Genomic DNA, 144,179 nt, shown 5'->3' with positions numbered 1-144,179 from the left:
TGTGTGTATTTGGGAATCCAGACAAAAGGATGGTGCAGTAGTCAAGGCAGGATTTAAAAAAAAGTGTCAGATTTGTGTCCATTTATTCTTTTGCATAGAGACTGTCCGGTTTGGCCAATGTACATGGCAGAGGGGCATTGTTGGCACATGATGGCAGGACAATCTGTACGCAAAAGAATAAATGGACACAAATCTGACATCAGGAATCATAACATTCAAAAACCAGTAGGAGAACACTTCAGCCTTTCTGGCCACTCAGTAACAGACCTAAAGGTGGCAATTTTGCAACAAAAAACAGACTCCAACAAGAAACTGCTGAACTTGAATTAATATGCAAATTAGACACTATCAACTTAGGCTTGAATAGAGACTGGGAATGGTTGAGCCATTACACACGTTGAATCTATTTCCCCATGTTAAGTATTCTCACACCTCTTGTCAAACCGTCTGTAATGGGCTATCTTGATTATCACTACAGAAGTTTTTTCTCTTAATTAATTAGCCTCTTAGAGTTGGTATGACAGCTCCCACCTTTTCATGTTCTCTATGTGTGTGTATATATAACTCCTTATTATATGTTCCATTCTATGCATCCAATGAAGTGGGCTGTAGCCCACGAAAGCTTATGCTCAAATAAATTTGTTAGTCTCTAAGGTGCCACAAGTACTCCTGTTCTTTTTATAGAGATATAAATATGGATACTCTGTCTGAGGGCAGAGTTTAGAAATTAAGAAAGTTAAGTATATTCAACTAGTCATACAACAATGTAACAATGTGTGAGTGGGGAGTGGGATTCCAGGAAAAAAAACCCATAATGCTGTGATCACTTAGCACATTTGGCAAAGGATTGGGTTAGAGAGGGCAGAAAAGATAGTTGTAAGCTATCTCTGCTCTTGGATCCTGGTGTAGAGCAACCTCACTGCTGCTATACATTATACTGGTTTGCAACCTCAATCCCGCTGATGCATCCCTCATACAGGAGTGGAGTGTCCAGAAGGGGGTGGTGTAGAGCCAGCTATGACAGCTATACACCATCCGAGGATTCCTCAGCTGAGGGAAGTTTCGTAGTTCCTTTGTACCCCTGGCTCTTAATCTGGGCTATAATATAAAATCTCTCTCAGTCCATGCTCAAATAACATGGGTGTGGAGGAGTATAATTTAACACCTCTTGTTCTTTTCCATAAAGACTATGCTAGATAGGAACCAAACTCTCCGCTTCAGTTGTGTATAGAGGCATGGATATAGTTATAAAAAGAATCTGCCTCCCTTTGAATTACAACTCCCTTTGCTTTTGCATCACCCCAAATGTCAGACATCTTGTTAAAGTGTTGTAATAATAAAATATACCCTGCTGAGACACGCTAGCAGAACAGAGATAATTCCAAGATTTTGAACATCCAAGATGTAGAGAAGGTATTTCAGTATTTATCTATTCATCCAGTTTTCACCCATAATTACTGTCAGCTATATATAATTACTACTACTCTAAATTAGAACACAAAGGAAAAAAATAAAAAAGGCAGACGATTGCCTTCCCAACATGAAAACAAACATTTTTCCTGGCTGTTCAGTCCTAACCAAACAGTTTTATTGATATCAAACACTCGTTATGGGACACACTGAAGTTTTTAAGTTCACTGTAAAGTGCAGGATTCTTTAGAAAGTTTTCATTAGAGGCAGCTTTATTAAATCTTCTATTTATTCTGAGAATATGAAACTGCAACCATTTATGTTCTAGTTAATTTAAAGTTTAAGACCTAACAAAATAGTACATTGTTCAATATGAATTACAGGAATACCTCACTCCTCCAAAAGCTTAACTCATCTCAGTGGTACCTTCAACCTCAGAAAAATTAAATGAAAGGCTGAAAGAAAAGTTGGATTCAGAATTTGGCTTTGGTTTACCAACAAGCTGAGCATACTCTGGAATCGAGGGACCATTTCTAAGAATACCTTATCTCTGATATTTCTAGATCAATTCTGGGGACTGTCAGCAGACATGTCCTAATTGATCTCAACCACTAAAATAGTGCAGAGAGAAGGGCCACCTCCAGGACTATAGATCAAAAGTCTTCACCTTGAATCGCACCCAGAAGTAAGTTGAAAAGTATAGTCTGGAGAGAATAAATAAAATATTCCATACATGGCTGGCACTGTTAAGTGAGCAGCACAAGCTGAAATCCATGAGTTGTCTTCAGGGCAGAGTCCATATAATATTATTCAATCTGAAAGTCCCAGACATGAATAGCTGTGAGGATGGCTGCATCAAGGAAGAACAACTGCAACCTCCCCAACAGACACAGATGATAATTAAAAACAAAACACCTACTGGCCACTGCTGCTACCTGGGACTGCAGGTATAATCAAGGATCCAAAAGTCCTTGACAAAATGCAACCCCTCAAAAGAGAGAGCAGAAACCAGCTCTGTCATCATTACCCCTCACATATCTGGTCTATGCATAATCTAAATTTTTGACAGGACAGGATAAGCTGTGCAGGATAGATCTATGTATTCCTTGACACTGATTGTATGATTAGTAGCATCTCTTGAAAGTTTGCCCTCTAAAATATCTAGATAATACTTTAATAGTAGACATTTAGATAGAATGATTCATATTTTGATGTAATTATGCCATAGTTGTTTAAAAGAGTAGATACTTCAGGGACTTCTCTTCAAAGAAACTTTAGTAGGATGTCTCATCTTCAGGAAACCCATACTATGCACATCTGTCCTCTCTTCATCCCTCTAAACCCCATCTCTTTCTTCTTCCTTAGTTCTTCTCATCAGGGTAAACTAATATTTTATGGCCATATCTTTCCTTGCAAGATAATTCTAATGTTAAGTTAATCCAAAGTTTAAAGTTAATTAAAATTTTGGCAACCCCGTATCTCAGTAAAGTCACAGAAGTAAAATAGTTTTTTCATGCCACTCAATTTTTTGTTAGATTCTCAGAGTTGCCAGTATTACAAATTATTTGAATTGTGAACATTGCCTAAGATGTTACTCTACAGATGAAATACTGTGAAGATAACATACAGTAAAAAAGCTTCAACGTTGTACATACCTTTTCTCTGGTGTGTTGAATAGGAGAGCTTGAGTATGTTTCAGCACTTTGTTCCATCATGGTCTTTCTTCATTTTCTTCTCATAGAGGCAATTCATCTTATGACACATCTGCTGCTGCAGATCCTCATTCAGCCTATAAAAGAATAAATCTTGGGTTACATCCCTTTCCCTTTTCTGTATGTTCATCCACTTACACTGTGAGCAATTTTGGCCAGGCACCTGAATTCTTACATACCTATGTAGTACATAGCACATCTTTGGCTAAAGTAAAAATCTTAGACATTATCCAGAATTCAAATGAATTGTAATACTGGCCAATCTAAGATTCTAAAAATAAGTGAGCGAAGTGAACATGTTATTAACTCCTGGAAAAACACCTAGCAGATTTTTGGCTTGCTCCTGCTCCCATGGAAGCTGATGGCATGACCCCCATTGACTTTCATGAGAGATGGATCCAACTCTTTATGAACAAATAATATGTCCTGAAGCACTGAATTGGCATTCCCAGGCACTGCTTCATTGTGACAGACAGTGGATCTGGTAGGCTTAAGTTAAAGAGCTAGGATAGCAACATTATAACAACTTCAATATCACCTCCATGGTGATTTTAATTTTAATCTTAACTTTGCTTATATGTAGGTGTAAAGATGTCGGCGGTCCCTCCACACCCCCTTGCAGACCAGCAGGGGTATTGTGGGCATGTCCTGCATTAATTCCCCCTGCTTGGGAGCAACAAGTTCACTTCAGGAGCCTAGGGCAAGGAGAAGCAAACACACGCTAACAAAATAGCATGTCCTAGATGTGCTTGCTGATCAATTCCTTTATCAAGTGGTAGCTGAGCCGACGAGGGGGGAGGCCATTTTAGATTTGCTTCTGGTAAGTAGTGAGGACCTTGTTGAGGAAGTGGTAGTGGGGGACAACTTGGGCTCCAGTGATCATGAGCTAATTCGGTTTAAACTAAATGGAAGGACTACCAGAATTAAGTCAAAGACTAGGGTTTATAATTTTAAAAAGGCCAATTTTAACAAATTAAGGGGACTGGTAAGGGAAGTGGATTGGGCAAACGTATTAAGGGATCTAAAGGCAGAAGAAGCCTGGGATTACTTTAAGTTAAAGATGCATGAGCTGTCGGAGGCCTGTATCCCCAAAAAGGGAAAAAGATTACTAAGCAAGAGATTTAGACCGAGCTGGATGAGCGACCGACTCAGAGGAGCGATAAGGAAAAAACAGAAAGCGTACAAAGAGTGGAAGAGGGGAGGGATCAGTAAGGAAACTTACCTTAGTGAAGTCAGAGAATGTAGAGATAGAGTGAGAAAGGCCAAAGGCCGGGAAGAATTGAACTTAGCGAGGGGAATTAAAAGCAATAGTAAGAAGTTTTACAGCCATATAAATAGGAAGAAAGCAAAGAAAGAAGAAGTGGGACCGCTGAAGACTATAGCCAGAGGGGAGATTAAAGATAATCTAGGCATGGCGCAATATCTCAATGAATATTTTGCATCGGTGTTTAATGAGGCCAATGGAGGTATTAGGGATACTAGCACCGTTACAGAGGGGCATACAGGATGGGGGATTACCGCATCCGAGGTAGAAACAAAACTAGTACGCCTTAATGGGACTAAGTCGGGTGGACCGGACAATCTTCATCCGAGAATATTAAAGGAATTGGCGCGGGAAATAGCAGGCCCATTAGCGACTATATTTAATGAATCTGTAAACTCGGGGGTGGTCCCGTTAGATTGGAGAATAGCCAATGTGGTTCCTATTTTCAAGAAAGGGAAAAAAAGTGACCCGGGTAACTATAGGCCTGTTAGTTTAACATCAGTAGTGTGCAAGGTGCTGGAGAACATTCTGAAAGAGAAACTAGTTGAGGACCTTGAGGTTAATGGCAAATGCGATAAACTACAGCATGGTTTTACGAAGGGCAGATCGTGCCAAACGAATCTGATCTCCTTCTTTGAGAAAGTAACTGACTTATTAGATAAAGGAAATGCGGTGGACCTAATATACCTGGATTTCAGTAAAGCGTTTGATACAGTACCCCATGAGGAATTATTGGTTAAAATGAAAAACATGGGGATCGATATGAAAATCCAGAGGTGGATAAGGAATTGGTTAATGGGGAGAAAGCAGCGGGTCGTATTAAAGGGTGAATTATCGGGTTGGAGGGAGGTTACTAGTGGAGTGCCTCAAGGTTCGGTTTTGGGACCCATTTTATTTAATCTATTTATAACTGACCTCGGGACCGATTGCAAGAGTGGGCTGATAAAGTTTGCGGATGATACGAAGGTGGGAGGAGTTGCAAACTCGGAGGAGGATAGGGATATTCTGCAGGGAGACTTGAATGAGCTTGTGAATTGGAGTGTCAGAAATAGGATGAAATTTAATAGTGAAAAGTGTAAGGTGATGCACTTGGGGATGACTAATAAAAATTTTAGTTACAAGATGGGGACGCATTGGTTAGAAGTAACGGAAGAGGAGAAAGACCTAGGGGTCCTTGTGGACCGCAGGATGACTATGAGTCGACAATGTGACGTGGCGGTGAAAAAAGCCAATGCGGTCTTGGGATGTATTAGGCGAGGTATATCTAGTAGGGATAGGGAGGTCCTGCTTCCGTTGTATAAGGCGCTGGTGAGACCTCATTTGGAGTACTGTGTGCAGTTCTGGTCTCCAATGTTTAAAAAAGATGAACTCAAACTGGAACGGGTGCAGAGAAGGGCGACTAAGATGATCAGAGGAATGGAAAACCTGTCGTATGAAAAGAGATTAGAGGAGCTTGGGTTGTTTAGTCTGACAAAGCGAAGGCTGAGGGGGGATATGATTGCTATCTTCAAATATATCAGAGGGGTTAATACAAGGGAGGGAGAAGAATTATTCCAGCTTAGTACAAATGTGGACACGAGAACGAATGGATACAAACTGGCCGGGGGGAAATTCAGGCTTGAAATTAGACGAAGGTTTCTGACCGTCAGAGGGGTGAAATATTGGAACGGCCTTCCGAGGGAAACGGTGGGGGCGACGGACCTGTCTGGTTTTAAGATTAAGTTGGATAAGTTTATGGAGGGAATGGTTTAATGGTAAAACATAGTAGCCGAGGAAAACCAAGCAATGGTACATGAATAGCATAATGGCCAACAAGGGTCAGGCTAGAGACTCTTGCCTATATGCTCGGGGTATTACTGATCGCCATATTTGGGGTCGGGAAGGAATTTTCCTCCAGGGTAGATTGGCTGAGCCTCTGGAGGTTTTTCGCCTTCCTCCGCAGCATGGGGCAGGGATCACTAGCAGGAGGGTCTCAGCCGTTTGAAGTCACTAAAACACAGGATTGGGGACTTCAACGGCAGAGTCCAGGGAAGGGTCTTGCGGCCTGCAGCATGCAGGGGGTCAGACCAGATGATCATAATGGTCCCTTCTGACCTTAGAGTCTATGAGTCTATGAGTCCTTTAACAAGGCTTCAGGATAGGAGAATTCAAATGAAGAGTTCATAAGGTCCTCAACTCAGAACCTTAGTTCAGCTCCCAAACTTAAAATCCCCAAATAAAACCTCTGGTTAGGCTGATCTCCTAGAGCCTGACAGAAAACCACCAACACTACAGCCCACATACCTTTTACTTCCCTTCCCATTAGCTTCCTATTTCTGTTTATATAGCCCAACTGTAGGATTGATTACACCCCAAGCAGTCCCAGCTGTAGGCTCCAGCCTGTCTGCTAAGGGGGTGGAGCAGGTGAAGCAAAAAATTGGTTGGGTAACATCTCCCTGTGCCAACTCATCCACTTGGCAAGAATACAGTTTTTTTGAAAGGATACCTCTTTTTTGAAATGACACTGCGAAGCTTGTCAGCACTGCAAGTTTGTGGGAAGTCTGTTCCTCTTTTCTTTCTCAGAGCTTGGGTGACATGGATATTTAAAGTTTCTGTAAATGCTTTCTCTGAACTGGTGAGTACTGCCACTGTACTGTAAGTTGGAAGATTTTATTGTTTCTTCACCAGACGCACTGCAAAACTTTGATGAAGTGATATTCTACTAGTGATTATTGGCAGAAAAAAGATTCTATATGAACAGATTGGTGGTGCATCCCTCTATTTAATACTTTTAAAGTAACTCATTGAATTTAGGAAATGTTAATTACAAATACACCTCTACCCCGATATAACGCGACCCGATATAACACAAATTCGGATATAACGCGGTAAAGCAGTGCTCCGGGGAGGGCGGGGCTGCGCATTCTGGTGGATCAAAGCAAGTTCGATATAACGCAGTTTCACATATAACGCGGTAAGATTTTTTGGCTCCCGAGGACAGCGTTATATTGGGGTAGAGGTGTACTAGAAATAATAATAATAGTTTGCATTTATATAACACCTTTTAACTAAAGACTTCAAACTAATTTAGAAAAATTAATTAAGTTTCATGTCTTCCCGGTGAACTAGATTTATTAACAATGTCTTCCTTTCATACTCTACATACAAGGTTCTATACCTGTTTGTTTTCTTACATAACATTTTTCATCTATTTTCTTTTCCCAAGCCAAATAATCAACACATGAGAACTTTTAGTTTACTGAAGACTTAAACTGACATCTTTGTGGTTTTAGGTGACCTCTTTGCAGGCTTTCTACAGTGTGTTGCCATCAGATTTTTTTATATTATTAAAATGTGCATACACTAACTGATAATTAATTCAAATCAGAGCTCTCACTCATGACAGAAACTTGTGGCATTTGTTGAAAAGCAGATGGTGCTGCAAGGTTTCCTGGGACTGTGATGCATAGCTACAAAATGATCATTTTACATGTTTTTTGCAAACCAGATTATTTTCCCCTTTAAGGGTGGCTTCTGTCACAGAGTTACTAGGCATCCAGGCCCTTGCTTGTATGCAGGCTCCATTCACAATGCAAGAACTGAGAAAGGTGAATACAGAAGGGTGAATACTTTGCTTAAGAATGTACATGAGCATGGCTACCCAAGTTAGTCAACACTGGCCAGCTGCTCAGATCTGCACCCCCCACTGCTATTACATTAGCATACACTAATAGGTTATTAACATATGAAGAACATCAGAAAATTTCCCTCTAAGGGTAAGCCTTTGCCAGAGTTAAGTCAGGAGATTGCCCCCCCCCCAGATCTGAGCTCCTGCGTTAGCCTAACTCAAGTGTAAGCAGCCACACTGCAAAGCCACACTTGAGTTACTGTATTCTCACTAGTGCCGCACTCATTCGTGTGTGTGTCACTAGGACTTCTGGAGGTTCTGGGTAGCCTATCCTATGGTTCTTTGTTCTGCAATAAGCTGAGACATCCCATGATTCTTTACCACTGAATTGTGGGAGAACTTGTCTGTCCTGGGCACATGGAGGGAATTATGGGAAATGATTTAGCCTATGTCCAATCTGAAAACTGGGCAGCTTACTATCCATGTGAAAATAGCACCCAACCTCTATCCTATACTCGCAGATAAGCCATGTTTAAAGCACCACGGAACATGGATGAGAGGTTTTTGTGAGTGGACAGAAGTGGAGTTGGGGCAACACTGGAGTAACAGTACTGTTGTGTGTTACAGTGTGAATTAACTCTGCTCTGAAGGTGTAGCCTAAAAGTCAATACAAACTACAGCAGAATGTGATTTCTGGCAAAATTGTTTAAGCACCAGCTCCTCCTGGGCCTTGTGACTTATATTTGCCTGATTCATGGCCAGCCTGAATGTGCCTACATCAGATTTGCTGGGCTTTGCTCGATTCTGAAATTTCAAAAGGTCTTTATGCACAGTGATGGCAAGGGAAACATATTCTTAGCTGCTGCAGTTCAGAACATAATTTGTATAAGCCCCACAAAGACAGTAGCAGATTAGGAGGTTCTGGAGTTTCTATATCTCCTTAGGCCACCAGCCCCAAAAGTTATGTCAGCAGATTGGGCTGGCTGGAGTGAACAACCTAGACCAGTGAAGGCCCTGATGTGCCGGACCTCTACAAAGCAGCCCCACCTCTGACACCCATCTTTTTATAGATGTAGGGTCTACACACTCCTAGCCACACCATGCATGCTCATCCTTCTCATGTGCCCCCAAATAAACAATGAAAATTTGTCTTTAAGTGACTTATCCAAAGTCATAAAGTAGATCAGTTGCAGACCCAGGAATGTAACCCAGGTCTTCAGTACAGTGTCCATTTTAGGACATCTTCCTTCATCAGTCCATAGGTTGCAGACCTGAGGACTGACAACTGATATCCATGGACTGTCCAAAAATGGACACTATCCTCTTGATTCTCATTACTTGCTCTATCCACTGACCACCCTACCTTCTTTTCAGAGATAATACTACCATTAACTACATGGAAGTTTTCCCAGCTTAATGATGGCAAAAACAGATCCTTAGAATGTGGGTACAATTAAAATAGATATTCTGATCTGATAGACTATACTGATTTGAGAGCAATTTCCTTTACAGATAATTGAGAATACTGAAGATCCTGAATTTTTTTTCAACCAATTAGAAACTTCTTAAATAGGCTCATTGTACTTGAAGAAATACATAACTAGCAACATCATGTCTTTAAGAGAAAGACATTTTATATACATTAATATTAGGATTAGATTTAGGTACTTGATATGCAAAGTCTAAATTTGCTGAACATTAAATTAATCTATAAAGTTATTAGATATAATAAAACACTGATTGTGTCTTTTTTAATGAATCAGAATTGTCTATACACTCATTAAACTTCACATCTAACTCTGTGTTTACAGAAAATTCGGTACATTAAGGGTCAAAGAAATAAGCAAAATGTAATATATTTGTTGCCTACAAACGTGACAATTTTAATGCTGCACATGAATGACAAATCTCTCCAGTCAAAGGGGTTATTTTCAATGAAATAACATAGAAAATCTTGTGTATGCCAACTCCTCAAGGTTTTTTTCAGAGAATAAGTATTTGGTGCTTATTGCTGTTCTCCCTGTGCTTAATTTACTAAGGTAATTATATAATAAACTACCCAAAACATTGTTCATGCAAATTTTAGAGAACAGCGACAAAGAAGGAATGATGCATTTTTTTATGCTTACCAATTTCCTAAAAATGTTTCAGGCAATAATTACAACAGCTCCCAATGGAGGAGATGCTACAGTAAAATATTTTTGTTGCCAAAATACACACGTAGTGTGAAGTGTTTAATAGGAACTTACTTTCTCACCCACAAGTCCCTTGGTAGGTCAGAAAGATTTGTTAAAGCTTCTAGAAATGCTGCAGTGTCATCCCTTATCCTACGTTCTTGGGGAAGAGGTGGGTGAATGGCAGTAGAATTGGAGCCGGATAAATTTTGGGGATGACTAGTTTATTTGCTGAAAAATGCATTTTTTCGGATGAACAAAACTATTTGTGAATTTGGGTTGACTTTGGCAAATAGTTTCATCCAAATAAAAATGAAGAAAAACAGATTTTCAAAGTCAAAACATTTCCTTTCAATGTTTTCGAAACAAAATCTTAACTTTTTGTTTCAAAAAGACTTTTTGTTTCAAAAGTTAGCTATATTTAACAGCAACAAAAACCCATACAAGAAAACCCCTAAACATCTCAACTTTTGGTTTGATCAGAATTGACTCCTCCCCACCCTCAAGAAGAATTGTTGTTGTGGGCTGACCCAAAACAATTTAATTTTTTTTTGCTCAGTCACTGAACTCTAATATCAGTTATTTGCCTACCTTGAAGTAGAATTGCTAATGGCTATTTTTATTACGAGCTTGTATTTTAATAGTTTTTGCCTGGTCAATCTATTCATTTTGTTGAGGTCAATCATTGCATAAGGAGGTTTTAATTTTGGCATGAAATTGTTGTAAAAGATATCCATAGCTGAATATGAATACTCAACTACTCAAAATAAATAAAGGCCAGATTGCAACTGGCCCTTCCAAATATCAATAGAATGAAGGGGCCAGCTGTCCTCTTCCAGTTCCCTGGTTGGGAAAGAAATCCCACCCTTACTTGGAGGAGACGCTGCCTGGGGTGCTGGACATGGAATGTATTGCCCTTGTAGGGACACAGCTGTCCAAGAGTTTCAGCTCAGCCCCAGGTGCTGCCTGTCTGCCTGGCCCTTATGAATTTGCACAGCATGCTATAATCAGCCAAAGGGGAGAAAGTGCCCAAACTGGTGACTAAAGGACTCATGGTGGGACCTCAAGGCAAGAGGTGGGAATTTGAAACTAACTTCCAGAGAGAGGCCAGAAGAAGGCTGGGCTGTGTGCCCACCCCATCTCCACACCAGCTGTCAGAACAAGCAGGCTGCTCATCTTTAGTACTCAGGCCTATTTCTAATAACACATTAGTTTAATAAGAACTCAACTAGACTGGAACATGATGGAGAGAAACCTCTCCAACCTAGGACCATTAAGTCACTTTTACTCCAAGGGCCCGAGACTCTCTTTCTAGCAGCTTATGGAAGCTGAAGCCTTTCACAAATGAACCTTTTGATGAGTTGTGATGGGTTTTCCCAAGGTGCAGCCTGGACTGTGGGACCGCTGAGTCCTCTGTCCCACCAACCTGGGCTGCTTCTCACACTGTGATGATGTTGGCAAGCCACAAACCGCTGGCATGTATTGCACTTACACAGACATCCAGAGGCAGGGACACACCCAACTGATTTACATGAATGCTTCTTCCAGTCACTCATGAACTAACAATAGAAAGGCTCCAGACAATTCACCTCACCTCCCCAGCCGTGCACCCCAGAACTGTACCATCATGCCCTGGTCAGAAGCCTGACCAGTGTTCATTACCCAGCCTGCTTCTTCTTCAATGTGGAGGAGACACACACTAGTCTCCCTGGACACTCAATTTCAGACTTAAAAGTGGCCATTCTTCAATAACAACAAAAAAAACTACAAAAACAGACTTCAACGAGAAACAGCATAGCCAGAATTCATTTGCAAAGTTGATACTGTCAAATTAGGCCTGAATAAAGACCTGGAATGGCTGGGTCACTACAAGGAGTAATCTCCCATCAACTGTTAAGTATGGGCCCTGATGGAATTGGCCTTATTAGACCCCGATGGGCCTGATGGACCCTGATGGAATTGGCCTCGTTAGCACTACAAAAAGTAATTTTTACTCTATTGACATTCACACCTTCTTGTCAACTGTTGGGAATGGGACACATCCACCCTAATTGAATCATTGACCCCCCATTTGGTAAGGCAACTCCCGTCTTTTCTTGTGATGTATATTTATGCCTGCCTACTGTAATTTTCACTCCATACATCTGAAAAAGTGAGTCATAGCCCATGAAAGCTTAGGCTCTAATAAATGTATTAGTCTTTAAGGTTAGTCTTTGTAAACTGAGCTGAGATTTCCCAAGCACTTCAACCAAAACACATTGTTTTAGGTAAAGTATAAAACAGATTTATTAAGTAGAGAAAGATAGATTTTAAGTGATTATAAGTAGCAGGCATAGAAATCAAAATCGGTTATCTAAGAAACGAAAATAAATTTGCAGTCTGGGGTCTATAAACTAAAGAAGATTTGCATCAAGCAGTGTCTTACCCTGAGAGATGGTATAGTTCCTCAATATACAGGCTAGGACTCCTTTGCGGCTTGGGACCATGCTGCCCAGTTCAAAGTCTTTGTCCTCCAGACATTTCCTCCACGTGTTGAGTTGTGGGGGGGGAGTGAGCCCCAGTAATGATGTCACTTCCCCTCTTTTATAGCTTCTTCCAGCTTGCCGGAAAGATCTATGCTTCTGACATTGGGGTCCACCCCCATTGGTCAAGCATTCTCCATTGTCTATGTACTCTCTCTGAGAAGTCTTCTGGGATGGCTGTTGGGAAAGTGGATTCCCTTCAGTGGGTCATCAGCATGTCAGTGTTGTACCTGAAAGACTGATTGTGGTGTTCACAACCTCACAACACAACACACACATAGCAAAATTTCATAACTTCACATACAATGATAGCACATACAATCCAATAGGATATTAATGTTTAGCAGATCAAGACTTTTAAAATGATACCTCACAAGACATCATTACAAAGCATATAATAATTATATGACAGTGGTGAATATGTGGGTTCCAGGCTGCTGCATTGAGATACAGAGTGTCACATGAGTATCATACATAAAATACAGGGCCATGTGAATTTCATGACTCTGGTTATCTGCTGTATGTTCATAGTATAGTATTTAAAATATTTTTAAAGTATTCTTAAATTATTAATTAATGGAGATATCCCATCTCCTAGAACTGGGAAGGGACCTTGAAAGGTCATTGAGTCCAGCCCCCTGCCTTCACTAGCAGGATCAAGTACTGATTTTGCCCCAGATCCCCAAGTGGCCCCCCTCAAGGATTGAACTCGGGGTTTAGCAGGCCAATGCTCAAACCACTGAGCTATCCCTCCCCCCATTTAAAATATTTTTGCTAGAAGTTTGAATAGCAGCATTTCCATCTCAGAAATGGCACCAGTTAAAAGTAAATTAAGCACTATCAGTGAAGAATAGAATATAATATATGGAGATATCCTATCTCCTAGAACTGGAAGGGACCTTGAAAGGTCATCAAGTCCAGCCCCCTGCCTTCACTAGCAGGACCAGGTGCTAATTTTGCCCCAAATCCCTAAGCGGCCCCCTCAAGGATTGAACTCAGAACCCTGGGTTTAGCAGGCCAATGCTCAAACCACTGAGCTATCTCGTCCCCTGAATGATACATCCTTCACATTTTCATAAGTTAAATTCATACAGTAACATACTGACCTGTCTGCAACACACACACACACACACACACACACACACACAAACACACAGAGAGAGAGAGATTTCTTTTGTAGATGTAGACAACGTTTCTGAATCCTGTCAGGGGGATAAGAGCATTACCAATTGCGTTTTTTCCCATAGAATGCTTGTCAATAAAAATAATGGTTACAACAACTAGTGATAATATTAGAGACTAGACTACCCCTTATGATACTTTCTTTTCAAGGGAAAATTAGTCTGTCATACTTTTCTGCAAAACCTAAATTCTTTCTTCACCAAGTATGTATTGATTTTTTTGGGAAGTTCGATTTTCAAGAAGTAGTAAGTCCTGCAGTGTGGATGATTTACCCTCCCACTGATGTATCAGTTATCCAAAAGGATTATACTTACTACTATGTATTTGTCACCTACCGTTCCTAGCTGTACGTGATATGGATATCACAGCATTACAGGATTGCTTTAAGGAAACTGACTAAAAAAATATTTGTGCTATTAACATGAATGCCTGTCTTGGAGGGGCCATGCATTTCAACTCCACCCACCATGACTCCTAACCTTTCAATTTGTTTTCAGTTGGTTTTTGCACAAGATGAGGAAATAAGTCTTGCTACACACTCTCTCTTGTCTAGTTGTTAAAACCCAGAATACTTTATTAAAGCTCCTAAATCATTGTTCCTACTATACAATCAATCCTATGGTTAAAGCAAAGAGCTGCTTCTACGAAATAGTCGGTATTGCTGAATTGTTGAACAGAGGGTGGCATAACAATGCAAAGAAAAGGCTTTTCTAAGTGCAGTCAGCATTTATTAAATAGGATTTATTTGTAGCAAACTTCTAATTTGAGCCTTTTCAAAGCTAACAGAAGGTGTCTGAGAAAAGGAAGAAAATGTTCTTTGGGATTCTGTTTCCCTAGATTTCTGTTTTACATCCTGTACTGTGTAATGATAAATTCTGATTTATATTGCAGTGGCTTATGGTGTACGGCAAGTTACTATGATGTCCTGATATGGTTTTGGGAACATATTTTAAAAATACCAGTAATGAAAGAAGGCTCCAGTTTTAGGCAGGACCATTTTTATAAAACGTGAACTTAAAATCCCACATAAAATTAGCGTTAATAAACTGCATTAAATTAGTTTTTAAAATGATTAACAATAGTGAAAGAACATGTCTATTCTGCAAGTAATTAATGATGCTGGTAATTTTTAGTAATTAAATACTAATGAATTCATTTACTGAGCAATATATTTACTTAAGATATTTATTGGAATTAAGTGTATTTATATTTTATTATTTAGTAATTTATTATATTATGTGACTTATATAATGTCATAGGCATGCATGGCCCTTTATAAAATACATAAGGCCGAATTCTTCTCTCAATTACACCTTTGCTGTGCCATTGTACTCAATGCATTGAGTTGGTTGCACAAGTATAACCTGAGCAGAATTAGATTCATTCTAGTTAGATAAATTCCTACTCCAAAGATTTTGGATCCGTGTATTGAGGGAACAATTGTGGCTTAAGGGCCTGACTCAACTTCCATCAATGGAAAGTGTCCCACTGATTTGAATGATAGATAGGGCCCTACCAAAGTCACGGCCATGAAAAACACATCATGGACTGCAAAATCTGGTCTCCCCCCATGAAATCTGGTCTTTTTTGTGCTTTTACACTATACTATACAGACTTCACAAGGGAGACCAAAAAGGGAGTTGCTGGGGGGGGGGGGGGTCACAAGGTTATTTTAAGGGGGTCGCAGTATTACCACTCTTACTTCTGCACTGCCTTCAGTGCTGGGCAGCTGGAGAGTAGCGGCTGTTAGCTGGGCACCCAGTTCTGAAGGCAGTGCCCCACCAGCAGCAGCGCAGAAGTAAGGGTGGCAAAACTATACCACACCACCTTTAGTTCTGCGCTGCTGCCTTCAGAGCTGGGCAGCCAGAGAGTGGTGGCTGCTGACTGAGGGCCCAGCTCTGCAGGCAGCAGCGCAGAAGTAAGTGTGGCAGTACCACACTGTGTCATCCTTACTTCTGTGCTGCTTCTGGCGGTGGCTCTGCCTTCAGAGCTAGGCTCCTGGCTAGTAGCCGCTGCTCTCCAGCTGCCCAGCTCTGAAAGCAGTGCCACGGCTAGCAGCAGCGCAGACGTAAGGGTAGCAGTACTGCAACCCCCCCTACAATAACCTTGTGGCCCACCCCAACTCCTTTTTGGGTTGGGACCCCTACAATTACATCATCATGAAATTTCAGATTTAAATAGCTGAAATCATGAAATTTAAGAGTTTTTAAATCCTATGACTGTGAAATTGACTAAAATGGACCATGAATTTGGTAGGGCCCTAATGATAGGTCAACCATGACCAGAAACGGATGCAATACAAACAGTGAAAGGATGAAACACACGGATGGCATCTCTAGGTAACTAACAATTTGTTAGGTAATGAAAATCTGCTAAACAATTTCCTATTTTTAAAATTAATGGTATGTAATTCTAAGTAAATACAGGCAAATAAGAGTGATTATTTTAATTGGTAACAGTAAGTAAAAACTAAATATTGGATAGTGGATCCCAGCTCACACAAACCATTTCCATTCCAAATCTGTAAGGAGATTAATCTTTTGAGAAGAAGTATAACTAAGTGTATCTGGAGAAAATATATAAAAAGCAGCATTGATTTTTACTTGTGACTTTAAAAAGACCATGCTGAACTGGTGACATGGGACTACTAGACCTTTACGTCTTTTATCTGGCTTTTCCTGCTCATCCTATTATGCAATGAATCCACCTCTCTGGCTCTGCCTTGGTTTAAGATTTAAACAAATTTTGCACCTTCCTTTTGTTAACTTAATACCTTCCCCTGCTTACTTCTCTCCCTACTCCTTTATGAAAGATACCAGTTTTGGATTCCATGTAGAGGGTCTTTCAAGGGATGAAGACCCTTACCAGCATTGATTTTCTCATCACATCCATCCATGCAGTTATAGGGAAAAGCGACACTTTCAAACTAAAGGTAAAAGATCATGGGTCAAATTTGCTGAACGCAATGGAGTCAGAGCAGTTTACACCAGATGAGAGTTCTTCCCTCTATGTAAACACATACAGATTACCATACTTATGTGGCCCCTTTTGTCAACAATTATATGAATTGATTCACAAACAAATGGCTGTGATGTGGTTGTCTAAAAAGAAATCACTTACATTGTGTGCTGTTAAAGTCTTGATATTTATAATACTGTGATAGTTACCTTTATACTGGTATTTGCAATATTCCCCCTTCGTGTAAAACAGGGATACTGCAGATATGATGGTCAATTTTTATTACTGTGAGATGTAAACATCAAGGCATAAACTCTCAGTTGGTGTAAACTGGCATATAATGCTGATTTACACCAATTGTGTATCTGGCCCCCATATTTTAAGTTTCCCTTTGGCATAAAAGATAATTTTAGTAATAACAACACTGTGCTTCTATGGTGACTTCTCTCTGTTCATCTCTTCTGTTCATTTACAACCATTAATGCATTAAAGACTCACAACAATCCTGTGAGGTAGGTGAATAGTATTATGCCTCATTTACGTATAGGCAAATCAAGGCAGATGGGGGTTAATTGACATGCCCAAGCTCACAGAGAAGGTCTATAACAGAGTCAATAATAGAAGCCAAAGCTTTGGTACTCAGTTTTGTACTTTAACTGAAAGTTTATCCTCCCGCTCTGGCAAATGTGCATTACAGTACAGTACCCCGTTAATGTCGCCTTAAAGAAAAATGGGGGAAAGAATGGCACACATCCCTACTGAAAAAGAAACAGAAAAACATCAGGGATGCCTCTTGCTCTTTATTCTAGAGATTTTTTCCTACTTAAAACATCTAACTAATATTACCAGATCTCAGAACATTTATTTAGAGCAGGTAAAACAGACCCAGTAAATGCTGGGAGGGTAGTCAACATGATGCTAGCATTTCACATATTTTATACTTTTGTCACAAATATTATAATTGATGGTGGAATACCTTCCAGATTCCTGAATAATCAGAAAACCCCATCACCACATGTGTTTATTAGGAGCACTTGATGAGCTCACACTGTCCAACAATGATTAAAAACAAACAGTTGGCAATTTATTTTACGTTGCCCCAAAGGATTATATTCAGGAGTGGGCCTCACACCTCTTATACAGACAACATGGTTGAATTGTTTACTATAGCTCTGAAAAGCCAACATTGTTTAGAAGGAACAACTGATAGTAACATGACAAGTTGTGAGTACATAAGAAGCTACTTAATCCAGGTCCTAACACTCAAATACATTGGGGCCAGATAATCAGCTGATGTACACAATATAGCTCCATTGATTTCTATGGTGCTACCCAGGTATATTGCTGGGGTAGGGATCTGAACTATAATGTTTTCTTTGTTTTTGATCTCTGAAGTGTCTTACTGTGCAAAAGCCAGTCTGTTTATTATGTATGATTTAAAATGCTTGCTTTTGTATTTATACTGAATGGATTTTATACCCACATTAATTGGTAGGCTTCATCTACCATTTTCTGTATCTGTACTGTTTATTTGCACACCAATAAAAATGAAGCTAAAATGACTAAGTAAGTCCTTCATTTGAGTGTGGGTTTGTTTCCTTTTTCCATTGTTACAGATAATTCATGGGTAGAATTACTAGTAAAGGGAAGGGTATAATTCTCCCCTCTACTTGCAGTTATATGTGAATAGGTGATATTTCAGATACAGAATATTTCTAGGGCCAGATTCTCTGCTTTGCTAAATTCACACATGGTGAAACAGATTGGGGAGCTATCAGAAAGCGGTTGATGGCTTCCTAATTCTCTGGCCAGCCCCCAACACTGGCACAGTTTACTGGAGGGTCCAATAAGGACTGATTAGCAGCTGAACATAGCCAGAGTGCAGCACACCCTCTTCTCCAATCTTGACATGAACCCTGCATTAGGGGATATGAGGAGAGTGGTATAGGAAAGGCTATACTAGTTATATGCCCACTGGGGACTTCCTTATTCCAGGGATGAATCCCCAGTTAGATGGATGCAACCAGTCTGGGCTGTGCAAAGGAAGCAAAGTAGGACAGGAAATCTGCTCTTAATGTTAACAGCCTTCTATCCTGTCCCAAGGGAAACCAATCACAATAATATTCATAATACTGAGCACTTTAAAACTTTATTTGCTTTGCAAATATTAGCTAATTAATTCTTAAAACACTCATGGGGTAAATTATTATTATCCTATTTTATAGAAGAAATGTAGACAAGGATATTTAGGCACAGATACTGCTAATTTAATTTGTGTCAAGTAGTACAAAAGACTAGACTTGAAATTAGATGAAGGTTTCTAACCATCAGAGAAGTAAAGTTCTGGAACAGCCTTCATAGGGGAGTAATGGGCATAAAAAAACCTAACTTGTTTTAAGATTGAGCTTGATTTTATGGTATGATGAGATTGCCTATAATGGCTGTGACAGACCCAGACCAATGGGGTACAGGAGTCTGGTAGAGGGCAAATATACTGGTCACTGGATGAGTAGTTTTCTGTTCCCTGAGTGACCAGAGAAAGGGGCTGCACTAGAGTAATCAGGAACCTGCTAGAACCAGTTAAGCAGGCAGGCTAATTAGGACACCTGGAGCCAATTAAGAAGAAGCTGCTAGAATCAATTAAGGCAGGCTAAGCAGGGCACCTGGGTTTTAAAAGGAGCTCACTTCAGTTTGTGGTGTGAGTGTGAGGAGCTAGGAGCTGAGAGTGAGCTGCTGGAGGACTGAGGCGCACAAGCGTTATCAGACATCAGGAGGAAGGTGTTTGGAGGAGGCCATGGGGAAGTAACCCAGGGAGTTGTAGCTGTCATGCAGCTGTTACAGGAGGCACTATAGACAGCTGCAGTCCACAGGGCCCTGGGCTGGAACCTGGAGTAGAGGGTGGGCCCGGGTTCCCCCCAAAGTTCCCAATTGACCTGGACTGTGGGTTCTTCCAGAAAGGAAGGTCTCTGGGCTGTTCCCCAACCCACATGCTGAATCTCTGAGACAAGAAAATCTGCCAATAAGCGCAGGACCCACCAAGATAGAGGAGGAACTTTGTTACATGGCATATGGCCTAATAGCCAATATCCCCAACAGCCAGAAATGGGACATTAGATGGGGAGGACTCTGAGTCACTACAGAGAATTTTTTTCCAGGTGTCTGGCTTGTGGGTCTTGCCCACATGCTCTGGGTCTAATTAATTGTCATAGTTGGGGTCAGGAAGGAATATTCCCCTAGTCAGATTGGCAGAGACCCTGGGGTTTTTATTTTCCTTCCTCTGCAGCGTGGGGCATGGGTCATTTGCTGGTTTGAACTAAAGTAAATGGTTGATTATAAATCAAATTTGAAATTTAAATCAAGATTTGAGGACTTCAATAACTCAGCCAGAGGTTACGGGCCTACTAAAGGAGTGGGTGGATGAGGTTCTGAGGCCTGCAAGCTGAAGGTGGTCAGACTAGATGATCATGATAGTCCCTTTTGGCTTTAAAGTCTAGCAATCCCTTACTCACATTGACTTCCAACTCTCCAAGTAAAGCACTACTCAGTTTAACTAAAGGTGATTTAGCTATTCAATTAGTGTGATATTCTATGAAACAGAAGCTATCACTACTGGATCACCTGTTCATACTAAGTAGGGTATTTTAGGATAATATAGATTGAAAACTTGATTTTAACATACAGGAATTACACAGAGAAAAAAGACAATGCCTGGGTTGATAGCAAGTTTTAGCTTATATTTCTACAATAAACCACAGTAGAACCTCAGTTACAATCAACAGAACTGACCAGTGAACCACACATTTCATTTGGAACTGGAAGTATGCAATCAGGCAGCAGCAAAGACAAAAAAAAAAAAAAGCAAATATAGTACAGTATTGTGTTAAACGTAAACTACAAAAAAAATAAAGGGAAAGCAGCATTTTTCTTCTGCATAGTAAAGTTTTAAAGCTGTATTAAGTCAATGTTCAGTTGTAAAACTTTTGAAAGAAGAACCATAACATTTTGTTCAGAGTTACGAACATTTCAGAGTTACAGACAGCCTCCATTCCCAAGGTGTTCTACTGTATACAGGGAAGTTATGCCTCTTGCCATTGTTAACACAGCTATTATATGGGACTGGGATTGTAATTGTTCTTTAATAAATACAGGATGATATCTTGAAGGGAAAAACTGTTCTCTTGGCTTCAGGGAAGTTATTTTTCTATTATAAAAAAGAAAGAAAGCGTGCCACTGCTTATAATACTCAGTTTTGTACTTTAACTGTAGGTCTATCCTCCCTCTCTGGCAAATGTGCACTACAGTACAGTACTCCATTAATGTTGGCTTAGCTTGTACAGTAGCAGAGGGATGACAGTTGCACAATGGTTAACTTTTGTAGTGCTTTAACTAGCGGCTCTGCCAATCTCTCAAGAAAGATTTTACACACTGAATGTGCTGGTATTGAGGTGGAGATGCAGGTACAAGAATGCATCCTGGAGAAAGGGACATCTTATGGACACAACACAAATGGGAGCCAGTTATATACATAAGAGTACTTTCCAGCAGGGCCGGCTTCAAGGTTTTGGCCGCCCCAAGCAGCCAAACAAACCAACAAAAAAAAGCCGCGATCGGATCTGCGGCGGCAATTCAGCGGGAGGACCTTCACTCTGACCAGGAGTGAGGGACTGTCCACCGAATTGCCGCTGGACATGCTGCCCCTCTCCGAAGTGGCAGCCCCAAGCACCTGCTTGGTAAGCTGGTGCCTGGAAAGCAGGGCCTGCTCCAATCAAGGATGTTTCTTCCATGACACCAGATTCCTCTGCATCAGAAGCTGAAAAGTGAATGTGACTAAGAGGAAGGAGAAGAGTGGAAAAAAATATTAGACCCAGAACCTATATAAATAACTTCTTGTATTTAGAACACTCTGAATTAGAGAGGAAGGAGGTGGTTTGTAAAATATTAAAAATAAGAATGCATCTTGTCTTGTCTTCAAGTCTAAAGTGTTTTTTGAGGTGGTGTAAGAAATTAAGAAACTAATCTACCACAGGAGCTCACATCTATGGCATTAAATACTGTAAATGACTTTGTAAAATGATGCAACCTCTTTTAAATCAATATTTTTATATTTATATTGCACATGCAGACTTGACTTTGATATACTTTCAGCTTCCATTTCTGTAGTTATACATTTAGATTTTAGTAAAGCATTTAATATTTTAATTGCAAAAATAATTCAGATTGGTTTTGAACTAAACTGGCTGAGGCCATAAACAAAAGTCATGTCAATGTTTTGAGCTGGGGGCAGCATACAGTGCAGTCCTGCAGGAATTGTTCGTGTTTCCAGTCTTGTTTTAATATTTTCATAAATAATCGGGAAAAGGATGCAAACTGTCAATACATTTGCTCATGATATTAAATAGCAAAGAGTTGCAAATACTAGTGGGGATAGAGGAAAAAATGCAATGATTACGAGAGAGAGAGAGAAGATAGGCAGAAAACAACCAAATGAGATTCAGCTTGGGGAAAAAATGCAAATTAATACCTGAAGAATTAAAATCCAAAATACAGATATTCAAGAGAGGAAGAAACCTGCAAATCAATAATGCTGATAGAAACCAGGGTTTATAGAGGTCAGCTCATTAGAGTTTAGATTGCAACACGTGGCAGTTAAAAAGGCCAATGTAATTTTGGGCTGCATATGCAGATCCATTTTATAAAGGAGATGGGGGTTAATAGTTTCAGCCACATAAGAGGCTGGATACTAGATCTAATGGGGATAATCATATGATCCAATATGGCAAATCACATATTCCTATTTCTGTCTGTCTTTGGTTCTGTGTGTGTTTTTTTTTTTTTTTTTATAAAAAGCATTTCAAGTTTCCAAGCCTAATGCAAGCTTTACCTAAAGTTACTTGCTATAACCCAAATTCTAGACCCTATGTAATCCACAGACTTCAAGGATTGCTGAGGGTGGTCATTGCAGAACTGGCCTCTTTCATCATGAACCAGTTCTGCACCTCCCCTCAAATATGCCACACATTAGAGCTTGGAAGATTTTTTTCAAATGTTGCAAACCCTGAAAAGAGCACTTTTTCAAGCACTCAAATTAAATGGAGCAGTTAACTGAAATCAGTATAAAGGAAAGAAAGACAGTTTGTAAAAAGCAACGGAAAATATTACCCAGTCATTTTTAGACTAGTTATAAGACCAGTGGAGAATCTGAAGCTGGGAAAAGAAAGGAAGAGGACAAAGGTGTGTGTGTGTGTGTTTTTTATTTATATATATTTCATTCATTCAACACAGGGGTGGCTCCAGGCACCAGCACGCCAAGCGCGTGCCTGGAGCGGCAAGCCTGCAGGAGGTCCGCCAGTTCTGTGGCAATTCGGCGGTGGCTACGCCGAAGGCATGGGACCAGCGGACCTCCCACAGGCATGCCACCGAAGGCTGCCTCACTGTCATGCTTGGGGTGGCAAAATACATAGAGCCACCCCTGATTCAACACATTACATTATGACTTCAAGTTAGGACCAGGAAAGTGGGGATCTGTAACAGGAGGAGAGGAGGCAAAAGAATTTTTTTCTTTTAAAACTGTCCACTTAAATTATGCTGGTTTCCTCTTTCAAACTGTTTTTGAAATATAAACAAATCAGAATGAGAATAATTTTAAAATGAGATTCATCCTGCCATGATCTAAAGGCAATTCTCTGCATTGTGTTTGTTCTGCTTTAGAATAATGGCATCAAGACTTCTCATTATTATTGTCTTGGGAACAGATCCTCACCTGGTGTAAATTGGCATAGCTCCATTGAAATCATTGAATGGTTGCTGAGGCCAAGGTCTGGACAGTGGTTTTCAACCATTTTTCATTTGCAGACCCCTAAACATTTTGAATGAAGGTAGGGATGCCTTTGGAAATCTTAGACATAGTGTAGAACCCCAGGTTTCAGAGTAGCAGCCGTGTTAATCTGTATCCGCAAAAAGAACAGGAGTACTTGTGGTACCTTAGAGACTAACAAATTTGAGCATAAGCTTTCGTGGGCTACAGCCCACTTCATCGGATGCATAGAATGGAACATATAGTGAGGATACACACACACACACACACACAAAAAGGAGGGAGTTCCCCGATCAACTCTAAGAGGCTAATTAATTAAGATGAGCTATTGTCGGCAGGAGGAAAAAAAACTAGCCCATTTAAGACAGTTTGACAAGAAAGTGTGAGGATACATAACATGGGGAAATAGATTCAATGTGTGTAATGGCTCAGCCATTCCCAGTCTCTATTTAAGCCTAAATTGATAATATCTAGTTTGCATATAATAATGCATATTAATTCAAGTTCAGCAGTTTCTCGTTGGAGTCTGCTTTTGAAGTTTTTCTGTTGCAAAATTGCACCTTTAAATCTGTTACTGAGTGCCAGAGAGGTTGAAGTGTTCTCCTACTGGTTTTTGAATGTGATGATTCCTGATGTCAGATTTGTGTCCATTTATTCTTTTGCATAGAGACTGTCTGTCTGGTTTGGCCAATGTACATGGCAGAGGGGCATTGCTGGCACATGATGGCATATCACATTGGTAGATGTGCAGGTGAACAAGCCCCTGATGGCATGGCTGATGTGATTAGGTCTTATGATGGTGTCACTTGAATAGATATGTGGACAGAGTTGGCATCGGGCTTTGTTGCAAGGATAGGTTCCAGGGATCTGAGGACCACAGGTTCTATGATAACAACTTTTCGTGGACCCCTTAGACATAGTCTGCAGACTTCCAGGGGTTCACAGGTTGAAAACCACTGATCTAGGTCATTAAAGTCAATGGAGCTGCACTGATTTACACCTGCTAAAGGCCCAGGCCTTTTTTTTTTTTTTATGTCTGACTGTAATTTGGTCTTACAGGCTTTGTTTTGTCCGTTCCTTAATATAAATTAAATTCTAACCAAAAGACATGGTGACTAAATCCACCATGAAGTACAATCTGCTCACAAGTTTGTCTGGGTTGTTCTCCTTAAGTATCCCCTGGACACAGGCTACATCAGCCCATCAGTTTTTGCAGCATGTTCCATAAAGGGAACAGCTAACTATTTATTGTATCAATGTTCTGGCCCAACTAGCAACCCAGCACAGAATTTGGGTATTTTGGAAAGTCTCTACCATTGTCTCAAAGGCACGAGCAAGGACTTGACATTGCCATTTGGCACTTAAATTTGAAAATGTCTTTCAAAATAACATCAAATGAGACTTGATAAATTCTTAAGCAGAGGAGGTCTTCTCCAGAATTTGAATCTTTGGGGAGAGACTTGCTGTAAATCTCAACATGTCACTGATTTTCTGCAGAAATAAACCTTTGGTTTGGATTCTGCTGTCTGCTACTCACAACACACCTGAAAAGTAGATGATTGTAATTTTGTAGCTTAAGAGCAGTTCTATAAATACATTCTGGTGTTCCTTTTTTGCAGGGAGAAATATGACAGGAAGAGTTATGTGCATATGTGCTCTGTTCCTGTGAATAAGTTCTTGCTAAGAAAATGGCACCAAAATGTAATTTTTTTTTTTTTTGTAGCTTGCCAATGTGTCCTCTGAAGTCATTTTATCAACGGACTTTTTACTAAAAATTAACTTGTGGTTAGAAACCTTATGTGCCACACTGTCAAGCTGAAAAGAAAAAAAGATCAGCAGCTGATTTTTTTTAGATAAATATCCTGGTGAGGCAGAGCACAACATACATTTCTGTTCTTGCTACTCCAAACGAAGCAGGCCACCATGAGTCTATACAACAAATACAGCATAATGATAAGCATGGTCAGTCATGTTACTGATACTGTATTGCACCTGCCACTGGAGTTGACCAGTTTCTGGACATCATTGTAAACTAGAACAAGCCTTCCATTGCCGGATACACAATGGATAGATCCTCTGATGCATAGCTCCATTTAGTTCAATGTATCTATAGTGATTTACATCAGCTGAGAACCTAGATAAATATGTTTATGAACTAAAATTTGGAGTGCTTTCAAAAATTAATAGCTATTGGTAATAGTAATATTCTATTGCATAATAGAAATATACCTCCCTCAACAAGGAAATGCAATTTTACAATCTCCTACTCTTATGTTCTTAACTTTATACATATTTGAGCAAATTTAGTGAACATTTTAACACTGATGTATGAAATGCATGGAATGGCAGTATGTGAAGGAGGCATACCTGTCATAATTGAATTGAGTACATTTTCAAATTTCCAGAGTTTTGGGAGAGGACTATGATTTTGTTGTTTTAGGTAGAGAATTATAATATTTAATTTTCTGGATGTTAGTTAGATTCCATAGGTGCACATTCAATCTTGACTTCTTTTTAATATTTTTTGTTTATTAATCAAGTCAGGGGCCATTTGCAAATTCTGGCTCACACTTTTGAAATGCTTTCTCCACAGAATTCTGGATCCAGGATCTTAGTTCCATACCATCTTTAGTAGAAATATTCTCCTATCCAAAGCATTCTGGAATTTCCCTCCTTAATGCTATCTCAAACCTCCACAGTAAAGCAACTCATGCTATAAAAAGAAAGTAATGGAGGGCTATATTTTATGCATTTTGACTATGCAAATTCACTTTTTTATAAAGTTGAATATGATAACCACCGTCTGTGGCTATTTGTGGACCTTGTTTTCTATTTGAGGTGTCAAGATTTTCTTGTGAAAAGTAGTTTGCTCCTAAACTGACCTCCCAGATTATAATAAATTAGACAGAATATCAATATTTTAAAGAGAACAGTAATAGTTTTATCTTACTATTTTTCATTTCAGGCATGAGGTCACAAACATTATCTGTTTATGAAATGGATCAGTTTTTTTTAAACTTTTATTATTTCCCAAGAGAAGTTCAAACCAGAAATGAATCTTAAGTAGATAGTACTGTGAATCCTAATGGCAGTAAGGACCATATTTTTACAGGGGCCTCTGTTTTGACCAACCTTTGTGAGTGTGTTTGATGATAAATGCTTTCTATATGTACAAATGTCTGTCTCGCTTCACAAATTGTGTGCATATGCAAATTCTAGATAGACTGCACAAGGCCTATCCTCCATTTAAATACCACATAAGCCCATCCTGGGTATCAAACAATGACAACCCATTCTCGATGGGAACACCATTTGAAAGAAATATTTCCTGAACTTCCTCTTCTGGCCTTCAACCAACCCCCAAGCCTCTCCATCAGATGAAAGCTCATCACAGACCAAGACACATCAACTCAAAGTGGCACAAGACCCTGACAGAACAACAGATGCAAAACCTGCAAACATATCTCCACTGCTACAACAATCAACACATAACACAACACATCTTTCAAGATCCATGGGTCCTACACATGTCTATCACAACATATGATGTACCTTATCCAGTGCACTAAGTGACCCAATAGCTAGACACTCAAATCATGGTCTTAAGACACTAGATTTATGGCTTATTACAACAACCTGTAACCCACAACCCACCCTCTTTGTCCTATGACTACAGGGGTATTAACAGGCCACTTCTCCTTGAATGGTCTCTTAGAATTTGTGACACACTGAATACCTATCCCAGACCTTAGGAAGAGCTCTGTATAGCTTGAAAGCTTGTCTCAACAACAGAAGTTGATCCAATAAAAGATATCACCTCACTCACCTAGTCTCTCTAATATCCTGGGACTGACACAGCTACAACAACACTGCATACATAAGTCACTGAACAGGAGTACATTTCACCATTTCAGCACTCAAGAAATGGAAACCCTTTGTAAAATTGGCCTTAAAAAGGGGATTACATTTAAATAGCACTGTTTCCTCACAGGGAACAATGCCTTCTGCAGAATATTGCAGAAAAAGTGGAGATATTTGTTCAGTTCCACTAATTGAGGAGGAGCAGGTTCACATTCAAATATGGCTTTGCATGTTTTATCTTAACATGTCTTATTTCTACATTTGGTAATATTAAGAATTCTAAGTCTTTCCTATCTATACCTGAGAATTTCCATACTCAGGACGTGCCTGAAGTTGGGCCAGGCAAATCTGTAAGCATCTTGTGGCCATCTGAATGCTGATTACCTTTGTTGTCTAGAGCGAGCCAAACCAGTTCTAATTAGCATGCAGATAGCACTCTGGAGAGAGTACATGTTTCCTCAGACAGGAAATACTAAATTTATTTACTGTCACTGAATAAAAAGATCTGTTAAATCCACCAAAACCAACCAACATTACAGGTATTGTCTGGATTGCATGGGGTTCAGGAAGGGATACCACTATGTGAAACAATAGTCCTTAATTGCTCCCAAATACTCTTCAGGGGAAATCTTGTCAAAGCAGTTATCAGTTGAAATGTTTTCTTCATGTTCTTCTTGACATTAATCTGTTAAATGACAGGAGCTGGGCATCCATCTCTACAGTAAGCTTCCAAGGAGAATTGGCATCTAACTGCAAGCAGATGTTGCACTGTGAATAGAATGCAAAGTTTTTTTCCAAGAAATTAGTCTTTAAAAAAACAAAACAAACAAACAAAAAAAAAAAAACAACCAGTAACTCAATTTCATTGAATAGAATTTGCCCTATAGGTCAAGTAATTCCCTGCAGAACAAGTGGAATATTAAAGCTCCAGGACTTATATTTATGTAAAAGCAACAGCTCCTATTTTAATATCTCTTTCTGGATACACTCAAAATAGTCCTGCCGATGGCTGATTGGTTCACATATGCACATTTCTCACACATTAGGTGGTCAGCTGGCTGTGACAGCTGACTCCATAACTAAGGGAACTCAGGAGAAACTTCTGTATGCACAGAGGAAAACTAATGAGTACAACTGAATAACAAAAGCAACAAGAGAGGCCGCATCCTTGAACACTTTTTCAGAAATGAGTACATCAAGGTGAGGTAATTACTGAAAGAGGGGAAAGTAATTACCCAGTGCAAATAATAGAATGACAAGTGGACATAACTGTATGTATATGGGCTGCACTGTCTTTCTTCATCCCAAGATATTCCACATACTAATTTAATATTATCTCTAATTGACTTCCACTCAACAAAAGCACTTTCCCAGACAGGTACAATACACATGCTGTTCTGGGCTTCAGCACAAAAGAAGTGGAATTACGTCAAGAAATTTATGGCTTGACTGCTGGTAAAAGGGAAGAAAGGAAGACCAAATTAGTCATTGCATACATTTGCTATGTCCATAGTGCCAATATCTTACAAATTTCAGGGACCTGGTAATTTGGCAGCCTTGTAGCCATTGGCCTTTAATTAGAAGTAAAAAAAAAAATTATACTTGAAAACATTGGAAATAAGTTGCTTTTTGGAGATGGTTCTAAGTGCAAGCTTTGCTGCACTTTTCATAATTGTTCATTGCTGACCCCATGATTAACATAACACATTGCTGAGATTAATTCTACATGTTTGTACATGTGATGGAGTGGCTGTCCCTCACTGGCAGAAAAGGGGTTAAAAGCTGCCTTAGGGAGGCTGCACTGGAGGCAGCCAATCATGGAAGGGAACAGCCAATCAGGGCCAAGCAGGCCCATATGAAAAGGGAGCTGCAGGCCAGAGGAAGACAGTTCTCTGCTTGGAGCCCAGGGAGGAAGTACTGTGTCTCTGGAGGACTGAGAACTGCTAGCACGCTGGACAGAGCAGTGCTGCTACCAGGAGCCAGGGGAGCAGGAGACAGCCCCTGGCTGGCTGCTGGGGATTGGAGGCTGAGGCCATTGCAAAGAGGATGCTGGGGCCATGAGGAAGTGACCAGACAACTCACTGCAGTAGCCACTAAGGAAGTGGCTGAACAGTGGACTGCAGGTCCGGGAAGGGGGGAGCACAGTGTGGGGCACGGTTGGAGGGCTGTGTTGCTGAAGAGGATGCTGTGGTCCTTGGAGAGATGTGGATCCTGGAGCAGGAGTAATGCCAGCGAGGCACCACCTGAAGAAGGCGCACTAACATGTAGAGCTAATTCCCAAGACAGCCAGCAGGAGGCACCAGAGTGATGAGTGAACCCTGTTACAGTACAGTTCATAGAAACTTTCCTCCTCACTGCTCTAACATGCAATAAAAACTTATCTGTGAGATATCTGACACATCATAGAGTAAAACAGCTCAAATTTCACATTCATGATCAGCGACAGCAGTAAACCAAAATTAGAAAAGATATCCTACACACGACAAACTGAGCATCTCTCCAGGCTGTGTGTGCAGGGGCGGCTCTAGCTCTTTTGCCGCCCCAAGCATGGCAGGCAGGCTGCCTTCGGTGGCACGCCTGCGGGAGGTCTGCCGGTCCCACGGCTTCCGTGTACCCACCGCCGAATCCGTGGGACCAGGAACCTCCCGCAGGCAAGCCGCCGAAGGTGCCTGACTGCCACACCTCGCAGGGACCGGCAGGGCGCCCCCTGCGGCTTGCAGCTCCAGGCATGCGCTTGGAGCGCTGGTGCCTGGAGCCGCCACTGTGTGTGTGTTTGATCTACAGTATCAGGATTACATCACTGTGCTAACTGAGCACAGTTATTAGCACAACTTTTGCTTTATTAAACTATATTTTTTATTGGCATGTGAATATGCTTTATTTTTCATGATGAATTTTGCATTAGTTAATACAGGAAAAAATGACTTTTCTGCAGTACAATCTGAAGGTATATAGAAGATGTGCTGTAAAGATAAAGGCCTTATAAAGCTAATCATAAGTAAAATGTGCATCAGTCTGAATTCCATCTGTCATGGAGTTTTATAGGTAACAGAGTAATCAAGTTTATGGATAATATACAACAATGCTGCTTACAAATCAACGGAGTTCATAAAGGCAGAAGATTTTTGCAGTTAATTCCAAATATTAGTGGCAGTTACCCATCAAATATTTTGAAAATGTAATTGTTTAATATAACGGCATCATTAACATTTAAAAACAAATCTGTGCTTAACTTTTTTAGCTTTCTATTAAAGACAAGATTTTTTTTGTTCTTAAAACTTTGAACAAGCTATTAGTGCATGCTCAAAACTAGTACAGTATTTAATTTAAAATTATTCAAAGCACTCAAAATCACTCCAAGTATATAAATAGCCCTGCCCCACTCCACCCCCCCAAAAAAGGAGAGAAAAAGCTCTCAATAGCAACATTGAGAAGAAGAATCATAAATAGTTAATACCACCTCATTGGACCAGTGTTAAGTTTTAAACAAATGCCCTTTCTTTGAACTCTGCTCTATGTCTCTGAGGCTATAATCCCTAGCACTGAGCTGGAACTGAATTATGAGCACTGGGACAAGGAGCTGTGCAACTGTTAGATCACAAAAAAACCTCCTCAAAAGACAAAACTTTCTGCCTCCAGTGCACTGTATATAAATGCCTCCAAAATAAACTTGATTATTCCTTAATTGCATCAGCCATCTGCAGAATCTGGGCAAGGTCCCTGGATATATTGTGGTGACTTTTGCTGCACAGTTGGCATACTTTGGCTGTGAAAGCTGAGTAAAAGTGCCTGGTGAGGATCACCCTAGTGTAGAGGTCAACCTACAGTGGCATTCAGCTGACACAACTTGTGTTCCTTTGCTGCTAGTGTAGCACTCCCTAATGGTTCCTGAAAAGAGAGTATGGATGGGGTGTGAATATGCGATTCTATGCTTTAAGCCCCTTGCAGGAGTCACAGAATGGTATAACTGAGAGCAGCCCTCAGGCTGTTTGGACACAGAATAGGGTGGCATGATGATCAAGGCAGTGCAAGTGGCAACTTTATACTAACTTTATATACCAAACCCTCAGACTAGTAAACTCTGCATTTTGGAAGAACCTGATGATCTCATCCCCTTGTGTCTAAGTGGAGGGAAAGCATAAAGCATGCCCAGGCAAATAAATTGACCTCTGCATCAGACTCAAATCGGATGAATAAAGAATGCAATCCATAACACCAAAAATCAATGTAATTTGACTGCACTAACTTCTAGGTTAATTAATGTGTGTCATTCATTATTGATGACATTAAATGTAGCATATTTTATTTTTTAAACAAACAGGCACTCTTCTTGTTAAGGAACCTTAGCTAATTTTAAAACAATGGACATAAATTAGTCATAGAAATGCTCTGCACCACTGGTCATACATTATCCCTTTCTCTTTAAGTAACCTGTCAAAACAGAAAATCAGGGGAAAGTACAAGAAAAGGTGAAAAAATTACACTTTCTATTTGAATTGCAGTCTGTTGTGGGAATGAATAGGTGGTGGGTGGCTTGATGTCCATAACTGAAATCAAGCGATTCAGGATGTGGAATTGTACATGTCAAAAATGAAAACAAAGTTTTTATGGTTCTTTTAAATGTTTAAAGTATTATTGAAGATTTTGATGGAGGGAAAGAGCATGCATTGCAATCTTTTCCTCTCCTTCTCCAGACTCTTTTTGATGGGCTAAGCTGTGGTTCTTAATGGAGATAAAAAGAAAATAGAGAAGACAGTAGTCTAGTAGATAGGACACTAGACAGGGACTCTAGGGACCCTTGTTCTAATGCCATTTCCAACACTGACCTGCTGTATGACCTTGGGCAAGTCACTTCACCTCTCTGTGCTATTTGTTTAGAATATACACTCTCTGGGGGAAGGGAGTATCTCATATAGGTATTTGTATATCACCTAGCCCAACGGAGCCCCAACCTCCATTGGAGTCTCTAGGCACTACTAGATAGTGCAAACAATAAATTATAATAATATTTAAAAATCAGAGGGGAAAAAAACCCCAAAGCTGTTTTATTATGTGCCTAGGAATCTATTGTGTTTTCTGAAATCTATATCAGTTAGGCAATTGGGCCAAACATTAGGTAGTTTACATGCCATGAGCACAGGACAATGAAGGATCACTTCAGCACGTATACATGTTGAATGCTGTAAATCCAGAGGTAACTATATATAACTATATGTTGTGACAAAGTTCCTCCTCTATCTTGGTGGGTCCTGCGCTTATTGGCAGATTTTCTTGCCTCAGAGATTCACCATGTGGGCTGGGGAACAGCCCAGAGACCTTCCCTTCTGGGAGAACCCACAGTCCAGGTCAGGAGGTTTGGGGGGGAACCCAGGCCCACACTCTACTCCAGGTTCCAGCCCAGGGCCCTGTGGACTGCAGCTGTCTATAGTGCCTGCTGTAACAGCTGCATGAGAGCTACAACTCCCTGGGCTACTTCCCCATGGCCTCCTCCAAACACCTTCCTTAGTCTCACCACAGGACCTTCCTCCTGGTGTCTGATAACGCTTGTGCTCCTCAGTTCTCTAGCAGCACACCCTCTCACTTTCAGCTTCTTGCTCCCAGCTCCTCAAACTCCCACCACAAACTGGGGTGAGCTCCTTTTTAAAACCCAGGTGCCCTGATTAGCCTGCCTTAATTGAGTCTAGAAGCTTCTTCTTAATTGGCTCCAGGTGTCCTAATTAGCCTGCCTGCCTGCCTGAACTGGTTCTAGCAGGTTCCTGATTACTCTAGTGCAGCCCCTGCTCTGGTCACTCAGGGAACAGAAAACTACTCATCCAGTGACCAGTATATTTGCCCTCTACCAGACTCCTGTACCCCACTGGTCTGGGTCTGTCACAATATATATAAAATTAATTTAGTGGATTTAAACTGATTGGTAATTACAGCCTTCACTAATTTTTTGGCTAGAAATCCTCATGAATTTCTGATACAATAGTGTAGTGGAGAATTGCAAGAATGTCGTTGGATAATGACATTAGGAAATGACACAGTCAAAACCTATTTTTGTATCTACTCCATCTTGTGCTTCCACAAAAGCATTTATAAAGGCTAGAATGAGAGCCATTTGCACATCTGAAACATTTATAAATTCTTTAATATTATTGTGGATGGGTCCATATCTTGCCATTTTCTTTTCGTGTACAGTTTTCAGATTGTCATAAGAATGAATTAATTTGTATGCAATTTTCTATTCTTGGTGCAATCTTTTGCCACTGATCAGTGTATTTTAATACATGATAGATTCTCACTTGCATTATATAATACCATTCTACACTTGGGACACAGATACTAATGAGAACAGAAAATGTATCTACTGTATTCTCCTGACAATGCTGGGGAGTTCTTCTTAATGGTCAGTTATGAAAGTGTGATATGTGGATCTTTTATACTTATCTGGCTATAACGAATACACCTAGCTGAAAAGAAATTTTTTCAAAGACTCATAAAAATTAGAGATGGAAAGACCTGCTAGGTCAGCTTATCCTTTCGTCTGTCGTGCTCTAGTATATTCTGTGTTGCTTTATTTTTATTGAGCCAACTCCTCTGCTGGTTTAAATCAGTGAAACACCACTAAAGTAAAAGGAAGTACATTGATTTACTCCAGATAAGGAAATACCCTACTATCTTTAGGAAGAATTTTTTCTTATCAATATAGTGCTGTAGTTTTACGTAGTGTTGTACGGAGAGAAAGACCCATGACCAGATTTTGAGCTCTTTTACTCCACTCACTTGACTTTCCTCTAGTTACTACTAACTTTTCTTAGTGCAAATGAGATCAAAATCAGTTTATAATCTAGTTTTAAATTACTCTAGACTCATCACTTTCACAATTGCTGGATAAGTTTTTGGGGCTTCTGTTTTTGAAAGTTTCATAGCAAAATGAAAATATCTAAAGTAAAATTTAAAATATCACGCAAAAGATTTTTCTTGATCAATTTAGGCACAATCATTTATCCTTGTTTGGGTTAAGTCCAGTGTCACTTCACAAATATTATTTTGCTGGGTTCATAAAGGTTATTTAATGGTATTTTATCAGACCATGTAAATAAAGTGAAAAAAGAAAAGAGGGCTCACATTTATTTTGGTAGTACTGGAGCAGGAAGGATAGTTCCAAATGTCTTACAATATTACTGTATTGTTACCTTGAACATTCAACAGGTTAGGGCAGTCAACAGTGCAGCAAACGGAAGGAATAGAGGTGTTATTTGTTCTCAGATCAAGAATACCTTTAAGAAGAGTACATTGTAAAATGAAGCGACGTTGATCATCATCATGGGCTGGGACTTTCAAAGGAGCCTAATGGAATTAGGTGCCTTACTCCGATTGACTTTTAAGGGAAGTTTGGCCACATAATTTCCTTTGTCCCCTTAAAAATCTCAGCTATCCTCATCATTTATATAGCACAGTCTTTTGCTTTTCTGAGCATTTCCAGGGTCAATCTTTCTTGTGCATGCTTTAAAAAATGGACTGTTGATTTACAAATATCTCATCAGTAGCATTACACGAGAAAGGGTTCATGAAGAAAGAAGGAGCCTAATTACATAAAAGCTGAGAGATATAGCAATATATACAGTACAGAACAATACAGTAATATTAAAGAAATATTAATATATACTAATATATATGAATATATAAATTTCAAATGTTGGTGCTCACAATTTAATAAATTTAAAGTATTCCATATGCATGTACTTGACTAACACATCTAGTCAGACATCTTGTGATGAATGTTTGAAAGAGACTGAACCTTTGTAATCATATGATCACCCACAGGCCTGAAGTAATGGCTGTGCTGCACTACTGGCTACAAAATTGATAGATTTGTATCATGTGAGATCCTTGCAAGATGTTAAAATGTGGCTGAAGATGTATTGTGAGACCTTCCCCATGTGATACATCTTCATAGGGATGAGTTAAAGACCAAGTGTGAGAGTTTGTGCTGCAAATCTAAGAAGTGCAGCCCAGCTCAGGAGGAGGAGGGGGAGCTATGGCATCTTTAAGCTGTCTGTGGGACCGTGGGCTGCTCTGTGGCCAGAAACATAATTTAAACAGCCCTTGTGGCCTAAGTTATGATAACCTCCCTGAGCTTCTCTATGGGCTTCAGGGCTGCCTGGAATCTCTGTTGTGCTGTGGCACTGCTTCTACCCTAGTTCCACCTCCGCCAAACCCCCTGCAGCAGGCTTGCGAGGTGGTTCTCAGAAGGCAGCCTTACAACTGTCTTTTTCAATACCTGTGCTGGGAGAATCCTCTCCCAGCCAGAACGGAGGCTTTTAGAGCCCCTTTATGTCATCCTGGCCCTTTTATTTGGCATAAAGACTTAGCACTCTAAGTTCCAGCCTTGCTTTTATGCTTTGAAGCCAGTCTCTTGTGCATTTAAACTCTTTTAAAAATAACTTTTGTTTCTGAATGTAATAGAACATATACAGAGAAAGGAAACCATGCTGCAGCAAAATAAGTGAGGAAGCGACATCCTAGTATTACTGCATCCTAGCATTACTGCATGTTACTTTTCCATGTGTTCCAGTGTATTATGACACCACATTATGCAGAAGAGTAATGAAAACATCGAAAGATCGCTTGCTCAGATCAAGTAAAAAACCAACCACATATTAATATTAATCCAACTAGTACTACCAAAACCAAAACAGAACATCAGCCCCACCAGCCACTGACAGCATGTCCATCAAGTAAGTATCAGGTTAGAACATGGAGTACTAAAATGTTGAGTGTTTGCACTATGCTGGTTAGGGGGATCCACCAAAAGATTTGGAAAATACAATTAGTAAATCAGAATAGTCCCAAATACACTTTGAGCTCTTTAGATGACAGAAGCTAGAAGTCCAGAGTACTATTGTTTTTAATGGTCAATACTACTACTCAATATATTTAAGCACAGTACCACACTGGGGGCAGAGCAGAGCCAAACAAAGCCAAGGGAAGCTCTAGGGAGGTGTCCTGTCTCAGGAATTTCTTCCAGAGCTCTGCACAGCGAGAATACACTTTTCACTTCTGCCTTTCAGGTGATGCAGCATATTCCTTCTGCAGCACCAAACCTATTCTATGGGCTCATCCAGAGAGGATGCTCAGCCATGCCTTTACCTCCTTTCACTCCCCATTGCTTTCCTTGGGACATCATGGGTCCCTAGTGACACATGGAAAAATCCAATCTCTGAACTCCCTCAGGGCAAGGACTGTGATTGTGTAAGACCCTCATGTGGGATTTGCAAAAGTGGGGAGCATACTAGTGTGCTCCTTGCCACCAATGTCCCTGAATCTGGGTAATAAGAAGAAATCTACTCTTGGGGGAAGATCATGTTTTTCTACGAATTTCACTCTTCCAGAAAATTGGCCATATTTTTTCCTCAGAGAACATTTCTAGCATTATTAATGAAGAGCTGCCTGTTGTGTATAGGCTAAAGTAATGCAGTTAAAAATTAATTTAATTTAATACTGTAACAGAGGCTATATTTAAACCACAGACAAGCACAGATAAGTTGATTAAATTTGGGTAATAGAGAGGGAAATGATGAATAAAGGACTTTAAAGAAGATATTTATGGAAAAGCTATATTTCTTAATTGTGAAATGTATTACTTCACACATATACAGGTGATAATTCACACACAAACACCACAGAGAACACATTCCTTCACTAAGTATTTTACAGTGAGTGCATTATCGGGTTATCAGCCAATCATGGTCATTAGCAGGTCCACTGCTCTATAATCATCCTAGTGATGTTTATTTGCCTTGTAATAATGATTAACTGACAAAACAATTACCCATGAGATGCTAAGTCAGCAGGGCAGCATTTAAAAAGGAGTAAAAATTATTTTGTTAATTCAAATGCCAATGAGTACATTAGATGGCTCTTGTTACAACAAGAATATTAATTTTTTGAAGAAAGTGAGATTTTGTTTGTTTGTTTTCCAGCCATATGAAAGCAAGTGACACTAACAATTGAGGGTGTGGGAAAAAAATAACTTGGTTTAAACAGGGATTTGAAATACTTTGGATGGATGATAGTCCAACAGAAGAAAACACCACATTAAAAAGCTAATGTTTATCCTCTTGACCGTGGATATTGAAAAATGATTAAAGTTAAAATCATTAATCACTGGCCAGCTGTGTCAAACTAGCAACATTATAGTTAAAATAAAGAAGGAGTTGTTCATTATATATAGTACTATTTTCAGCAAAAGAAGTCTTTCAGGCTGATAATTTTCATATTTTGTCTTGGTCTGAGAGCAGAAGTTTTTGCCAAGTTTGACAGACTTTAAAACTACCATACAAGAAATCCAGGCTCAATTCCTAGGCCAAAAGCATGATCCTGCTCTTTTTTATATCAGTACAAACCAGGAACAAATCCAATGAAGTCTATGGAGTTATAACTGTGTGTAATCAATGTGAGATCAGAATCAGGCCCCAAGCTGGGTGGGATGTTCTGCAGGAAAGGAGATGGCTTGCAGTTTGCAATTCACCCTAGTAGGTGATAGACTGTAAAGAGAGTCTCAACCAACTCTCCGTAGTCAAGGTAAGTTACTGGGATAGGAGGCCTAGTGGTAAAGTGCTCCTCCATTAAGTATTGGGAGAAAAATAATCCATTGTCCAATACCAGTTGTGAGAAACTAGTTAACAATAATCATTTGTAGCCTGACTTCAGTATTTCTTTTGGGGGACTATATTTTACTCTTCTTGCAAGAGAGATAGATTTAATGGCTTAATGGGTCTTTCCCACTGTGACAGTTCATCATCCAACTGCTGCCTCTTTTCTAGCCACAAATTGCTCTGAGACCTTCTTCTGATCAAAACACCTTGTGCAATTTATTTACAGTGCTCTTTCCACCACCCTTACAAGACTTGTGCAGCTCTCTTTTTACAATAGCACACATGCCTTAGCTCACTCAGCGAAGGAGGGTGGGGAGGAGCCAAAGGTATCTCCCTACTCCTGGCTCTGACTTTTAGAAGCCTGTCAGTCTCTCTTCTCTCCACAAGCACTTCCTTCCTGTGCCCTTTCTACCTTCTGGGTAAAACTAATGGGTTAATTAGCCTTGTAGCTCTCCTCACCCATCCCCAATCTATCATGTAGACACAGCTTTGCCCTTCAGCTTTACTCTGGAGCAATTTAATGATGAGAGTGCCTGTGCAGCTCCTGTTGCCCAGCACTCGGTCACACCCACCAATGACTATTATGTTCATATTTGTGTTTTGGACAACATCGTAGGAATCTTAGTGAAAGTTTGCATGAGTCACAAAGGAATTTCAAACTCCAGGGGTCATTTTTATCTTTTCTATGTTTCACAAATTATGGTTGGTTACAGTAAATATAGACTTTTTCAGCAACTGGCAGACATGTGCAGTAAAAATGTAAAAAACAAAACCAAAAATCAATGGAAAGAAAGATTACCAATACCTAACAGTGAATGGTTTCGAAAATGTCACTGTTAAGTACCACTTAGCTTGTGAGCACAACATTGGAATTGGGAGTATGAGAAATCTTATGTGTCCCAATTGCACATGTGCAAAAACGTGGGCACACAAATATAGAGGCCAACATGTGACAACTCTGAAAAACTTTGCCAATCAAAAATGAGAAACTCACCTATTCACCATTTCCTAATTTTTACTGCTTTACCACGAGTAGACCAGATATTTGTTTATTTTACAGAAGGAATAAGCTTGGTCCTTATATGATTTGTTTAAATTACATTAACATTTGTTAAAAATGGTTAAAACAAGACCTCAAATCTGCCTTAATTCAGAAACAGTTCAATGCAGACTGCAGCAGACTATTCTCTGGTTATATATGTAAATTGTCAGAATGAGCTATTTGTGCAAGTCATCTCTTCAGGGATAGTGATACAGTTTAAAGATATTCGTGAATCTGTCATCTGGGGGTAAATTTATTGGGAACCTGGTTAGTGGAAGCCACTAAGAACTCATCTAAATGGGGAATTCATGGAGAAGAAATAGTGTGAAATAACTAGGGTGTGAAATTAAAGTGCAATAGCTATACCACAGAGTGCCTTTGAAAGTGGAATAACCTAATCAGCACAAAGGCACTCTTAGGCCTGGTCTACACTAGGAGGTTATGTCGAATTTAGCAGCGTGAAATCGAATTAACCCTGCACCCGTCCACACAACGAAGCTATTTAGTTCGACATAGAGGTCTCTTAAATTCGATTTCTGTACTCCTCCCCAACAAGGGGAGTAGTGCTAAATTCGACATTGCCATGTTGAATTAGGGTAGGTGTGGATGGAAATCGACGCTAATAGCTCCGAGAGCTATCCCACAGTGCACCACTCTGTTGACGCTCTGGACAGCAGTCTGAGCTCGGATGCTGTGACCAGCCACACAGGAAAAGCCCCGGGAAAATTTGAATTCCTTTTCCTGTCTGGGCAGTTTGAATCTCATTTCCTGTTTGGACATTGTGGCGAGCTCAGCAGCACTGGCAACGATGCAGAGTTCTCCAGCAGAGGTGACTATGCAATCTCAGAATAGAAAGAGGGCCCCAGCATGGACTGATCGGGAAGTCTTGGATCTGATCGCTGTGAGGGGCGATGAGTCCGTGCTTTCGGAGCTGCGATCGAAAAGACGGAATGCAAAGATCTACGAGAAGATCTCAAAAGCCATGACAGAGAGAGGATACAGCCGGGATGCAACGCAGTGCCACGTGAAAATCAAGGAGCTGAGACAAGCGTACCAGAAGACCAAAGAGTCAAACGGACGCTCCGGATCCCAGCCCCAGACATGCCGTTTCTACGAGGCACTGCATTCCATTCTAGGTGCGGCCGCCACCACTACCCCACCACTGACCGTGGACTCTGAGGATGGGATATTGTCGACAGCCACTTCCTCGGAGATGTTAGCGGATGGGGAAGATGAGGAAGGTGAGGAGGAGGACGAGGCAGTCGACAGAGCTTACAATGCTGATTTCCCAGACAGCCAGGATCCCTTCATCACCCTCACAGAGATCCCCTACCAACCATCCCCAGGCGTTAACCCGGACCCTGAATCAGGGGAAGGATCAGTCGGTAAGTGTTTTAAACATGTAAACATTTATTTTGAACAGAACAGAAATATTAACAATGGGTTTTTCATGATTTGTTTGCCTTAGGCGCTCTACTTTTTAGTCCTTGCCAGTGCAGCTACTGGAAAAGAAGGTCTATATGTCCGGAGATAGAGCTGAAATCTTCATGGGACAACTCCACGAAGCTCTCCTGGAGGTAATTGGAAAGCCTTTGCATGAGGTTCCTGGGGAGAGTGGCCTTATTGTGTCCTCCGTGGTAGGAAACTTTTCCTTGCCAGGCTATCATCAAGTACTCTGGGATCATTGCCTTGCAGAGCATGGCGGCATACGGCCCTGGTTTTTGCTGGCTTTCACACAGCATGCATTCTTTCTCGGACTCAGAAATTCTCAGCAGAGTGATGTCACTCATGGTGACCTGCTTAGAATTAGGGGAATGTTACTATTGGGACTGCTTGCCTGTTCCTTTACAGAACTGTCACCGGTGGTTTACAGCCACGCAGTGGAGGCGGGAGAGGGGCAGCATACAGGGATCTTTCCCGGGGACAGCCGCGAAGGGGTGGGACAGGGGCAGAGTTCATGCTTGCCGGATTGCTGGCAGCAGGAACTGCCCAACGATAGGAGCATTGCTTTGAACGTGAAAGGAGGGCACTGCTATAATTTAAGTTTTAAGCAGCCAAAAGTCTATGGCTTACCATGTCAGCCTGCTACCCGAATTCCGCTGTCCTGCCCCGCTTGTCTGATCTCCACTGCAAGACCCCAGGCACTGAATGCGAAGGCCGAAAATTTGACCTTGTCCTGAGTGCGCATGTGATAGGTGCTGTGCATGGTCTTGTTCACAGAGAAAGACTATGTTCATTGTTCACAAAAAATTATCTTTGTGAGGAATTCACTCCCTTTTTCCCATCCCACAGCTGCGACTGTCTCCCGACCTATCCTGGCATCCCCCTCGCAGAGGCTGGAGCAGATTAGGCGGAGAAAGAAAAGGACACGGGATGACATGTTCTCAGAACTTATGGGCTACTCCCGAGCCGATGTGGCCCAGCAGACCCAGTGGAGGGAGAACATGTTGCAATACCAGCGAGCACACAGCGAACGGGAGGAGAGGTGGCGGCAGGAAGACCAGCAGGCGACTCAAACGCTGCTTGGACTAATGAGGGAGCAAACGGACACGCTCCGGCACCTTGTGGATGTTCTGCAGGACCGGAGGCAGGAGGACAGAGCCCCGCCACAAACTCCCATACCCCCCTCACCCAAAGTCCCAAGAAGGAGGGGCGGCAGGGGCCGTGAAAACTGTCACTCCACCCCTGCAGACAGCTCAAGTACCAGAAGGCTCTCATTCCCAAAAATTTGATAAGTCCTTTCCTTCCCCCCTCACCCAAGCCCCCGTCCCAGTTTCAGCCCCTAACCGTGTAGTTGCTAATAAAAGATACATTTCTGTTAATTACTGTTTCCATCATGTTCTTTTAGGGGACAGTGTGTTTGAAGGGGGGGAAGGGGGTTAGTAATTGGAGAGGACAGTCACCTTTACCAGGGTACAGACACGGGGGCAGGTTCAGCAGAAGGTCACACGCACATACAGTCACTAGGCACACTGGTCAGTCTGGGAGGTGGTTTTCATGTTCTATGTGGGGGGGCCATGTGACTTTGTGGCGGGGGAGGGCGGATAGAGATCTTATGCAGCGGTCCTTATCCTGGATCACAGAGCCACGCAGCAGGGGATCTGTAACCGTCCTCCCCCGCCACAAAGTCACATAGCCCCCACACACAGAGTCCCGAAAAGGAGGGGTGGCAGGCTCCATTGAAACAACCAGTCCACCACTGTGGACCACTCTAGGAGCAGGACCCTGTCATTCCTCGAGTTTAGAAGCGTTCTTTCCATCACTACACCTGCGTCCCATTTTCAACACTTTACCGTGAAATCCGTAATAAAGAAAACGGTGTTCATTAACAAAGTTCCATTTATTTTATTTTTAAATGTGTGTTGGAAGGGGGGGAATGGGGTGAACAGGGTATGTAGCTGCAGAGGATAGTCAACAGTAAGTGGGTAAAGAAACGGGGGCAGGTTCAGCTTCTCTTTAAACAAACTTAATAGTTAGAGGTTACCCTGCTCACTGAGGAACCTAGCTTTCAAAGCCTCCCAGATGCACAGCGCATCCCGCTGGGCTCTTCTAATCGCACGGCTGTCTGGCTGGGCGTAATCAGCAGCCAGGCTATTCGCCTCAACCTCCCACCCCGCCATAAAGGTCTCCCCCTTGCTCTCACAGAGATTGTGGAGCACACAGCAAGCTGCGATAACAATGGGGATATCGGGTTTCGCTGAGATCAGAGCGAGTCAGTAAGCTTCTCCATCTCCCCTTGAGACGTCCAAAAGCACACTCCACCACCATTCTGCACTTGCTCAGTTGGTAGTTGAAGAGTTCTTTTTCAGTGTCCAGGGCACCTGTATAAGGCTTCATGAGCCAGGGCATTAGCGGGTAGGCTAGGTCCTCGAGGATCAGTATAGGCATCTCCACATCCCCAACAGTTATTTTCTGGTCCGGGAAGTAAATACCTTCCTGCAGCCATCTAAACAGACCAGAGTTCCTGAAAATACGAGCGTCATGAACCTTGCCCGGCCATCCTACGTTGATGTTTGTAAAACGTTCCCTATGGTCCACCAGTGCTTGCAGCACCATTGAAAAGTAGCCCTTTCGGTTAATGTACTGGCTGGCCTGGTGGTCTGGTCCCAGGATAGGGATGTGAGTTCCATCTATAGCCCCACTGCAGTTTGGGAATCCCATCGCGGCGAAGCCATCTATGGTGACCTGGACGTTTCCAAGAGTCACTACCTTTGACAGCAGTAGCTCAACGATTGCGTTGGCTACTTGCATCACAGCAACCCCCACGGTAGATTTGCTGATGCCAAAGTGATTCGCGACTGACCGGTAGCTGTCTGGCGTTGCAAGCTTCCAGAGGGCTATGGCCACTTGCTTCTGGACAGTCAGGGCTGCTCGCATCCGGGTGCCCTTGCGCTTCAGGACAGGGGACAGCAACTCACAAAGTTCCAGGAAAGTTCCCTTCCGCATATGAAAGTTTCGCAGCCACTGTGATTCATCCCAGACCTGCAGCACTATGCAGTCCCACCAGTCCGTGCTTGTTTCCCGGGCCCAGAATCACCATTCCACAGCATCAACATGACCCATTGCCACCATGATGTTCACGGCGCGGGGTCCCGTGCTTTGTGAGAGGTCTGTGCCACTCTCAGACTTCATGTCCTCACTGCGCTGCCGTAGCCTCCTCGCCCGATTTCTCAGCATCTGCCTCTGGAAAATGTGGATGATAAGGTGCGAGGTGTTGACAACGGCCATAACTGCAGCGATGGTCGCAGCGGGCTCCATGCTCGCAGTGCTGTGGCGTCCGCGCTGTCACTCACCAGAAAAGTGCGCGAACTGATTGCCCGCCGGCGCTTTCAGGGAGGGAGGGCGGGAGTGACGGTTGGATGACGATGGTTACCCAAAACCACCCTCGACACATTTTTTTCCCCAGCAGGCATTGGGTGCTCGACCCAGAATTCCAATGGGCAGCGGGGACTGCAGAAACTGTGGGATAGCTGCCCACAGTGCACCGCTTCCAGTGTCGACGCTTGCCCCGTTAGTGTGGACTCACAAAGTTGAATTACTGTCCTTAGTGTGGATACACACGTTCGACTTTGTAATTTCGATTCCACATATTCGATTCAAGTACAATGGAACTACTCTCGTAGTGTCGACATACTCTTAGTGCAGAATAAGAGTGTCCACACAGGGAGCTAGTGTAGAATAGCTATTCAGCAATAGCGATTCCACAGTAGCTATTCTGAGCTTTATCCCCATGCAGATAAGCCCCAAGTAAGTACTAAAGCCCATTTGAATAATTGGATATGATCATCTTTTTCCACAAAGCTTTGAGACTCTCAAATAGTAATAAACATTAAAAGAGCCCATTAGAGGAGAAATTGTAAGACTGTCTAGGCTTGTGATGTTTCAGGTTACAATGTGATTCACTTATTTTCTGATGGCTCTGGAGAAACAACAACTGTCAGTTGCACACTGAGTCAGAGCTAAATGATACCACATTAGAATAGAAGCATTAGAGCGAAGAGGAAGCACAATACGCTTATGGACAACAGCCTGCTTCAATAAGGAGACAATTAACCATTAAAGTGGATAAGACTTACCGGTACTTACTTCTAAGGGTGTTGTGAGCTCTAATAATTCATGCTTGCAAAGCATTTTGAAGATGCAGGGGAGGAAAGCTGCCATATACAGTAAGTACAAAGTATTATTATTGTAACTTTCTTATTATAGTTAATCTGGCTATTAGGGACAAAAGCTGAGGTTGCAATACCGGCATTACTAAGATGACGCCATGGTATTCATTGTCATTAGCAATAAAAAAAATCTTCACTCAACAGAACATGAAAATCTGGATGGTTTGTCATAATTGTTACCTCATACTAACATCCATGTTTTATCTGTGAATCTTAAAGCTATAGCAGTCAATATAGAGCAAAGTGGGGCAGGGAAAATAATCAAAAGCAGCTCCCATACTTTGTATGATTATTTGCTGGTAATTGTGATAGCCCTCAAAGGCTCCATTCAGAATCAGAGCCCCATTAGGCTAAACTCTGTACTAATACATTAAAAGACACAGTCTCTGAAGAGCTTATGATCTATTTTGGATCAAGGCACAGCAATAGGAGGAAGGGAGGAGGAAGGTCACTGATAAAGGCAATGGAATCATGCAGTTAGATTGGTGACATATATGCACAAATGGATGATTCCAAATAATCTGGATGCTTCTTTTTAAAAATAAATAACAAAAACTAGCTAACTCAAACCTCTGCTCAGTCTAGCCATTACTGGGCAAGAGGTTTCCTGTAGACATCAGAGCAATATGGGGTCTTGAGGAAAGACTTGAAGGGAGGAAATAGTGGCCTTATGGATTAATTCAGAAGGGTACCTGGCCACTTACCTCTTCTACACAAACCTCCATCAAGACCCACCTCAACACAGTACAGAATCACTTAATGTCACATTCATTTTGAATCATAGAATATCAGGGTTGGAAGGGACCTCAGAAGGTCATCCAGTCCAATCCCCTGCTCAAAGCAGGGCCAATCCTCAGAGAGATTTTTGCCCCAGATCCCTAAATGGCCCCCTCAAGGATTGAACTCACAACCCTGGGTTTAGCAGACCAATGCTCAAACCACGAGGCTATTCCAGACAGGTACTCTGCCCCAAAAATGTCACTGTGCCACAGACATTTGTCCTGCAAGCTGTCTCTGCACTACAATAGCTGTCAGTATCAAGCTGGAGATTTTGGAAGCTGGAGGGGGGAAAGTTGGGGCTTTTGGAAGGTGAGGAGAAGGAGTTTGGGAACTAGGGAAGGATTTTGGTACTTGGAAGAACATGCTTCTCTTCTTTCCCTCCTCATGTTGGATTTTCCACTCTTCACCCATCTGTAAGGGCAAATATTCAGCTCCTGTACAGCCATGTTGACAGAGTTAAAGCTTCATGCAATGCTCCCCAGATTACTCCTTTAAAAAGATGGAAAGAGGCTGTCCCCTGCAGCATAGAGGAGCTGAGCACAGCTTAGACAGAGGTTTGTGGGAGTTGGAGAAATGATGATAATGCAGGTAGAACATTCTGACCCCTCTCAGTGGCGTAGCCAGGTTCTAAGAGCAGGGGGATTAAACATAAAAAAGGCGCCCCCCCTTGGCTCCTCCTCTGGCCAGGCCCCCCTTGACTCCTCCTCCGGCCGCTCCACGACCCCCCCCCCCGCTCTCCTGGGGTCCACTCCACGCTGGCCTCCCCTCTGCGCTGCTACGGTGCCGAGCACCCCCCTTGCCGGGTCCCCCAGGCGGGGGGTGAGGTGACACTCCCACGTGCCCCAGGCCAGGCCGGGCCAAGCCGCGGTGGGGTCCGTGTCCCTTTAAGAGCGGGGCTGGGCTGAGCCGAGCTGGCGGGGGGTGGCTCCGCTCCCCTCTGAAGGCTGATGCCGGTGCCTGGGCTGAGAGCCAGGCTCATCTCCTGCACCAGGTCCGGGTGGGGCTTTGCTGTGCCCAGCACCGCCCCCCCCACCGCAGAGACCAGCCCCTTCCCCACCCATCTGTAGGTGTTTAGCACCGGCCGGCAGGCCAAGCTTCAGAGCGGAGCGTGGGCTCCGCCTGCTGGTGCCATGCTAACCCCTAACTAAGGCACACTGCTTTTGGAAAATGTGCTGAGGGGAAGCAGCTGCTTCCCCTGCACCCCACTAGTTACGCTACTGAGTCCCCTCTGCCATCCCTGTCTGTTCTCTTCCCATAGGCAGATTCCTGATCCAGTGGCAGGTTCTCCACAGTGAACATGAGAGCCAGGGGGAGAGGTGTGCCCGGAGGATCCTGGTGGAAAATCTAGCATTCAGGACATAGTCCCTATTCAGGCAGAACTTCAGTAGCAAGTCAATGGGACTCTGCCTGAACTGTGCCGGGTTAAAACTGAGTGAATAGCTCAGTAATTGCCTTCAGTGATGGATGAAGTTTGGAAGAGCATTTGACATGAATTCAGTGCTGTCCACAAAACCAAAGGATCAGATCAAAAGAAGGTGACAGATATGAGATGACACATTAGTTTAGTGAGTTCTGTTCTAAGAGGTGTTTGCCCTCTTGGAGTCTGTTGCATGTAGGGGGCTAGTAATAAAGTCTCCAAAAAAAAAAAAAAAAATTCTGAAAGACAGAGTCTCAGGGCTTTAAATAATTTTTTTACTGTCATGGCTTGACGAAAACCCAGTAAGCAGTATTTCAAATTAATAGCAGCACCCTGCATGTCAGATTTCATTGACATTAAAGAAGTTGTTGACTCAGTGTACTTTCCCATATTCCAGGAGATTTTACAAGTATGGATTTTCTCCCCATCTACACAAATACATATAATTTCCAGGCCCGTATCTGACAACGGTTACTGTTCCGTTAAAATAAACCGCATGGAAAGGCTCTAAGATGTGACATAGGATAGGAACAACAAAGCTATGGACTCTATTTGGCTTCCCCCTTCCCACACTTCTCCCCCAGATTAGAGACCTTTTATTCCAATACATATTAACCTAGACAACTAATCATCCTCCATCTTGGAAAAACTTCCTCACAAACTCCCTAAAGTATGCTTAGGGATTCGAACAGTAAATTGCTATTCTCATATTGGCCACCAAATGGCAACAAGCATACCCAAAATACCCACAACATTACATTCCTCCCCTTTAAATTATTAGTAATAATAAATTTAAAAACACTAACAACATCAACAACAACAAATCTTAACTGAGAGGTTGGGGTAGACTATCCTAATCCTCAGGCTATTACAGGCAATTATTCTGCCCTCTATAGCATAATTGCCTTACTACTACAAGTCCACTCTGTCTCTAGGTTTGGGAGATTTTCTGGAATGGCACAATGGAAATATCCATAGTCCTTGATCAACAGGAGGTGCAGAAGGGCTTTTTGATAATACAGCCATCTCTGCAAGCTTAACTTTCAAGTCCTCTGTACTAGCTGATATAGTGTCCTCAGCAATCTGACTAGAACAATTGGATAGTCTTATGACTCCGTAACACCTGGTACTTCAAAATCCGAATGAAAATTCTCTACTGGTAACACCTCTTGGTACTGCAGATGAACCTCATTTTGATATCTATGAATGTGCTTGCTATCTGATAGCTCTATCATCCAATAAACTGATCCCACATGTGCTGTGATGTGATCTGATAACCCGTGAGGACCATTGAAAAAATTAAGAGCATATACTTCATTATGTATACGTAATGCTATTGGTGATGCTTGGACATCATAATATAACTTTTGTGTTTCCTGCTCTTCCCTCACCTTATTAGCTTCATTAGGGTGGAGAGAGTCAATATGACCTCCTAGCTCCCTTCACATTAAAGAGTTCTGCAGGGGACTTTCCTGTTGTGGCTTGTGGTGTGATTTGATACTGGACAAGAAATCAGGCCAGTTTTGCTTCCATGCTACCATATGTAATTTTCTTCGTTCCCTCTTGTATGGTTTGCACAGACTGCTCTACTAGGCTATTTGAAGGCTGGTATGGCACAGTTCTAGTGTGATAGATGCTATTTTTTTCACAAATTCCTAAAATATAGCACCAGTGAAGTGAGTACAATCATCACTCACCACTGTCTCAGGCAACCCGAACATGGAAAATGTAAGTCAACGTTTATCAATTGTAGCCTCACTCATAGATGAGGGCATTATGTGTGCCACAGTCTCTTTTGAATGAGCACCAGTTATTAATTAAAAATGTTTCCCCATAAATGGACCAGCATAGTCTACATCAGGGGTCGGCAACCTTTCAGAAGTGGTGTGCCAAGTCTTCATTTATTCGCTCTAATTTAAGGTTTCGCGTGCCAGTAATACATTTTAACATTTTTAGAAGGTCTCTTTCTATGAATCTATAATATATAACTAAACTATTGTTGTATGTAAAGTGAATAAGGTTTTTAAAATGTTTAAGAAGCTTCATTTAAAATTAAATTAAAATGCAGAGCCCTCCGGACTGGTGGCCAGGACCTGGGCAGTGTGAGTGCCACTGAAAATCAGCTCATGTGCCGCCTTTGACACACATGCCATAGGTTGCCTACCCCTGGTCTACATGAAGCCTAACCCAGGGTTACTAAGGCCACTCCCATTAGTGCAAAGGAACTTTCAATGGAGCATGGTGGCTGGATTTGCAAACCACACACTGTTGCACAACTGTCTCGATTTCTCAATCCATTCCCGGCCACCACACACAACTACAGGTGTGCCCCTTCATGTGTTCAGTGTCAGTCCTCCTGCTCTGCATCGTACTCTTTCATTTTTCAAAATCCAGCCATTTTTCTTTGCACTAAAAAAAAAGGTTGTCACTTACACTGTGTAGAACTTGCTGGTGGTTGTTTTCAGTTTATCTGTGTTGTCAGTGAAGTATTTGGAGACCCCAAACAGATTAGAACTGAAAAAGGAGATTTTATTCCAGTACAGGTTTACCTAAACAACTAATCAGCCTTTATCTTGGAAAAACTTCCTCACACATACATTGGCGCATGCCAATAACAAAAATACTCCCAACATTACATATTCTTAAAGCAATTCTGTCAAATTATAGTAGTCAGGACACTTAGACCCACATTAAAAGAGGCAATGCATTATCATCTCTGGCATTTAAGGATTAACACCAAAAGTAGCTGATGGCTGGAGCAAGTTTGTGTGTCCATAGACATTTGTGCCATGGCAGGCATTTTTCCTGGGAAGGCCCTACCTTTTTCTGACACCGCTTTGGACAGTGGAAATTGTGACAGTGTACCCCATAAGGCTTTATGGGGGGTGCTCATAAAAGTATGTTTGATATAACTGGAATAGGGTTTTTCTACATATGCCATGTAACATATCTAAGTAAAGGTTATGATCTACTGGTTATGTTCATCCTATTTGTATGCAGGCACCATTTGTGTGTTCAAAGTTATGAACTTGACTGTATAATTGCTTGATTTCTAAGTAGCCTTAGTTAGAACATTTGGTCACTTCTTGGGAAAGGAATGTGCAAATTAAGTGCTCAATCAGGAAGCACTTAACAGACAAAAGAGCTTGGAAGACTCCAATCCACATAAGAAATCTACCTGAGAACGTTTAAGGTAGCATGTGGGTAATGGCTGCTACCTGCAAGTCCTGAGTGATGCATGGGCATGTGACTTGCCCATGTGATTCCGAATCTCCATTTTGTGAATGGATTCTACACAGGGTGAGGAGGGGGTCTCCACCCACAAGAGAAAGTCTATTTAACCCCCTGGGAGACCCCTCCATTTGGTCTTCAGCTGGCTAAAGAAGGAGCCTCTCCACCCCCCAGGATACTTGAAGGAAACTGGAACAAAGGACAGTAACTACAGGGGGGTGAGCGATTGCTGGACCCAGGCTAGAAGGAGATTAGTCTGTAAAGGGGAGCATTCTGGAACTGGTGAGGATCTTATCTGTATTTAGTTTGATTAGACATAGATTTGCGCATTTTATTTTATTTTGCTTGGTGACTTACTTTGTTCTGTCTGTTACTACTTGGAACCACTTAAATCCTACTTTCTGTATTTAATAAAATCACTTTTTACTTATTAATTAACTCAGAGTATGTATTAATACCTGGGGGAGCAAACAACTGTGCATCTTTCTCTATCAGTGTTATAGAGGGCGAACAATTTATGAGTTTACCCTGCATAAGCTTTATACAGGGTAAAATGGATTTATTTGGGTTTAGACCCCATTGGGAGTTGGGCATCTGAGTGCTAAAGACAAGCACACTTCTGTGAGCTGTTTTCAGGTAAACCTGCAGTTTTGGGGCAAGTAATTCAGACCCTGGGTTTGTGTTGGAGCAGACGGGAGTGTCTGGCTCAGCAAGACAGGGTGCTGGAGTCCTGAGCTGGCAGGGAAAATAGGAACAGGGGTAGTCTTGGCACATCAGTTGGCAGCTCCCAGGGGGGTTTCTGTGATCCAACCTATCACAGAAATATCTTGTGCTTCAGAGACATTTCCCTCTGAAAATACTCAACACAATTCCACTTTGTGCTTGTTGGTATGAACGCCGTTTAGGCTTCTATCCTGCAAGCCGATGTGTGCAGATAGATCCCTGGCTTGCATCTGAGTCATTCAAGTCAATGAGGCTCATGCAGTTGCCGGGGTCTACCTGTGAGCATAACAGTGGACTGGGGTCTTAGAGGGGCAATTCTTTTGTATATATCACCCAAAGGCTGAAAATAGGGTTACTGCATCACAGTACCTTTGTCTTAAACAGTTGGTGTGAGTGGGAATGCAAGATTTGATTTGGGTCAGTTCTTTGTTTTGTTGCACAGGGTTTTCCACTTTGCTTTGCATAGTCAATATTGCCTCTAGCATTAGAGTTGACATGCTTTATCCAATGTCACTATATCCATGGCAAGGCAATATACTGTGCCTGTAATGGTGAATATCACCTAAAAACATTACTGGAACAAAAGCATTTTTCTTTTAAAAGAGCCTGTTTTTTCCCTTTCTCTGTAAAATTCAACACTGATACTCAAAATAACAGCATATCTATACTTTAAAGGTAATGTGAGAAAGGAGTTATTTGATTTGTTAAAATTCAAATTAAAAACAATGAAGCATATGGGCTGAGAAAAAGAAGGATTTCCATGGCTTTGGCTATGACTAATTCTTATGTTAACCAGCTAAAGCAGAATTTATTTGAAGAATAAGTATCTGGCTTTTGAGTTTGGTTGACAATTACTGTAGTCCTCAAATTATGGTCATGGACCAGGGTAATCTGCAAAATGAAACGTTATGAACCCCAACCCATTTTTAAAAAGTACACAAAATATCAATTTACAAACACAAAAGACTACTGTAGGTAAACATAATAGATATTCATAAATACTCCAGGGGAAAATCTTGACTTCAATGGGATCATGATCTCCCACTCTGCATCTATATGTACTGCATCTCATATTCATTGAGCTATCCAGCATGACACATAATTTCCCATAGATAACAACTGCAAGTCCAAACTCTATCCATGTATATGAGAAGTTTAGACTATATTTTACCTTCCTCTTATCTAAATGATTTTCCCTCTGCCAACATGCTGCCCAGGCACTCTATTACTCTAAATCCATCTTGTGTTCATCGCAATCCTCCATAATTTTACTAACTGAAACATCAACGGACTTTGTCAATTCACTGTCCATTTCCTTCTCCAGATCATTATTAAATAGTGTTAATAACAGTGGTCTGCATACCGGCATCTGGGAATCTCTCACAACTAGTGCCTTTCCATTTGAGCAACGGCAGGCATTTTAACTGTGTTGCTTAAACAATTGACAATTCACAACAAGAATTTCTCCCTTTGTGATTATCTGTTTGCTTAATACTCTATGATGAACGATCTGTTTACAATGCTTCCTACCATAAACTTGATGAAACAAATGAAGTATTAAAGCTCATTTGTTCAGCAAGATCAGTGCATGTGATAAAATATGTTCAACATGAAGACACTGTGAGAACTTATTTGAAAAGAGAGGGTTTCTCTTAGTAATTGAGAGGGTGTCTGGGCTGTTTCTTTAAAACTGTAGCAGGAAGCCAGACAGGAGGGCACTTGGGAAGGTTCTAGATCAAAAATCTACAGTAAAGCGGGAAGAGACACAGACAGGGTAAATTTAAGGATAATACAGTTTATCTTTTTTTTGAATCAAGCTCCATTTTCAGTGTTAGAAGTGAGTGTCTCTTTTTTGTGATTCTTTTACCATTGTCACATGACACTAAAGGCCAGAGACTGCACAGAGATTGATGGAATCCTTTCCATTCTGCTGCTACTGAAACATCAGGAATGCAACAGTAACCCTGCCAGCTTCTATATCCCCCACATGGGGCTTTGGTTGACTAATCGTCGCAGCCACCACCCTTTCCCTCTTAAAGCTGTCACCAAACTTGCCCCCAAAAGACCCTCCCTTGCTGCCACACATGAAATACAGACAGATGAGAAGTGCTGTTCCCCTTGGTCCAATTCTACGTATTCATGACCCCCCTTCTTGTGATATAGAAGCGAACCTAATCTGCTGTTTACTGGGCCTTATACGGTCAGCAAAGTATATCGAGCCTGTGTCCCTAAATGACATCAACCTTTTCAAAGGATAACCAATATTTGGAAATTAGGAGTGATTAACATGGCACCATGGGACAGCTTATTAAAATTAAATTCTCTAATTATCTCATAAAATATATATCAGACAACCAGAGACTATTAAAATGTTCTCCAAGGAGAAGGATATATACAGTATTTTATAATAAAGGAAGCTTTGGCTGGTTGACTGCCATCATGTAATATCATGATACATTACTTTTTATAAGCATTAACTCTGCTTGCCTGTGTCTGGAGATTATCACAGAATTTCAGTGTTAAGGCAAAATTCAAAGATGAGGTCTAAGGGGAGTGTAATATTGCATCAGTAAGCGAATTATCAGGGAGGTAAGTTTCATTCTAAGATTGGGGTAAGTTTCATTCTAAGAATCTGGAAGAAGATGTACGTTACACAACCTCATACTGCTTTAAAGGCCTTTACACATCACTTTTAAATTTGGCCCTTAGAGAGTGTCCCTTCATAGTGCTGATTCTTCTTACCTTTTTAAGTAACCCATTGCCATTTGATAGCTCTCTGAGCTTTGTGATACAAGAAATGGAAAGGTTCAGTAGCACAAAAATAACATAGCCATCAATGCAAATTTTCACACTTTGCCCTTGCTGTGGAGAGGCCAGCTTTTTATAAGGTATAACGTGGTCCTTCAAGCTAGCTACATTTGGATTGGCAAATGCTATCAGTTATATCAATCAGTTTGTATATGAGATCCTTTCCTGTCATTGATTTTTTGTCACTTTTTATGTATTCTTCCTCCTCTTTTTATACTACTAAGATAGAGTGATGGGATGACCTACTTACAGCTGAGTGTGAAAAGAAGTAGCTTTTGGAGACCAGATGTTATGACTTCTGATCTGGAGCACTGGCAAGTTTGTGGAAAGAAAACAGATTCTTGTCCACATTCTGGACTAAGTTGGTGTAAGGAAATATTTCTTTAAAATAATATATAATGCTTTCATCAGCTTGTAACATCTTATGTTTTGCATAATCTTATCATAGTATGACTTGGTTAGTTCAATAAAATGTAACTAATTGAAAGCATTAATAAAATCCAGTTGGTTTGGGCATTTCCCCCAAATGTATAGCTAACTAAATTCTGCACTTGGAGGGTGGTTTACCAAACAAGTGAGCCTTTAAGCTCATCAAGGACCCAACCCTACTGAGTGCATTCTAGGAACTAGAGCTATACTCTATACAATACTCTAGTGACTATAGGTGGAGCTGGCAGCACCACCTCTAGTTAAGTTTGCTTGACACTTTCCATTATAAGTTCCTGTCTTCAGTTGTTTAAAGCTTTGCCAAACTTTAACCATTCAGGCTGAATTTTTTCATGCCAGATCTCTTCCTTAAGCTGATTTAAAAAAAAAAAAAAAGTTTCAGCAAAATGGCTTAGCTGTTTCGGAGAACAAAGTTAGGCAAAAATAAATTGTTTTACCCAAGTTCAAAAATTCTGATGACTGCTTAGTTGAGAAGCTCTAGTCTGTCCAGGCATAGGAACAGGGACTGGAAATTTGGCAAGGGGGTTATTCTGAGATCAGAGGGGTGCCTTTTGCTGTCCTGATGAAAATCCACCCAAATTTGACCAAATTATAAGTGTCCGAAAATCATTATTTTCACGTAGTCAGTAGAGGTTTGTTAAAGACTTGCAGCAAAATTCTCAGAAGACTCTGTTTGTACTGAGCATGCTCCATCGCCACAGAATTCACAGAGCAGGACTTTTATTGCAGTTGCTACCCCTACCTTCTGGGAGCTGCTGTGGTGCCCAGACTGTCTTTCCTGTGCTGTCCATGCTCCTGATACTGGTGCCCAACCTGCCTGACTTGAACATGGAGTGGTGAAGAGCAGAGGGGAGGGGTAAGGAAAAAGAAAAGGGTGAAATGGGACAGGTAGCAGAGGAGTGGACAGGAACAAGACTAATAGGACAGGCTATGAGGGGCAGAAGCAAAAAGGGAATGGGACAGGCTGGGAAGTGAGGGCCAGGAGCAGAGGGGAACAAAAGTTAGAGGATCAGGGATGGAAGGAGAAGGGAACAGGTGAGGGGGCAAGCTCTGGGGCAGAGACAGAAGGGGATAGACACTCACTAGAGAACTCTCCTCTCCAAAACCTGAAATAGAATCCAGGATTCCTGAGTCTCAGTATTCCTCTGCTGCCAGCATGTATCTGTGAAACCCCCTGGCAAAGCATGTGCAGTATTCTCCTTTAGTGGTTGGCTATCATAGAGGATAACAGACTACAACTACTACCAGTTAATCCATTAGCTCAAGTGGGAAAGGTCTGTGCTGTGGATTTGAAGGCTCCAACAGGGTGTGTAGTGAATAAGGCAGGGAACTGCAGGGATAGAAAGGATGGACTCATGGTTAAGCCAGTTGAAAACCACCTTGGCTTCTATCCCTGCCGCAGCTACAGAATTCCTAGCTGACAATGGCCAAGGCTTTCACAAAAGTTTTACAGTTGGCCAGTTGTGTTTTCCTTGTTTTCTGGGTGCCTGACACGAAACAACTGGGAGCTTATTTACAGAAGTGTTGCATGCAGACAGCTACAATTGAAGTCAAAGGGAGATGTGCTTTGAACATATAAAGTGCTATAAAATACTAAATACTCAGGCCCTAAGTGTCTCAAATTTGGCCTCCAAATTAGTGGACACACTGAACAATTTCAGCCTTATTCTCTGTGCCTCAGTTCCCCATCTGCAAAATGGAGATCATGATACAAGCTCACCTCCCAAAGGAGGTGTGAAGATAAATTCAGATCAACCACAACATCACCGGTTCATTCACCTGCACGTCCACCAATGTAATATATGCCATCATGTGCCAGCAATGCCCCTCTGCTATGTACATCGACCAAATTGGACAATCCCTATGTAAAAGGATAAATGGACACAAGTCAGATATTCGGAATGGCAATATACAAAAACCTGTAGAACACTTCAACCTCTCTGAACACACAATAGCAGATTTAAAGATAGCCCTCCTACAGCAAAAAAACTTCAGGACCAGACTTCAAAGAGAAACTGCTGAGCTTCAATTCATTTGCAAATTTGACACCATCAGCTCAGGATTAAACAAAGACTGTGAATGGCTAGCCAACTACCAAAGCAGTTTCTCCTCCCTTGGTTTTCACACCTCAACTGCTAGAAGAGGGCCTCATCCTCCCTGATTGAACTAACCTTGTTATCTCTAGACTGATTCTTGCCTGCATATTTATACCTGCCTCTGAAAATTTCCACTACATTCATCTGACGAAGTGGGTATTCACCCACGAAAGCTTATGCTCCAATACGGCTGTTAGTCTATAAGGTGCCACAGGACTCTTTGTCGCTTTTTACAGATCCAGACTATCAAGGCTACCCTTCTGATACTTCAGTAATGTTTGTGAAGCATTTGGATACTGCTGTGATGAACACCATAAAAAACCCCATGAGAAAATTAATAAATCTGTATTCAGTGCTGGGTTTGAATGGTGTGCAGTGGACCAAATCACTGGACCAAACATTGAATGATATGGATAAAAGAAATATCAATCACCCATTCACTGAGCACCATTCATCCTGTACACAAAAAGAAGCAGAGGTCCTGGGGAAAAAATAGCATGTGATCATGTAATCAAAGACTACATCATAATGCATATGCACAATGGGTTCAAATTAAGATTGAACAGGAAACCATAATTCTGGACTGTCCTAACTTTTGAGTGCTTGACTTTTGCAGCCTTTATGCTTTTTAATGTGTTTTGTTTTGTACTTGACTCAGTATCTGATCACTCTCATTATGTTATGTCAAGTGAATTAGTACATGGTAAAACTGCACATAACATGCAATGCCACTGGTTGAATTGGGTGTATTATTTCTTTTATGTGAAGTTGGAGGCATATAGGACATATTCTAGTCACAGCACATTCTCTAGACGAAGTCACGATTTGTTGAAAGTCACGTTCAAGGAAAAGGTGGATCTACTACTTGTATTTTACAGCTGTACCCCTGCTCTGTGAGTGTTTGAATAGATTTATGAAATGCACATTGTGTTCCCTTCCAGATTCTTGACCTCTCATAGTCTACAAATTTATTTCCCCTGGCATCAAACAGGGAATGATTAAACTAGGTGAGAATTGATTGCATTCATGTATTATAAATTAGCTCAAATAATTTTGGCTTGCATGTCTTGCAATGTTATGCTCAGACTTGTATCTATGTTTGCTTTTTTTATTTTTTGCTGAGTTAACAAAAGTTCATATGAGAATCAATGTAAAACAGAGATAAGATATCCTACTACCAAGACAGTGATTCTCCCACCCCTTAAACTGAATTCCATGTATAATCCCAGTAGACATTAGGCCAGCATTCTCCTGGATTTACTTTTCTCTTTCTCTGTATAATCAGACATCTGATTTGATTATAAACCACTAAAGTAGATTTGCAGTGAGCTGTTTACCAAGGATGCAAACACTAGTCAACAACACACCCCATGTGATGGGCCATCTGAAATAGAAAAAAGCCAGCTAACTGTATCCCTCTAATTTGCTCAACAGGTTAGTATTGTGTTTGCAATTAAACAAAATTAATCTTCTGTCTGAGAGAGCTGAGCTGATGAGAGATGAACCACTTGCTCTGGGAGCAGGGAACATCCAAAACCGCTGTGCCTGAGTGGTGAGCATGATTTCTTAGGGCTTCAAAGTGCGGGAGAAGAAAGCAGCATGTGAGACGTACAATTGTGCTGTGGCTGTTGGAAAACCCCCACTTCAGTCGTTCATGAAGTGGCATTGTTTTCTGTATAGTAATCTTTGCAGGCTTTTGTGAGTGCCCAGGGAGTATCTTAAAATCCTTCATTTTGGAGAGTTTTGGTACATTAGAATAATATTTTCTAAATCTAGCTTTCCTGTTTGTTCTTGTTGCCCACATTGCTTCCCATTTTCATACTCCTGTGACATGTGAGTGGAGACAGAGAGGTTTTTTATTATGAACATAAGAAAGGAAGCCTGCATGGCAAAAATGTTCCTGAGCTCCGAGTGTAGTCCACAGAAGTAAAGCTGGAATACGCTGGGTTGGTTAATGTGGGCCCATATGATAGCTGTTACTCTCCCCTTATTAACCTCAACACAAAGATAAAGCAATACTTTTTCACCTCCAATATGAAAGTGCATAGGATTTTACAGGATTTAGGAACAGGAAAGTAGCAGCAGCAGAGCTAAGAGAGCCATTTGGGGCCCTAGAGTTTAGCGAAGGAACAGTCTCTCTGGATAATTGGGACCTCAGCGGCTTCCCCTTCAAGACACATGGCAGGAAGCAGGGGAAGAAGAACAGGAAATCAGGAAGCTAGAGCCAGTCCCTGGGAGCAACAGGAACTTCCACAGAAACAGCCAAGAGCAGCAGCAGGGCAGAGAGAGAGGCCCAGGGATTCATTGCTCCAAGCTGGTCATGATATTTCCACCTACTGATGGGCTGTGTGCTTTAGCTTCTCACCACCCCTCTTCCTCCCCTTTCTTACCATCCTCCCCTCTCTTCTCCCCTTCTTTCCTCCTAGCGCATCTCCTTTTCCATCTTTATGGTCTCTTTTCCCTTCCTTCCTCTCCCCCCCAATGCTGTTATTCCTATTTATTTACTCCTGCTCTGCCGTCCCTTCCTGCCTCGATAATAAAAATGCATAAATACAATTACATTTGAACAGAAAATATGCACCTAACAAGCAGTTCCCCATCATCACTCTGATCACTTTGCTTGCATGTTATATAGCTTCCCTCCCCCTTTGTCCAGTTTTATCTTTTTGGACTGTAAGCTCTTCACAGCAAGATCGTATCTAATACATTTGTAAAGTGTTTAGTATAATGGAGTCCTGATCCTGAGAGGAGCCCACTGGTGCTACCTCTGTCAAAGGGACATCTCTGCTGGCCATTCCCATTGAATATAATATTTTATAACCAAATGTTTTATCCAGCACAATTATTTTCCTCATAAAAACCAGAAGAACTGCATTATAGAGGCAAAGTCACTGTTTTGGCCTCTCCCTCCTGAACTTTCACAAGACAACTGCCCACATGTTACATTTAAAGCAAGAGTAATGAGTCAGGAGGTGAATAAGGAAAACAACTGAGTTTATTAATTAGCAATTAACTGAACAGGATCTACCAGAGTTCTACAGAAGTCCATAAATAAAATTCTCTCCTCTCTTCCTTAGCACTCTGGATTATCAAGTGATAATACCATTTGAATATGAATACACTCTGAATCAAAACAATAGATTGAAAGTAATTACAAAATGTAAAGTGACAGTCAAATTGTGAGATATTGCACTGTCCATTTGACTATATTAGCAATATTCACACACTAGCAGTAGCTCATTTTGTTTCTGTCCATGGGTTTTTTTTCTCTCTATATATGCTACCATTTCTAGGCTGCTATGCTCCTGTGCATTTCATATCGGAACTGCATTTGTTGGAAAAGCCATAGGGGAAAATTCAGATAGCATGTGTCAATACCACAACAAGTTCACAGCTGGGTTCCTATGCACCAGTTTTTCCCATGAGATTATGTGTGAATCAGACAAACCCAAGCCATAAAGCAAGGAGAGCTATGAGCTGCAGCAGGGCAGAGAGAGAGACCCAGACCTTCATTGTCCCTACATACCACTGGATTTGAAATCAGACTTTGGTCCTGTTCTTTTGTGCTATATGGGTTTTTTGGACCCATGCAGAGTATTTCTGCCAAAAAACAAACAGACAAACCAAACCAAAAACATCATCATGAACCCCGTTTCAAACTGAATTTGAAAGGCTTTGTACAGTGCTGCTTCCCAATTTTTTTAAAAAAATGTTGGGCCAAATTCATCCCTAGTGCAAGGCTGCTGAAGCCAAGGAAGTTACCCAAGGGATAAATCCAACTCATTATCTTATGGGACTCTGGTCTCTCCACTCAGGATTTGATTAAACCCCATTAGAATAAACTAGACTAATTCACAACCTATTGAGTCTGGGCTTTGTTTTAGTTTTGCTACTGAGGTGAGGGTCTATGCTTTAAATGGTGGGATTTTCAAAAGCACTCAAACATTGGCCCACGTCTTCTACCATTGACTTCATGGAAGTTTCATCATTCAGTGGGAGGGGAGTTAGGTCACAATACTGAGTGCTTTTGAACATTCTACCATAGTCTGCAGCACTCTCTCTCCCCCCCCTTCCTTAGCACTGGCCTTTTCAGAAAAATAAAATAAAACATAGTAAAAAGAAAGCTGGCACTTCAGTCTCCAGAGTTCTCCACTCAGCCACTGTGCCAAAAGCCATTTACCAATGCCAGCACGACTGTGTGAAACAAGTGCGCCTTCTTCTGTATTCAGGATTTCTGCCACAGCTTCCGTGCCCCTAGTGCCCCTTAAAGAACTTCTGAAAAAGAGCAAACTGCTATTAAATGCCTGTTTCAAAAAAGCCTGTTAAATAAACACAAAAGTGACAGTCCCTCCCCATTCTCCTGATCCCAGTGTTTCCATGGGCCAAGGAGTACGCTGCTGTTTTGTGGGGAGGTGATCACTTTCATTTCATTTTTACTTAGTAAAAGCAAAAGGCATTGCTGGGTTAATAATGCAGTTATTCAGTTTGGGAGAAAGGGGAGCAAAGAACAGTAAGAAAAATGATGAAATGCTGCCCTTCCTAAAATGAGAAGCTAGCCTTCCAAAAATCAATTGCAAAAAGTTGCTTTATAAATCTTCTTCAGTTGTCTACTCAGAACCTGAGATGTGGATGTCAGAAGCAGTGATGAAAGAGATTAAATAGGTTTACACTGACTTTGTGGAACAAATGTAATGGATCCCAAAGATTGCTATTAAGGACCTTGCTTACTAGAGTTGATGCATACAAAACAGCAACCTCAGAGTGATTGCTGTGATCTGTTCCTTCTATGTCCCAAATTTTGCTTTCCATAGGACAAGTAAGGTCCCAATAGTTTTAAAGGCAACCCCTCCTGATTTCTGTCTGTACATTATTAAATATTCCATATCTTGCCTTTTCTCCCCACTTTCTCTAGCCTCATGGATCCACATAAAGATCAAACACTTAGGTTGTTGCTTTCATATATCATTTGGTCCCACCTATCAGTTCCACTCTTTTCCATTATGAAAATGAGTGCCACAAGCACAAATAATATATTACTGGAATTCAAAATTCAGTAGAGGTGGTTAACCTCTGTATGCCTCAGTTTACTCACTGGTGAAACTAAAATTAACATAATACTTGCCTACCTTACAGGGATGTTGTCAGGATTCATTAGATAATATTTATGTAATGATTTGAACATAAAAGTGCAGTGGGATTAGTTCTGCTTTCAGCAGTAACTCTGGATTTACAGTGATACAAAAGAGTAGAATTTGGCACATACTATATATATTATTTTTATATTGGCTTAGGGAAAATAGATTACTCACATAAGTGAGCAGTGGAATAGTCCATCAGAATTTTAGGTGCAAACTTATCTCCTTCTTTATTAGTCCTACTGTATATGTGGGGACAATGCTTAGCACAACATGGGTACTACTGGAATATGGATACTAAACAATAAAAATGATCTGCACCTTTGCTCATGTGAAATGCCCTTCATTTGAAGGGATGATATTATGAGGAGTCACCAGACTGTTGGGAGTCATGTATGTACTATTATAAGTTCAACTGAATTCTTAGATAGCTCTTGGAAGAAATGCTGTATTAGTTGTGATGCAATTCTTTTTAGAAGCTGTTGTTTCAACATGAGGAAAGCTGGCTCACTGCCTGAGTCTTCCCGATTAGAATAATTCTTAACTGCCTATAGCAAACAAACAAAACAACACATATTGTTTAAAAATAGGCTTTTTTTTTTAATGTATGTTCAGTCTACTGTTCTAGCTGCTGAGCTCTTTAAGCATTAACCCTGAAATCTCTTGTGAGCAGCTGCTGCTGTTAAAGACTCCCTACTAGAATGTGTACTATCCAGTTTTGGGCACTGTCCTAACACAGATCTCCTCTTTCTTACAGAGTTCTTAAACTGACACCATGAAATGGAGCATAGGGATAGGGATGAACATATATTTTATACATATTTATTCATTTTTCTAAGGGGGTGGGGGCAGTGCTCCATATAAGCACCCAACTGTCAGAACCTCCATTTCTCAAGCACCATGGAATTGATCTCTGCATCAGCCTGGCACACAGGTCAGTTAGCATGGCAGACAGCTGAGAGTTGTGGCCAACCCATTTAAAAAATCATCAGTCAGGGCCCCGAAGTCATGAAACTTGTTTTAGAAATATGTGACTTTTAACAACAATAAATGTGGGGGGGCTTTTTATTTATTTTTTTAGTCTTTAGGTTTCACATTTTCAAGCTTTTTCTCTGCAATTGTAAAGACTAGAAACTTCAAGTGAAATCCTAGCTCCACTGATGTCATAATGAATCTTACTGTTGACTTCAGTGGGGCCCTTCCTTTTATAAACAAATGCTGAGATTGTCACATAACAACGTGACTCCAGGAGCTTTAGAAAAAAGCACCAAATATTTGGAGACTCATAATAGAATTGTAAGAACTGGCAACACTGTAAATTTAATACATAATGGGCCATCAATGGTAAACAATTTAAACAGATTGTGTCAGACTCTGCCAAATTCACAAAAGTAAATCCACTCCTGCAAGGGCTTCACCAGAATAGATTTTAACATGCCTTGTTCGCTTAAGAGATCTGTTTCAGAGTAACAGCCGTGTTAGTCTGTATCCGCAAAAAGAAGAACAGGAGTACTTGTGGCACCTTAGAGACTAATAAATTTGTTAGTCTCTAAGGTGCCACAAGTACTCCTGTTCTTCTTTTTAAGAGATCTGTGAGAGGGGAAGCATAGATTTGATTCCATATAAGACACCTTGGCCCTGATTCAGGAAGGTACTTAAGCATATACTTAAAAAAATCGCTGAATTGGTATGGTTTCCAGAATTGGGGTCCTAGTGAGAAATAAAACTAATGACAGTAGATGGGTATTCTGCAGTGCATAATTGCACTGTACCTCTAGTGAAGTGAGGGAAGCAGGTAACCCTGATAATTAAAACACAAGTGCACCAGGGTTTATGGGCATTTTTGCGCCCAAGCAAGTTCCCCCAATACAGAAATTTGTTTAGCTATTTGATAGGATATTCTAAAACAGGCATTTAATAGAAGTTTGCACTTTTTCAGCAGTTCTTTAGGGGGCACCAGGGGCACAGAAGCTGCAGCAGAAATCCTGAATATAGAAAGTGGCACACTTGTTTCACACAGTAGTGCTGGCAATGGTAAATGGATTTTGGCACAGTGGCTGAGTGCAGAACTCTGGAAACTGAAGTTCTAGCTTTCTTTTTACTATGTATTTGATAACATAGTGTTCATTACTTTTTTATTAAGAATTTTTCCTTGAGGATGTGAAACACAGGATATTTCATAGAACCAGTACCAGCAAATACTCTTAACAAAAATCCAGGGCACAAATTCCACTTGGGATTAAAAACTGCACAACATGTTAGCTGACCGAATGCATATAGGTTCCCAATCTTCATTTCCATTCCAATAATGCTACATTTAAATGCACCTTCAGTATCCCATTTAGGAATTTACAAGATTGTACAGCATAAACTATAGCTCAGCATGCAAATGCTTTCATCAACATATACATTTTAGGAGTCCATTCTCCCTTTGATGGGTGTATAATTCCTGTTTGCATTCATTTACATGCTTGCCCATAAGGAAAGAAGAGGTCTACCTTGTAGGTGAAATGTACCCAACTATCAGATTTTATCTTATATTGTAAAATCTATGGGACACTTAGCTCCCTTTTGGGCATTTGATAAATAATAATAATGTTAGTATCAGATCTATGAACCTATGGTATGGTGTTGCTATCATAATTTGTTTGGGTGAGGGATTTGTCTCTAAGGCTTTGGTCCACAGAGAAAATATCTTTTAAACAGGACAGTTACCCTAAGCAGAAACAAAAACCCAAGATTAAAAAAAATAGAAAATTAAAGAGGAGAGATGCAGATTGAGATAATTATTAGCATTTGTTATCAATACAGTATTAAGTGAATTATAGTAGCTTTTAAATATAATTTACAAAAAAAGTAGCAGAAAAGACTCACTCACTCCCGTAATCTGTCACATATTCCATTATTTCAGACCACTGGGTGACAAGGTTTGCTGTTAATATTAGCCTCTGATACTTTTAGATAACCTCGTTTGTCATTAAAAACTGCAGTATGACAAAAATGGTCTCTTTATCAAGGTCTGATTTTTTTAAAAGGAGTTCATAAAACCGGACTCTCCCCCTGACTTCTAGTAATCAGTCAGGGTGAGTGTAACTTCAAAGGAAAGATCGTTTAAAATTTTTAGTAACAATTTGAGAGTCTTAACGATAATAATTACTTGCATGATCTTTTCAGTAAAGAATTAATCTATTCATCTGCATTTGAGCAATTCACATAGCTCTAACTGCAAGGCAAGCTAATTTTTAGAAATAAATTGAGGGGCTCATCCATCAAGTTCCTAATCACTTCTTTCCTTTAAAGTGCTTGGTGTGCTGTGTGAGCTGTGAAGTACACAGCCAAGGTTCATTTTATTATTTCCAGTGGTTCACTAAAAGTCACCAACTTTATATTAAAAAAGCAAAAAAAAAAAAAAAAAGGAAACTTTATTGCACTTAGTTATCTTAAACTTATAATATCTTCGTTTCTTTTAACGATTAATGTTGCATCACTTTCCTGCCACAACTGAGAAAGCAACCAGTTCTTGTAAAGATATTTCAGAACTAAAAATGTATACCTCCCTGCCATAGGAATGTAGATACTGATAGAAAAGGAAACTGGACATTAGTTGGAGCTCTTTCCCTTCTATGTTTCTCAATCAAGTTTGAATAATTTCAAGCCCCACTGCAGTGAGAGGTCTATGCCAGGTCCTGCCTCCATATCATCTCAGCTATTGGCCTCAGAACAGCCAATGCTTTCCCAGCTGACGCTGCAAACACAATGACAGATGGCCCACTCCGACCTGATTTTCTGTGCTCCCTTTCAGATTGTTTTGGCACTACTGGCTGGCATTTCAAGTTGTCTGGTAATAAATTAAACCTTAAAAATGGTTACAGCATGGCCAAAAGCAATTCACGATGCTGTGTTTCAAGTGGTTTCTTCTCCAAAACTGGTATGTCTGTCTATCAGCATGCAAATTACCTGATGGAAAATCTGCAATGACAGGAGAAGCAACAAGCTTGCTTTAAATTAATTTTAAGCTCAGACCAGATATACCAGCAAGAGTCACAACCAACGTAAGGTAATGAGAAGGGGTTGGTTACCAGGTGGTGTGTAGGATAATTTTAGCAGCTAATGGGGAGGCTTTCCCCTTAGGGAACAGGAGGGAAGGAGTTGGGTGTGATTGTTTGTCATTAGTGGTGCAGGAAGCTTTGGTAACTAAGGAGTTTGGGACGCTGATCATTAAATGGTGCTTGCTTTTTGAGGAATCTCAATAGGGTTTGACCCATTGTTACTAGAGACTCAGAACTTTTGGAGATTTTGGTTAAGTCTGTAGTTCTAAAAAAAGATCTGTCAAGGTTTAAACCTTAAACAGAGGAGAAAAAAGGGGAATTTTGCTCCCTGGTCCTCCTCCCATCTCTTACACTGGGAGATGCTTCTATTCCCCCCCCCCTCGCTGATGTGCACTTTTGTTATTAATTATGATTCTATATTATAGGGCTTCATTCAAAGGGGAATTACAATGATAATGAAGGTGGTTATTTATTTATGTGTGTATGTGTGTGTGTGTGTGTGATTTAGTGCTCATTAAAGAGTGAAACCAATAACACCAATGACCTTCAACCCTGATCAGCAACATTCTTGCAATTCCAGTCCCAGCCCCCACGGGGCGGGGGGGGGAGGGGTGGGAAGAAGAGAGAGAGAGAGAGAGTGTGTGTGTGTGTGTGTGAGAGACACATTTGACAAGTGGAGGCAGTGGAAAAATAACAGTAACAGTTTGATAACCCTAGTCCACACTCTCTTTCTTTTCCATTTCATTTCTTTTTTTTAATTGGATTTTCTGTGTTATTGCCAACATGGTCATCATTTTCTTTCCATTCCACTCCTCCTCAAGGTTATTTGCTTTTATTTGTTTTCCTTGTGAACTACTTACATGTTTTAAAAATATATTTGTAATTCTCTGAGCCAGCATGACCTATTTAGGTGCTGCACCTGTTCATTTATTATATTTGTTTCTTTTTTGTTGCTGTTCCCAGATTTTTCTGGCCATGCCTCACTCATTTTTTCCATATACCTATGACTTACTATTGTGAATAATAATGAATAAAATAGTTATTTGTGGTACGTCAGTGTCAAGCGGTTAAGAGGTCTCTAACCCCAAAGTATTTATAAATTAGAGACACAGCTGAAAACCCTTTACAAACATGACAGAAACAGCACAGTGGGACGTGGCCATGAGAACTTACTTACTTTACAGAAAGTAGGTTATGGGTACAGATGCTCCCCGGGTTATGCAAGACCCGACTTACGCAAATTCGCATTTACGGAAAAAGTTCCGTAAGCCAGAAATAGGATTTTTGAGTTGCGGAATTTTTTGCGTAACGTACAGGTATACGTTTCCGACTTATGCAAAATTCGAGTTATGCAAGGCTTTCTGGAACGGAATGATTGTGTAAGTGGGCATCTGTAATTTTTTTGAGTTAGAGGTGGAAAAAAATTGACCACTTCATTTAGACCAATGGTTCTCAACCTTTCCCACTTTCATCTAGTTGGGATTTAGCCAGAACCCTTCTCCCATTTAACCAATTTAGAAATGTGGGGAGAACAAGGTGGTTCTGACATTTGTTCACAACCACTCTGAGAGTCATGACCACCAGGTTGAGAACCATGATTTAGACCATGTATAGTTCTTTCTTTAATGCTTTCTCCAGTCCAGTTTCAAATGTCTCAAACAATAGGATGTTGCCATTTGTCATAGGAGACTGTTGAATACCTTGTCTTGTTTAGCTTGCATTATATAAATTAAGCTAAACAGATTAAATCAAGAGGTCAACTGATCTAATTAATCAACATAGGGGATTTGTACAAATTTAACTAGATAGACTTACAATTGATTGATTCAGTTAACCTGGTGCAATTTTTCTTGTATAAACAAGGGCTCAATGTGGGGAATATCTTTCTGAATTATTTTTTCCCTCTTTTAATTTAACCATTTTACTCCTGGTTAGCCTGCCTTATAATCCCAATCAATAATTCCTCTCCATCTTTGGAGAACCCATAAGGACAGACATGTCACTTAAGGTGTGCATGCAACCCATGGACCTTCAGTTGGAGATTTTTGTTAGCAGTATTCATTCAGTCCATGCATGCGCCCTAGCTAGCCTTGTGCCTCATACCAAGGGTATATAGGACTGTAAAGGATGAACCCCACTCAGTTCCTTCTCTACTGCATAGTCCCTTGCAGATGGGACTCTGAAGCAGAAGGGAAGGAGGGTGGGTGGTGGAGCACCCAGAGGTACGCAGATCTTGAAGAACCTCAGTTACTGCACAAGGTGTGTAACCTCTCCTTCAAGTAGTGTCTCTCTAGGTGCTCCACTTTAGGTGACCTTAAGCAGTACCCTCTGAAGGCAGTGGGAGCTTCAGGACCTAGTCTAGAACTGTTTCCAGAACTGCATCTGCTCTAGAAACGTGCACTAAGACATAGTGTCTCAAGAGGGTGTGAACTGAAGCCCATATAGCATCTTTGTGGATTTCTGCTACAGGAACATCTTTCAATAGGACAACAGATGTGAACTGAGATCTAGTAGACTGGGCTATAGCCCTAGGAGGCCACGACACATTAGCAGCTGCACAACAGGAGAGAATGCAGCCAGAAACATACTTAGAAAGTCTCTGGGTAAACACTTTCATCCCTTTAACTCTGTCTGTGATAGACACAAATAGCCTCATAGAACTTGAAAAGGTTTAGACCTGTCCAAATAATGTGATGATTTAGTTGGTGTTGGTCCTGCTTTGAGCAGGGGATTGGAGAAGATGACCCTCTGAAGTCTCTTCCAACCCTAATATTCTATGATTGCATTCTCTTAACATCTAGGGTATGAAAGGCAATATCTTTCCTAGTCTGAGGCTAAGGGTAGAAAGCCAGCAGATGAACTGTCTGATTGATATGAAATTCCTAGATGACTTCAGGTAAAAACAGTGGGTGTGGTTACCCTTAAAGAAAGAAAGTATAGACGGGGTCAGCCATCAAACCTCCAATTCATCAATTCTTTAAGCAGAGGTAATTGCCACTGAAAAGTCAGTTTTCATGGAAAGGTTTAAAGGGGCACAAGAGCTAGTGGCTCAAAGGGAGGTTTCATCAGAGAATTCAAAACTAGGTTCAAGGCCCAAGTTGGAGCGGGCTCTTTGACATTTGGGATGTGGTTAGATAACCCTTTGATGAATCTGGAAGTTCAGCAGACACCTTCCACAGGAGAATGAAATGCTCTGATGGTTGCCAGATGAACTTTACTGGATCTCAGAGAGACTTTGTTTTACAATGAAAAGATATTCTAGGACCTTCGATAAAGGAGAGTTGTTATGAGATAGGCGATGGTGAGTGTACCAGTGGTAAAATCTTTTCCATTTCTGAAGGTAGACATTGCTGGTGGATTCCTTTCTACTATTTAACAGGACTTCTTGACCATCTCTGATTGTGGTGACAAATGTTCTCTGAATCCTGAGTGAGGGATATTGATGGCTGGCAGGTGGGCAATGTACCAGTTCCATAACCTGATTATCTCTGACCAGAGGGAAGGGGAACTTGCTTTCTCTTGTTGATTTATGTAGTACATACTTGTTGATTTATGTAGTACATACTGACCCTGTTGTCTGTCATTATGCAGATGGATTAATCTTCTATCATAGGGAGGAGTGGTGGCAAGCATATCTCAAGACCCTGAGTTTCAGAATGTTGCTAAGTAGGGCAGAGTCCTGGGTGGACTATCTTCCCTGAACAGTGTGGCCTTGGGTGGACCATCTTCCCTGGATGGACCATCTTCCTTGGCTAGTTTGTCGCCACACCTTAGGAGGAATGCTAAAACTATTGTGACAGTGAGAGGGAGATGGCTGAAGGGAACCCTTGAGCACATCTCGTCTGGATTCTTCCACCAGACCACAGAGGCTAGAACACAGTTGGGAAAAGAGTATAGTTTGTTCAGATTGTCTCTATTGGGGGTATAAACTGTCCTGAGCCAGGCTTGGAAACAGCGTAGATGAAAGCGAGTGTGTAACACAACAAAGATACATGCTGACATGTGCCTGAGAAACTGCAGGCATCATCTGTCTGTAACCTGTGGGGTCATTTGGACTCGTGTTATTAAGTACATCAGAGTGGGAAATCTGTCCGCTGGATCTTGATGGCACGGCATCAAGAGTGTCCCCTATAAACTTTATCTGCTATAGAGGTAAGAGGTAGGATTTTTCAACTGAAGGCAAAGCATGTTAAATAGAAACATAGCCCCCCCCGCACCACTGTTTGAACTTCAGTGTAGGAATGCCCTTCTAGAAGCCAACTGTCAAGGTAGGGGAAGATGATTACTTCCCATTAGCGAAGCTGAGTGGTGACTACCAACACAACTTTTATAAACACCTGAGGGCAGTAGAGAGCCTGATAGGAAGGACTTGATATTGATAGTGGTCCTGACCTATGACAAAGCATAGGAATCTCTTGTGAGAAGGATGTAGTGCAATGTGGAAGTATGCGTCCTGAAGGCTGAGAGTCGTGAAATAGTCTCCCAGATCCAGAGATGGAATTTTAGCTGTGAGTGTTACCATCTTGAATTTCTGTATGTGAACAAAGGTATTCAGCATCATGACAACTAGAATTGGCCCTCACTTAGTCTTCTTTTTGGGAACCAGGAAGTACTTGGAGTAAAATCCAGTTTCTCTGAATTGAGTACGAACTGGTTTCACAGGCCCTAAGTGGAGCAGGGGCATAGCTACAGGTGGGCCTGGGTGGGCCACAGTCCACCAACTTAGCATCCAGGCCCATCCCCCATTCATCGCTCTGTTCCGGCCCTAGTGCTAACCCTGCTCTTGTGGGAGAAGTTCAATAAAGGAATTAGATTCTGAATAGTGAATGTGGTTATATTTTGCCAGAATCATCTGACAATTAGCAATTCTGAACTGGAGGATGGCGGATTAGTAGCTTTTGTAAGCAAAGAGATCTAAGAGTTTTTGGCCTTTATCATGTGGTTTAGCTTTGGAATGGTGTTGTCTGCTGAGTTCCTTTATTGAATCCACAACTAAGGAGTTAGGGGCAGGAAACTGCAAGCACTATGACTACTCTGTCTCTGCCAGGGCAGTTGAGAAGGAACTGAGAGTGGTTCATCCATAGCAGCCCTACATAACATTGGTATGGGTAATGAGGATAGCAAGGGTGCATGTGCTTACCAAATGAGCACTGCTGCCAAAAATCTCCAATTGAAAGTAGTATACATGCACACCTCAAGTGGTGCACCCATAGGGACTCTACTCAAAGAAGAATATTAATATGGAACCCATTATTAATAGGGAAATAGTGCAGGGATGCTCCTCAATTTTGCCTCACCTGTGAAACAGCAAGAGAAACAGCAAGAGCAACAGCACTTCTTGCATCTGAAGAAGTGAGGTTCTTACCCACGAAAACTTATGCTCCCAATACTTCTGTTAGTCTCTAAGGTGCCACAGGACCCTCTGTTGCTTTTAGCAAGAGAAATGGTATCCTCACTCGGTTTCCCCTCTGCATTAGGCTACAGAGAACTTTAAAAACAGGGTGGAGGTTAGTTTGGATAGTTTGCCAAGGACACTGAGGTTCAAGGCAGTCCATCAGCCCATTGCTAGTTTACATTCTGACTCGGAAGGAAGAAAGCTGTACAGGACTGTAGTTTCTGCCAGAAATAAAACATCGTTACAATAACTTTTTCCTTGGATTATATTTGAGCTGCTAGATGTTCTGCAAATTCCTAATCTTGGTCTGGGCAAAATACATCATATTTTAATACAGTATATCTCAAGATTTTAGAGGAGTTTTTTTTTTTGTTTAACAAGATAGCAGAACAGGGACCTCAACTAAAACAAAACAGGTATTCAAGGTGAAACTATGCTTGAAGACAGCTCCACAGCTCAGGAAAAAAACCCAACAAAACAATTGTACTGTCAGCTGCACGAGAAATCTGTGCTGCTGCCTACATCTCCTCTCAGGGAGCAAAAAGCATTTGTAACTATGGCCTGCATATGCACATCCAATTAGCCTTACAAACTCCCAATGAATGTGAAATTTGTGATTACTGCTATTGTTCAGATCTTAATAAAATGTTATGGAAATGGAAAGACATTTTAATTGCTGCAACTGTGATTTCATTCACACTCTCCATCTTCTTCCAGACATTGTTTTTCACTCGCAGCACTGTAACCATTTGTTTCCTTTAACAAGTCCAAATTTGAAAATCCAGATCACCGTTGAAGGAGTATCTTAAAGAGGCAATAAAGAAACATGCTTATGGGTAGGCCCTACCAAATTTGAGGCCATGAAAAATGCATCCTGGACTGTGAAATCTGGTCTTTTGTGTGCTTTTATCCTATAATATACAGATTTCATGGGGGAGACCAGCATTTCTCAAATTGGTGGTCCTGACCCAAAGGGGAGTTACGGGGAGGAGGGGGTTCGCACAAGGTTTTTTAAGGGGGGTCATGGAATTGCCACCCTTATGTCTGCGCTGCCTTCAGAGCTGGGCAGCCAGAGAGTGACGCTGCTGACTGAGTGCCCAGCTCTGCAGGCAGCAGTGCAGAAGTAAGTGTGGCAATACCACACCTTGCCATCCTTACTTCTGTGCTGCTTGTGGCTGGGCTCCCGGCCAGCAGCTGCTGCTCTCCAGCTGCCCAACTCTGAAGATAGTGTTGCTGCCAGCAGCAGCGCAGAAGTAAGGGTAGCAGTACTGCCACCTCCCCTACAATAACCTTGTGACCTCCCCACAACTCCTTTTTGGGTCAGATCCCTACAATTACAACACGGTGAAATTTCAGATTTAAATAGACGAAATCATGTAATTTAAGATTTTTAAAATTCTATGACCGTGAAATTGACCAAAATGGACTGTGAATTTGGTAGGGCCTTACTTATGGGTCTTTCTGTCTAGGAGAGCTGATCTAAAAATAAATTCAAAATGTGCTATCTATATCTGTATATTGATTGCTTAACAGTCAGAGACACCTAGACATTGGTTTGAGGTCTGAGAGTTCTAGTCTCACCCTCAAAACAAAATTGGAAATTTATATTTTCTCTCTATTAAAAAAAGATATAAAGTACTTACTGGAGTCTATCTAATTCCTTCAGCTAGTCTCTTAACTTATACTGGTGTACTTCCTCCCCACAAATCAAAGCCTTCCAAACTCCGGCAGGTTCAAAATGCTGATTCAGATAAGACACTTCACATGAAACAAGCCTTACAGAATCTGGCCTTAAATTAATGGTGAAGCTGAAAGGAAATATTTGCACATTGCAATTTATACTTGTCCTTATGGCTATAACACAAAATGAAGATGTGGGCCTAGATTCTTTAAAGCTGGTGTGGGGAGACGGACCGTTTGCTCCTCTGTAGGAATTTACCCTGAGACTCACCTGTGCTCTCTTGTGGTTCCCTACAGGGCAGGGAGAAGCTTTTGTTCCATATGAGCCCTGCCAACAGAAGAAGTTAAGTAGATGCTTTGAGTCAGTGCATCCCCTACTTGTCCTGGATATGTTGCTTTCCAAGCCAGCCATCTCCTGTTTTGGGAGTTGAGGAGTGGGGATGGGCTAGGATCTTGTTGATCTCCTGCAGTCTTCACAATGCCATCACCCTCTCAGCAGCCTGAGGCAGAGTTTCTGTCTCAGAGGCTCTCTGTCAGGGTTTACACTATAATAAACCAGCATAAATCTTGTGAGAGTTTGGTCCTCGGTTGGTAATCGATTTGCTATTCTTGAATTAAATTATCTTGAATACCATTTTAAATCTTAAACATCTTCTAACATGATGAATATTAATAGTCAAAGGGCCTGGGAATGACAGTTGTATATTATGAATTATTATTTTATAGTAAAAAACCTATGATATTTATTCTTAAAACTCCAAAAATTGTGGGGTGAGAGCAATGCTTGTTCTAATTCATAGACACTGCAGAGAGAACTCCCAATGAACAATATTCCCAAGTCTCAAGCTAATGAATAAATTAGAAGATTTGGTTTTAAATTACATTTGGGTCATGCATCTGCCATCTACAGGAGTCCTCTTCAGAGAGAAATAGAGGAAGAGCATTCACCAATCTTTGTGTTTGCAGGACAGCAGGCAATGAGATTAGAAAGTGATGAAATCATGAAGTGTTCATGTCTGCCCATTAGTAGACTGCGGTATATCACTGAATGAAAGAGTTATGTCTATTTTTTTTTTTTTTTTACAAAAATAACTTGGTCTACTTAAATGTAGTGCTCTTTTCAATGTTTTTATTATTCAAGGCCTTTTACTAAATTAAAAAAACTGGGGCAAGATCCTGGGCACTGCTCTGGCAAAGCAGCCATGAAACTAGCAGATTTGGCTACTTTAGCATTCCCTCTCCGTAATGGAATGGAGAGACTGTGTAAAGGTTCCTGTGACAATTCTCTCCTGTCCTTAGTGCAAGAGGCAGGGTGAGGAGGAAAAGCAAGTCAGGGTGTCCCTCCATACCAGGCTTTTATAATTTATGTTGGGAACCCCAGGATTCATGAGCACAAAGGTGATACAATTATGCACAGCTCAGTCAGACCAGAGGACATTACTGTTAGTAATTAGAGAGACTAAATCCCTGCACTTTAACAAGAAAAATATTAATACGTTTCCCTACTCAACTTTTGGTTTCTCTAGACTGTAATTTTAGTAATTTTGGAATAAAACGTCCATATATGTACACAGATGTCTGTATTACTGCAGGCTGGGGAAATTATGCTTTCAAATTTTAATGCCAAAGGGTATATAGCTATTTTTAGTCACCATATTGCAAGGTTTCAAATAAATATACACACACACATATACGCAGACACATATCATGATATTCTATACCAACATTATCAAATAACACTCTATGTAGTTTTTTTTCACAGCTAATTACTATTCCCCAATCCCTTTCTTCCCACACTATCAAACAAGAAAAGGTACATCAAACCAGATCCTGAAGTAAATGCAGTATTAAACTTCTTTTTCTAAGTAATTTATTAGTTTCATAGCCTCAAACTGTGCTTTTATGTGCCTCCATTTTCAGAAGAGGGACCATTTGAGGATTTGGTCTAATGCCAGCATTTGGGTCTTATTCAAGTTGAGCATCAGTAGCATGACTGACTGACTCAGAACAAATCATCTCTCATCAACATAATGACTCTTCCACAGTGCTGTGCATTTTCAGTTGAACTACTTGTCTGAGCAACTGCTCACCACAGGTTCAAGTCATGCCTGAGCAGAAATCCAGTAGCACAAGGCCTGTGCCTCACTTGAGTCCCACTTAATTTCTGTTTTGAGAATTCAAGTGAGTGAGATTTAAGTGTTGCATAAGTTTTCTGTTGGCTTTCTATGCAGGAATGAATTTCATCCTAATGTGAATAAGGACTGCAGTCAGGTTTTTATTCTGTTTTAGAGAATGATCTTGTATTTTATTTGATTGGAGAGGTACATGTATTGTGCTGTTTTTGTTTTGTTTTATATAAAGATAAAGGAATAGGAGAGAAACATTCAAAAGCGTTTCTTTTATATGTAAGAATACGCACCTTTATAGTATGTTCCTGAGCCACTGATTTTGTATGTGGTTGAATTTTTGTTTTGTTTTCCTTACTCAGTTATGTAATTAAATTAAAATACTGATCTCATTTGATGGATCTCATCTGATGGATCTCATTTTAAACTTTAATTGAAACATTACAATGATAGAATGTTGCTGAGATGAAATAAGAACTCAATGCAGAAGAGTCTCCTTTATTTTAAATTCACCAAGCAGGCCTCATGGGTTTCAAGGCATCAAGACTACTAACCTTAGTGACTTAAAATCAGGTTCAGTGATTTTTTTTAAACATTTCTGGTTCCTAAAGCTCTGAGTAATTTACTGTGACTTTTAGGAAATTGCTGCTAAAAAACCCTCTCTGGCTGTACTTTCATTTTGGGTCTCTGTATAAAGAATCTATTTATACAAGTTTCAAATGCACTTATGTGCAAATGGCACTTTCTCCTCTTTGGTGTTTTTTTGGATTGAGTGGGGCTAGAGAGGGATATATTGCCTTGAGCACTTCCTTTTCTTCAATGTCTTGTCTGGAAAGACAATGGCATACTGTATTTGTTTTAATACATCTTTGTATGTTGTGCAGAGTAATTTAATACTGCTGTTCGTGAAGAATGCTTTGGTCTGTATTGCTGCAGGCTGAGAAAATTATGCTTTCAAATTTTGATGCAAAAGGGTACATAGCTATTTTTAGTCACCATATTGCAAGGTTTCAAGCATATAGCAATACAATTTATTTTAGTATTTAAATATTTGTGATAAAATTTTGATAAAAGCTCATGATGATAATAGGAGACTAAGGAAAATAAAAAATATCTGAGGAAAAAATGTAGTTAGAGTTTCAAATGCTGGCACTGGGTTATTCATAGACTCATAGATTTAAAAGTCAGAAGGGGCCATTATGATCACATAGTTTGACCTTTGCTATAACACAAGCTATAGAATTTTGGCCATCTTGTGTAATACAGAACCCTTCATTGAAATCAGTAGGGAATTCTGCTTTATGGCCAACTGAAAGTGTCACTTTAGTTATTTAGGCCTTGATCTTGCAAAGACTTATTCACAAGCTTTACTTTTTGCATTGTGAGAAATCACATTGAAATCAAAAGGTTACTTCCAGTGCATAAAGTTAAACACTTGTTGAGTCTCTGCATAAAATTTTTTTGCAAGACCTACAAACACATAATCAAAGGAGTAATTTAATTGATGTGAGTAGTACCCATAGGAGTAAAGGCACTCACATGCACAAATATTTAGAAGACATGGTCCTTATTTAGCACTATACTATAAATGTACATGTTGTATATGCAAAGACACATGAATAGATTACAGAGTAATCTAAATCAAGAATCCCACAAAATGATGGACCATGATGGAGAAAGGAATTTTAATGTAGTTACTCTGTATCTATTTTACACACACAAATATATTATTATATGCCATCTATCAGTATTGATTCAGGTCATATTAGAGAGAGAGAGTGAATGTATGTAAAATCTATCAGTATCTGTTCATATTATATCATATTTTAGCTATCAATATTTAGTTCAGGTCATAATATAGATCATATATTTGAAATCAATCAGCATTTAATATAGGTCATGCTGTGCAAATTACCAAATAGTGTCTCAGCCTTCAAGGCTAATATGATATAATCACACAAGTTAGCTCTCATTAGCCTGAAGTTTAAGAGTATAATTAAATATGGTATAATTTTAGCTATCATTTATTAGAAAATGAAATGGAGGAGTTAGGTTTAATGAAAAATGAAAATGATAGCACACTGCCTATAATATAGTTTTTCATGCCTTTTGGAGTTGTAAGTTTCATGCCTTGTGGCCTATCTATTCCTCAGCTCAGTATAATGAGAAAAGTTTGCAGTCTGACCACAGATTTCACTAAACCATGTAGTTTTTTACTAGTTAGTGACACTTTGCTTTGTATTTAAAATGCTTATGTTTTTCTTTCCCCTTTAGTTCTAAATGACAAAAATCCCTGGCCTCATCTTTCAGTAGAAGATGAGAATTGAGTAGGGCCATGGGACTTTACTCACGGGACTTTAAATTAAAGATGAGGGCCAAAATCTTCTCTCAGTTACAAAAGGGAAGCATTGCCACCAGTGGGATCCACACCATATAACTGAGAGCTGAATGGGGCCCAAGTTGGTACCAAATTGTGGCCTGTGTAGTGTAGTGGTGCCAGGGCATAAGGCACCCCCTTATGTCCTGGAGTTGACTACCTATATACCTATGTGGGTCAGAGCATGGGAGAGAAAGCATATTTTGCAGAGATGCTATGTACTGCCATGCACACAGATGGGTGGGAGTGGATGGAATGGGGCAGAGACTGGGTAGAGCCATAGCCAGCACAGTAGTTCCAGCCAGGGGTGCTGGAACAATTTGTATAATGGAGGCTGAGAGCCACTCAACCAAACGGTAAACCCGGTATATGATGGAAACACCCCAACAGCACTCCTAGTTCCAGCACCTTTGGTTCCAGCAGCTGGGGAACATAACTTACTCCCTTCCTAGAGCAAAGAGGGAACCTGGGGGATGTGACTCCCTGGTCTCCTAGACTCTTGGGGCAGTACAACAGCACACTGCCCCTTATTCCGGGCTTGAGGCAAAACCATAACTGAGCCCTGGTTTCAGTGAAAGTTGAGGTTGTGCATCACCTCTGAGAATCTTACTGAAAAATGCATATTACTTGCCTAATCCCTTAATCAATCTTGCAAATTGATCCACAAGGGCACAAGGGTACTCCCGCACTGATCAGCTTGCAGGATCAGGGCCTTAGCCCTTTACTGTTAATCACTCTGAGAAAATATGAGCAATGATGTGCATCCAAGGGATTTGGTGTTTTTTACATTGGAAGATCCAGACATTAAAATGTATCATGAGACATAACTGAAGCATGTGGAGACCAAAGGGTAGGGCCAAGTCATCAGAATGTCAACAGTTCTTGGAGGTGCAGCACAGAATCTCACCTTCACAATTTATCCTCTCCTCAGTGTCCTGGGACCCTGGCAACCCAGCAGTACCCAGCCCAAGTTAAGAAGTATCAAAATCTTCATGTATGACCCAAGTAATATCTGAACCATGGGTTTATATTGCTCCTCTCTATAATTTGATGTCACTCAAATAAAGCATATTTTCAGGTAAAATACCATGAAGAGTCTTTCTTTTGGAAAGCAATTATGTCCTGTCAGTTGTCATCATGGCTGTCAGTCTTGTAGTTTGTATGGACTGTGTGACGGAGGGGAACAGAGTTTGAAGCAGATAGTATTCACAATCCCACTTTACATGCAAGTAGAAGATATATTTTCACTGAGCCAGTTCCTCTTATGTGTCCTGTGCTATGGGACACAAAGCTGTTCTTTCCTCTTTCTTAAACAGTGGACAAACAATGTGGCTAAGAGTTTAGAGGGGAATTTTCAAAAGCACTGGAAGGTGTTAGGTGCCCAACTCCTATTGGCATTAAATGGGGGTCAAGTGTCTAACTCCCATACATGCTTTTGAAAATTCTACCCTTAGATTCAGTGAAATATCAAAATAGTCACATTGCTGATTTCTGCATTTGCTAATTTCTCTGTAGGAAGAAGCTCTAGCAATGAGTATTATAAATATTAAAAGTGACTCAGCAATTGACAAGGGAACAAGACTGTCTTACCATTTTTGTAAGATCCTAAGTGAATTTTTAAAGATGAGAATGCAGTTGGCAAGATGTAATCAGAACTCAGGTAAATGCTTCACTAGACATGCTGCCAGTGGTCCAGCTGCAAACATTTGGGCTCCGTCGTCCACAGATTGGAGAGAAGCTTGAGTAAGACCAAATCTGAAAATGACAAAAGCTGATATGAGCCCAGGGCCAATATAACAGAAGAATTGCCATAATGGATCAGACCAATAGTCCATCTAATCTTGTATACTGCAACCAACAGCGATTAGGGGCTTTAGAGGAGCTGTAAGAAATCCTGCAGGAGGAAATTATTAGATAACTTGCCCCCAAGGACATTTCCATCATAATCCCCAACAGTCAGAGGTTGCCTTATATCCCTGCCAAAGCTCTTGTTTACTTTTCATAATTACTATCATAATTGTGGAGATAAATGTCACATACCAAACAAATCTGTGAGCTGAGTTTTTTATTTGAAAATCAGGAAACCTACAGTGGGGTTCTGGGGGAAGTGAGGGTCATAAAATGTTTCCATTAGAAGTGGGAGAGTAGACCTAGTTGAAATGAATAAATCAGTGAATGAAGTGTGATTTTCTTAAAGGAGCTTTGTTCAAATGTAGGAAAGCAGTGAAAAGAGAGGTAAAGTGCCCTTTATGAATCCATTTAACATTTTGGAACATTATTTCAATCTATGGCTCTAGAATCCTCTGTAGTAGTTCTTGGTTAACTCCTTTTTCTTGCTTCTTTATGAATGAAGCTAAGAGATGTTTTTTTAAAAGTCGCTTCTCCAAACTGGTGACATCACCTCTCTCTTTGAGTTAGCAATAGACTGGGTGATGAAGTGGGCAACAAAAGGCATTGTGGATGGTGTAAAATGGGTTAGCAGAAATCAGTTGGCAAAGTGAAGATTGTGTAACAACACTGCTTTACTAAGTATGACATGGCATAGAATGATTGCTCTTACATCAGAGGTAGAATAGGAAGCAGCCGAAAATGGATTGAAAGTAAATGCAGAGAAAACCAAGATTATGAAGAAAGGAAACTGGAAAACAGATGCAAAGGCATATATATGTGGATGGAAAAGAAATTGAACAGGTAGAAGAGCTCTGCTACCCGGGGAGTGTGATGACATTTGAAGGTGGCTGTAATAAAGATATTCATACAAGAGTAGGAAAAGTAAACACCACTTTTCAAAGGCTGAACAACTCTGGTCAAACAGGAGTCTCCACACCAAACTAAAGGTCAGATTATACCATGAGATTGTATTGAGCATGGTACTGTATGGAGCAGAGACCTGACTGATGACAGTGGCTAACTAAGGCTGAGAAGATATTATACATTTAATGGAAAAGCAAAACAACAAATGTGAGAGTAAGGGAGCTGACAAAGCAGGACATGTTAGAAACTATCATCAAAGAAAGAAGGCTCAGGTGACTGGGACAGATACACCATTTGGCAGATGGGAGGTGTGCAAAGCAAGCATTGAATTTAGCACCCACGAGAGGAATGAGAAAATGAGGAAGACAAAGGAAGATCTGGCAAAGGACAGAGACAGAGGATAGTGAATGAGCTGACATCACCTGGGAAGCAGTACCACAACTAGTGAGTGATTGTAATTAGTGGAGGAACTGGACTGCTTGATGTGTCAGTGGCATAGGAGGAATTAAGGTCCAAGATAAGGTAAGGTATTCGCAAAGAAGCTAAAAGGAATTAGATGCCCAACTTCCACTGCATTTTTTTCCAATGGAAAAAAGTCCAAGAGTAAGATTCTGTGCTGCACCTTTCAGAGCTTCAGCAAAGAACTTGCAGCCCCCAGGAAAAGGAGGCTAATGTGGCTTTAAGTCACCCTGACCCCCTCTAGGTTCTAGACTGGAGTAGCCCCCAGCATAATTTAGACATCCTTGGAGAGCTGCCTAAGTTACTATAGCCTGTTTCCGGCTACCTATGGGTATCAGTGTTGCAAAAAATCTCTGCAGTGTTACTTCCTGTGGCTCCAGCCCTTCCCACCTGTGACAGAACCCACTTACCCTCACATTGGGATTTCCGTGGGGGGTGCCCAGAAGCAGGGCCGGCTCCAGGCACCAGTAGAGCAAGCTGGTGCTTGGGGCGGCAGATTGTTCGAGGCAGCATTCCGCCCAATCCTAGGGCCGCACGGCCGCTTTTTTTTTTTTTTGTTCTGCTCCGGCCACCCTGTAGGGGGCGGCGGCGCGGAGGACGGGAGCGCCCTGCAGCAAGCCCAGCAGGGCAGTCCTCGTCCTTCTCTCTCAGAGGACTGGAGCGGCACGGAGGCCTCCCGGCAGGCGGCGCACCAGTTGGGGCCGCGTGGTAGTGCCCTGCTGAAGCCCTTGCCGTCCCCTTCTCTCTCTCTCTCTCTCCCCCCGCCTACCTCCGACTAGCCGGGGCACGTCTGCAGTGCAGGGAGTCCCCCTGCCTCCAGCTGCACCACAGTTTTTTTTTTTTTTTTTTTTTTGCTTGGGGTGGCCAAAAAGCCAGAGCCGGCCCTGCCCAGAAGACAGCTTGTGCATAAGGAACTGTATGAAAAAATCCACTTTGATGAAATCCCATTTTCCCCACAAAAAAGGTTTTTCATCAAAAAACAAAACAAAACCAACACTTGACCAGCTTGTGTGTGGATAAAGATAAACAAATCATACAAAATATCAAATTAGACAAAAGGATGGTGTTTTACAACAAGGTCATTGTAATCTGGTTGTCTAAAAAGCATGTCTCATAAAAGAGCCTTTGTGTGCTTCCATCTTGCTATGCAAAAATGTTCAGATGACAGCAAAAATATAGGCCTTACTAATGATAAAAGAATCAAATTAGTACCATGACTGAATGTTTTTTATTATTTCTGTTAATGCTAAAAGGATAATGCCCAAATATTCTTCACAACTTTTAACATTTTTTCGTCATTGCTCTTGAGAATAATGCCTTTGGAACATGAAACTCTAACTATGTTGCTGTGTCAAGTATCAGAAGGGTAGCCGTGTTAGTCTGAATCTGTAAAAAGCAACAGAGGGTCCTGTGGCACCTTTAAGACCAACAGAAGTATTGGGAGCATAAGATTTCGTGGGTAAGAACCTCACTTCTTCAGATCATCTGAAGGTCCATATGGACAGAAGATCATCTGAAGAAGTGAGGTTCTTACCCACGAAATCTTATGCTCCCAATACTTCTGTTGGTCTTAAAGGTGCCACAGGACCCTCTGTTGGTTTATGTTGCTGTGGTGTCTTTTGGTCTTTACACAACAATATGAAGAAACCACACTGACATAGCTGGGTTCCACACAACTGAACTATTTAAAAGGTTAGTACCCAATGCCAATACACTACAGTTATCTTAGCAAAATATATCCCCACATCTACATTTCATACAAGAGTGCAAGTTTTATTATGGACCTAGTTTTGCAGCCTAATCCTGGGTGATTTGGGTGTTTAAAGAATGAAGAATCAGACGTGTATAGTGTCTCTGTAATTTTTTTTGTTTAACTGGACTTACAATTGATCTCTCCTTCAACATGCTACTTGAATTGTGCGTCTCTGAACATTTGGTTTGGGATGGCACTATCTTTGCATGAATCATAAGTGGATATGAATCCTCCATGATGCAGCACAGGAAGAAGAAAAGCAGACTATGCACAAGGGCACTATCAGGTCAAATCTGCTCACTAATTTTAGGGTTCTATTGTACCTTCTAACCACAAAGTTGCATTGGAGGCAGTGTAAAGTCAAAATGACCAGGAGAGAGTTGGGAGGGACACTGAAGCTTGGAGCTCCCCAGAACATAGGAGGCGCATATCCGCTGCTCAGCTCTTTGAGAAGGTGCAGCATGTGCCCTGCTTCCTTCCTGCCCCTTTTGGGATGGCTAGTGCTGATTGCCTCACAGACTCTTTGTATTCAGATGATCTCTAGAAGTACAATGACTGCTAGGGCCTATACGGGGGGGTGCACCTCTCTAACTTCCCTCTGGCCCCTCACCCATGAAGGGGACAGCTGCCACCTGGCCCTTAGATTTTATAGAAACAAACAAGCCTTTACACAATCTATCATTGTCTGGGTACACCGCAAGAAGGACAGGAGACTTGTTATGGATTTTAATCAGGCTGCAACTTTATTATATAGATGTCTGGGACTACCCGACAGATAAAGTGTACAGTGCAGGCAAATCCATGCTTATTCAAATCAATTCTCCGGGGCTTCAACAAGCCCTCCTTTGTTTCCATCCAGGTCCCCCAGCTGACTCATAGCTTGGACCTTACCATCCACCACCCTCGTAAGAGGGTTAAGGAGGGCTATGAGAACAGGGGGGTGGAGTGAGGGTGGCTCCCAGCTGTACCAATCATAGGAGTCCCCAACCCCCTCCCTTGTTCTGTTCCATTATCCAGTACCTCCTTTTAAGTCCTTTACCAGGCCATTTATCTGGTCACTGGCTGCTCTCCCTATGGAGTACCTGCACTGAACATCCACCCAACCTTACAAAATAAGTTGCGACATATGGCCTACCACCTTTTCTTCTCAACAGAAAAGGTCTACCCTCACACCCACTGTGGGGAAGGTGAAAAAAAACACACTCCACCAAAGCCAATTGTGGTGGTGTGGGAAAAATTCCTTCCCAGCCCCCCTTTAAAAGAGGCGACTAGCATAAAGCCCGCAGCAGGTCCAGCCCAGCCTGCCATTCACATCCACTAGGGGAGGGAGGGTGGGTGCTGGCTTCCTCGCCACGTGGAGCAAAGAGACTTGCCCCACCCAGGTTTTGTACCTTTATGCACATTCCTGAGGGCGGAGGGGTGAGTCACTGCTGCAAAGCTGACCACCGAGCATCTTTCTTACAGCAATTTATGACCTCCTTCCTCCCCCCGCGCACAAACCAGAGCTGCCCTTCCTTGGATAAGCCCCAGACAAAATTTGCCCCACTTTAGTTGTGGTGCAATCAATAAACACGTTTCTAACCCTTTGTTGTTGTTATTGTTGTTGTTATCCTTCAGATAAAAACATGTTTTTAAAGAGGAAAACCCCCAACCAGGGCCGGCTCTAACTTTTTTGCTGCCCGAAGCAAAAAAAAAAAAGGGTGCCGCCCCCCCGCAACAACCCCCCCCAGTGCCGCCCCCCCAAAAAAAAAACAACCCCTCGAGTGCCACCCCGCTGAAACAAAAAAAAAAAACCCCTCAAGCGCCGCCCCACCCCGCCAAACCAAAAAACAAAAAACAAAAAACCCCCCGAGCGCTGGCCCACCAAAAAACCCAAACAAACAAACAAAAAAACCCAGTGCCGCCCTGCCGAAACAAAACAAACAAACAAACAAAAAACCCAGAGTGCCGCCCCGCCACCCCAAGATTGGCCACTCCTTACAAAGTGCCGCCCCAGCACGTGCTTGGTCGGCTGGTGCCTGGAGCCGGCCCTGCCCCCAACAACAAATAATATATCTGCCCCCTACAGTATTTGCAACCTAGTATCTGCCTGTCTCCTTATCGACAAATTTATTTATATTATACTTGACATTATGGTATTTGAATGCCTCAGGTTTATGCGGGAGAATCTGAAAATTCAACTGTCTAAAGGCCCTGAACTTGCTAGTCTAATATTCTTTCCAGTCACATCTCCATGCCATCATCATAAGAAGCCAATGTGTGACACCATGTGGAGAAAATATCCATAATTACACCACTTCTTTAATATTCATAAAAGGCTAGAGTGTCCCTAACGCTAATACAACCACACATGGGGGGGGGGGGGGGGCAGGAATATGCTAGCCCCAAACCTGGATCTTTATTCTGAGTCCTGTGTATACTGCAGAGACTGTGCTCCAGCTGGTGCCCACCAGGGCACAAATGGGCAAGTACGAAGCATCTGCTATCATAGACTCCTATGCCCATGCAAAAATCCAGAGATTTTAACTGATATAAGCATAAGCAACTCTGACACAAAATTAAAAGTGGTAATTTTTATTTAATTAGGATGGGCCAAATTTGATACCCTTGCACTGAGTAGAACCTTGCAGTCCCATTACTTTGAAGTCCAATACTTGAGGAATAAAGTAATAAGCATGATTAAGGATTTCAGAATCTGGCCTGAAAGAACAACTCTAGTTATAAAATCTTACTGAAAACAAAACCAACCTCCCAAATCCTTCTCCTAATGTATAATACATACAGAAATGTTCAGTGTAGAGTTAAGAATATGCAGATGTCCCAGAGTGAATCTTTTCACAAAATTCACTCAAGTTTGAAACAGAGGATAAATGCTGCAAATCCTCAAACCTGTACAATCAGCTCCAATGTGTGCCACCTTATGTTCTAATTAGTTATGCCATTGTGCTCCACACAATGCCATCCACTTCACATAGTCTGTTCTTGAGGATATACAAAGCTAGTACAAAACGTAAAATGAAGAACCGTGAATATTAAGAGAAAATCATGCTGTGAAATTAGTGGACTAAAACACCTATAGTAGCCTAAGAAGAAAATGTCTTTGTGAAAAGCTTAAAAATTACAATAGGATCTTCTGAGACTGTTATTTCCTTTTCTATATTATTTATCGGACTTGTTTCAGCTTTTTTAAAATTAGCTATTAAAACTAACCCTGACACTGGGATTGCAATGAAAGGCATAGCACAAACTTCAAATGAGTTTTGTTCAGTAATTGTTTGGGCAGGATACCCTGGTGACCAGAAGAATATTTTTACGATTGAGATGCTTCATCTTGGAGTGCAGATCTAGTGTAAAAAATTAAAAACATAAATTAGTTGGATAGGAAGAAAGCAAACCGCTTTTCCTATTATCTCTGTCAAGGTCAGTTACTGCAGAGAAGGCTTTGTTTATAGAAAGCATGTGGGAAGTAGAAAAGTGAAGGGTTTTAGTAAATCTTAAGGTTGCATAATTGAATTTGATAAAACTGACATTTTCCTAGGAAGTTGTAATGTTTCAAAAAGCTACATTTAAAAAACAAACAAACCCCATTCATACAAAGTTCAATTTAAAGCAGTTTTTACATCTCAAATGGTATGGGATGTCCTATTTTCATCATGATAAAACAAATCAATGTCTCCTGGTTTTTAGAACACATTGTTTAGCACCTACCACACTTTAAAAAGCTGAAGAATAAATTGACTGCAGGGGAACATTAGAGTAAAGGAAAACATTCCTTCATATAACTTATGGTTCAGCTTATATTAATATATACCAAGAAAGCAGGATTTTTGGAGACTATGCTTTACTAGTGTGAAGAGCAGAACTCACCGTGTAGTCAGGTAAAGATTAATAATGAATTCAAGGACAAAATAAAATACATTTTGAGATATTTGGATAATTTTTCAATGATCTCTCATTTTTAATTGTCTCTTTCTAACAAAGCCCAGCCATAGTGATGTTTAATACTGAACAAGTAGGAGGTTTTAATAATGCTTGCTTCCATCTAGAGTGGATTGTTTTAGATACATTACACACAATTCCCAATCATAAGGTGGCTTATTCTGTTAATACCAGGGCTGGTAAAAATATTCCCATTTAAACTCTTTAGTTGATGGTTTTTAACTAACTTTTTTTTTTTCCACAGAGCATCTGCTGTCCACAGAAATAAAATGACTTTTTGTTGAGAAAACAAACACCTAAGAGCCTAAAAATGTTTGATTTGGAAATGCCACTACAGTGCCCAATGGGAGTTGTGGTTTTTGTCTCTCATGACCCTATTCTCGTCTATAGACCAGGCTCCCCAGCCAGACTACATCTCTCATGATGCACTATGGTGACTCAGCAAGAGGGGGATTGTAGTGCTTCATCAAAGATGTTAGCTGGCTAGGAAGCCTAGTCCATAGAGGAGAAAGGGGTGGGTGGCCTTGAGGCACACAAACTACAGCTCCCATTAGGCACTGTAGTGATGTTTACAAATCAACGTTTTTGGTTTTCAGCTGAAAGGTTTTGGTTTAAAATGTTTAGGTTTTTGACTTTTGTCCAAAAATGTTGATTTTTTTCCATGGGGAAAACAAAATTCCAACTAGCACTAGTTAATACACAAAAGGAGAGATCAGAGCCCTTTCTTGTCCAATGCTTTTCACTTTTTAAGGAGGTGGAAAGAATCTCCCCCCCCCCCCCAAAAAAAAACGATAGGGGAGAACAAAATGGATATAAAGAGAAATTGTAAGAACTGTAATGCAAATTACATTAATTTGTATGACTCTTCTGGGGCTAAGTGCTGATATTGGTAGGTAATAAATAATGGGAAGCAGCAATACCACTAATTTCTTTTGCACTAACCCACCATTATCACCCAAACCTGCCTTTTAGGAAACCCTTCACCGGAAGTATACGAAAGTATTTCAGTCTTTTCTGCTTAGGCTATCAATGAGATAGTGATTTTTGTGATGGTGACTTCTGCCTCTACTAAGAACTGGGCAGAGATTACCAACTCCACATTGGGCCAGGGCCAGGAAAGGTTTAATGGTAGCTCAAGCCTGGAAGAAGGATCCTCTAGCTGGGAGGAAAATACAGGAACGAAGCAAGCTTCAGTGCTGCACTTCCTAGAGAGATCAATCCTGGTTTTGAAGTAGAGAGGACCTCAGGGTAAGCTGACTTCCTCAGGTAGATATCCAACAGCCAGCTAAGCCTATGAAGGAGAATGTGTGTATGTGTGTGTGTACACATTTTCATTTCAAAAAATGCTACAGAACTCTTAAATTAGCAACAGAAGTTTAAGGCACTGAAGCTTTTAATTTGGATATTAATCCCTTAGGGATCTTTGACAAATCCCATCTTGAAAGCTCTCTCTCTTCCTCTCTTCAAGCCACAAAAACGTACAAAAATATCCAGATTGAATTATTGGTGGAAGTTATGGAACTCAGAACTGTACTTGAAATGGAGATTGGCTTGGTCAGTAAATAGAACTTCCTTTGTCTCCTCAGTTGGCTTTCTGTCATGGTAATTAGATATGGTCCTTCTAGATCATAGCTAAGACAGTAGGATATTTGGAAAAATTTACACTGCTGATGCTGGTGCTGCAATTTTATAACTATTCTGTTAATCAATAGTGATCCAGGGCAGTCAATATACATTAATTTATATATATAAGCTATGAGTTAGCTTTATAAATTAAGGCAAAACAGGTACCTCCATGGACTTGGGCTCTCATAGCCAGCTCATAAATTATTTCCGTTAAGGAATGAAAGACACCAGAGAAATAAATTCAAATATTTTACAACAATAAATGATAATTTATGGACAGAATGACTCCACAAAATCATGACGTGTGGGTTGTATTAATAAGTACTACATAGGTAATTAGGTTCAGTACTTAGCAGCTAGCCAAACAGGACAGGTGCTCAGAGTTTGGGGAAAAGGACAAGGAGTTTGATAGTTTGCCAGCTCACTCACACGGCTAACCAGAGGAAATCATCACATGCACAGAAAAGATCATGACAGTGACTGAAGAGACTTAACACTGGAAGTACTAGAAAGAAGTAAAATTATTATTATTTGAATATTAAATGAAATAAGTGTCATGTAACAGTTATATTACAGTAGCTCCTAGAGGTCTCAACTCCCTTTAAATCAACCATGTTGGGGCTCAGGCACTGGACAAACATATAATAACTAACCATCACTGACCAAAAGAGCTTACAAGCTAAAATACATGCTGATGAGGTGCCAGGTACATTCATTAACAATAAGCCAATAAGTATAGTGGCTATATATTATAATAAAATGAAACAATAAATAATATTAATAATAGTGTTTTTCACTAAGATGCAAAATAAGGAGAATATGATTCACTTAACTGCATATTTCTTGAGAGGATCTAGATCAGGCCTTCTACCTGAAGATCTCATATTGTTAGTTATTTGTTTTGTGGCAGCACGCAGTAGCCGCAGTCATGGACCAGGGCCACTTAGTGCTAGGGACCATACAAACAATAGAACAAAAAGATGGTCCTCGTCCCACAGAGCTTACAATCTAAATGCAGCCTTAGAATGTTTCTTTGAGGAAGGGAAGTATTTTTATATCTGTTTTACAGAGGGACACATCAAGGCAAAATGAATTTAAGTGAATTGCCCAATGTCACTGAGGGCATTCTCACAAAGACTCCCATTGACTTCAATGGGCTTTGGATCAGGCCCATAGCTGTCCACTGGTGGAACTGGGAACAGAAACATTGATTTCTGACTCACAATCACCTGCTCTACCCTCTAGAAGAAAAGCATCCTTTAAAAAATTAATTTACTGCATCAAATTGTTGCATATTGAGGCCTAGATTCGTAAGGTAACTTAGGTGTTGCAACACCTAACTTTTAGGCACCCAGAAAATCACTGGAATCTACAAACCCCAGGTTAGGTGCCTAAGGCTCCAATGCTTAATTTGTGCCAGAGGTGAGCCCCGGCACCTCTAGGCATGGTAGTTCATAGCCCCGGCACCCCTGAGCTTGCTGCATCAGTTATGAATGTAAAAAACCTGCTTGAGCACCGGCAGTTAATTGCTTGAGCCCTGGAGCCTCTTTCATTACAAATTAATCTCCCTATACAATGAATGTGAAGAGAGAGTTGCCTGAAAAATGAGAACCACAAAAGCCAACATGCTAGGTGGGGAGCTTATTAAAACTAGTCAATAGCAGATGTTGAGGAAAGGGGTATGACCTAAGCCCAACACTTGAGTGGTGCTGGAATGCTTCAGAACAGAGTTCCAGCATTTTTTATGAGCGACAGAATAACGTACTGGTACTACTCACAGGGGTTCAATGAAGGAGGTGGGAGGAGAGCTTTACTCCTGCACAGGCAGAACAAGTGTAGTACTAGTGTATAGTGACCTCCTTACCCTGTCTTTTGCTGCCAGTGATCAGGTTGACCCCAGCATGTACCTAATGCCACACAAAACAGCTAGGGAAGAGGAGAACTTCCACTCTCTTATAACCTTTAGCTCAGTGGTTAGAGCACTCACACAGGATGTGGGAGATCCCAGGTCAATTTCCCCCTCTGTCTGATGTGTTGAAGGGATTTGAAGAGGTGTTCCCCACCTCTCAGGTGAGTGCCCAAGCCTCTTGGCTATAGAGTTATTCTCACTCTTTCTCTGGCCCACTTAATATTTAATGTTTTAATACAAAGTGGAATGGCTTCAACAAGAGAGCCCAACATCAAAATATCCCATAGTTCAGTGGTTAGGGCACTCATCTGAGAGGTGGGAAAGCCTTGTTGAAATACCTTCTCCTCATCAGGCAGAGAAGTACCCTAACCACTGGACTAAAGGTTATGAAGGAGGCCTCCTCCCTCCCCTTGGCCATACTATGTGGAGTGAGACATGCTCTGAGCACACCTACTGGAACGGGACCTGCGGGATAGAAAGGCGGGGCAACTTCTATCTTCACCTGGTTTGATTATTGTGCTGGGGCTTAGGTGTAAGACAGTTGGCCCAAGGCAGAAACATAGATACCTAGAGGACTTTTACAGCAAAAACATAGGTGTCAAGTGAATTTAGGCACCTATGTAGATAGGCACTGGCTAAGCAGGGTTTTTTGGGGACAGCAATAGCCCCTAAATCTCCTTTGTGGATCTGGGCCACAATCACTCTCAATGTGCCCACTTGAATTTTCTCAAGAAAGGCTTATTTTTTATTTAAACAGAAAAAAAAAAAACCCAGATTTGATGAAGTTTAGCAAGCACTAAGGCAGTCTAACCACTTAGCAGCCAGCACTGTTCTGTAATGCTTCCCTGCTCTATCTCCAGACAAAGCCATACTCAGACTAATAAAATACAGTGGATATAGCCGCAGACTATCACAAGCTGCAATATATCATCTTACAGAGAAGGCATCCTTGGGGAGATGATGAAAGACTCTTGGAGGTTAGGTTCATTGGACCCAAACTTCTTTGGTTATTTTCCCAACTGCTTTTACTTAATAAACCAAATAAAAAGCAAACCTTAGGACACAGGCCTAAAGCCAGATTTTAGTCTTGGCTAAACTGGTTTAAATTCAGAGTAAATCCACTGATGTAAATCCATTGGTGTAAATTCAAAATAAATCCACACAAGTACTCCAGATTTACAACAGAATAAATGAGATCAGAATCTAAACCTGTAGTATTTCATCTGAAACTTACATTATTTAAAATGGATTATAACTGCTGTAGGGAAATCCACATCTGTCAGTATTTTAATGATTATGATTGACTATTTAGCATGTTTTATTCAGACAAACCCCAGAACACTATACACAGTTCTCAAACTGATTTATAAATTAAATGTATATACATAATGTATAACAATCATTTCACCTGTCACTCAAAAGCAGCTACCACTGAAACAAAACGGGACCAAGAACATTTCATAACCATTTATTATAGGAAGTGAAGGAGAAATAGCAAATCCAGTTGAAACTGTATTAGGAATCTTAGGTAGGTAGAACAGTTACCCAAATGGAAATATATCTAGGACATTAGTAGTAACTAGTCATTCTAATCACTTAGCTTAAGGGACAGTCAAAGTGTAACCTAAAAAGCTTATGCCATGCATAATGATTTTTTCCCCATGCATGTGAGATGACTGAGAAGAACTGGTGAGGAAATTATATTTTTTCCCACAAAAATATTCACTGAAAACGTTTTATTGCTTTTTGTTGAAACAGAGAAAAAAATTGTTCTTTTGGCATTTTAAGCCCCCCCAATTTCAGTTTTCACGGTTTTATTCAAAACACCTTTTTGATGAAAATGGTAATTTTATGAAAATTTCCATTTAAACAAAAAACCTATATTCTGTTGAAAAAATTATTCAATGAGAAATTTTTGACCAGCTCTAAATAGGAGTCTCTTTTTAAGTACACTTTGAGGAATACTCAATCAGCTCTGAAAACATCTCTTTCCATGAAAAGGGAGTGAAGTCTAAAATTGGAACACAAGAATAAGTGTCTTGTTAGTTCTGTCATTTTCTATGTAACACTAATGTTTGTATTTTTTATAACAGGCTTTGTTCATATTTTGTTTTGTTATAATGGAGAAAAGACAGTATACTGTGTAATTATGATTCTTTGGATTAGTAAATAGAAAAGTGCTGAATCAGACATTAGGATATAACTATGGATTTACAAGAAACAACAGATTCAGGAAAAAAAATAGAAAAGAGCAAGAGAATTATCCAGAATATCTCCTGGATGTAGCAGGACTTCTCACTACACCATTCTTGGTAACATCTGACTTAACTTGTCCTGGAACAGCTGCAGATTACAATCTTCCAAGGTTGTCCTCGTGGCCTTGTCCCCCCTCTTCATGGGGAAGCAAGCCAGTACATTTCCTTCATCCAATATCTCTGGATAAAATGGTTCAGTCCCCATAAATCTCTTTCATGGAATTTTCTAGTTCTACCAGCTCTCATTCGTCTAACAATGGCACTAAAGAGATTTCAGTGAATCCCACCTTTTCCTTTAAAATTTAACGCATACTGGAGCCAAGATGCCCCTGAGTATAAATAGCTCACTGCATTCTGGGAAGTCTCAGCTCTAAGGAGCTTTACATTTTAAAGGAGGAGTTCATCAGGACTACCACAACATTTCCAGGTCCCTCTGCTGGAGATTGTGAAGTGGTGGCTGGCAGTATAGCTACCCAAGACACTGCTTTTTAAGGGATTTTGGAGCTATTTGCTTCCCCCTTAATGAAGCAAGAGGTTGGAGTGAATTAGTCTGATACCTCCTGAGGAGTCTGAATGGGTACTCCTGAATGATCCAGAAGTTTCCCCAGAGGAAGAACTTCCACAACTAATGAAAGTTGAGCTGTGGAATGGGGCTTGGGGCATATTTTGGACCTCCCATTTTCCCTCTGTGCTGGAGGGAGATATTGCTGGGGAAGAAAGGGTTTCTTTATCTGAATTTTCCCAATCCTCTTTTTCTAATCTATTCTATCCTATTTGATGAACCCTGCAGTATCAGTGCAATCTAAACCACCTTAGAGTAGGTTTGGTTCTAGGGAAGGGTTAAGGTTCTGGGATCCTTGTTTTATTCTGAATCAGTTCACACACCTCCATTACACCACATAATTGCTCTCAGTGTTAACAGTTTTCTCAATCCCTTCTTTCTTTGCTTCAGGCTATTGTTTCTTGTCTTCCGAGACTGTGACATATCCTGCCTCCATTTATTTATTATCTGGAATACATTTATCTGTCGCCACAGAGTCATCTCTTTTCTATGCTACAATATATAAGTATAATTCCCTCACTCTCTCCTATGTCTTAAAAGTAATTTGGGTGGATTTTCACAGGGATCCCTGACACAATGACCACTCTTCCCAGCCAAATTTCAAGTCCCTGCTTTAATACATGGGGACACTAGAGCTTCTTAAAAATAAATGTTGCCAGAATTTTCTGTAAAAGGTGAAAACAACATTCCCCCTTCCCCCGTCTCATTCCTGGATATGGTTGAGCTGTTTTGCTGAAATTTTCCAAAATAAAGAAATTCAACATGAGGCAGACATCCAACATGGAAAATTTCAGCCCAAACATTTGAAGTTGCATCTGAAAACAGGGGCTTATCATGGGAACTCTTAGGACATCTTAATAATAGACCATGCTAGCAGGTTTCGGCAACCTTAGTGTTTTTCCTATTTTCATGAACCTAGCTTTCCGCAGTAAATAGTATCAATGAGTCACAATTTACAATTGTGTGGTTTGAAAGTCTATTCTGAGGCTGGGATGTGGTCTTAAGCAACTGTCAGGATAGAGAATATGAGTGATGCAACAGGACACTTTGAAATAGTTGGAGAACTCTGCCATGAAAGTCTAAGGGTAGTCTTCAAGGACATGGATTCAACAGCATGCTGCACCATCCCCTGAGTCAATGGATTGGAAATATCTTTTGAATGTTGCAGACCTAACAACAATGAATTCTTCTTAGGGAAGCAGAACATATAACACGAAAATACCTAGGTGGTTTTGTAATAAACTCTTGTGGAGATATGAAGCAGAAAGAACATTTTCTCTTATTTTAAAATTAGTTGATCCATTTTTAACATCCATGAATATGAAATGAGGACTTGAATTGCCTTTGCCCCCACTTTTGCTATTGGCAAAATACCAAAACCAAATAAAAAACCTCCGGGCATGTTGCATTTGAACAGCAGGAACACTGTAGAGCTACTTCTTGGCTACCACGTTTAAAGGACATATTGTTCCTTGATAATATTGAGCAGAGTACAACAATTCAATGAGAAATTCCTGCTGTTAACATATTGTGAAAACCCAACTAGATTATAAATTTTCTTATGATTAATTGCAATCCAATGAAGATAAAGCATTGTAGATTTAACAGTGGAATTATTTACTTAACTAATTTCCTGTGTGTGTTTTGTGTATTTTCACACTTTATATTTTATAGTGGGATACTGCAGTCAAATCAACACAAAGAAATCAACAAACAGGGCCAACTTCTGTAGTCTTCAAATCAAACAAACCCCAAACCTTGCCAAGTTCATCATCTGAAGCAAGCTCACTACAGACCAGGACACCCCAACTTGAAATGGCACCAGACCTTGCCATAACAACAGCTGGAATCCCTGCAGCCATATTTCCAGTGCTATGATGATCAATACCTCCGACACCACATTTTTCAAGATCAATGAATCCGACTCAGGCCTGTCACAATACATGGTGTACCTCATCAAATGCCCCAACTAGACAGGGTGAAACTAGACAATCATTACCTTCTCAAATGAACTCACAGAGAAAAAAGTTAAAAGATAAAACCACCATATCATCCACAGGCAAACACATTTCACAAAATGATCAGTCCATTTTTGACCTCTCAGTCCTCATCCTCAAAGGAAACATGGAAAACATGTTCAAAAGACAAGCCTGAGAGCTTAAATTTGTAACTGCTAGACAATGGATTTCTGTCTCGCTACAACAATCTGTAGCCCACTAACTCTCCTTCATCCTATGACTGCTGAGGTATTTATTGTGCAGTTCAGTTTGAAGGTTTCTTGCAACATTTGTTAACTCCTTATTTTTAACAATCTGTTCCAGCTTATATTTACCTGTGACACTCTGACTACCTTTCTCAGCACAAGAAAGAGCTCTCCGGAGCATGAAAGCTTGTCTCTTTCACCACCAGAAGTTGACCCAATAAAAGATATTACCTCATCCACCTTGTCTCTCTCAAATCAATGGGAGTTTGACTAGAGTAAAGATGGATTTGGCCCTCTATGCCTTGGCAATCTGGAAGTCCTTACTGTCAGAGAAAAAGAGAGTGAGAACTCTGTTTTTCTCCGACATTACTTAGACTTAATGGGTAAATAAATATGAATGAGTATTTCAGAATTGGCCTATTAAACCAGTACATTTTTGATTTTATCAGTAGTTGCCAATAAAGGATTATCTATTGTGTCCTTTATGTACATTCACAGGGATGTAGTCTACACTGCAAAACAATTCCTTGAGTCCATCCTTCTAGGCAGCAATGAAGAAGCAACTCCCAGTCTCCAGGGAAATCAAGAACAAGGGTATATGTTTACATTGCAAACAGAGGTGTGTAACGTTCATGTAGCTATACCCACTCTAGCTTTAATCTAGCTAGTGCAGCTAAAAATAGCAGTGAAGACGTGGTGGGACAGGCCTGCCCTGAACCCAGGGGTGTTACTAACCTGCACCAGGGCCTGTGCTGCTGCATCATGTGATTGCGGAGCCATTGGCCATCATCTTTGAAAACTCATGGCGATCGGGGGAGGTCCCAGATGACTGGAAAAAGGCTAATGTAGTGCCCATCTTTAAAAAAGGGAAGGAGGAGGATCCGGGGAACTACAGGCCAGTCAGCCTCACCTCAGTCCCTGGAAAAATCATGGAGCAGGTCCTCAAGGAATCAATTATGAAACACTTAGAGGAGAGGAAAGTGATCAGGAACAGTCAGCATGGATTCACCAAGGGGAAGTCGTGCCTGACTAACCTAATTGCCTTCTATGATGAGATAACTGGCTCTGTGGATGGGGGGAAAGCAGTGGATGTGTTATTCCTTGACTTTAGCAAAGCTTTTGATACGGTCTCCCACAGTATTCTTGCCGCCAAGTTAAAGAAGTATGGGCTGGATGAATGGACTGTAAGGTGGATAGAAAGCTGGCTAGATCGTTGGGCTCAACGGGTAGTGATCAATGGCTCCATGTCTAGTTGGCAGCCAGTTTCAAGCGGAGTGCCCCAAGGGTCGGTCCTGGGGCCAGTTTTGTTTAAGATCTTTATTAATGATCTGGAGGATGGTGTGGACTGCACTCTCAGCAAGTTTGCAGATGACACTAAACTGGGAGGCGTGGTAGATACACTGGAGGGTAGGAATCAGATACAGAGGGAGCTAGACAAATTAGAGGATTGGGCCAAAAAAACCCTGATGAGGTTCAACAAAGACAAGTGCAAAGTCCTGCACTTAGGATGGAAGAATCCTATGCACTGCTACAGACTAGGGACCGAATGGCTGGGTAGCAGTTTTGCAGAAAAGGACCTAGGGGTCACAGTGGACGAGAAGCTGGATATGAGTCAACAGTGTGGTCTTGTTGCCTAGAAGGCTAACGGCATTTTGGGCTGTATAAGTAGGGGCATTGCCAGCAGATTGAGGAACGTGATCGTTCCCCTTTATTCAACATTGGTGAGGCCTCATCTGGAGTACTGTGTCCAGTTTTGGGCCCCACACTACAAGAAGGATGTGGAAATATTGGAAAGAGTCCAGCGGAGGGAAACAAAAATGAGTAGGGGTCTGGAGCACATGACTTATGAGGAGAGGCTGAGGGAACTGGGATTGTTTAGTCTCCAGAAGAGAAGAATGAGGGGGGATTTGATAGCTGCTTTCAACTACCTGAAGGGAGGTTCCAAAGAGGATGGAGCTCGGCTGTTCTCAGTGGTGGCAGATGACAGAACAAGGAGCAATGGTCTCAAGTTGCAGTGTGGGGAGGTCTAGGTTGGATATTAGGATACACTATTTCACTAGGAGGGTGGTGAAGCATTGGAATGCGTTACCTAGGGGGGAGGAGGGATGGAATCTCCTTCCTTGGAGGTTTTTAAAGGCCCGGCTTGACAAAGCCCTGGCTGGGATGATTTAGTTGGGAATTGGTCCTGCTTTGAGCAGGGGGTTGGACTAGATGACCTCCTGACGTCCCTTCCAACCCTGATATTCTATGATTCTATGATCACACTACTATTTTTAGCCATGCTAGCTACAGAAAAGCTAGTGTGGGTATACCTACCCAAGCTGCACTCATGCCTCCAACTGAAGTGTAGATATACCCTTAGTCCCTGATTTCTCCTGGAGACAGAATTCTTCACACTCGCTAGCTCACAACGCTAGACTTTACTGACAGGATTTGTTGGGAGAGGATGAATTTGCTGCTTCATTGCTGTTCATCTGGCCAGAAGGATGGACTCAAGAAATGTCTTTTGTCCACATGCAGGGATTTATTTTCGCCTCTGCTTGGGGAAGTGAAGCTCTCCTGATCTGGATCCATTCCTGGCTCCAGTGGGAAGAGGAACTAGGGATCCTTGCATATACCATGCCTTTGGAGGAAGAGACAAGACAAGCAGGGATGTTTTCTCCTCTTCTTCAAATGTTTTGTGGATACACTACTCAAGAGTTCGAAAACTATTTGAAAAAGTGTATGAATCTTACAACAATTTTGAACTTTATGAAGTTCCACCCTCTGTACTGAGAGAAAAATCACAACATAGAGCTACTAGCCTAGATGATGATCAAGATACTGCCTCTGTCACCTGTGGGTGATACTACAAAAGAACTGTGATCTTTTTTCTCTTTCTGATCTTTCTTGTAAAACTCTAATAATGTGAAGCACAGAAATCTCAAATACTGTACAATTTATAAAGCAGTTCCAAGAAAGTAATAACTGGGGGAGTTCCAGACAGTAGGACTACAAGCCTAGGGGGATGTCTAACCCTGAACACCGACATACATATACCCACTCTCTAGAGGCTAAATTCAGAGATGATGGAAAAGGTGGTTTATAATAAGTTATACTTCTGTAGGTGGGTGCAACTTACATGTGAAGTGGTGTAAGGGAAATAGAGCAGGAACAATATCAAACAGGAAGATGAAATAAGATGTAAGATAAAAGTGATGGGGGAGGTGGGAAAGAAGAGGGTTCTTTGTCTTTATTTTACCTTTCTGCTAGCTGCTTTTCCTGCTACACTCATCCCTTCTGTACACTTGCCATGTAGTCATGCACAAACACACTTTACATGTAGAATTTGCATCTGTGTCCCCTTTGAATTTTGTTCCATGCCTCTGATTTCCCTTGTAAAACTAAAGTAGGATGCCATGTGAGAAGAAATATTAATAATAAATAATAGTTATTAACAACATAAAAAACAGCACAGTTCTCACTAATAGGGGAACTACAAAGACATAAAAAGGATCCAGGGCCAAAAGTCTGACTTGTGCAAATAAATGGGGAGTAATTTTTTTCTGACCATTTTCATATTGCTGAAAGAAAGGAAGAAAAAAATGAACACAGTTGCTTTTCTGAAAACCAAGTATCACTGGCTTTCCTAGCTCACTGAGGGCTAGTCTACACTACCCACCCAGATCGGTGGGTAGAAATCGATCTCTTGGAGATTGATTTATCGCGTCTCATCTAGATGGATAAATCGATCCCCAAATCGACGTGCGTACTCCCACCTCGTCAGGAGGAGTAAGCGCCGTCGACGGGGGAGCCGCAGCAGTCAATTTGCCGCCGTCCTCACAGCAGGGTAAGTCGAATAGGATATGTCGAATTCAGCTACGCTATTCGCGTAGCTGAATTTGCGTATCTTAAATTGATCCCCCCCTAGTGTAGACCTAGCCTGAGATAGAAACAAGAAGAAATACCTTGTGACTTAATGGTTTGACTGCCACTAAGAAACCAGTCAAATTCCAAATGCAACTTGAACCATAAGAACTGTACATTTTTCACACATTCGGATACTGCAATAGCTTTTGGGCTAAATAATTCTTTCACTTACACAACGTTAACAGCTTTAGTACAAACATTCGTTAAGTGATCTTCTGAAAGTTAGAATCTCTCTCTTGGCTTTAATTTATTTGTCTTCCATATAATTTCAAGAGTGAAGGAATAAGTCAGGCATGCCAACAATCTAAATTAAGTTTATTGTGGGCTTTAGTAAAATTTGTATTTTCATTTTTTTAGCATTGGTTAACAGAGAGCTGCTACTCACTGCTGCCATCTACTGGTTGAGAGAATTCTTCCTGGAGTCCTGCATGAACGAAAACTGATAATGGCAGGAGAGAGATCACGGATCATTGCCTGTTAGGTTCACTCCCTCTGGGGCACCTGGCATTGGCCACTGTCGGTAGACAGAATACTGGGCTAGATGGACCTTTGGTCTGACCCGCTTTGGCCTTTCTTATGTTCTTATGTTCTAAGGAGATAAAGTTACTTCTACAACTCTTTATCTTTAAAGGTGCTCATCAGCTCAGAAAGGCTGCATTTTTGTCTGAGTGCAGCTTTCCATTGTCTGTTTATCAGCAGAAGAGGAAATGAAGTTTAAAGGCAGATGATAGTAAAAAAAATGATGACTTGCTGGTTGCAGCAACAGTTTGAACAAAAGAAAAAGATTTGATTGAATTTTCAGTTCACCATATAGTTGGGGCTTTACTTGTTCTAGCCCAGCAGTCTTCAAGACTCTGCTATACAAAGAATTACCATTACTATCAATCTATATCAAAGAGAATACAGATTTGCAATTCCACGCTCTATTTTATGCTTTAGAAAAAAGAGAGAATGTTCTTAAGGCTGTGTTCACCACAAAATGCTTGTGCCCTTTCATTCCACATAAAGCCAATGGTGTGTTTCAGCACTGGAACTTAGCTGGAAAACAGAAATACTTCTCTGGAGCTCATTAGGCTATGGGGAGCTAATTGAGACAAGCCTGTTAATGAGTCTCTCCTCGGCCTTTCACATTATTCAGGTGAGTTGAGAATTAGCTCTTCATTGCTGTAGAATTAAGACTATAATAATAATGGGCCAAACTCTGAAGTGGTTACCCTGGCAGTTTTCTGTCTCCTGGAGCTCGGCTATTTGACTGAGTCAGGACTTCAGGATTATGTATTTTTGCTGTCTTGAATGTGAAGAATATTTTCTCCTTTTTGAAATAAGTTAATTGCACTGTCTCTCCTTTTTGCTCTTCATTTCGTCTCCAGGGATAACAGTTTCAGAACCTTGCTCTGAAGCAGAGATCAAACTTGCATGATCCCTGGACCATGGGATATATTACCATGCTGCTTATGTTTATGTCATGCAAACATTAAAGCATAGCCAGGAGGGTAAGCCGCACTCAGCTAAAGAAAATTGGAACTTGCTATTCATTTCCTAGCCATTTTAGCAATGGTGGCATGCTGGTAGATTCGGTGTCCTCCTTTTTATGCTACTCAAGATGCAATCCTGCAACTGCAAAGTTCTCCTTTAATGGGATTAGCATCTATTTACCATAATGAGCACATTACTCTAGCCTTTTAGCCTTTGCAGAGCATTATTTGTCATATTATGCAACCTGCCTGCACCTTCACTGGATGACTGTTCCTGGGAGGAATATGCTGAGGTGCTAATAAAATTCTGACCACGGCATGTGTATATTCTTCCTCACCTTCTTTCTTGCATTTACAAAGGATTGCACTATTGCTGTAAATTATCTGACCATCATCTGCTTTGTTTGGTGGTAGTGTAGGCTTTCAATGCACCTTTTCTAGCTGCTACTTATCATGTTTTCGGAATGAAGGTGGGGACCTGAATTTTATAAGTTTAATTCTTTTTTAGTGTGTGTAGAGACAGAGATTACGTTAGGAGAGTCCCAATTTTATTTATGGCTCCAATATTGCTTCCCACTTTTACTCATGGGGATCATGACTCACCAGCCTTGTTATGCATTCTCAAGGTCCTTTGTGAACTCTTCTCCTGTTATGATCTTTTAGATATAAATATATCCTAATAAATTATGTATAAAGCTACCAGTTGAAAATCTTATTCATCCTGGGCTTAAAGGAAGAAAAATCAAGCAACTCAAACACTCAAACATTGTCACCAGGTCAGGTGATGCAAAGCTGTGTTCTTGTGACAATAGAAACTGCCATCTCAGATGATATCCAGATTGGACAATTGCCCATCTAGTCCAGTGACCTGTTTTGGGCATTGGCCTGAAGTAGCAGTATTAGAGGAATGTAAAAACCTTCAGGCAGTACCTAAAAAATTGGGAGAAAATTCCTCCTTATCCCAGCCAATGCATCAATAGTTTTATATGTAATGTAGTTGATGATCACATTCAATTTCAGGAACAATGCACCCACCTCACATTGTTTTAAGTTCTTGGAGTGGAGGTGTTTGGTACAACTCTCAGTTCTAAAACCCCAGATTGGACAAGTGCATTATATCCACCAGTCCTCACAAACTGGAAAATTTTGAGCCAGTCCCCTACTGATGTATGACCAAAATTGGGATCACACACAAACTTGCACTTGTACTTTGCAGATATGAGTACCTGCTAAAAATTCTAACAAATACCCGTACCCTTCAATTAAGCTAAGAGTTACACCTGCACAACTGTTGGCATTTACCCACAAAATCCATTGGCCTCAATGGGTTTTGCTGGTGCAACAGTTAACATTAGCATAAGGGCAGGAGATAGAGCATTTAGAAAGAACTCAGAAGTGTTTGCACCTGTGAAGTGCAGATGCAAATTTATCTTGGAACAATTTTGCACGACAAAGGGGAGGCAGAGGATAAAAAAAACGGTACAAAATAGCAAATAGCGTTCTGTGCCAATGAAAACAATATATTGCTGACTTGTCAAAATGCTTGATGCCCTTATTGTATTTCCAGATTTATCTTTTATCAAATCACAAGAAAATTCATCAGTATCCAATATGCCTTTGCCGATTTTTAATTAGGAATGAGACACAGTCAAAGTATTTGTTTTTCTAAAAGTAGAAGCTGGAGGTTTTTTTCTGTTCTTTTATCTACATTACAAATGACTGAGAGCTGAATATAAACAAAGTGACATCTTGAGCGACACAAACAAATGGTGCTATGTTCATGGACAATGACCTTCAAAATGCTTAAAGAAAGGTTTGTGCTCTGAAGTTACATTTTAGCTGGAAACTGTTTAGATTTGTAATACATTTCCATATTTATGCAACACTTAGTTCTATTTTCTCTATATAATGAGAAAAGGATCCCTGCCTATCCCAGACTTTAGATATGTAGAGGTGCTTTTTAATGACTAGCATCAATGTAATTCCTTACGGCCACAGTAGGAGATATCACTTATCACCAAACTTGAACTAAACTTATGGGAAGGAATTTTGTTTGAAGTCAGATTGCTACAATGAATTCAGGATTCAGATTTTTTTTTTTTTTCAGAGAAAGAATCAAAGAACTCTTGACAATATTAGAAGTTTTAAATTACATTAAAGGTATTTCCCAGAAAAATCCAGTCATTCAAGAAAAAAAATAGAACAATGGAAAATAAATCAGTGCAGCTCCAGTGAAATCAATGTTGCTATATTGTTTACTCCTCATAGCCTAGAAAATGACAATTGGCTACTAGAAGGATAAAGGCAAGTTTAGATAGACAGATTTGTACAACTTCTATCTAGGATCATACATGACGATTTCTATAGAACATCATAACAAACCAACACATGCAGAAAAGCATATAAACCCATATTATATATTATATGTCCAATTTTTAAGAAAGGTTGAGGTCATTGTGCAAAATATGCATGTGCTGTTACCACAATTGTGCATGCAAGTCCACCTCCACAATTTGTTGTTTTTCTCATGTAACTGTGGCAATTTCTTTTAGCATGTGTGTGACAACTTTGTGAATAGATGATGGTCTAACTTTTTAAAATTTGTTCATAAAAATACTCATATAGTTTAGAAAATTATACCACACTTTAAAAAATTGCTATTTTTACTACCATACATTATTTAGGCTGATTTTCATAAAAGACCTTTTAATTAAAACTAAGAGTCAGTAAACTATACATATGTTAGACCAATGGTTCTCAACCAGGGGTCCGGGACCCCCTGGGGCAGCCATGAACAGGTTTCAGGGGGTCTATGAAGCATGGCTGGTGTTAGGCTCACTAAGGCCCAGGGCAGAAAGCCAAAGGCCCGCCATGCGGGACTGCAGCCCGGGGCCCTGAGTCCCACCATCCGGAACTGAAGGCTGAGGAACTTAGCTTCATGGTGCCCCCTGTGGTATGGAGCCCAGAGCAATTGCTCTGCTTGTTAACCCCTAACACTGGCCCTGGCTTTTATATGTAGAAAAACAGTTGTTGAGGCACAGGTGGGCCATGGAGTTTTTATAGCATGTTGGGGGGGGGCCTCAAAGAAAAAGGTTGAGAACCCCTGTGTTAGACAACCCATTTTGCTCCTGTTTTTCAAAGAGAGAAACAGAATCCTTTCATATTGTAATTAAGGGTTGATAAAATTCAATAAATAGATTAAGTTCATTTCACTTCTACAGTTAATAGACATCTACAATATCACCCTGGCTTCCGTGAAGATGAAAATAAATAGTTATAAGAGCTCCCTTTTACCAAGCTGACAACAATCAAGTCTGTTTATTCAGAAAACAATTTGTCTAAAGAATAAGATATAGAACATAGGCTAAGTTTTCAAAAGCACCTAAGTGACATGAATTGAAGTTCCACTTTCAAGAGTCACTTTGGCACTTAGGCTTCTAAGTTCCATTAACTTTCAATGAGACAGGCTCCTACTGGCCAAATTTTTGAAGATGTTTAGGCACTTAAAGATGCAGATAGGTACCTGGTGGGATTTTCAAAAGGGTCTAAACAGGTTAGGTGCATAACTCCTATTGAAATCAATGGATCTTTACCTAAATATCTTTGAGGTATTTGAAAATTTGGTCCTGAGTGCATAAGTCACTCTTGAAAATAGAACTTAAGCCGCTAAATCACTTAGATGCTGTTGAAAATTTTACCCAAATTATAGTGTCATATTTTACCAGACTCAAAAGTGGAGTACTTTGCATTTGTTCTTATTGAATTTCATCCTATTTACTTCAGACCATTTCTCCAGATTATTTTGAATTATAATCCTATCCTCCAAAGCACTTGCAACCCCTCCCAGCTTGGTATCATCTGCAAACTTTATAAGTGTACTCTGTATGCTAGTGGTTCTCAAACTAGGCCGCGTCTTGTTCAGAGAAAGCCTCTGGCGGGCTGGGCCAGTTTGTTTATCTGCCGTGTCCGCAGGTTCGGCCGATCGCGGCTCCCACTGGCCGTGGTTCGCCGCTTCAGGCCAATGGGGGCTGCAGGAAGGGAGGCCAGCACGTCCCTCAGCCTGTGCCACATCCTGCAGCCCCCATTGGCCTGGAGCAGTGAACCGCGGCCAGTGGGATCTGTGATCGGCCGAACCTGCAGATGCAGCAGGTAAACTGAACAAGTGGCGGCCCTAGTTTGAGAACCACTGCTCTATGCCATTATCTAAATCGCTGATGAAGATATTGAACAGAACTGGATCCAGAACTGATACCTGTGGAATCCCATTCATTATGCCCTTCCAGCATGACAGTGAACCACTGATAACTACTCTCTAGGAATGATTTTCCAACCCGTTTTGCACCGACCTTATAGTAGCTCCATCTAGGTTGGATTTCCCTGGTTTGTTTATGAGAGTGTCATGTGAGACAGTATCAAAAACTTTACGAAAGTCAAGATGTACCATGTCTACCGCTTCCCCCCATCCACAAGGGTCAAAGAAAACTATCAGGTTGGTTTGACACGATTTGTTCTTGAAAAATCCATGCTGACTGTTACTTATCACCTTATCTTCTAGATGTTTGCAAATTGATTGCTTAATTATTTGCTCCATTATCTTTCCGGGTACAGAAGTTAAGCTGACAGGTCTGAAATTCCACGAGTTGTCCTTATTTCCCATTTTATAGATGGACACTATATTTGTCCTTTTCCGGTCTTCTGGAATCTCTCCCGCCTTCCATGACTTTTCAAAGATAATTGCTAATGCCTCATATATCTCCCCAGTCAGCTCCTTCAGTATTCTAGGATGCATTTCATCAGGCCCTGGTGATGTGAAGACAGCTAACTTGTCTAAATAATTTTTAACTTGTTCTTTCCCTATTTTAGCCTCTGATCCTACCTCATTTTCACTGGCATTCACTATGTTAGATGTCCAATCGCCACCAACCTTCTTGGTGAAAACCGAAACAAGAAGTCATTAAGCACCTCTGTCATTTCCACATTTTCTGTCATTATTTCTCATCATCATTGAGTAATGGTCTTACCCTGTCCTTGGTCTTCCTCTTGCTTCGAATGTATTTGTAGAATATTTTCTTGTTACCCTTTATGTCTCTAGCTAATTTGATCTCATTTTGTGACTTGGCCTTTCTAATTTTATCCCTACATACTTGTATTATTTGTTTCTATTCATCTTTTGTAATTTGACCTAGTTTCCACTTTTTGTAGGACTCTCTTGATTTTTAGATCATTGAAGATCTCCTGGTTAAGCCAGGGTGGTCTCTTGCCATATTTCCTATCTTTCCTACGCAGTGTGATAGTTTGCTCATGTGCCCTTAATAATGTCTCCTAAAAATGCCAACTGTCTTCAATTGTTTTTCCCTTTAGAATTCCTTCCCATGGGAACTTACTTACCGACTCCCTCAGTTTGCTAAAGTCTGCCTTCTTGAAATCCATTGTCTTTATTTTGCTGTTCTCCCTCCTACCATTCCTTAGAATCATGAACTCTATCATTTTACTTTCACCCAAGCTGCCTTCCACTTTCAAATTCTCAACCAATTCCTCCCTATTTGTCTAAATCAAATCTAGAACAGCCTCATCCCTAGTAGCCTTCTCCACCTTCTGAAATAAAAAAAAATGTCTCCAATACATTCCAAGAATTTGTTGGATAATCTTTGCCCTGCTGTGTTATCTTCCTAACAGATGTCTGGGTAGTTGAAGTCCCCCATCACCACCAAGTCCTGTGCTTTGGATGATTTTGTTAGTTTTAAAAAAACCTCATCCACCTCTTCTTCCTAGTTAGGTGGTCTGTAGTAGACCCCTACCATGACATCATCCTTGTTTTTCGCCCCTTTTATCCTTACCCGGAGACTTTCAACAGGTCTGTCTCCTATTTCCATCTCAACCTCAGTCCAAGTGTATACATTTTTAATATATTACGCAACCCTCCTCCCTTTTCCCTCCTGCTTGTCCTTCCTGAGCAAGCTGTACCCTTCTATACCATTATTCCAGTCATGCGTATTATCCCACCAAGTCTCTATGATGCCAACTATGTCATAGTTGTGTTTATTTACTAGCATTTTGAGGTCTTCCTGCTTATACAGGCATCTAAGATACTGATTTGATTCCCCACCCCCAGTTCTGTCTTGTCCCTCCCTTATCCCTGCTATAACCATGCTCCCCCCAGACTCGGATATGGGTTCTCCAAGGGTTCCATGTTTTTGACTTACCTGTGGGCTTTAGTCACCTGTCCCCTTCAAATCTAGTTTAAAGCCCTCCTCACTAGGTTAGCCAGTTTGTATCCAAATATGCGCTTCCCCTTTCTCAATAGGTGGATCCCATCTCTGCTGAGCAGTCCTTCTTCCTGGAACAGCATCCGATGGTCAAGGAAGCTGAAGCTCTCCTGGCGATACCATCCTCGCAGCCAGGCATTCACCTCCAGGATGCATCTGTCTCTGCCTGATCTGATCTGTGTGGATGTTGGGAATCCACAGGAAAGGAGAATAAAGAAGAGATTTATCCAATGGAGACTCACAGAATATCCTGTTACCATAGGTGTTTTTTTCTGCTTAGGCATTGGCATTTTGTGTTTCAATAATATTTATTACATAGCTACAGCATACTGTATAGTTACTGTATTTAAACCTAGTAGAATAAAGGGCTAGCCATATTTTTTTTGTTAATTATAGTAGCTAGGGCTTTGTATTCTTAGCAATTCATTTTGCAAGCACTATTTTCTGTACCCCAAAGACAAGTCCCATAGCCAGATGAGTCAAAATGCACTTTTAATACAGCCAGTATTCCCTATGGTACAGTTGTGATACTTTTTTTATACAAAGAGATGTTCCTTCTGGGCATCAAGTTTTCAGGTTTAAACAAGACCAAATTGATTTTGTGGCTGCATCAGTGGATTGGGTTTTTTTTTTTTTTGTATGAGGTCTGTGTTAAGTATTACTTTAATTAAATGTCAAACCTAGCTTGGCTCTGGAAACGCACTATATGCCTAGTGTATGAGGAAAAGCTGTCAGCTCAACTCTCCTCTTGTCAAATTGCCATCTGTCTTACAGTGATTAGTTTAGGCTAAAGGTTCACTCTTTGGCAGGGTATCATTTCAGAAATGACTCAGTATTATACAATTTGGGGTACCAAAATGTGACATTACCTATTTGTCTTCATAAGGCTGAGATTTATCATTCTAAATTATTTAAGGATATTTTGAGAACTTTCCTTGCCAATGAATTAGAAACCTGAAATCCTGCTCAGAATTAGGACACAGGAGCTGAAGGTGAAATCATTCACAGCTGCAATTTCTCTGCACCCTGCTTTGAGTGGTCCCATGATTTTGGTTGACCCAAATGATGTTTTGATTTAATCCAGATATACATCACCACATTCTGCACTTTAATAGGCTGGTGGCCTAGTGGATGGAGCAGGTTTCTGGAACAGACTTCTGATTTCTGTCTAAACCACTGTTGATTTATTGTGTGGATTTGGGCATGTCACTTAAAAAGAGGCACAGAACAGGTACAATTTTATATTAATACCCCACAGGCCTTAGGCCCCATTCAGTAAGTACTTAAGCCATTGCCTAACTTTAAGTATATGAGTACTCCTGTTGAAGTTAATGGAACTAACTCACATGCTTAAAATTAGGTATGGGTTTAAATACCTTGCTGAACTGGAGCCTTAATAGTTAACACTGATAGCATGATTAGATGAAAGACTCTATATAATAAGTAATCATTAGGCCAAATCCCATGTGAGTTTTTCAATAAGGAATACAGCATTTGGTCCAATGTTATTAATTATAGTAATAGTATTAAATTTATCATTAATAATATAATATCACAAATAAAGTAAAAGGAAAAATCTATATACTTTTGTATCTTAAAAAAAATCCAAATAGAAAACAAAGATTCAAAACAACCTCCACCAAGCCTTCTGGCAAGAAGCATCCCAATTTATAGAACAATTGTCAGTTGTTCCATTATACATAATGTATTCTGGATGCTTTCAGTGGAAAAAGTAACTGATTCCTGTTGAAAATGCACAGGAAACTCGCTAAACTACTAGGAAAATGGCACAAGTCCTTTAAACTGAGCATTACACACAGTAAGTAAGTATATATATTGTACACACAAACTAAATCTAATTAAGCTCCAAGCATGATTTTTTCTTTGAAAGCTGAAAGTACAAAGGATGACTATTTTACCTTTTGACCCAAATATGGAAGAGACAAGGATAGTAATAGGTCTCATTCTGAATGTATTGGAAAATCCAAGATGTGCTTAAGAATGAAAAAAGAAAAAAAAAAAAATTAAGAGCAGCAACTTTCGTTTACAGCTATATGGGAAGTCTGTGTTGAAATGTTAATTTATTATAGAAATTGTTTATTATTAAAATTAGAACCACATTTTTGAAGCTCTATCATGCAATAATGACTGTGTATAGTTTGCACATGCAATTAACCAAACCATGCACAAAATCATACTAATAATGGCATGTGTACATAACAAGCAAACTAACTGGTCCTCTGTGTACGAATTTGCTGTGATTTTAAGCACAAAGTCAGAAATTGCAAGCAAAATTTCATGTATATACATCTTTAACCGATAACATTATTTAAGCCATCACCAATCACTTTTTTTGGATTATCTGGAATCCACGATAAAATGTGTAACTTTATCAATTCTCTCAGATGAAAACACCCAAGAAGGAAAGTAATCAGATGTCAATTGAACAAAAAGCTTAATGACATTAATTACAATTTTTTATGTCTAAGTACATAAAAGGAAAAGTGTGGGAAAATTCTTAGTGATTTCCAGTCAGGAAAGTGTTACAGTTATTACAATTATTTTAAAGACCAAATCTCAGTTTCACTGATACATATTTATGTGTCTCCAGTCTACTCTGTGGGATTAACAGTTAATAAAGCCTCATCTTTTATCTTTGTTGCATTTCTGAATCACATATAGCACACAACAAAATAATCAGAAAGCTAGTGATGGAAGAATTGCAGGATGTTCAAAATTTCAGTCTAGTTAAGAACCCAAAAGTAGGATGCTCAAGAACTGACAAATTTGGTTCTGCAATGTTGGGTTGGGAAATTCACAAGAACAGGCTTTCTAGTGAAGTTTAAGACGTTTGGTCAGGGTGAGCCCAGGAAATGCAGAAGTGTGCTGAAAAAGAATATAGATTATTAGTGAGGGGGTAGGATGGAATAGGGGCAGTGAAAACTTTTCACAGACAGTGAAAAATGTCTTCTTTTTTTTGAAAACAGTAAATTCAGCAAAAACCAAAAAAACCCTTTCATTTTCAGTATTTAGTGGGAAGTCTACATTTTCCATAAAAATGTTTATGAAATAGAAAAACCCATTATAAATTACCTATTATTATTATTGTGTGTGTGTGTGGGGGGGGGAGGTATAGGTGTAGGGTCTTTCTGGTTATTAATTATTATTATTATTTTGCAATCACCACTTTGTAGACATTCAAGAAGGAGAGTCCACGGCCTGAGGATCCCAAAATCTAAGGGCAGTCAGACAGACAAAGTTGGGAAGGGGGACAACAAAAGGGATTCTCTGTAAACAAGTCAACAAGATTCACTATAGAAAGAACAGCAGAACTGGGATTTTAAGGGGGACTTAATAGTAAAGAAGTCCTTTTAGATGAGTTCTGGGAGGTTGAACCATGCCTAAAAGGCTTTGTGGAAGAAGGCATGGAGGATGTTGTTCCAAGGCTATTGTGTGTATATGTGTTATCTGCATGGTCTTAAACTGTAAAAAAGGGGTCCATTTTGGTTCAGTTTGATTTTTTGGCAAAGACTCGGGGTGTTCTTTATTTTTTCTAATCTAGTTTGCTCATCCTTGCCGATCAGCTCCACCTCTTGTGAGAAAGTGCTATACACTTCAGGTAAATAATTCTCATTTTAGAAATTAATTAGATTATGTAGGACACAGCAATACATTTCTTTAATGGGCGGTACCCTTAATAGATTCTTGAAATAACTGGATGTCATATCAATTCACTTGAGTAGAGCTCTTTTGCACTTCACTACAGATCTTTCTGCCAGAGCCTATTAAGGTTTAACACCTCTCTTTGATTCAACAGCTGTTTTTTCTTCCAATAAACAAGAAACTAGGATGAAGGGGCACTTCCTTTAATAATCTCATGTCACAGATTGTGGCTCAAAGAAGGAAACTTTGAAGGGTTTAACATGAATAAGAGACATACAGTCTCACTGTTATGTGATGGGAGAAAGTGATAGAATCCACTGTTAGTCTCCTTCATATGTCCTCAGCTAATTAAGACCACTATAATCACTATGTATTCATTGTAATGAGAGGATTCATACATTTTATTATGTGTGGTATTAATAGGTCATAGTAGCTTTTCATTTTTTACATGCTATAGCACGGAGGGTGAACATGAACCTTCTTTGAAATCTTATTCTAAATGCTTCATTCTAATTCGTACTTTTTACACATATAAACTCTGGTTGAGCTCTCAGTTGCACATGGCAGATCATGATTTATAGTGATACAACTTATCAAAATATGTTCCACAGTTATTTGCAGTGGATAAGTCACCACTGGCTTTTCTGAGATTCTGATGCACTGTGTACAGCCCATCACCCAATTATAAAGGAAGGTGTGAGGCTGTAATTGAAAAAGTTTTGTACAACTGATGTTACTGAAGAGATGGCACATGGCTCAATAGGATTAATGGTAAAATAGCAAATTTCAGGCTAGCTTCACTGGAAAAAGAAGGAATTGTTTGTAACTGTTAATTACATTTAAATTATTTTTCCTGCTAACAGATTCTGAAAAAAGGTTCAGATATATGCTGTCTTAAATATACTGACTCATAGTCTATCTCTATGTCAATGTGGCACAAAAATGTAAGCACAAAAACGAGCACAAAAAGGAATGTGGAATAAAGACAGGCACGTACAAGCCTTCTATGCTGCGCTTGACAATGTTAATGCTAGTGCTCACAGGGGAATTGTAGAGCTAGTGGATATTGAGCATCTTGAATTAGGATAGATTTAGATCACATTGGCATACCATATACCTTCTGCTTGTTGGAGGCGTACTTGTTTGATTTTCAATGGACCCCCATACATCATGCTGCCCCGAACGATGGAGAGCTGTGGCACTGGTGTCAGAGGTGGATTTAAGGAGAAGGGCACAATAGACTAATGATCCGTATGGGACCCAATACTAGTTCATTTGAAGGTATCTTCCAGAGTAGCTGTGTTCTACACCACCTTAGTCTCCTATTTTCAAATTAGCATCTTCTACTCCGATTCTCAGTCTCCCTTTCTTCCCCCTCACTCATTAACTCTCTTTCTGCCCCTTTATCCCTTTCACATACTTCAGCTTATGAGGGATGAGGGGCTGTTGTCTGACACATGATGGTAGCAACAGAGGAGACCTCTTCTGTTCTGAACTTTATAAACCAGGGAGAGAGGTCAGCAACACTAAGCAGACACTCCCCCTCACCCCAGGCGCAGTACGGGCTCGGAGGAGATTGGTTGCTGAAGACAGAGTCCTGGCAACTGGAAGTAGGGTTTAATGGCATTCTACACCCAATAGTTACAGTAAGTTCCAGCAGAGACTATTAACACAACTTCCTCTTTGCACATATTCATAATGTTCCCAGGCATCACCTTTTAGGATGAAATTCCCCATGAATTTCTATGAAAATCTCCCCCACTTACTTGTGAATTCATTTGGAATAGTACTACAATAGGGATGATTTTCACCCATTATGGTATACCACTCATTTTAATGAAATTAATATAGATAAATTTAACTAGATATGATGTGATGTCCCAATTATCTAACCATGGACAATGACCATTATTACACAGAACATGGAGGAAAAGGCATTTCCATAGGTGTATTACAATTCATTTGAGTATGCTCTAACAAGCTATATTTCCAAGTACTTTTGTACCTGTTTTGATGCTGGTATCAGCTGTTGCTGCATAGCACTTATTCTCCTTGGGAAAGATTGACAGGTTCTGCTTAACTGGCTGCTTGAGACACACATCTCTTTCCCCTGCCCTTCTGGGGGATGTGCAGTTTCTGCCAGTACAGTGACCAAGGAAAGAGAGAAGCTGACTAGAGCGTCACAGTTCAATGTGCTTGGATGTCCTGGCAAGTTGATGAATGGATTGTCAAAAGTGATATTTGGGGAAAAATTGTTTTTGATGCATATGTTATAAAAATATGAAAAGTGCAGTGATGTAGCCCAATCTAAACCATTGTTATACAACAAAAGCAATGGAAGAGAAGGAGATAAGCCTGCATTATACAAGTTGAATAATATATATAAATGACTAAGACTCAGACCAGCAAGAATGCCTTATTAACAGGCATTTCAAATTAAACTTGGACTTTGCGGACATACTAACATTTTCTGAAATAGCAGGCCTAATAATGTACCTCAGTCGGACAATCTGCCTTATTTCAGACAATTTAAATGTTGTTTCCTTGCATATTTATTTCAACTTGATTTGCTCAGCAGATCATAAACCAGTTATATCTATTCTTATATGTTTTTATTTACTCATACATAGGGTGACCAGATGTCCCGATTTTATAGGGACAGTCCCAATTTTGGGGGCTTTTTTTTAATATAGGCACCTATTATCCCCCCACCCCGTACTGATTTTTTACACTTGCTATCTGGTCAGCCTACTCATACAGAAACTTGCTTCTCCACTCCAAATTTAATTGAACAGCAATTGCAATCAAGTAAACATAACAGATCAGTTGTTTGTTCCTTTTAGGGACAGTAGGGGGTTATAGAAGCCTATCTAAGAAAAAGCCCCAAATAGCAGGACTGTCCCTATAAAATCGGGACATCTGGTCACTCTAGTTCTTTTAGATGGTGTGATGTATACTTTGCTGACTCACACAAAGTAATTTACAGAGAGCAATTGTAGCTGCAAAGGCTATATGCAGATCCTCATCTGGCCAGTTTGATTGCTGCTTTCTCAGGATTCTGGTGATGAGTTGAGGAAATATGGTGCCCCTGTTGAATTAATAAGCAGTGTCCCATTCCATATAAAATATACCAAGTGCATTTTGCATTTACTGGTCTGCAATTTTCAGTCACCAGCATGAGAGTTATTGATAGGATGCAGTCAGCTCTTTGTGGGACTGCTAGAATTGTCTCTGAGCCAAATTTCTGGCAAGGAGTTTTGAGAATCCTGTTCCATTTTGTGAAAAGTGAATGTGAACATTTGAGCATGTAAGCTTACACATTTGCTTTCTGCAACCAGTTCAGTAAGTACAACTTGATCACTTTAATGTTTTTATGTTCTTTCCACCAAGTAGTGAACACATCCAAAATAAGTTTATGTTTAAAACTTAAAGTAATACTGTTAGGAAACCTATTAGTATTAATTAGAACTAGGTAAAAATTTTCAGGGACAAGTCTTGGAACCATAGAGCAGCCCAAGTAGTCAGGCTGTGCACTGGGGATCTCTTCTTGGGTTCAGCGGGAAGGAATCCTCTCTGTTTGGTTGTGGAGGGGTAACGGAGCCATTCAGGGGATGTCTACACTGTATTGCAAACTCTGGCTCTGAGACACCCAGGCTTGTAGGCTCAGTGTTTCCAAGACTCTGGCTCTGAGACACCCAGGCTTGTAGGCTCAGTGTTTCCAAGACTGTGCTTGAGCATCCACACCATTTAAAGTTCCTGGACCGGGATCTCACAGCTGTGCTAATGTGTCCATGCTGCACCACACAGACCTTCTGACTTGGGTCTACAGCATGAATTGCATCCATTTTGCAAAATGACAAGGCTTGGACTGAGTCACAGTAGGACTTGGGATGTGATCCACTCCTCTAGCAGGGTCCTGAGTGCTTGCTGACCCAAGTTACATTGATTTGTGTGTAGTGAAGCAGGGCTTGAGCTCATACCTGAATCAAGGCTTAGTGTGCAGTGTAGACATACCCTCAGTACCTGCTATTGTGGTCTCAGGATTCAGCAGTCTTATAGACTCATAGCTGGTGTGGAAAATGGCTGGTGGAGCCACATAATCTCAGATCCACTGCTGCATCTCTCCACACACCTCTGAATGGAACAAAACACTGCAGAACTGTATGGGATCCTTCTCCCCTTTCCCTATCAGTTCTTCACAGGCTCTGTGATGCAGATGGAAGGAGCACAGTTTGGGCCTAATACTTCACAGCTGGCATTAAATGAGAAGCATAGAAACAGAAAATAGTACACATGTGCAGAATGACCTTAAGCTCATTTTAGTTTTTAGATTTAATTTCCATAATGTTGATTTCTTTTTTGCTTTTTCTCCTTTCTTTGGGTAAGATGGGAAGAAAAATTAGAAGGTGGAAGGAAAACAGAGGAAAATGGGTTAAAAATGCTTCAGTACTGCAAAAGCACTATAGAGAACAGACTTGAGTCTGGACACCTTTCAGGCCCAATGTAAGATTCACCTGTTTGCAGAAACTATTGCAAAATAACAGAGTAAGGTACATGTACTATCCATGCTTCCTTTCTTTATACTGTAGAATAGTTTATTATATCTGAAAGAATTCTAATTTCAAAGAAAACAATAATAATAGTAATAATAATGTCCATAATAACTAGAAACATTTTTGGAACCTTTGTGATTCTGAAATCCCAATGTAATTACAACTTTCCATGTCTGCAGAAAAGAGGTTGTTTCAGAATTTCATCCTGTGTGCTTATTGATAAAATGCCTTTAAAACTGTACTGCTTTTATAATACTTGCCTCTTTTCTTCTTCTGGAGACTACTTTTTAGCATTCTCCTTCACTGTGTATTTATATGTACTTAAGATTTCTAGTCCTTGGTGTGCAATTTTACATCCCAGACATAAAAATGAGTTTTGAAATAGTCATAAAATTCTGGAACACTTGATATATATTCTCATACATTTGAAACACCTGAAGCACAGTTCTTATGGTATGTTAATAAATGACCCAAAGCTTTACGCCATTAACCATGAATAAAATGTTTTAGTGTCTTCTAAACTCAAGCTATGTTATAATGGGATAACTTTGTATAAAATAATGCTACATGATACTCATGAAAATAAAAATTCAGTCTTCAAGTTCAGATAAAATCATTTTATCTATGGCCCTAACAATCAGTTCTGTACAGATAAGGCATAGAAAGTGACAGTGGAGTTGTATTCATTATTATGAATGTAATTAGATTATAGGAGATAGAAGGATGATCCAGTAGCCTGAGAGTCAGGAGACCGGTGTTCAATTCCCTATTCTGCCAGGTACTTCCTGGGTGATATTTGATTGGCCATTTATTATCTCTGGGCCATTGTTTCCTAGCTGTAAAATGGGGATACATATACATGGGTGCTGGAAGTTTTAAGTTTTTGCCTCTTCAGACTCTTTTCTAAGATTGTCACCAGGTATGTAAATTAGTATGATGCCTATCACTGTTGTGTTGGGGAGACCAGTCCAGTAACAACTAGATGGAGACTACCACAAACATAACAGCTATCAGACTAATAATTTTTGGTCTCAATCAGCCTAGGCTGAATTCAAGTGGGTAAACAATATCCTATTACCAATTCCTTGGGCTACCAGTCTCCTGAAATGGCAGTTTAGACATTTTTGTGCAGTAAAGTCAACAGAGCAGAAAAACAAACCTTGAATCTCTGTTTCATACAGTGGTCACAGAAGCTAAGTGAACATTTCCAAACCAAAGAACTGTAAAATGTAAAAAAATAAAACGTAAAAAAAAAATCACAGTGAAACAGGCCCCTCAAAACAGCCTGACAGAGTTCAGGTAGTCTGAACCAGTAGGTCCTCCTGTAGCTACTCCTGTGGAAATGTGCATGAATAGTACAGCCACCATGGTGGGTGACACTATACAGGTAGGTACAAGGCCCTTGTACCTAAACAGCCACAATAGGTTACATAAGATGAAAATGACAAAGTTCTGTAAGGCATTTGACTGGGTACCACTTGACATTTTAATTATAAAACTAGAAAGATATAGAGATAACATGGCCTGCATTAAATGGATTAAAAGCTGGCTAATGGATAGATCTCAAAATGTAATTGTAAATGGAAAATCTTCATTGAACAGATGCTTTTTCTAGTGGGATCTGGCAGGGATTCGTTCTTGGCCCTACACTATGTAACACTTTTATTAATGACCTGGAAGGAAACATAAAATAATGACTGATAAAGTTTGCAGATGACAAAAATTGGGGAGTGGAGTGATAAATAATGAAGATGACAGGTCACTAATACTGAGCGACCTGGATCTCTTGGTAAATTGGGCACAAAAAACAATGTGTGTTTTATTATGGCTAAATGTAAATGTACACATGTAAGAACAAAGAATGTAGGCCATACTTACAGGAAGGGGGACTCTATTGTGGGAAGCAGTGACTTTGAAAAAAATGTGGGGGGTCATGGTGGCTAATCAGCTGAACATGACTCCCAGTGAAATACTGTGGCTGAAAGGGCTGATGCAGTCCTTGGATGCATAAACAGGGGAATCTCAAGTAGGAATAGAGAGGTTATTTTACCTCTATATTTGGCACTGGTGCAACCACTGCTGGAATAGTGTGTCCGATTCTGGTGTCCAAAATTCAAGAAGGATGTTGATGAATTGGAGAGGATTCAGAGAAGAGTCACAAAAATGATCAAAAGATTAGAAAACTTGCCTTATAGTGATAGAGTCAAGGAGCTCAATCAATTTAGCTTAGCAAAGAGGAGGTTAAAGGTTGACTTGGTTAAAGTATAAGTATGTACATGGGGAACAAAAATTGGTTAATGGACCCTGCAATCTATCAGAGGAAGGTATAACATGATCCAATGTCTAGAAGTTGAAGCTAGACAAATTCAGATTGGAAATAAGAAACACAGTTTTAACAGTAAGGGTGATTATCCACTGGAGCAATTTACTAAGGAAGTAAAGTAGTAGTGAATTTCCCATCATTGACCATTTTAAAATCAAGATTGGATGTTTTTCTAAAAGATTTGCTATAGGAATTATTTCGGGGAAGTTTTGTGGTCTGTGTTATACAGGTTGTCAGACCAGATGATCACAATGGTCCCTTCTGGCCTAGGAATCATGAATTATACAGTTGCTATTATTGCCCACTCCCGTGGGAAGTGATAATGTTTGGCACATGTGGGATATCATCCATTTGCAAGAGAACTATATGTTGTATTATAATAGTGGAACGGTATTAGTTCTACAGTCACATTAGAGGGGATAAGTAGATTATTAAAGAGTTAATGGGAAGGAACTCCTCCAGTTGTTGCATCTAAACATGTCATTTTTTGTATTATGTTAGGACAACATTTTTTTTTAAATGCGTGACTAAATATAGTCCCCTAAAATTCATACTTAGGGGTTTAAAAAGGAATAAAATGCGTAAGCATGATCTAATAATACTGATGCCAGTATGATGCCAAGGTGAACTGTTCCACAGTTTTGAAAAATCAGGTAATGTATTTAGGTGTATAACTATGTTTTTAAGAGCCTAACTTTAGGCAGCTATTTTTGATAATATTTGCCCAGTTTCTTTTCACCCTCCCAACAAGCTGCCCTGGCCTCTTTCAGCTGTCATGAGGAAATGCAGCTGTATTTAGCTTTCCTAGCATCCCAAATGACCTGATAAGGCTGATTTCACTTTCTGTGGCTTCCAAAAGTCCCCAAGATTCTGAAACTGCAACTAGAGGGTATCAGAGTGTAGCACATTATATCCATGCTCCATTTCCTCCAACTAGGCCCTTTCAGCAGAGATATCAAAGGAGCTGCTATGTACCTCTTGCACTGAGTGATTCTCCTAGGGCAAGATAGGTTGTCTCTCTATAACCAGCATCTTCCAGGGGCAACGCCACTCCATCAGAATGGACAACCTGGTCAATAGGCTGGAGAAAAACTGTGTAACAAGAAGTTTTCAATCTATTTCCAAAGGCAGCTAGATGTACCAGCAGAAAGTGCCTTGCAGTTATAATAATTTTTTTTTAAAAAAAGAAGAAAAATTCAGGAAATGAATGACATATAGGAAGAACTGTTTCTAAACAGAGTAGTTTTAAAAATGTCCCATGGGGCACCAACAGTTCTTTAAGAATAAAAGTGAAGAAATAAGGGAAAGCCACATACTTTGGGGGTAACAGTATACAGTTGTTGGTTGATTTGTACTGATGGACTCCAGCCTTTTAAACCTTTTGTGATGTTATTAACTATAATTCAAATTCTCTGAAATGAACATTTTATGAATTATGTGGAAAATCATCATCTGAGTCATAAAAAAATTGAGATAAAATAAACCCTTTTCCTGTGGACCAATCTGCTTGCTGTGTGTTGCATAAAAAAGGATTATCCATGCATTTTATTTAACCATTTTTTTTGTATGGGGGTGAGGAGGATAAAGAAGTTTCTTTTTTCTACTGAAAAGTCTTTCTTCCAGTCATAACTATATTCAAAATCTACAGCAAGTAAGTAAATATTGAAGACTGGAATAAAATCCACAGGGAAAATGTAATAATACAGTAGGTTTCGATCACAAACAAGTTAAGATAGTTGATTATCAAGGTTTCTATTGTACTTACATTTGTACTTACTGAAAAAAAACAACAATATTCATCATGAATCCAAGTCAAATTCACTGATTCCCAATATGGCTTATATACAGGATCATCCTTCATTATAGAGATGTATAGACTCTGACAAGGCTGCAGTTGTAAAAGTGAAGGCCCAACCTCAGATATCAGAGTGATGGGAATATTTTAAATGCCTTGACAAATTGTCTAGATGCAGCATGCACATAAATATGTGCACATTTCTGTATCTACATTTGTAAACGTAATCATGATAATTTGTTTGTACAACTGTGTACATGGAAGTACATCTCTACTTTTGCAAAATATTGCTCTCATTGGTTGCAATAACTTCCATTTCCTTAAAAACTTACCTTTGTCAACCAATGATGACTTTTTTCCCCCCTGGTATGTCATTAATCCTTTATCTGTTAAGGTAATCAGCATAGTATCTGAGTACACCTTATACATCAATGAATTTATCCTCACAATACCTCTCTGAGTAGGGAAGTATTTTACAGATGGAAAACTGAGGTACTGAAAGATTATGCAACTTGCCCAGTGCAGCAAAGCAAAGACTCACCAACACGGCACCTCCTGCTGGTCAGTTGGGAATTAGCTCATCCAGCACTCAGAGCGCCTCCTGGGGCCAGTGTCTTGCTTGCCTCAGAATCCCATGTCCCTCCCGGACCCCGGTGCCTCTTACCGCAGTGGCAGAATGCCAGGGTATCCCCACACACTGGGTCTCCCCTTCCAGGGGAATCCCAACCCTCTACTGCCACTTTGCCTCAGTGGCTAATGCCAGTCATCATCTAGCCCCCGTTCACTGGGGCAAACTGCAGTCTGTCATGGCCACTCATGGCAAGGAGGTTGGACCAGCTGCCTCTGCCTATCTCTGGGCTGCACCTTCCAGCCCCAGTACCTGCACAGGCCTTTAACAAGCCTCAGCCTGGAGCTCCCCAGCTCCTCTGGCCTTTCCCCAGCCCTGCTCCACTCCGGGTACCCTTTTCTCCCCGTCAGTTAGGTCCTTCTCTCTCCACAGCTAAAGAGAGACTGACCTAGCTCCTCTCCGAGCCCTTATAACAGGGCCAGGTGTGGCCTGATTGGGGCATGGCCAAAGCTGTGGCTGCTTCCCTAATCAGCCTAGCCTTTTCTATCCCAAGCAGGGTAACTGCCCCATTACACCCATCTTCACACAGGAGTTTCAGTGGCAGAACTAGGAAGAGAATCCAAATCTCTTGGGTTCCAATTTGATAGCTTACCCACAAACCATCTTTCTTTCATTGCTCTAAAATGTTGAAATGCCATTTTTACCCACTGCCATTAAATAAATATTTTCCTTTAACACTTGTACCAGATTGTGAGTCTCTCATCATCAAGTATAAGATGGGGCAGTTCAACAATTATCCCTGGAAGAGCTTCTTTCTGGTTCAATATTTAGACCAGGTTAGAAGCACACTGGAAAGTGTGTTCGCGTGACCCACTTTCAGTTACAACCTTTCTAACAATGGACTGAGGATTAGATGCAAATAAAACAGTTTTCCATTGAATATGAGGTGCAAAAATAATAGGAAACCATCTTCCATTAGAATTAGCACTTTGAGAAAGAGAGCTTGTAATGGAATATGTACAGTCTAAACATTCTTACCCCAGTCCTCTTAATAGGTAAAGCCATACCTTAACAGACATCATTTCAACTTGATATGTGATGTTCAATGGAATTTCTTTAGCTAGTTCTTTGTATAATTGTGCAAACTGATTTTGCAAGAAATACAGTTTTCTTGAGTGACTGATAAAAATACAGAGTCTTGATTTCCTATTCTGCTGCAATCACATCTGAAGTAATTTCTAATTCACAAATATTTAAAAAATAAAATGTACTAAGAGAAAATCAATTATTGTAGCTTTGCATATATTACAAAATAATAGTGACTTTAATATAATGACAGCAATTTATACCAGTTGAGGATCAGACCCAATACCTACAAAGTGAGTTAAAATATTAAACAATGTTCCTTCACTTTGCGGTTGTCCAACAAACCTATGTATTTTGTGACTATCTGTCCAGCTAATTCCTGCATGAAACCCTGGGCAATGTAACATTCTGTTTTGCAAGTAATACTATGCAACATAATAAATGAGCTGACTGTTTTTTTTGGGTTTTTAGATACACTTATTGTATGTGGGGCTTTTTATTATTACTGCAAGTGTGCTGCATGATGATGTAACAAAAAACCTTGTTGAAGGTGGAAAGAAGCAGAGTTGAGGTTACTGTGGGCATAACTCCAAAATTCATGAGTGCAATTGAAATATCAATTGTGAAATTTCAATAAAAATGGTGGATTTTTGTTTGTTTGTATACGTTATCTGCATTAAATCCAGCCATTAAAAAGTGCCCTCTTTTGTAAATGATGCTGTCTGCTAGAGAGGACCTATATACAAACTAAACCTAAAATTGTAACTTGCTGTAAGTAAGAAACTTTTATTTTGACAGTGTTAAAGCTCAACTTTTCACCCACATTTTAGTGTTAGAATGATGTTCAAAGTTGAACTGATGATTACCAAAACATAAAGTTATAGTCTCTATGTGCCAAAGAGATACAGTTACCCATTCTTAAAATAAAGAAAATTGCCCTGTATGGTAGTTGAATGAATGTAAAGTTGGATGTTTGTGGAGTGAATGATTTCTGTTTCAATTTTTATACTAAGGTTGCATTTCTAGATTATTTTTGAAAAATGTAAATTAGTTTTTTTAAGATGACATGTCCAATTGGTGCATGTAGCAATACTAGCTATCGAAAGCTGAAGAAAACAAAATTCATAACAATCATATTGCATGAGTACTATTTTTAGGGGTTTTTTTTGTTTGTTTTCATCGACAGGAGGATGCTCTTGAACTTTTTTTTCCTGTTAGCCACCAAATGTGGAGGAACTTATCAGTTTGTATGTGTAGGTGTGAGTGTATGCACGACAGAGTAACTGTTCTACCCACCTAGGGACCACATCTGAAACTGGTCCCAGAATCAGCCTTAGGTTAAATAATTTTTCTGTTTACAAGATCACTTGTGCATAACTATCTGTTATTTAAATCCTGAGAAGTCATGTTACTTTTACCTAAAAAATTGTTTAAAGTTAAATAGAAAAAAAGCTCTGTTAGCCTGAAATGTATTGGAATGTTTCATGTAATTATATCATGAAGTTTGGCTACTGCCTAACCACCTACAATTTTGGAATGCAGCCTCATAAATGTCATGAGAACTGCCGTATAAATATTAGCTTTGGTTTGAAAGTGATTTGATCCTCCCTGTACAAGCCATATGGCTAGAAAACAATTTGCTGTTTATTGGCATTGAGACTGATAGCTAAACAAAGTGGGAACATAACAGTCTAGATGTATTTGTGAAGTTGAGGGAGAGGAGCTATATTGTGTGGTATATGGGGACTATAATTAGGCGTAATGGAATGAAATTAAGAATAGGAACATTTAGTCCGAAACCAGGAGAAACATCTTAGCAGTCATTTATATTAGGCTGTGGAATAGCTTTAAGGATTGATAAAAACTTCTTTGCTCTTAAATTGTGCCTGTTCAAAGCACTACGATGCTGTGAGGGACAGTCCTGCATCAGCAAGCTGGTAGACAGGATGATCTAATAGGGTTTTTCCATCACTAATTTGTATGATTCTATGATAATCTACCTCTGAACCAGCAGGAACACCTCTCTAAAAGATTTGTACTTGTGACAGATGGGGTGACACATAGTAGTAGATGAAGACTATATGGGACGATTGTGATTCCACACACCTGAAAACAGCCACCCTTTTGGTCTTTTAACATATTCTCAAGCAATGTTGCTAATTTCAGTAATGGTGAAAATGGTGAAACACTGAAATAAGGATAAGAATAGTCTAAAATACCAAAACTTCACCCATCTTAAATATTTTCTGTCAAAGATACTCATTTGTGAAAATGAGATGCATTACTGGAATTTTTATTCCAATTTTATTCTATTTTATCCCACAGTAGATAAATATCAAATTGTCTTGAGATATCAAATTTCTTCGTGGTGAAACTTCCACTAGCACCATGTGATCCTTGAGCATTTTGCTTAAGTAAATGTCCTCTTCCCCTTAGTTAAAACCCAAAATAATTACTCTTCCTCATTGGTCACTATTATTCAATTTCAGTTTTGATTGCACTATATTATATAATGGAAGAGACAGAGGGAGATGAACAGCAAGGTTCGATTCCACTTTTTTTCATACCCTATATACTAAAATGAAAATTCACCCACAAAAATAAATTTTGTATGGAAAAAGAAACTCTTTACTTCTATTTTTCCCCAGGAAGAGTCTTGCTAGCAAAAGGAAGATGTCTCATCATCACAGAACAGAAAAAAGGTCTCCGTAAGACAGACAGTCATGCAGGAGGGTAAGTAGCAGGAGGGACTCTCTCAAAATGTTTATATCTTGGATAAGAGAAGGATAAGCATATGGCTTTTTGGATGCTTTTCTGAACTATCCCTGAATTGTGGATCTTTTGATATGGGCCCACAATTAGTCTTAAAACAAAACCTTAGGCTTACTCTCATGAGCAAACCCACTGAGTTTAATAGGACTATTCAAATGAATACGAGTACCTATGCACAATATGCATTAGTGTTTTCAGGATCACATTTTTAGAGAGAATCTGATTTTTGTATTAATTTATTAATCATGCACGTGCTTTTGAAAATATTATCTTCCCAGCCTAAATGATTTAATCTGCAGGATAAGTTAAGTCTGAGATTGGCATAATTCTAACTATTTTGGGGTTGTTAATTTTTTCATGCTGTGGAACAAAGAAGATAGGCTGATATTTTCAAAGGTACCCAAGGGAGGTACCCATCAAAACCCATCAATATTTGAGTGACATTTGGGGCTAGTTCTCAAACCTGCTGAAATCAAAAGAAGTTTTAATGATAACAAGATCAGACTCCTAACATTTTGAAAATAAATAAATTTTGCAATTACCACCAAATTTGTAATTTTAAAATCCCAGCCTCCATTTGATTTTTATATGCATTACAAAATATCAGACATAATATAATACACACTCCAATAAAACATGTTCAATGTATAGTTCATTTGAGTAATACCATTAGTATAATAAAAAACACTATTCTAGGGAGTATCTGTTGTTCCTTTAAAGCTATAACTTTTCCTATAAGTTTTAAGTCCACGGAGATGATAGTATGATAGGTTTATAAACTACCAGAAAGAAATTCCCAAGAACCTTTTCTCTCTTTCAGAAGAACAAAGATTAGAACAAGATTACACCAGTTTAGAAATCTTATGGGGATAGTACATGGCTAAATCCTCTGTTATAAGGGGAGTAAAATCCAGACCTAAAACATAAAAGTTAGCAGAAAGTCTGTTGGGGCCAGGTACTTTCCTTGCCCACAGTGATGGAATAGCTAGCATAATCGTTTCTTGAGAAATATTATTCTCTAGTGAAGTAGCTTCCTTGTTTGAAATCATATATCACTAGGAATCAGCAAGGCACAATGATCATGGGATTTGCTTTCTTCACTACCATGCATATGGTTTCATATAAAATTTGGGAAATCTATTAATAGTTTGATGGCCCACTGATACAAAAGCTTTTAATGTGTGGGTTTTTTTTTTAAATGCCCTACACTGTTCTGCTTTTCAACTGCCATAGAAGGATTTTGTTGGCTTTCTCCTCCTATTCATATATCTTGTTTTTAGCTGAAGGATACGACTTTTTTTGCAGCTCTTCTGAGACCTCTTTGTGCATTTTGTAAAGAATTAACAGTGCCTGAAGCATTTTAGGATTTCTGTGTATGATCAGCGCAGAGATTCCAAACATCACAGTTTTAATGGAAAAATAAGCAGTTGTCCTCTTTCAATAAACTCTTCTAAAGTGGCACCTTGTAAAAAAGTCATTGCTTTAGTCTAATGAATTGGAGCTGACAGCAATGAAGAGAGAATAGGGAAGGTAATTCCCAGCACAGAGAACAGCATGGAAGAACTGAGAAGATAATTGTGGGAGAAGTGGGAAAATGGGGCATAGAGGCTAGCAGTGCTGGCAGAGCAGAGGGGCAGTTGAGGACTTTAATGCAGAAAGAGTCAAGGATAAGTAGGGCAGGGTAGAATTATGAAAGATCTTGAGGGAGAAAACACAAAGCTTGTATTTGATGCAAAGAGGAACCAATGGAGGGAATCAAAGACATATCCAGAACAACAGGCCAGGAAGATGAGCTCAGCCCGTGTGTTGTGTGGAATGGAGAGGCCAGTGAGAAGGAAATTGTACTAATACGAATGTGATCTTGGATGAGAGTTTTAGTTGTGTAGAACTAGAGAAAAAGGGGGTTTGAAATTTTGAGCTTGATTCTGCACTCCATGGAGTTGCCTTCAATGGGTTACAACAAGAAACAAGCCCCAGGTGTAGAGAGAAGCAGCAAGATTTAGGGCCTGCCTGGATGTGGGGGGAAAAGGAATTCTCAGTTATCCAAAGCTAATCTAAAAGAAAACCTTTGCCTTTTTCAATAAGCTCCTTTTTTTTTTCTGTGAAATGAAAAGGTCTTCAAAATTATGAAAGGTACAGCGAAAACTGATTAGTCATTCCTTTTTACCTTGCCATATAATACATGAACAAAGGGGCATTAAATGAAATTAAAAGGCAATAAACTTATAATGAGTAAAATGAAATATTTTTTTCCACATAGTGAAAGTCAATGAGTGTAATTTGCTGCTGAAGGGGGTCATTGACATAATTCTGTGGCTGGATTTTAAAATGTGCTAATCATTTTATGACTATTAATGCTTCGAGCTGTGTAAGTTAAAAAATGATAACAGCTTTCACATCTCATGCTTTATAATCTAAATTATTGTCTATGGGAGTCAGGAAGGAATTTTCTTATCTCTGCCCATGTTCAATGCTGTACGGTTGGTTAAGTGTATTAAGTTCTTATTTTTTCCCACCTTCTTCTTCTGAAGTATCAGGTAATGGCCACTTCTAAAGAAAGAACACAAGACTACATCGAAGGCTGGTGTAATGCATTATGACAATTTGTATGTGCTCTAAGAAGAAAATAGAGGATAGTGTTGCCTAGGAAATGGTAAGTCTGCACCTCTGGTTATGGGGCTTAATCAGGGGACCTTATCTTCTTTATACCATCAAGTCAACAATAAGCCTCAGCTGTTTCCACACAGACTTAATATAGTACTTTTAAAAGAAGATAGGAATTACTTAAATACATAGATACTATCTGAGTGCCTCGAGAGTATTTAAATATAGAAATAAAATTAGTATGCAAAAATATTTTATCATAATTTTCCACTGGCAGTCTTGCCATGAGGGTAAAGTTGTTTTGCTCATAGTCTCTTGAATCACATCTTTCTATTCTGTTATAAAGATTTGCTGATTCATTTCCTTTTCCAACACTAAATTGACATTGCCAATATAGCCTTGTAGAAAGAAGGAGGAAAATGTACTTATATGTTTATTTACAAAAGACCAGATTATCTTGTAATTTTCCTATATAGTTCTCTACTGAGGACAAATCTAGTTTAAACTGTATCCTATTCTTACAATTTTTAAATAGTATCTTAACCTTGGGCTTGTGTGAAACATTTTAGCTCACTTTTATCAAATATATTTCGTATATACTTTAATCCTATCATGCCTTTGAGAACCATGGGGATTGGGGGTGGAAGAGAACACTGCAAGATTAGTTTGTTAGTAACAGTATTTGGGGAGTGGAAGTCTCCCTAATTCCTCCACCCCTGAGATTCTTGTTTGGGTGGAGTTTTCTATAAACAAGGTTTGGGATTTGGCAGGGTCCCAGGGTTTTTGCAAACAGAACATGGTGAGAGTTTCTTCTTGCCTTTTGACATGGACAACTCTCATTTCCACCTGGAGGAGGAAGACGACTGACCAGAATAGGAAGATAATTGTTTTTGTTTTTTATGCCCACACCCAGACTGATACCAGTGCAGGGTATTTCTGGCTGCATGTGCGGGTCTGGAGACCACCTGTAACAAACCTGAATCAAATAGGTGGTTTTGGGATATTGTAGCAAAGGCATTGTCTGTGTGAATTTTGAAGTCTGCTAAGATAGTGAGCTTTGTGAACTTTCATCTGCACAACAGACGGTGTCAAGAACAGCACCTCTCCAAGGAAGACTTTGGTGTCTGGAGGTTTATAGGTTAGCAGAATGCCCAAGTTAGTCACTCTCAGGACACATGATTTTTTCCTCCCCTAGAGAACCTTTTCCCACATTTAATCCCAGATGGGAGTAGAATGTCTATTCCACCACTCCACGTGCACAAACCAGCCCTAAAGTCAATTGATCTAGCAAAAGGAAGAGGATCTTGGTGTGCCCTAGGGTCACAATAACAGCATCTATATACCCCATCACTACTGTCAGCATAGTAGAGTGTCCCTTTGCCTCAGCATTCCCTGGTTTCTGCAAAGCTGTCTGGTGGTAGCCAGTGTTAATCATGGCACCTTTCAAGCTATTTTAATTTACCCCTGAGACCAGCCCAGTAGCTAAACAGGCTAGGAATGATAAGAGGTGCAAAAGCCACCTTGGCACCCTTCCTTTGACTAGTGTCAAACACCTTTCAGCTGATCACGATGATCAGGAGTTCAGATTTCATGAACTGCTGCCATTATGACTGCCTTAACTCTGGGACTGGTGGTTGTGTGCAAACCTATTGAATGGATGCAATGAGAAAAACGGCAGGAGGTGATGAATTACCAGTTTCACATCTAGCAGAGTTTTTACCCCAGGGAAATAGGCTTGGCACCTAAGATCTTTTCCCCCTCCATTTTGCATAAATTCCTACTTTTGTTAACAAAATATTGTGTGCACATAGTCGACAAACAGGATTGCTGTCAGGCAGACAAACTCTAAACCTTGAGATAATGGTTAATGGTTCCCAAGGCTAGATTTGATGAATGGCCTTCATGCTTATTCCCACCCCCACCCCCCATTCTCTTAGGGCAAGTCAGCCCATAAAGCTTTGCAGTCATCCTCGAGCTCAGGTTTCAGATAGCTATGCACATGTGATAGAGGCCTCTTTGTTGTGCTACTAAAGGCACAAATAAATGTATGTATCAGTTGAACCACGGCTTGACAAATTAATAGAATAATTAGTATTTTCTCATTGTTCTTGTGACTTGACAGATTTACATTTATGCACTGAGTAGACTCTTCATACCAAGAGATGTCAGCGTTATTTTCAGCCAATGGGCCTGATTACATGAAGATAGCACCTCCCAGTACTCACCTACAATAGGGCAAGAGAATCTAGAGATTACAATCAGAGATACATAGAAGTCCTGCCAGGCACCAAAGAAAGCTGATGAGACGATGTGCTAAATTAATGCATTCCTCTTCAACTACAGTGGCCATACCCCTTTCCTGATACCCTCATCCACTTTTTCAGGCTGCACTGGCCACCCAGCAGACAGAGAGTTACGGCTGTTTCCCTGACTGCAGTTTGTCCCCTGGCTGACATTCAGTCTTGGATACTTTCACCAGGGTCTCTGATAGCTTCCTCCTTAGACCCTCTAAACTTGCATGTAACCCTCTAAGTTTAAAGAACTCACAGCTAAGACTCTCAATAGAAATTCTTTGCAGGCAAGTAACTGGACTTTTAAGTACATCACAAGCAGGAAGCCTGCCAAATGCTCAGTCAGGCCACGGGATGATCAAAGTGGTAAAGGAGTATTCAAGGCCATTGTAGAGAAATCAAATGAATTCTTTGCATCAGTCTTCACTTCTGAGGATATAGGGGAGGTCCCCACACCTGAGCCATTCTCTTTAGGTGACAAATCTGAGCAACTGTCCCAGACTGAGGTGTCAGTTTTGGAACAAATGGATAAATTAAACAGTACAGTAATAAGTCCCCAGGACCAGATGGTATTCACCCAAGAGTTCTGAAGGAACTCAAACATGAAATTGCAGAACTACTAACTGTGGTATATAACCTATCATTTAAATCAGCCCCTGTAATCAGTTGACAGGGGGTTGCCTATGTAATGTCTATTATTATAAGAGATTCCTGAGCCAACCCTGGCAATTACAGGCTGGTAAGCCTAATTTCAGTACCAGGCAAATTGATTGCAACTACAACAAAGAACAAAACAGAATGCTCAGACACATAGGTGAATACGATATACTGAGGGAGAGTCACCATAGCTTTTATAAAGAGAAATCATGCCTCACCAATCAATTATAATTCTTTAGAGGAGCCAACAGGCAAGTGGACAAGGGTGATCCAATTGATAAAGAGTACTTGGATTTTCAGAAAGCCTTTGACAAGGTCCCTCACTAAAGGCTTTTAAGCAAAATAAGCAGCCATTGGGTAAGAGGAAAGGTCCTCTTATGGATCAGTGTCTGGTTAAGAGATTGGAAACAAAGGGTATATTGGAAACAAATAAATGGTCATTTTTCAGAATGGAGAGAAGTACTGGAATCTGTGCTGTCCTACATATTCATAAGTGATCTTGAAAGTGACTGAACCAGGATGATAAAAATCAATGATTAAAAAAAAATCGGATTTTTTATTTACATACACATAAAATGCTTTTTTGGGGGGAAAACCCTATATAAAGATAGTTTTAATTAAGATACATTATAGCTCAAAGATATCTCATCATGGAATAGGGATTATAAATTCTATAGTATGAGACAATATATTCATGTAATATTAGGAAAAGTTTTGTAAATGAGTTCCAATAGTTCATGGATTAGGAACTCAATTTTACAAGGTTCCAGGGGCTTCTGTATAGATTATTTAGATTAATCTTTCTATTTACCAAATGGGTCTCAATGCTCAGTCTAGAAGATACTGTCAGTTCTGCAGTTCTCAAATTGTGGATCTGTGTCTCCAGAGATAACATAGAAGAAATTAAATCCTCACTCTCAGGTTGGAAGCAACAAAACAATGCAGTTGGCTATGCTACTGCAATCTCTCCATTTAGCATTGGTGGTTCGTGAGTATAAAAAGGAAAAAAAAAAGAAAATAAAAGGGGGGTTGCAGCTGGGTCTACCCCAGGTCATAGCAGGACTGGGTAATAGAGGAGTTGGGGAAAAAGGGAAGAGACATGTACCCGACACCTAGGAAAAATTAAGTGGCAACTTAAACCTTCTCTTTCTTTCCCTGCTTCCACAATTGCTTGTTAACAGCAAAAATGTTTTTAAATAAATAAATTAAAAAAAAAAAAAACAGAGGTGAGAAATAACAGACTTCAACCCTGTTGTCCCTCTGCAAATTTGTGTACACAGAATCAATCCCTTACCTCTTTCTAAAAGTGCAAAGTTTCACAAAGTAAAATGAATAGAAGATTGTTGGAGGTGGAACAGATCCGGACAAGGAGAAGAAATCAGGAGATAAATGTGAGAAGGGAGGGACAGGCAATAGAAACAACAGTGAAACTGTTTGAGCAGCATATTCCAGAAGTCTTGAGGTCTTTTTGAGTATAGCCTTCATTGATTTGAGATCTACCATTCTCTCACTAGAAGGGAAAACCTATGATGGCAGCAGGCCACAAAAATGACCCAGTTTGGGAATATTTTAATGAAGTTCCTCTCCTTGTGCGTAAGACAGCCATACATTCAAAATGCAAACGGTGCAATAAAGAAATGCAAGGCCTGGTTGCCCTAATGCAATAACATTGTGATAAGTGTTCCTTCTCAGGATAAAGTTGCGTTGAAGTTGAAGATGATGAAAGGAACATGTCTGAACATGCAGGATTTTCATGTTGGTAAACTTTTTTATTTCATACTTCTTTCTTAAGGATTGCCTGTCTTCCTTCTGGACTATTCTTGAATTCTCATGTTTGAGCAAAAAATGTAGTTGTTACTCTATGGCATTTTAGATGCAGTTGTGATAAAAAATAAATAGCTGAAATAGGCAGGTCTTCCTTTTAAAATTTCACCTTTAAAGTAGTACTGAGTGTCAGTGAATGCAATGAGTAATACTAAATGAGCACTATGGTGGTAATAATGAAATAACTGCATTGACTATTTTGTTTAGGAGAATCCATCCTCAACATACAGGATTGTGAAGACTATCCTCCTTCAAGGTCACCATCATTTTCTATAGTTTCAGAGTTATCTGCCAATGATAGTGTTTCAGTCACATCATGTATGGCACATAGCCACAGTATATCACCTGTAGCAAAAAGAAAAAAATATTTCCATCATCCAGAAACAACCATAGATAAGTTTGTGATAAGAACTAGCAGATTACAAAAAGAGTTAATTGATTAAAAAAATTGCCCAGTTTGTTTATGCAAAAAACTCTCCTTTCTGTATGATTGAGAACCCACACTTCATTAACATTGTTCAGTCATTAAGACCAGGATACAGTCCACCCAACATAGCAGATGCCACAGGCAAATTGCTGGATAAAGTGTCTGAAAGAGAAATTGAGCAGTGTGCAAAAGGTCTAGAGGGTGAAATTGTTAACCTAAGTCTTGATGAGTGGAGCAATGTCCACAATGATCCTGTTGTATGTGCTTGTGTGACAATAGAAGAAGGGAATGTCTTCCTTACAGAAACAATTGATACATTAGGAAATGCACACACAGCAGAATATTTACAAAAAGAAGCAGTAAAAAAAAAATCAAATGTCTGGTACGCTGCTTGGTCACAGACAATGCTGCAAATGTATCCAAGATGAGAAGAAATTTAGAAGAGAGACCCAAGCTAATAACATATGGTTGCGGTGCTCATTTGATACACCTCCTAGCCAAAGCCTTCAGTGTTCCAGAAATAAAGACTAATGTTTTTGAAATTGCAAAATACTTCCGTAACAACCACTTTGCAGCAGCTGCTCTGAAAAAAGTGGGAGGAATCAAGCTAACTCTCCCACAAGACATGTGATGGAACTCAGTAGTTGACTATTTTGAGCACTATATCAAGAACTGGCCTAATCTGATGAGTTTGTGAACAAAATCGTGAAAATATTGCATTTTACTATGTTAGTTAAAAACAATTTTAACAAAAACAAACCTGATTTTAAAAAAACTTGAATGTTTAACTGAATTCAAAAATTCATATGCTTGTTTTGTTAAAATATTATATGTTTGCCGTTGAAGAAAAAATCCAGAATACATAACATTGTTGTTTTAGTTAAATAAAACAATTAAAATGTCTGTCTGATGACGTTCTCCTCCTAATACAGTATGGCAAGAAAATCCTCCAAATATTTATGATTAATCTCTTGAATTAGAGATCGTTCACCTCCCAATAATTTCATATTTTGCTTCAATTACCTTTGTTAAATGAAATAACCAAACAATCATTTCATTTTTTGATATAGCTGTAAAACTAATCTGAAAAATTTTCAAAATAAATCCCTTTAAAAAATATATAGTGTGTACCTTCTAAAAATGAAACCTACATCTATCTCTGAGTTGTGAAGAATATGTATTAAGCTTATAACAAACAAGAATGCACTTTTATGTAGAAATCAATGATTAAATCGAGTCTTCCTGACTAGTGGTTTAAATCAATTTGATTTAAATCAAATCCACCCTGGACTGAACAATGAGGTGACAACATTTTCAGACCATACAAAATTACTCAGGATACATCCAAAGCAGATTTACATCCAAAGCAGACTGCGAAGAGTTATAAAAGGATCTCACAAAACTGAGTGACTGGGAAACAAAATGGCAGATTAAATTGAACATTGATAACTGCACTATAATGCACATTAGAAAAAATAATCCCAGTACTACATACAAAATGATGTGGTGTAAATTAGCTGTTAGCACTCAAGAAGGAGATCTTAGAGTCATTATGGATAGTTGTCTGAAAACATCCGCTTAATGTGCAGCAGCAGTCAGAAAAGCTAATAGAATATTAGGAACCATTAGGAAAGGAATAGATAGATAATAAAACAGGAAATATAAGAATGCCTCTATATAAATCCATGATATGTTCACACCTTGAATACTGCTCGCAGTTCTGGTTGTCCCACCTTAAAAAAAAAAAAAAAGATACATTAGAACTGGAAAAAAGGTTCAGAAAAAGGAAACAAATGATTAGGCAAACAGAACAGCTGCCATATCAGGGAAGATTAAAAAGACTGGGACTATTCAGTTTAGAAAAAAGAGACGAGTAATGGGGAATATGATAGAGGTCACTAAAATAATGAATGGTGTTAAAGAAAGTTAATAGGGAAGTATTATTTATCCCTTCACAGAACAAAAGAACTAGGGGGTCACCCAATGAAATTAACAGGCAGCAGGTTTAAAACAAAGATAAGAAAGTATTTCTACACAGAACACTGTCAACCTGAGGAAACTCATTGCTATGAGATGTTGTGAAGGCTCAAGAAAGAATTAGATAAGTTCATGGAGGATTGGTCAATCAATGGTTATTAACTAAGAAGGTCAGGGATTCAACCCATGCTCCTGATATCCCTAAACCTCCAAATGCCAGAAGCTGGGAGTGGATGACAGGGGATGGATCACTTGAAATTGCCCTCTTCTGTTCATTCCCTCTGAAGCATCAGGCACTGGCCATTCTTATGTTCTTAACTAGGACTCACTTTGCATAGGCAGAAGAGCCCAGTCTAGGATTTCTGTCTGTCTGTTACTAATAAATTATCCTTAAGGATTAAGCAGTACCACTTTCACTTCATTACCTAATGCTTTTTAACCTTGCTCTGGTAGTCACAGATAAGCCCCAGATGAATATGTTTGGACTACATTAAATAGTCTCTAGTTATGAGATTTGGAAAGGATTCATCTAGGTTATAATCAGGATCAGATAAGCGGAGGATAGCATTACAGATGAAAAGTTCAAATGGCCCATTTAACTATCTTTACTCAAGTTTCCTGCATTGACTACAGAAAATCTAAGTCCTTTCTTTGACATAAACATCAGTCAGTTGGTCATATTTCATGTGCAAAATTATCTTAGGGGAATTTCTTATATTTTTATTTTATTTTAATGTAAATCTCGAGTTCCCATTATTAATCTTAATTATGCAACTCAGATAATAGAGATTAAGACAAAAGTAATTAACAATGATGCCAGATCTTCATTATTAACATCAAACTTCAAAGACCTCCAGCAATCTATAGCAACAGCACTGATAAAACATAAATGTCAACTAGTAAGATTTTTTTTTTTAATCCTACATGGTTGGGAGTGAGTGAAAAATATTAGAATAAGCTGAATACCAATAGATTGGTGTTCTCAACCTTTTCCGTATCACATCTCCTTTCCCTTACGCATCCTCCCCACCCACAGATTCTGTCTCCCACCTACTTAGAATCTAAGCAGGGCTCTTGCCACATTTAGCTATACGAGAAACACAGGATGGTCTTGACATCCTGACTACTGTTTGTGATCTCTCTGGAGTTCACCCACTGATTTCAATGAAAGCAAGCTAGGCCAATGTTAAGCACTTTTGAAAATCCTACCTTTCAGTTTTTAGGCACTGGGGAACCTTTTTGGGAAGGCAGACTGTATACAAAAGGTATAAGTTCCACCTTAACCATAGCAGAACCAGATTGTTGGAACAGAATATTAACTAGTTTTCAGAGGAATTATTTAAATTACAAGCTGAGGGAAGCTGAGGGATGGATGAAGAGCACTCAGGTCATCTGTCGTGAATGAAAATGCAAAAGGTTATCATTAATCTAAAAGATCTTCATGGACTCTACACTGAAGATGGATAAGAGTACTTTGTATTTGTATCCAGAACCATCCCCACAGTAAGGTTGTGTTTCATAACTGGGACCAAAGAAGTACTCTTTGAATACTGGCTTTTTTGCCCAAAATTTCAGAATGTAAAAGTTAGGGTGAATTTTATTCTTATGTATATATTAGGATACATGTTATTCTGATCTAAAAGGCAGTTTCATGGTAGTTCACATTATAAAATAACAATTTCATGTTTGTTCAGTCTCTTTTTATAGAAGAAAGCTTGTGACTAAAATGGTAAAGAAGAGAAAGAGGCAATTCTTGAAAAAAAATGAAAATAAAACACCCCTCCCCACCCCCCAAAGAGATCAGTCTTTCCAAAGAGATGCTAAAAAGTGCTTTGACGAGAGTTGGAGAAAAAATATGCAGAAAATAGGAACTCACAATGGTCCATCTGAAAATTGATGAAAAAAGCTAGTGCATAGGTAGCAGTACAGGGTACCAAATAGTTAAAGTCCTGCACATATAATCTAGAAGTGGGATACCAGGCTGTCTAGTATATTGAACATCGTAGTGTTATATTGTAGCTGAACTGGTTGGTCTGCCCCGCTCAGTTAGGCAATGTTTTGTAAATGTAAAGAAAGAGAGGTAGAGATGCACTGCCCACGTCTAAATGCCCTGTAACTTTTAAGGAAGTGCACTGAGATGAGAGCAAAAAAACCATGAACTCTGGTCTCAACTCTACTGACTGCAGTTTACATTTCTGTGCACTTCAGAGCCCTATTACTGAGCAAGGCTCCATACCCCAACCTGAACAGCATGATCATGTCCACCAAAACAGGAGTACTTGTGGCACCTTAGAGACTAACAAATTTATTAGAGCATAAGCTTTTGTGGACTAGAGCCCACTTCTTCGGATTCATATAGAGTGAAATAAATATTGAGGAGATATATATACACACATACGGAGAGCATAAACAGGTGGGAGTTGTCTTACCAACTCTGAGAGGCCAATTAAGTAAGAGAAAAAAAAACTTTTGAAGTGATAATTAAGATAGCCCAGTACAGACAGTTTGATAAGAAGTGTGAGAATCCTTACAAGGGGAGATAGATTCAATGGCTCAGCCATTCCCAGTCCTTATTCAATCCTGAGTTGATTGTGTCTAGTTTGCATATCAATTCCAGCTCAGCAGTCTTTCGTTAGAGTCTGTTTTTGAAGTTTTTCTGTTGTAAGATAGCCACCTGCAGGTCTGACATTGAATGACCAGACAGGTCTGAAACCAGTATTATACAGCTTCCAACACAATACCAAGAACTGTTGGGAAACTAGTGTTCAAAAGGAAATCATCATCTAGCCACCACATAATTCCAACAGCATTATAGGGACTGACAAATAGCAGTTAGGAAAATAAAGGATGGTCTTGTGGGTAAGGCAGTGGACTATGCTTCATGACATCCAAGTTCTGTGCCATAGGCTTTCTGCTTGACTGGGGGAAAACATCTCTCTGTCTACCAATTCACCATCTAAAATGAGGATAATAATTCTTTCCCTCGATCACAGGAACAGGATCCTTAAAAGGATAAATTCACTGAATACAATGATTGTTATATTTTTCTTATCTGGTCCCAATCAAGGCAAGATTGGCAAGTCAGAAAGTGAAACTGAAGTATACCTAACAAAAGCCGTATGTCCATTAGATTTCACAGAGTTGTTCAGCCTTGGCCAAACTCTGCTTCCACGGATGACAAAACCTGTAGTGACTTCAGTGTGGACAGAGTTAGGCCAATGTTAAGTGCTTTTGTAAATCCCTCCCCATACATACAAGTACCTCATATGAAGACACAATTATGTACTTGGGTGCCTAAGAAACATCATTTGTGCCTGTGGTTATTTGAATGCAGAAATTTCAATGCCCAAAGAGAGAGATTGATGGGAGGCTCAGTTCAAAATCAGGTTCACTGCTTCTCATTCTGTGAGGTGTTCATGGACAGCATGTACATACATGCACACAATGTGAAATCAGTGTTTTCATGCAGGTTCCAGATTAAAAAATAAGAGGTATAATGGCAGGTTCTAGATTAAAAAATAAGAGGTATTTTTTAACCACAATACTTCCAAATCCCTCTCCAGTTATTACCTGTGGTAAAGCTGAGATTTTCATCAAGCAAACCACACAGACAAGTGATAAATGAATATGGAAGTCAATTGCCCACAAAATACAAGGTTGGACCATCCAAATAAAATCTGGCGTTTGTCATCATTTTACGTTGTTGTTCTTGTGTAATTAATGAAATTCAATCAACTACTGTGGTTTTTAAACTACCAGTAAGTGATAATCTTTACATGACAATAAGTTAATATATATTATTGTGTGAAAATAACAAAGGCTTGAATGACCCAAGGTATTTTTTCAATGGATCCTTTGAAATAGCTAAATGTTACCTAACATGTTAAAATAATATATGCATCACTGTCCCTCAGATGGCTCCTGGGCCTAATATTGCTATTCTGCTTGTGTCACTCTGCATGTTAATAAGACCTCATAAAATGATAATCACCCTTAAGGGATTAAACTCAAAAAACTGCTCTTTTCATGACAAGTCTAGTTCATAGACTAGGTTAATCTGGTTTTGCCAGACTGTTAAAATCAGATGATACTTGCAAAGATATTACTTGAATTTAACGCCCCTTCAGTTTTCATCACTGGTAGTTCTTCAGTCCTCAGCAGTAAAAAAAAATTAGATTTGGAAATAGCTAAAACTGAGGTTTTAAAAATAATATTTAAATCCAATTATGAACTAATCAAAAGAGGGACTAAACTGCCGAGCATTCTTAGGCAAATCCAGATACATCTGAACACCAGGGAGATGAACTCAGGTTCTGTGAATTTATTCAGGTACCAGTAAACCTGATCTTGCCTTCTTTACTCCAGCAAAACCTAGAAAGACAGGATTTAAATCCTATGGAATAGGAGCTGATTAAACTATACATTACAAATACTGGGCAAGATTTTCAGAAGTGCCTAATGGAATAAGCTGCGTAACTTCCATTGACTTTAGAAGATCATTGGGAATTAAGAAGCTAGCTTGCTTAGGATGATTTTGAAAATCTCACCCTTAGCCACTTTTTTCACCAATTAAAGTTGTGAAAGAAAAAACTGCATACATGTGAATGAATTCATTATTCCTAAGATTTCCTGTGAATTAATCATGATGAATAATTTTCAACCCATTGAGGTTTTTTTTTCCCCATAGGAGGTAGAGGATAGGATGGTTTGGTGAACTGCTGATGTTGCATATTTGTTGTTTGTGCTATGTGATTGGTCAGAATAATGAACAAACTTTCATACACTTTTTCAAAACAATAGTAATTCAGACAAATTCAGGAAACTTTTGGGACTTGCTATCATTTTCAGAAAATACCTGGAAGCTATTGAAATATATGTGACATTATCTGAGCCAAGCAATCACAGTAAACTGAACTCAGTGCTCTTGTTTTCAAAAATATTGTTTTGCTCTGCTGTGGATAATGAAGTGCCATAACTATTCAGAAGAAATTTTTTTCCCTCTGAAAAATGCAGATGCCAGTTGATTGAAAAATGTCATGAATTCACATCAATTTTGGACAAAATAAAAAAGAGAAAAAAGTTCAGATACGTGAAAACAAATAAAACCGACGTTATCTAAATTAAGCATTTTGATCTTTTGGGCTAGATTCACAAAGGAATTTAGGCAGCATTTGCAGAGTTGGAGGAGGTTGTGGTGCCCTCCACACTTATATCCAGTAGTGCCCAGTGGTTAGGGCACTCACCTAGGACATGGAAAATCTAGGTCCAACTACCCACTTTGGAGCAGGAACTTTAACCCAGATCTCTGCCTTCCCAGATAAGTGCCCTAACCACTGGGCTATAGAATCAGTCTCTTTTGCTGGCCCAACAACTATTCAAATTCTTTGTATAAAGTGAAACATCGACAGGAGAAACTGAGAGCAACCCACCCCAGAATACCCTATAACCTGGTGGTTAGGTCATTCATCTGGGACCAGGGAAACCTGGGTTTAAGTCACTGCTCCAGAGGAGGAATTTAAACCTGGATCTGGTTTAACAGGAGGGGGTGAGCAGCACCTCCTCTTATTCAGGTAGTTTTCTGAATCTAGTCTTTCATTTCCTTTTAGTAAAAATACACTAAATTAAATGTGTGTGTCAGGTCAAACAAATTCAGTTTTGGTTTCACCTGAACAGCTATTTCCCTCCCAAGTTTTCAGAACTGCAAGCTAACTGAAATAAAATGAAAAAAAAAAAACCCAACACAGCTATTCACACAGCTGTATGGTATATCTCAGGTGAAATTTATATGGCAAGGGTGGCCAAACCACAGCTCATGAGCCACATGCAGCTCTTTTACAGTTAAAGTGCAGCTCTTGGAGCCCCTTCAAACCCCCCCCTATTCTCCGCCTACCAGACTGGAGGTGTTTGGGGGAGAGGGGGGCAGCTCAGGGATTCTGTCCTGTGGCATGGTGGTAGGGTTAGGGGCTTCTGCCAGAGACCACTGGCACCTGCTGAGAGTGGGGGGCACAATTTAAATGTTAGGCCCCACCAACAGCTTGTGTCATGTCCCCACAGGTGCACCCTCCCTCTTACCTTCAGCGACCCCTCTCTGCAGCTCCCAGGTGTTAGCTCCACAGGGAGAGGCAACAGCAAAAGCAGCGGCTCTCCTTGCAGCTCCCAGCTCTTTGCCGCTGCTTCTCCCCATGGCTGCAGTTCCCAGCTTGCTGGCTCCAGCAGTTGCCATGCTGGGAGGAGACCTGGTGGCACCATGTGACCGACTGGGGCCAGCAAACCCTGGCAAAAATATGGGGGGAGGAGGGGGACAGACATGACTCCACATGTGTCACCTCTGGCTTCTGCCCAGCAGGGGCGGGGGGCTCAGGGCCCTGGCTCCTGAACATCTGAAGATTGTCATATGTGGCTTGGGGGGGGAGGGGGGTCAGTAAGCTTGGCCACCCCATTATATGGCATCTGTCACCCTTTTTTTCATTCAAGACAGAGTTAGAGTCTCTCACTTTTCCCAGCCATCCCTTAAATTCATCATGTAGAACCAAAATCTAAACAACAAAAACAACATACAGAAACCAAGTCAACCCTAAGATCTCTTCCAAAGTAAATATCCTTGTGGCTATTTCTACACTGAAACTAGGTCAGCAGACTCATGCTAGCCATGCACACGCTAATGTGCTAAAATAGCAGTATGGATGTTGCAGTACAGATGGAGGCTTGGGCTAGCCAGGCGAGCTTGGACCAGGGGGTCAGGTAGCCTTTGTCTCAGGCAGCTATTTGAGCCACTGCCCATGCTGCAACACCCACACTGCTATTTCTAGTGCACTAACTTGAACTGAGCTAGCACAAATCTGTCTACCCCGGCTGGGAAGCACACTCCCAGGTACAGTGTAGGTGTACCCGCTGAGGCTTGTCTGTTCCTAATCTAGTTTCCTTCTGATGCTCAAGCAGAGTATACATCATGCCACATGTTCGAGTAAAGGAGATTAAAGCTGCTTTATCTGAAAAGTCTGTAATGTGATTACTTAGGCTGTTGTGATAAAGCAATAATTCCTTCTGAAATTGTGTTCAGTTTGTACAGACTATCAAATCCAAGAACATTCAGAAAAGCAGTTACTGCTAAGGACTCTATATCGCTACAGTATTCGTAGTTTTTTAATTGGTACCTATAGCTATCTAAATGGCATGCATATGCTGTATCGTACAAATGAGCACCATGACCCAGTATATGCTAAAACTTGCAATGAACTGCAGTCTGTACTTGATGGCTGGATTAGCTACTGTTCATAACCTCCTGTCTGATGTCTCTTTTATTTCCCACTCCTGCCCTTTTTTATTTAATGCTCCCTTCTCTTGAACCATCGCAACATCCAATGTCTTTTAAAAGCAATCCTTTACAAAACAGTCTCAGTCATGGTCTTCTTAGGCACTACCCCAAGGTGCCACTACACTAAGAGGGATTCGCCATCTGAGCCAAGAGCTCAGCAGGAAGAAGAATTTCAAAGAAAGACTCTGTTCTTAACTAAAGCAGTGCAAATCCTGCAAGGGTCAGTTTGTGATAAGTTTTGTGAACAGGGCCTAGAGGCAAATGCAGTTTCTGGGGGAATCCCCTTTTCCTTCCACCCATGCACCCCAAGCCCAACTGACTCTTCTTCCAGACAAGCCCCAGGATTCCTCATGGTCCCTGAGGATTCCCAGTTCCTGGCCCCTACAAATAGATGGCTCCATCTCCAAGTCTGTGCAGTGGATTGAGAATTTTGTAGCTGGGCAAAAATCTTCTATCCATATTAGGGAATGATTCAAACCCCCAAATTAGGATACATATGAGTGGGTTTGAAGTTAATGCAAATGTTGCATGTGATTTTATTCCTAGGCAATACTAAAAAGGTTAACATAGGAACATGAGCTATAATGTATCCCAAGGGCTGCTCAGATGTATTTCTCAATGAAATGTTGAAGTTCCAAAGTAAAACCAATACTTCAGAGAACCCTGCCAAATGCTGCTGGGCAAACTCTGAGGTGGAGTTCAGCAGTGAAAGGGATAATGAATTTTCAAAAACATTTAGACAAGGAGCTCTTCTACATTAAAAAGGGAGAGAGTTCCGAATAAAGTAGCATAGTTACTGATAGAACAAAAGGCTGAACTTTGGAGTCGAGAGCAACTGAGAGCAAGTGGATCTGAGATACCTGGAAGGGTTTAGGGGACATGCAGGTTTAATGAAGGAGGAGGTGAGAGACCAGATAGAACTTTGTAAAGCTCAAACATTTTAAAATCTATGGCCCACATTCAATGAACTTAAATGAGGGACGAATTTAGCCCAATGCATTATTGAACTGGGACTTAATATAAATTGAACAGCACAAGAGTGATATTATCTCATATTTTAGTTATACTTGAGAGTTTGGTTAATTCATTTTAGATTCTTTAAGTGGATGCCGATCATTTTCAGGAGGCAGCGGTTAAAAGGCATTGTACCAATGAAGTATGTGGAATACAAATGCATGGATAAGTATTGCTGCATTGACTTGTGCAAGAGGGCATATTACTGTCTACTTTTTATAAAAGGGAGGAGGTTTGGATAAAACAGATACAAACATTTGCCTTTAACTAGTTGTTGTCATTAGTAACTGTGCGCAAATATTGACCTTTTACACACTGGTATCTGAGATACTGCAGCTATTTTGAAATGAGGGGAAAGGATGTGTGCACAAACATCTGTAAAAGAGGAACTGATAGGGGAATGCAAGTCAGGAAAAAAAACGTGTAGAGGTGATATGGCTGAAGGGATAGGATCTCTGTCTCAGTGAACTATTATATTCTCAAATTGGAAGGACCTAACTCAGAATAAAGGTGACCATATGGAGGCCCCAAGTCGTGCAGAATCTCTCACTTGATTCTCTTATCCTAGGTAATCACTGCCATGGGAAGGAAGGGTGCTGTTGAAGTGAAGTGGAAGTTCAGAACCACCTTTTTTGCAAAAGGGAGACAATTGTGCAGTACCAGCTCTGGGATTCCTCTCAACATCTGATTCTCCTACAAGTAGGTAGCACAGGGGAAATCTAAGTGCAGTACATGTCCTATAATCAAAATATTTTGGAATTTAGTACAACTGCACGCACGGAAGAATGACATTACAGAGACTTGACCACATTTTGAACATCATGACAGCAGGGTTGAATAGATCCTTTCCAGAATAAAGGGTGAGTAATAGATTCCATGTATTGGGACAGTTGCTTATAACTACAGATGGAAGCAACAGAGCAACAAATCCTAATTGTATTTAGTCAAAGTTTTCTCAAAGTCTCAGTCTGGAGCACAAGGTCAGGAACACATCATTCTGCATGCCTTAATGAGTACACAGCATATAGTAAAAAGCAGATGTGTGGGCTTCATGAAGCAAAGGACATAGGATGGAAGGGTCCCAAGGAAATAACTGGGCTGTGAATACTTGTAAAAATCCAGTTATAGAACACGTACATAAAAATCTTATACACTTAAAACTTGTTCCATCTTCATAAAAAACAAACAAAAATATCGTCCTCCTGAGGTCTTTATTCTCTCATCCTGCTTTGTTTATATATGAGAGGACTTTATTGTCCAGTGTTGTCAATCCAGTATTTCTCATGAGTACATTTACTTCAAAAATATATATTAAAAAAATTAAAGGCCAGTGTGCAGCCTCGACACTCCCACATAATTTTTCTGCAACAGTGTAATTCTGGTCTCAGATTAGTAATTGAGATAACCTGTCCTGTGTTTTTCCTTCTTTGAATTCTAATATTTAACCAACAGAGCATGAATGAGATCAAAGCACTCAGTAGGCCAAATACTACAATATCTCAATTTTTTTTGTACTTCACTAGAATTTTCTAAATTTTCTAAGTTGTAGCTATTATGTATGTGTTTGTGTACCCATTGGACATACATTCACATAAAATGCATTTTATTAAGCTTCCCCACATGTACTGTAATTCACTTTAAGATCTTATAAATGTACTATTCATTATTTTAGAAAGAAGTACGCAGATGTGGGTGCTGTTTATGACACTAGAAAGAGGAAAAACCTAATTTAACTGGTCAGAAAATTGCTTCGACTTCTAAATACATTATGCTGCAGTGGCATTTAAAATATTCCCTGACTGAATTGCATAAACCCGCCAATCATCAGCGTAGAAATATCTGGGCAGACATATGCACAGAGCCCTGACAAGTACCCTTTTGGGAGGGATGGAAGAGAGTTGGCCTCAGTAGCAGGAGTGTTCTATGCAGGAAATAAGCATTGAAGAGGGATTAATCCCATTTGCTTCTGAGCAGGAAAAGCTGGGAAGCAAGTGTTCACTCTGAGCTATCTTTGATTCCCTGTATGACAAGAGGCAAGTTGCTTAAGCCTATATTTTCAAAAACACCCCTCTAGTTTTGGGTGCCCATCTTGAAATTCCTCTTTTCTGATCCTCAAAAATGCTGAGCACCCTGTGACGTTGTGCAGTCTATATGGTTTTATAAAAACTTGATAATAAGTCAATATAATGTAACTGAGATAGTTTTAGAGAAAATACGGTAATAAGTGAATGTAACGTAACTGGCATATGCCTCATGCAAAAGGTCTCTTGTAAGGTATCATTACAAAGCTTATAATCTACTGAGTATGATCATCTGATTTGTATAAATGTACCACTCTTGTATCTAAAACTAGAAATATAAAATGTAACTCTGAGGGCCTATTGTAATTGTGTAAAGTGTGGACCATTAATGATGGTTTGGAATCTTGATGACTCCCATTGTCTGCAGATGGCTGTATTTACCTGTGAGTCTTCCTGTATGTGTGTGTGCTGGCAAGTGAGTAATGAAGTCTTGCAGTGACATGTGATCATGTCACCTGAACTGGAATCCATCTTTAACCTGGTGCTTTTCCAGCGAGGGGGGGTGGAAAACCAGAGAGACAAAGAGTTCCCGCCTTATGCAAAAGATATATAAAGGGGGGAAGAGAACAGAGAGGGGGAGGAGCCATCATGAAGAATCCCCTAGCTACCACCTGAGCTGCAACAAGAGCTGTACCAGGGGAAAGAATTGTGCCCAGGCCTGGAAGATGTCCAGTCTGAGAAAAACTTACTGAAGCATCTCTGAGGGTGAGATTATCTGTATTCAGTTTGATTAGGCATAGATTTGCGCATTTTATTTTATTTTGCTTGGTGACTTACTTTGTTCTGTCTGTTACTACTTTGAACCACTTAAATCCTACTGTCTGTATTTAATAAAATCACTTTTTATTTAGTAATTTACTCAGAGTATGTATTAATACCTGGGGGAGCAAACAACTGTGCATCTCTCTCTCTCAGTGTTATAGAGGGCGAACAATTTATGAGTTTGCCCTGCATAAGCTTTATGCAGGGTAAAACGGATTTATCTGGGTTTAGA

At 40.2% G+C, this 144,179-nt stretch overlaps 1 long non-coding RNA gene across 2 annotated transcripts; it reads left to right on the top strand.

Moving 5' to 3' along the window:
* The first annotated feature begins 65,423 nt into the window (after nucleotides 1-65,423).
* Nucleotides 65,424-127,051, top strand: LOC117877545. 2 transcript variants are annotated; one of them, XR_004645745.1, is made up of 3 exons: nucleotides 65,424-65,550; nucleotides 122,872-122,956; nucleotides 125,527-127,051. It is a non-coding gene; the product is annotated as an uncharacterized LOC117877545 (long non-coding RNA). The 2 variants fall into 2 exon arrangements; XR_004645746.1 differs by lacking the exon at nucleotides 65,424-65,550 and adding an exon at nucleotides 109,820-109,854 and having other exon boundaries at nucleotides 122,876-122,956.
* Nucleotides 127,052-144,179: the final 17,128 nt, after the last annotated feature.

This window comes from Trachemys scripta, chromosome 5 (genome assembly GCF_013100865.1).
Source record: "Trachemys scripta elegans isolate TJP31775 chromosome 5, CAS_Tse_1.0, whole genome shotgun sequence".
Taxonomy (NCBI): domain Eukaryota; kingdom Metazoa; phylum Chordata; order Testudines; family Emydidae; genus Trachemys; species Trachemys scripta.
Note: the sequence above shows the minus strand (reverse complement) of the source record. Positions and strands in the feature narration are given on the sequence as shown.